Genomic DNA, 141,720 nt, shown 5'->3' on the forward strand with positions numbered 1-141,720 from the left:
GTGTGCTATTGCGACAACATGCTGGCGTGGGCGTCCTGCCCCCAGGGGGACAGACCTCTCCTTCCAGGCTTAAGTGGCGTCTGCCACCAGTGAATTTCTACGTGGGAACCATTCCAACAACCCAGGGGGTCAGGTGGGCACCGGGGTTCCTACTTCTCCCTTTCTAACAGGGCTTCCATGAGAAAGCAAGAATGTGGCAGAGATGACTCTTCGAATTGCTGGGGCCACCTCTGGCCACTTGCATGGACATGACATCCTCAGGAGAGGGTGTGGTTCGTAGTCCCTGCCAAGCCTGCCAAGCTTTGTTCCTCCTGGACCTGGCTGCCCCAAGATAACTAACCACGGGGGCCCATAGACTGCTACGTCCTTACACTGTGCATGTGTGATGTCTAATTATCTTGGGATATCTGATGTGGCAGGTTGGAGCTGGTGGCTGGGAAAGAAATTGTCTCATGAAGCTGGATGTTGGATCGGACGTGGCAACTCTATGAGGTAATTATACCGGCCTTTCAGGGTGGTGCGGTTGGTATGTAAGAGACTGGATCAGCTCTCCCTGGGAGCTTCGTGGGATGCCCTGGGCCTGGATAGTCTTGTTGCCCTTGGGGAAGTGAGGAAACCCTAGAAGCTGCAATCAGGAAACGTTTCCCTAGTTTCAGGCCTCCTGGGAAGCTCCACTGAGGATATATCCTTTGACCTTATTCTGTGAACTGTGACTTCTTAGGGGTAACTGGGTCAGAGGGCTCGTTTTTGCCAAGCTACAAGCCCAGTCCTTCGTGGGACCTCACGGATGCTTCAAATGCTGGGGCATGTCTGGGGGGTCAGGGATGGCAGACCAGGAGTGGGGAAAGGCAGCCTCCTGGGGAGGTGGAGACTGACCGAAGGAGGAAGAGTGCAGTGTCCCCCTAAGGACACTTCTAAGTCCCAAGGAGGTGCTGACTCCTCTCTGGAAGGCTGGAAGTAGCCGGAAGCATGGGAGACGGGCGGCCTCCTCTAGAGGCTTGTAGAGAGAAAGTGCTCTCTACCTATCCACAAGGGTTGTTTACTTACAATAGAGCAGAGTGAAAAGGGTTAACACCAGCTCTAACCTGGAGTGAGCAAGTGACCCCCTGGAACTAACCATTCGTCCACCCAAGTTTTCTTGAACATCTATCAGGGCAGGCCTGTGAGCACATTCGAGACTGGCGACTGGTGTGCTGACGTGTCTTCCTGCGCTCCTCAGCTTCTCAGAGGGGCTCGGCAGCTACCCCAAGGCGGAGGCCCGGCTGGAAGTCCTTTCTGCTGCAGGCAGGGCTGTGGGTGGGGACGGGGCGCCCCGGCTTTTGGCCTGTTCAGCATCCACTCCTGGTCTGGTAGCAGCGCCCTGAGCTTCCTTTGGGAAATGCAATCCCATTTTGAAAGGAAGGTGATTGCTATCTGTCACTCGGAATGATTGTGAGGACTCGAACACCTTGATTGTCAACGGTACTCCTAGGAGCAGAGGGATGTAGCTGGGATGTAACTAAAAAGGTGCTGGACATGGGGTCAGAAGCCTGGGTTGAATCCTAGCTCTGTCGCTCATTAACAGAGCTCTTAGGATGCCATCCTTGGCCCTCTGCTTCAGAAGGCTGAGTTCATCACACGCTTCAGATAAGAGAAAACCGCCTTTCGTCTGTAGCCCCGCCTCCGGGTAACCCCATGGTTCAAATGCTGGGACTTTATCGAGAACTGTGTCCCTCAGGGAACTTCCATTTCCATATGGCCACATCTGCCCAACACGTCCTGTTTTCTCCCTTCACCCTGTCTAGGCCACCAGCAGTCCATCCTGAAACCCACGGATCCTAGCACCTTTCGGGTTCCCCCTGCCCTCTGTGCCCTGGGGCGGGGTTCCACGGTTGCTCATGGCAACCACAACCCTTGCCCGCAGCTGGCCCCCTGGCCCCACTCTCGCTCTTGCTTGATCCTTGCTCCCTGGCAAATCCCCAGCCCGGCACTTGGAGTGAGTGGCTGGGAGAGGAAAAGACTCAGGCTCCCCCGCTGACCGTGCCCACCCCCTCAGGGGGGCCTGGTGCTGACTGGCAGACCCTCGCTCTCGCTGGGGCTCACACCTCCTCTCCTCTCCTCCGCTGGGCTGCCCCTTCCCACGCTTCATTCTTGGCGGAGGACAGACGCTGCTGCTTATTTCTTCGGAAAACAGAAGCCAGCGGGAGAACACACTTCCTCGGAAGGGCACCGAAGACCTAACGCATGAGCTGCGTGGGCCACCTGCCCCTGCGACTCAAGGGTCTCTCCTGCTCCTGCCCAGGCCAGGCCTCCCTGCGCACGTGACCCTCCCCGCCCCATTCCGCGAGGCCTTCACACTTGTGTGGTTCCTCCTCTCTTCAGGCCGCATCACCCTGTCTCTCCTGGCTTGTTCTGATCAGCACACGCATGGTCTCACAGCTCCTCGCCTGGGCCCACCCCCTCCCCAGTGTCTGCCCCATTTCTCTGCTCCTTTTGTAGCAAAACTCCTTGGAGCAGCGGCCTCTACTTCCTCTGCTCCCATACACCTGCGCCGCTCCAATTGGGTGTTTGTCCCCAACACGCTGTCTTGTCTCTCGAAGCTGCTCTTGTCCAGGTCACCAGTGACCTCCACTTGGCTAGTTTCCAAGGTAAATTCTAGTCCATATCTTCGTTGACTGCAGCATTTGGCCAACAGCAAACCAGGCGCTTGCACTTGGAAAGCCGTCCTCTCTGGCCAGGACAGTCTCAGTGTTTGCCTCCGGCCACCCTGCCCCTCCTCACTCTCCTTTCCCGCTTTTCCTCACCACCCGACCTCTACTTCTGCATATTCCAGGGCTCTGCTTCTCTCTCCACACTCCTCCCTGGGGATCCCCCCCAGATGCCTGGCTTTAAAGTCATCCACATTCTTTTGGTTCCCAAATGCACGTTCCCCATCTCCCACTGCATCCAGGCTGGCCTCCGCACTGCCTGCTCCACGTGACGCTTGGATGTCTCCCAGGTGTCTGACTCAGCTCCCGGGTCCCCTCCTAGACTCTTCCCACTTCACTAAATGACAGCTCTCATCTTCCAGTGGCTCAGGCCACCACTTGGAATTATTCCTGATTCCCTTCCTTATCGCAAATCCCACATCTAATCAGCAAATTGTGTCAGCCTCCCCTTCACAACTTATCCGGAATCTGCACACTCCTCCCGCCTCCTGACTTCTCTGATGCCCTGTGTCCTCTCCCCTGGATGGTTGGTGACACCTCCTAACCGGCCTCCCAGCTTCCACCCTGGCCTCTGCGAGTCCATGCTGCACACCGAAGACACAGCGATCCCTTTAAAATGTGAAGATCAGTCCTTTGCCCACACGACCCATGGCTTCCCTTCTCAGGCAAAGACTCTCCTCCCCAACCCTGAGGCCCCTGACTCACCTCCCCTTTCTGCACTCCATCCAGGTAGGTGTTTGTCCCGGCCGTTCCCTTCGCCTGGAACACTCTTCCCTGGATACTGGCACAATCGCTGTCTTACCCTTACCCAGATCTCAGCTCAAACGTGCCCTCTTCAGTGAGCTCCCTCTTTTTCTCTCTGCAGTAGCAGTCTCTTCTCATGCTCCCATGAAAGTCGTGAAGCTATTTTACTTTCTTCATAGCTCTCACCGTTATCCGAAATAATCGTATTTAGTTCTTTACTTGTGTATTATCCATCTTCTTCCCCACCAGAAGGAAAGCTTTATGGTGGTACAAAGTCTGTCCCCGGTAGTTAGCACAGAGCCTACCACATGGTTGCCTGGTTGCCACAGAAGGTTGTAAAGGTTGTTCACTGTACCAGACAGAGCTCCTGGCTGAGGAGCCGGTGGAGCTGATATAGCCGCCTGCTATTTTGCAATGTGTGCTCTGTGGGCTGGCTGTGGCTCTGTGGTGGGCATTCAAAAAATATTCATTGACTAAATGACTGAATGATGGATGTGCAGAGCCTTTGCCTATTGTCTTCTGGAGGGGGCAGAGCCTGCAAAGCCTGGGAGGCCAGGGGATAGAGGAGAAAACAGTTTGACGTGGCTGGAGCAGAGGGGGAAGGTGTTGCCCAGGCAAGGTGGGAGAGGTGGAAAGGGTCATGGGTGATGAGCATTCAGACTCTGTCCTAAGATATTCCAGGCCATGCACGAACCCACCTCCACCTTCTAGCTGGTTCTACCACGCCCCACCTGCAATCCCTCTGTGCAGCCCTGACTCCAGCCATGCCCTGCGGGGCCCTGTGAATTCCAGTACCTCTAGGACTCAGCAGGTGCCGTCCTTCCTTCCAGGTGTTTACTGAGAGCCTGCCCTGGGTCAGGCACTGTGCTGGGTGCTGGTAGCCCAGAGGCTATCAAAGCCTGGCCTCACCCTGAGAGAGCTCCCAGGCTAAGGAGGTGGGGGTGGTGGAGGCGGCGGGAGGCGGGGAGGCGGCGCATGTGGGAAGAAATGATCACAAGATCCCGAGAGAAGTGCTGTGGTAGAGGGTGCTCTGGGCTCAGAAGAGGTGGGGCTTGTAGGTAGAAGGCTGCAGGGAAGGTGACTCCCGAACTGGGTGTTGAAGGACAAGGAGGCACCAGGCCCAGGGACTGTTGAGCAAGCAACAGGGAGTCAGGGAGCACCGCGGGAGAGGTTCAGACTCTGGTTAGTGGGGTCGCAGGATCCTTGAGGTCCAGACGAACACACACACACACACACACGTTTGCAGGCAATTTTGGAGTGCCCTTAGTCCCTCTGGCTTTGCCTGGGAAGAATGCCCTTCCTTCCCTCTGGTTCCAGCCCACCGCCTTCACAGGCCTGCAAAGCTCCCTTCAACTCTGGACTTTGTACCTGTCACAGGAAATTCACTTGTTTATTGGGGCCACTAGCCTGAGCAGCTGTGTGCTGCGGGGTCTGCCCCTTCTAGGGCCCACTGAACCCCTCTCTGGATCCCAGCTGTGCCACCCCCAGCATGGGGGTGGGGGTGAGGACTGAACCCGTAAAGTTCTTGGCAAAAGCTTGGGAAGATGCAGAATGAGTCCTCCCGGTTGCAAGCGCTGCCTGCTGCCCCGCCTCCGCCCCACCTGCAGCTTGCCCCACCCGCTGCCTCCCCAGGTGAGTCAAGTGGCAGCTCTGGCCCGCCCACCAGTCCAGGTTCTGCCGGCCCCAGCCGGAAGCTTCCTCCACGGACTGGGTACAGTTCCTGAAGGTGGGAGCAGAGGGGGAAGACACTGGGGGGCTGCAAGGGGGTACCCAGGCTCTGCAAGACCCCCGGGGACTCCTGGCAGCAGGAAAGAGGTACACATCGGAACAGGGGTGTGTGTCTGTGCAGAGCAGGGCTGTGTGCTTGTTTGTGGAGGAAAGTGTGACCTGAGGGGGTGGGGTGACGTGTGTGTGCGTGTGTGTGTGTGTGTGTGTGTGTGTGTGTGTGTGTGTGTAGGGGGACGGGCAGCTCAGTGTGGGCTGTGAGTTCAGAGGCCTTTTGGGGAGTGTGTATGTGCCCTTGGAAGGTTACGGTATGTGTGTGTTTGTGTGTGTCTGTGTCTCCTTGGGAAGAATTCACAGGGATAGGGCGGCGAGGAAAGGAATAGGGGTAAAGTCTTAGAAACGTCATATTGAATTCAATTCATTCCAATTTAACAAATTGTCATTTTTGGAGGACCTAGTGCCTAGGGTGAGGCCCACAGTAGGCTAATGAATGAATGAGCAGTTTACTGCTCCTTCCTAGTGCACCCCCCACCCCCTTCATCTCACACGCATGGCTCTGAGTGCCCAGCTCTGTGTGGCACCAGGGCACAGATTCACCAGCCAGTCCTGGCCCTCAGGGAGCTGCCCGCCTGGCAATGGCCAGTTCTGACTGGTGGCTGACTGGGCAGGACAGTGTAGGGTCACCTGGGGGGGGGGCCCTGGGACAACCTCACGGGCAAGTATGGTCTGATTTGGCCATGATGGACAGGGGTCCAAAATGCTGAGGAGCGGAATGGCCGGGAAGCCAGAGGGTGGGTGAGTCTGGAGGGGTGTGCCAGTGCTGGGGTGTGGGGGAGGGAGCAGTGGAGAAGAGGGGGAGGGGTTTGGCTTGAGGGCCACGTGCTGGCTGGCAAGGCTTGAAGGACACACTGAGGAGTCTGCAGGCGGCACTGAGGGTATGGGGAGCTCTTGAAGGAGTTTTAAGCAGGCAAGTGATGGGGTCAGATTTGGGCTTTCGACCCATCACTCTGGGGAACAGAGTAGAGGTGGGGGAGACCGGTGGGAGATTCTGGCTAGAGTCGAGGTCCAAGGTAAAGGTGGCTTGGACTCAGCAGTGGCAGTAGGTGGGGAGGAAGGGGAGAGTTGTTCCAGTGATATTTAGAGGAAGAACCTACAAGGCTTGATGCCAGGTTGGATGTAAGGAGCGAGGGTGTCTTTAAGGTATCTGTGTCAACGAATATGACAGATACTCCCCTCAACTAGGTTCTTCTCTCCTAGGCACCTCTCTAGCCTGGCTACCCTGCCCCCAGCAACTCCCTGGAGTCAGGTGCTCCTGCAGATACTCTCCAGCCCTAGCTGCTCCTCCAGGTATGTCCCTAATGCTGCTGCTCTTCTAGAGACTCCCCAGATTCAGGTGTGCCTCCCCAGACACGCCTTGGATTCAGGTGCCCCTCCTCCAGCTGTTCCCAAGCCTGGATGATCTTCCTCTTGCTCCTCCCCTGCTCCAGGTGTTCTTCCTCTAGGTGTCCTGGCCCTGGGGATTCCCATCCAGGTACTTTCCTGGCTCAGGTGATGCTCGTTTGGATGCTCCCTGGGCTCGAGCCTCCCTCTGGGGGCAGAGCGTGGCATCCTGTGGGTAGAGGTGGATGGACAGGGGTTTGAGGTGCAGTGGCAGTGGCTCCCACTAGCAACAGAAGGGCCCCTGCCCTGGGTGGGACGTGCATCATCCTCCCCATATTGTGGTCTCCCTGTCCTCAGCTTGCCAAGCATTGCAGCAGACTGGACTCTGGTGCAGTCTGGGGGCTTTGGCTGAGTCAGCCCTCATCTGCAAAGTGGGGGTAATGCTTATACCCACACTACAGGGTTTTATGAACCTGGTGCCTGAATCATAAGGAGCGCTCAGTGAGTTCTAGAATTTATTCATTTTTCTAGTATCTTCTAGAGCTGGACTCTGCAACCGTCTCTTACAAATGGCCAGTTGCTGAGGGCTCAGCTTGTTTCTCTTCTGTGGACGCCTGGTGTGGCCAGCTGTTCCGTCCCCAGCATTTGTGCAGCACTAACATGGCTTTGAGTGTGACCTGGAGTGCACACCCTGTGGCCATCCCTGACACCTACACGTACGTGTATTTTCCAGGACTGGTGCCCCGGGGCCGCCTGGCATCTGGGGGGTCTCCTTGGAGCCCAGCTCTTTCTGGCGGAGGCTGAGGTTCACCAGCGTCGTCAGGCTCCTCCATGAATGAGACAAACCAAAGTGAGTGACTGCGGGGTGGTGACTAGGGGAGGGTCCCCTTAGATGCTGGGCTTGGTGGGAGGGACTCTGCCTGCACCCCTCTTGGTGGCCCCAGAGAGCCCCATCTGAGGCTCACACATAATGCTGTCCCTTTCTCTGCAGCCATTATGGGGCCCTCAGAGCTCCCCACGGCATCAGCCGTAGCCCCTGGACCAGGCACTGGGTCCCGGGCATGGCCGGTGCTGGTCGGGGTTGTGCTGGGGGCTGTGGTCCTTTCTCTCCTCATCGCACTTGCTGCCAAATTTCACGTCTGTCGCCGGTACTATGCCAGCTATCGGCACCGCCCACTGCCTGAGACAGGGAGGGGGAACCGCCCAGAGTTGGGTGAAGATGAGGATGATGATGGCTTCATTGAGGACAATTATATTCAGCCTGGAGCTGGCGAGCTGGGGACAGAGGGTAGCAGGGAACACTTCTCCCTCTGAGCCTCAATCTTTGGACACCGCCCCTTCCCTCCATGCCTGACAGCTTAAGGACAGTGGCTACTACGTGGGAGCCTGGAGCCTCAGAGCCAGAGGCAGAGAGCTGAAAGGTTGACCAGGGGTAGAGCAATCTTCCCTTCCCTGACACTAGCCACCAAAGTGACAATGACTTCTCCCTTGCTCAATAACCCTCAATGGCTCCCTGCTGTTCTCAGGGCAAAGCCTAACAAAGGCTTGAGTATGGAAAAAGTCCCTCTGCGATCCGCCCTCTTGATTTCCTTCCTTGCCTCTCCCTATGTGACTAAATGTTTGTCATTCCCCACCCGCCACCCCGTGCAGTTTCCCCATGCACCTCTGCTCACATTGTGGCCCTGCCTAAACCCTCTATGACGGTGATGAAAACCCCAGTCAGTGGGCCCCGCGTGGCCTGCCTACCTGCCAGCATTTCAAATGTGCCCAGATGATAACATTTGAGTAGGTGAAAACCAGTGCCAAGCTCCTTAATGAAATTTTTTCCTATCAATAAAGTGAGTATTCTGGTTATATTATGTTTTTCACAGGGATTAATAAACCTATTTTCATTTTGAATAAAAAGTCATAGCTCATTTTTATTTTTCCTGAACTGAAAATTATCACTCATAGCTGGAAGACACTGCTCAGACGTCCCCTCCTCCAGGGCACCTTCCATGAGCCCATTCCTCTAATAACACCCTATGAGTCCCGGCCACATTTTATTTTAATCTTTATTACAGTGTGCACTTACCCCTTGCTGCACCTGTCCCCACAGCCAGACTGAGCTCTCTGGGCTCCCCGGCTGAGTCTTGTTCTCTGTCCTCAGGTTCTTGCACAAGGCAGATGCCGAATAAATAGTATGAATCACTGTGGGCTGAGAGTGAATGATGAAAGGTGAGGAAGTGGAGTCCGCTGTGGAAGACTTTACAAGAGTCTTGATGAAGAGGGGGAGCACGGGGTCATAGCTGCTGGTGGGGAAACTGAGCAAGGGAGGTAGGGGTAAGGTGGGAGGCGCTTGAGTTAAGCTGCTTTCTATCTGTAAGCAACAGAAGGAGTTTGGGGGGAAATCCTGGCTGTTGCATAGAATCAAAGGGACAGATGACTTGGGAGGGCAGGAAGCCAGGTGGTCCCAGCAGCCAGAGGTCAGGCCTTGTCACTTAGGGGCATAGGACTCCCAAACTCTCAATTCCAAGTTTCCAGTTCTCAGGAAGAGAATCTCTTTGGCCCAGTATGGGCCAAGTATCCACCACTGGTCCAATCAGCCAAGGGGGGTTAGGGGCGCAGCACATCCGTGGCTTGGGGAGCCCACTCATTTGTTGCAGATCATTCCCAGACAAGGGACAGTCTTCATGAGCCAGGTGGCCACCCCTGCGTGTGTTCTCCCGCATGTGGTATCAACCTTTGAGGAAGGAGCCAGCAGAGAAGGCGAGTGTGCGATGGTTAACGGGGCGAGGTGCTTGAGGAAGAGGCAGGGGGTTAAGGGGTGCCCACGGAGTGAGGAAGCCCAGGGGTGGACCAGATTGGTGAGGGCCTTGGATGCCAGGACGCAGAGCTCACACTTCAACCTGAGTTGAGGCTCGTCTGTGGCAAGGGAGTATCGTAATCATAATAGGGAAGTCCTGGCTGCTGTGCAGAGAGGATTGGAGGGGAGAGACAGGAGGGAGGTGATAAGACCTGATTAAGGTGTGGCATGAGAGCGGAGACTCCAGGGACGGGAGGGAGGCAGAGTTGACTTTGGATATGGGGAGTAGTAAGGCATCAACAAAGCCACCCCGGCTTCTGATGGGGTGGCTGGGTGCACTGAGGAAGAGCGGGCTGGGGGAATGGGGCTTCAGTGTTGGATGCAGGATTTCCATGGGGACAGCTGGGTTCCCAGGGGAGAAGTCCAGCCTGGTGACATGGGTTTGGGAATACTCAGCATTCGGGTCACTGGGGGCAGGAGTGGATGAAATCTCTAGGGCTGGGCAGAGCAGGAGGAGGTGTTGGGGACCTAGTAGGGGACACCCAGGGAGTATCAGCAGAGGAGACTGGGAGGAAGCAGCCAGAGAGGAGGGGAGCCCAGCTCACGTAGCCCCAGGAGGGCAATCGTTCCTGAGTCCAGAGATGGGAGGAGCAGAGGCTGCCCCGGCAGCAGAGCTAAGGGGCTGAGGGCATGTACGGCCTCCAAGGGAAGAGCTGCTGCCCCCACCCACAGGTCCCTCAATGCCCCTGCACAGAGAGGCTGCCCCGCATGCAGTTCTGTGCCGAGAGCAGCTCGGCTGTCCCTGCTTTCACGTACTCTTTGGGACCTGACTCAAGGCCTCTGAGGGATACAGGAGACAGTAAGGACTGGATCCCAGACCAGCAATTGCTCCTCCCAAGCCCATACCCCACCAGGGTCTGCAAGTTGGGGCTTCATCTCAGAACCTACAGTGAGTGACCAGCCTGGCTGAGCGGGGCCCTGGAGTCACAAGAACCCTGGACCCTGTCTTTCAAGACCACCTGTGACTGGAGGATTCTTTCCCACTGTGTTCTGTATGCCTGGCCCCAGATGCACAGACAGCGTGGCCTGGGTCCACAGGCTCAAAGGGCTGGGGGTGCTGGAGCTGCTTGGGGGCCTGGGACTCGGCCAGGCCCTCTCTGGTCTGGCCTCCCCAGCGTCAGGCCCAGCCTGGCCCTATGCCTTGTCCCCTACTCCCCAGCAGCTGCTATTGCCTACTCTGCCCTGGGAACCCCAACCCAGACCTGACCATGGGGGTCAATCCAGATACCTGCTGCCGTGGCCTGCTGCCTCCAAGGACAAGGCTGTGTCCCTTATCCTGGGTGAAGGGTACAGACAGGAAGTTTAAGAAATTCCAGCAGCATCCTGGTGGAGTGGGGAAGTGAGTTGAGAGCACAGGTTACTTGGATTCAAATCCCAGCTCTGCCATGTACATGCTGTGTGGCCTTGGGCAAGTTACTTAGCCCCTCAGTGCTCTAACCTCTCAGTAAAATGGGGATCCTAACATCCCTTACCTCCTATGGGTGTTAGCAGGAGTAAATGAGTTTCTCTGCAAAATGGAATAGAGCAAGTGCTCTGCAAGTGTTATGTCCCTACAGGCACCCCCAGGGCATTGGCTCCCCACGAGGGGTAACCAGTGTTAATCCTGAGGGAGGACTTGCCAAGCCTCCTCCTTCCTCATTCACTTCCTGGCTGGGGATTTGAACATCTCTGTTTCTCAGGACTCAGGTGGTAAGAGCTGGTCAGGAGAGCAAAGGATTTGAATTAGAATCTCTGATGCTGTAGAATATAATAGCAACACAAAAGACAACACTATTATTAGTGTTCTAAGGCACTGATGTTGTTCTAGCACTTTCTTCTAACAGTCCTGCTGGGCAGGCAACCCCATTTTATAGGTCGAGATGCGGCTCAAGCAAGTTAACTGCACCCAGCAATAATGCCATGATCTCACCGCGAAGAAATGATCAGACAGACCCAGAGAGGAAGCTCTTGCTTGTTGGACTGGCTCCCATCTTGCTTGGGCTGACTCCTCCCTCCTCCAGCCTCCTCACCCCCCAGCAAATGGGGCTGAGAAGTTTCGGGGTACAAGCTCCAGTCTGGGGGAGCAGGCCATGAGGGCAGAGCCTGCAGGACTCATCGGCGTCTGGGCCTGGCTCTCAGCATCTGTGGCCCCTCCCTGGGGCGACTGGCAAGGCTGTGCCCAGGGAAGTCTCACAGGTCCCCTGGAGAAGAATCAAGAAGGCAGCCCCTGTCCTTGTGCAGGAGTCGGGGCATGAGGGGACATGTGTAGGTCCCCCGGGGCCTGGAGGAAGCTCCTCAAGGGAGACTTGAGTGTCCCAGAAAACCCAGGTCTCCTGTGGGATGTGACTGGATGTGATGTGAGGACCACCTGGACTGGCCCAGATTTGGCAGTTTCTAGAATGTATTCTTCCAGTATCAGACATGCAGGTGACGTGGCTGAGAACCTGGAGTTTGACTGTTAAGCCCAGGAGGGACATGTGCCAACTTTCTCTACACCTCACCTGCCACCTCATGGGAGCCTCCAGGTCCAGCCCACTCTCCCCTGTCTCCCATCAGCTCCCTCTCTCGCCTTTTCTCTTCGTTCAATACCAGTTTAGATTTCAGGGTCTGGCCCCTTCTTCGTGCTATTCCTTCTTTCTGGGATACGCTTCCCACCCTCACTAGCTTGGCAGCTTCCCATGCCCTGGTGGCCAGCCAAGATGGGCTGTTTGGCTATTTCTGGGGTTGTTTGGCCATTTCTTCTTATTTTTCTAGGGCCAGTCCCGAGCTCCACACAGCAGCCACCAAGTCCCAAATCCTATTTGGCCACGGGACTCTACTTCCCTGGTTAAAATCTTTCCATGTTTTTCAGTTCCTGAGGACAAAGTCCAAATTCCTCTGCTGGGTGAGTGATGAGTTGAAGTTTAGCCGGATAGTAAGGAGGGTGAAGACAGCAGGGGCAGCTTTAGAGAGAGCGAGCAGAGAGGCTCATGGGCCGCTGGTTGCCACGTAGACCGAGGAGGGCTTTAGAGACATGGTTTGAGCTAGTGGAAGGCAGAGGTTGGGGAAGTCTGCTTTCGAAACTGAGGCGGTGGAAGCGTTTCTGCCTGGCCTATGCCTCCACCCAGCTCATACTGTCACCTGTCTCCTGTTAGAGTTGGTGTACAGCTGCTGACTTTGCTACCCTGCGGGCTAGGCCCTCTCGGGGCACAAGCCCTCATCTCAAGCTCATCCCGGGAGAGGCTGGCGCCGGCCTTGCCCACGGCGGCTGCTCCATCAGGGGTTTATGCTAACGCTCCCCCTCCCCACTTTCTAGAGCTCTGTGCCTCTGTTTTCCTTTAGTTTCTTAAAAGAAATATTGTGGGAACTGTGAAACAGTCTGACCTTGTCTCGGGTGAAAGGAAAAGGAATTTCTCCCTATACTATAGAAGGGCGTTGGTCATAGTGAGAGATCCCTTTGGGAACCTAGGAAGGAGGAGAACTTCTGGGGTAGAGAGCACAGGGCCTGGGGGGCCAAAAGATTCTGGGACAACAGGGGTAGTGGCCTAACCCCTCCACCCCAAGTTATAGGGGGTCTCTCCCTGCCCCTCGCACACACTTGCCTGCTGGCCAAGCCGGAGTTCTTCCCCCACCCAACAAGGCACCGGCTGTGTGTCGGGCTCGTGCCAGGAACTAGGGGTGCACAGACAAGTGGGCGCAGACTCCGTGGGAGGAGCTCACCGCCTGCTCGGGGAGACGGGAACGCAGAGAAAGAGGAGAAGAACAAGAAGGCAACAGGAACAGAACTTCCAAGGAAGTGAGAGAACGTGGCAAGTTCGTGGCTCGTGGAGTGCTTTGCAGGGAGAGTGAGACCAAACTGTGTCAGGGAGCCCGTGAGAGGTGGGGAGCCACTGGGAGGTTTTAACGTAGATTTTCATTTTAGTTTTTAGTATGATCACTCTGGCTCAGGTGTGTGTGCGTGCGGGGCTGGGAGAAGGGGCTTTGAGAGAAGAGAGCAAACATAGGGAGAATAGTAAGGAGGATGGTGTGCGATTCAAGCAAAGGCAGAGGGTCCCTTCAAGGTAGTGGGTATGAAAACATGGATTCAATGTCTGCGAGGGGAGCCAGAGGAGTTGGTGATTTGCTATTGGACTTGGGTGTAGAGAAGGTGAAGCTGCTGTGGCTGTCTTGGGCCGTCTTGGGCCGCCAGAGCTTTCTCACCTGGATGGCTGCTGAGTGCTAGCACCTCCAGACGGGACAGAGGAGCTAGGTAGCTCCAGATGAGGGAAGCAGGATTTTGCATACGCTGAGCAGAGTCACCCATGGAACACCCAGGGAGAGGCGTGTCCTTGGCGTTCTGTCCTTCTCTCCTGGTCTCCTCCCACTGCTCCCTCCCTCAGTTTTCGACACCTTTGCCCTCACCGTCAGCCCAGCATTTTCTCCAGGAGACATCCCTGACCTTGCCTGCTGAAAGCAATTTTTTCTCGTCAAAGTCTCTGTAGCTCTAGTGTAACGTCTCTTTGGAGACAGGTCTCCTTTCCCTGCCTCTCTGGGTATCTTCCACGGGGCTCCATGCAACCTGCACCTCGCAAAGCAGGAAGTGAAGACAAAGTAACCTTGAGCACCGCGTCCAGTGGAGCTTTATTGTTGCACCCAGGAAATGTAACTGCACACCACAGAAGGGAGCTCCCTTCCATGGCTGACTCCAAGCAGGATGTGACTCTCACTGGCCCAGGAGCCCAGAAGTGGGCCAGCAGGTGTGGCGACTGCACAGACACAGGACGCTCTGGTTCCAGGGGTGGGGTGGGAGCTGCAGGAATCAGCTGAAGGGACGCAGTGTGAGGGAGGAGCAGTCTTCAGAGAGACCAGCTCCGGACTGCCCCGTACCAAAGACCTCGTCCTGAACCCTCGAGGGAGCAGACACGAGGGACTCAGGTCCCCGCACCCTCTCCCTGGGACAGCAAACCCACCACCTTCCCAAAGCTCAGCATCCACTCAACCCCCTCCCCTCCTGGCCTGGCCTGGCTGAGGGGACGTTTGTGGCACTGTTGATAAGGCTGAGACAGGAGCGGAGAGCTCATTTTGGACAGGGGGGACGTGGGGGAGGGAGAGGGGGTCCCTGGGGTGAGATGGTGAGGTGACTACAAGACAGCAGCAGCCACCATTTTATTGCACATCTGCCATGAGCCCAGTCCTTTCATACACATGACGTTTCATCCCCATGACCACGACCGCAAGCAACTGCGGCTAGAGAGGCTAAGTCACCTGCCCCAGTCCCCTAGCTGCTGAGTGCTCCGGGGGGAGGCCACGCTAGGTCTGTCCTGTTCCAGAGCCCTGTTCCTCCCACTCTGCCACCAGTTACTCTCGGTCCCTAGTGCCGTCTCTGGGGTGGGTGATAGTCACCCCTGTGGAAATCCCTGGTGGGTGCTGCAGGACGGGGTTTGAGGGGTGCTGGAAATGGGGGTCAAGAATGGTCAGCGACCCCAGACACAGGCCGTTCCATGGACACAAATACTCCACTCCAAGGAGGCACACACTAACCTTCCTGGGGTGTGGGTGTGTGGGAGCACACGGGCTCTTGGTCACACATCACACAATCCCTCTGAGGGCTGCCACAGCCCTGGGCACACGCTAGCCACACGCGTATGCACCTATGCACCACACACGCACACACCCCGGCACGATTCTGGGGTCACTGAGGCAGGTGGGGGGAAGGGCTCTGGCTCTGTCAGATGAGGTTGGCGATGCTGGATGTGGTCTCATGACGCTGGCCAGCCGACAACTGTCCTGAGATGCTGAAGATGCTGCCACTGCCCCCGTGGCCCCCGTGGGTGGAGGGGGCGGCTGTGCAGAGGGAGGCGCAGTGTCCACTCACGCCCACCTGATACAGCAGCAAGCCCAGCAGCAAGAAGGAGCCCAGGGCAGCCAGAGCGATGCCCACCGACAGCATGGCGGCCAGGGGCCGAGCAGGGGCAGGGGCGGCGGCCAGCCCCGCCAGGGTCAGGCCGGTGACCAGCAGCACGAGGCCGCTGAGCAGCACCACGAGGGCATCAGCCCCTCCGCCACTGCGCAGCAGGGCCACATGGTGGGCCTGGCGTATGCAGTTCATGTCCTGCACGGCCGAGCTCATCAGCTGCTTGACCAGAACCAGCAGGGCCAGCAGGCAGAGCACGGTGCCAGTCGCCAGGCGCCACTCGCCTGAGCGGCTGCTAGTGGACGACAGCAGGACCACGCCACCTGCCCCACAGCCCGCCACAAGGCACACGGCCACGGCAAAGCAGAGCGCCGAGCGTCGCGGCTGCTGGGACCACCACAGCTCCACCTGCTCCGCCAGCACATCCGGGGGCAGCCCCTGGGCCCCCCGGGTTTGGGTCCCCTGTTCAGACATGGCGTGCTCAGGCAGCGGTCAGGGCAGAGGGCAGAGTCAGGGGTCAGAGGGTGCAGTTCATGGCCTGGTGCCCCCACGACCTGCTTGGCAGCTACAGGCCCAGAGTCCTGTTCCTCTTGCAGTGCAGGCTGTGGTCCCCATGGCCTGCAGGGGAAGGATCACAGTCTTACCTCCCCAGCACACCTGAGCTTCATGGTTGCACCTGGGAGCCTTGGGGATGACCCCTGAGAATCCTCCCCATGTCCCCTGGAATCCCCCCAGGAAAGCCCCTTCCCCAGCTCTGTCCCTTGGGAAAGCCTCTCCTGTGACCCCAGGAGAGTTCCCACCCCCCTACAATCCCCCCACACCCTTTGGGGAATCCCCTTGCCCGGCCTCTGACCTCTCTGGCTCTGGCTCTCCCGGTCGCCTGGCCCATCCCGGCTGGCCGAGGGAGCTGGTGCCACGGTGGACGATGGGACGAACAGCCAGAGATAAAGCCTCATTCAGGATCCTACTCACATGGCCTCAGCTGTCACTGCTGGTTCCTGGGGGGAGCCGTGGGGAGGGACGGGGGCTTATGACTTAACCCTTCTGGAACCAGAAGCCTGGCCCTGCGTCTGCTCTCTTGGGCCGTGTCCTCCTTCTCTGTGGTTTAGGATCGGATTCTGGCACCCCCTCCCCTGACCTCCCGACCAGTCTTACAGCCTGACTTGGGCACTATAAACTGCTGGTGCCCAAATCCCTCTCCCTCCAACCCGATCTCCCTCCCAGGTCAATTGCTACCCTGATGTCCCACAGTCACCCCTGATGCAACAGGTCCCAACCCAAGCTCATCATCATACCCCAAACCTGCTCTGCCTCCTGCGTTCCTCACTTCAGGCACACAAGTCACCACCACCCTCTCAGCCACCACCAGACTCCTCCTCCCTCCCGACAGCTAATCCACCTCGGCCAGGCCCTTCCCATCCCGGAAGTCCACCTCCGGCGTTTCTCCGTCCAGTTCCCAACTCTCCCCCCACCGCTCCTGCCTCCTCACCCCCTGCACCCCTGCTCGCCCCTCTCTTCTCCACCCCTACACCCCCATACCACCCTCCTCCATGCCTTCCCTACAGTGGGGAAGGAGAAAGGAGGGCTCTGGACTTGAACCCCACCCCCATCCTTTCCACAGGTGGGAACCTGGTGAGGGATGTGACAGCAGCTGCTCATTTAACCTGTCCCAGAGGACAGCAGGGTGAGAGTGAAGCAGCCGTGGTCCCCGTGCTCCAGGAGCCCCAGGCTGTGGCAGGAGACTGAAGCAAGCAGGCCTGGTTCCTGCCATCAGTGCTGGGCGTGGGGCCCGCAAGAGGGGCTTGCGGGAGGGTCTGGGAAGCCCAGTGAGCTCATCTCTGAGGGCTTCAGTCTCCCTATCTCAAAAGTGAGGACAAGAACATTTATCTTGGGGGGGGGTTTGAGTCGTTTGACATCTTCATTTCAGAATTCCAATGCGGCCTAGAGCCTGCATAGACCCTCAAAGCATGCTTTCTGAATAAACGAACACGATGTCACCCCTCCGATTCCAGTAGGACATAGGTCTTAGGTCCTGGATCATTTCAGGAATATGACTACGTGGCCATGCACAGGTTACACCCTGGCGAGGTATTTGTCCTCCAGGGGACCCTCTGCAGGGGGGCTGCCCTCCCCCACAGGGTGGGCGGAGCTGGTGCTGACACCCCGCCCCTGGGAAGTGGGGGAGGGGCTGTGGGCGGGGCTGTGGAGTCAGGCCCAGCATTCCCGTGGGCTGTGGTCTGAAAGTGCTTGCACAGGTGTGCTGAGACCCAGGGCTAGGCTAGGGCTGGGTTGGGGGTTCTCAGGGGAAGAGCCAGTGGAAGGTGGGGGAGAGGGAGATGGGGGCTGTGGGGAACTCACGAGAGGCCTGGGTGGGCTGGATCTGATCCGAGCAGGCAGGACAGGGCAGGTGGGGCGCTCCAGCTCCGTTTCCGGGGAGACGCTTCACCTGCCTAAGCTGCGCTCAGGTGAGCCTGCGGGGAGAGGGATTAACAGGTGTTGTTTCCAGGCTGGGCCTGAGCCGATTGGCTGACGTGGCACTGCTCCTTCTACTGGGCAGAGGCATTCTTGGGAAGGGAGGGGCCTCTGCCTGCTGCTGTTAGGGCTCGGAACACAATTCACAGACCTGGGCAGCAGGAGGAATGCTGTGCACCTGTCCCAGAGCCTGGGCCCCACCCACCCCCAGCTCCAACCCCAGTTTAGCTTTAGCCCCAGGCTCAGAACCTAACCTCAACTCCAGCTGCAGTTACCAACCCTAACTAGCACCCCCAGCTCCTGTCCCTGCCCCAGCTCCTGCTGCCCGTCTGAGCCCCATGCCCCAGCCCCATTTCCAAATCCAGTTCTAGTTCCAGCTCCAAATACAACCCCAAATCTGGCTTGAAATCTTAGCTCCAACTTCTAAGTCTAACCCAAACTCTGGACTTAGGTTCTAGACCCCAACCCCACCCTCAGCCCCAAACTTGACTCCTGTTCCTGAATCCAGCCCCCCAAACCCAATGCCAACACCAGTTGACCCCCAAACTCAGCCCCAGTACCTCCATCCCTTGGCCCCAGGTTGGAGCCCCCCAAAGCCCCTTGTTCATCCTCCTTCAAAGCCTCAAATGCTTGGCCCAGGCAGGCCTCCCCACATGGCCAGACCCTGCTAGGGGAGGCAGGATTTGAGTGAACAGGGAGGAGGGGTAAAGGCCTTTCAGTTGGGAAGCAAGAGCTCCCAGAAGGCACTTCAGAATAAATGCCACCCTCCTTCACAAGGCACACAAAGCCCCTGCCATCCACCCCAGGCCAGGCATTTGCCACTGGCCCCCTGCCCTCCAATCAGTGGGTGGCGTTCAATTCTGCAGGCTTTGCACGCCACTCTGCCCTTCCAGTTTTTTAACCCAGAGTTCCCCTGCCTGGGGTATTTACCACTCCCCAGCCACACATTCTTCAACTGGGTCGACACCTCCTCCAGGAAGTCCCCCATGACCAGCAGGCTGGTTTAGGAGCCTCTTTGGTATACCCACGGCAGCTGTGCTTCCCCCACAACTGCTCATACTGCAGTGCACTTAATTGCCCTTTATTTACTTACCTGTCATCCGCTACTAGACATGTGGTCCCCAGTGAGTGCAGGAATAGGGCCTGTTTTGCTAACCATTGTGACCTCAGGTGCCAGCACGTGGGGAGTAACCAATGAATCTGTTGAATGACTGAAGAATGAAAGTGGGAAGCGACAGGTGTGGGGTTTTGAGCAGGGAGCATGTGAGATGAAGCTGGAAGACAAGTTTGGCTCAGGCTGCACAGGACCCGGAAGGCCAGGGTGAGGCATTTGGACTGTGTAAGGTGCCCATGAGGGTTCTGAAGTGTAACAGGGACGTGGCCGGGGCTCTGCTCCTAAAAGGCAAATCTGGCCTTGCACACCCCGTACTCCAGACTGGTGAAGGGGTGGCTAGTTGGAGGAGGGGCAGGCTGTCCCTTGTCTCCTGCATCCTTACGATGCCTCTTGCTCTCTCCTTGTGATGGGGATGAAACAGAAAAGAAAACCAAAGTCAAAGTTATCTTTCCATTATCAGTTCACAAAATAACTGTGCTTCTCTTTGCCCTGTCCTGTGGAGTTGGTCAGGGGCCAATGGTAATTCTAGAACAGCCCTGTCCAATGGAGATACAGGGTGAGCTGCATTGCAATTTAAACTTTTCTAACAGCCACATTAAAAAATTAAAAAGAAACAGGTGAAAATAATACACTGAAATTAAGATATTTTATTTGATTCCAAAATACATTTGAATATACAAGTTATTAATGAGCTATTTTATAGTCTTATTTTGTACAAAATCTTGACAGTTCAGTGTGTATTTTACACTTACACCTCTCAGTTCAGACCGGCTGCATTTCAAATGCTCAGTCGCTACCTTTGGCTTGCAGCCGTGTCCTTCCAGGGCGGCACAGCCCTAGATGTCCTTCCCCTCAAGAAAGGGTTAGGGAAGGCGGGACTAGGGGGACAAGGGTGTGGTGTTGCGGGCTTTCACCCTGCCCTTTGCAAAGCATTACTAGGGATCCCCTTCATAATAAAGGGGCTTGGCCCAGAGGAGCCACAGAGCAGGGCGCCGACAGGGCTCGCTGGCTGTAGACTCCTCTTGCACACATTTGGCATTTGCTTGCCCTCTGGTCCCAAGGAGGGTCCAGCCCCAGCCAGCCCCACAGTCCAGCTATCCTGGGCAGAGCTGGGGCAGGGGACCCATGAGATTTTCTTTCCTTTCCCGTTCCCTTAGGCGTTTGACGGGAGAAACAAAGCCTAAAAGCTTCCTCAGTTTAAACATTGACTGCTCAAGTCTTCATTCTACTTCTGGGTCTTACCAGTTAGCTTGGAGTGAAAGTGGAAAGGCAGGCTCCTCTCAGGGCTGTTGAACTCTGTCCCCAAAGCAGAAATTGCTGGGTAGCTGAGATGGGCGGTGATGAAGGTCAGGAGCAGGTAGCGGCCCTGGGCACAGAGTGGAAGGTGCTGACGAATCGCCCCCAGATGCATCAGCAGGTGGGGGGCCGGAGTACGGAGGGGAGAACTGAGAGGAGGGGCTGCGGCTGCCTCCCTGCTTCTCACGTCCCACCTCAGGCTAGTCTCAACCCGGTGGCCACAGCGAGTCCACGGAAAGGTAGAGCAGGTCGTGCCGCTGCCCACCTCCCTCAGAAACAGCGTCCTCCCACCACCTCTAAGGCCCTCGCCGTCTTCATTCCTGCCGCCTCAGAGCCCCTGTGCTGGCTGTTCCCGCTGCTGGAGGGCGTCTCTCCACGCGGCTCCCTCCCTCCCTCCCTTTAGGAATGTTCTCAGGGAGACCTCCTGGCCACCCCGTCTAAAATCACAACCTCCCCTAGTACTTTCTACCCCTGACCTTATTTCTTTTACTGCCTTTATTCCGTATGTTTCTCCTTAGCGCTCATCACTCTCTAATACGCCGTATATTTTTCTTAGCAATCCGGAATCCTGTCTGTCCTCAGCCCTAGAATGTAAGCTTCATGAACGACAGGACTTGGGTCTGTTTGTTCGTTGTCATATCCCCAGCTCCTGGGATACGCCTGGCATATGCTCAGTGCGTGTTTGTTGGATGAATGAATGAATGGTGGAAAGAACACTGGTTTTGGTCTAAACTGGTCTTGAAGGTTCAAGTCTCCGCTCCGGCCGTGTAGCCTTAGAGAAACTGCTTAGTCTCTATGCGGCTCAGTCTCTTCATTTGTAAAATGGGGACACCAGTACTTAGTCTACACAGTTGGGGGGATTAAAAACAATAGAGTTAATTAATTCAGCAAACATTTACTGCATCCCTTCTCCGGAGCAGGTGTTGTGCACGTGCTGGACAGAGTGGTAAGTAGCGAGGTGCCTCCCTGCTGTCCTGAAGGGCAGGCTTGGGGACGCCTGGGCGCAAAGTGCAGCACAACCGCAGGTCCTCAGGGGCCCAGGCACCTCCACCCCATGGTCAGTAAGTGACAGTTCCCCGAGATAGACGTCTTCTGGAGTATGAGTCCCCCTCACAGTGACCATCCTCACTGCAGGAGAGAACCCCAGCACCAGGATTATATTTTGTGGCCACCACTAAGGCTGTAGTTGATTAGATAGAGTGAGCCCCAAGCTAGGCTGAAAAGATTCTCCTTTCGCAACTGAAAATTGGACTAGAGGTTTTGTTTCAGCTTGAGGGCTTCCGCTAGCGAGAGGCACTACGGCAGCCTTCTGCCAGCTGAACTGGCCGTGGGAAGCCGGTCTGCAGAGAGGGACAAGGACAGGAGAGGGAGAGGGGTTCCAGCAGGGTCCCAGGCCCTGGTTCAAGTTCTTGAGGCCTGGTTGCATCTCTGCCATGAGATTCCATGAGCCAGATAATAAATTCTCCTTTTTCGCTTAAACTGGCTGGAGCTGGTTTCTGTTACTTGTAGCTGAAGAAGGGCGCCCCGAGCTCCCACGTACAGAACAAGAATCTCATAGTCCCACTTACAATACATTTAATGTATAAATATATGCAGTAGGTACTTAGTAAGTACTAGCTCACATCCACTGCCCCTGCCAAATCCCACCGTATGACACATACTAGATGAGCAATAAACACAAATCCTCGTATGCTGTCGGTCATAGTGCGTAATAAATAACGCTAGTCCCTCCTGCTGCCGGGTGCACGCAGCAGGGTGACGTCCTTGTAAATCTGCTCCCCAGCCCAGCCCAGCTCAGGGGAGTCTGACTGCATCTTAAACACGTACAAGCAGGACCTGAACCTCCAGTGGACTAGGAGAGCTCACCCCAACGGAGTTCAGGAAGAGTGAACCCCACTCCTGGTCCTGAGACAGCTTCCTTTTCACTTCTCACTCCAAATCCAGAGCAATGATTTTAAGGGGGTCCTACCTAGGCACCCAGGCCCACCAGGGGCACTCAGGTACCTCCTGGGACCAGCTGGTTGGCCATGGCTGACCATGTTTTGTGTAAGAAGAAGGATGGTGATGCCAGAACATCTTGCAGGGCAGGGTCTTTGGTGCTGAGAGAACAGGATGGCAGAGGAGGCTCAGCTGGGCAGCTCACACTGTCTGGCCACAGCTGATGCCAAGATTCTAGAAGAAGAAGAGGGGGTCCAATGGATGACTGGGCCTTCCAGAGAGAGGAATTTTGGAGGCTCTTACACCAGGGTGGCACAGCAGCCACCAATGGCACCGGCTGTCACACCAGAATTAAATGAGTCCTCAGAGCCCAACAGTGGATTGCGACAAGCAGAGCAAAAGCGCAGTGCATGCCTGGTGGCTTGGGGGACCAGCAGGGCCTCTGTGGCTGCTGCAGGAGGAGGTGACTGCCAGGCCTGCTCCATCCATGAGGGGTCAACTGTCTGAAGAGACCTTGTGAGGGAGGAGACCAGGGGAGAGAGTGCCTCTGGCCTCCCACGGAGTCAGGATAGACAAAGGAGAGGGAGGTCTTGGATGCCGCAGCCAGAGAACCAACGCCTCCCAACAGGTTGCTGTAGCAGCCCTGAAGACAGGACATGAAGGGGTGAACAAGGCTGTGCCTCTGGCCCTGGACTTACTAGCAAGAAGCTGTGTTCACCCTGTGTAGCCAAGAAAACACCCTGCCAACCCACTGGCCAAGGTGCCAGGTTCCACAGGGTGGGGCTCTCCCTGGCCTGGACTTCCTCCTCCTCCTCCTCCTCCTCACCAGCTGGACAGCGGCCAGGTTCAGGCTCAGGTTAGCTTGGCCTGGGAGTTTCAGCTCCTTTAACCTCTGGTTTAGACTCTCTGGGTGTCACATTCCTGCCCCCTCCACCACTTGGCCTGTCCTGTTCGGGCGTCTCCAGTGCAGGGCACGGGAGCGTGGGCTCGGGGTCACCAGGCAGCCTGGCCTGGACCCCGGCCAGTCACTTTACTCCTCTTGGTTTTGATTCCTTGTCTGTAAACCAAGGTCCATCTTTACATTAAATGTGATGTCTTGACTGTAAGATATTTTTCAGTTGAAAAATCTATCACTTGAGTGTCGATACGTCCTGGCCACAGAGAATTTCCTTCTGGGCCTCAGAAAAGCTCCAGCTTCCTCTTCATCGTTGTGCTTCCCCGTCTGGTCCGTGCTCACTCCCGCTTGGCTCGGCCGACTCCCGCCATCCTTGTCGGAAGCGTTTGCGCCTCTCCCTTCCTCTCCCCTCATCTTGGTCCAAGCCACTGTCCTCTCCCACCTGGACATCCACAGCTTCCCCTACCTGGGCCTCCACTTTCGGGTCCCCTCAATCGGTTCCCCACACAGACACCTGAGTAGCTTTCAAAGCAGGTGCAGCTCTTGCCCTCACGGATCTGTCCCCGCAGGAGAGGCAGACATGAAGGTGAGGAAGGAGACAGCACGGCCGTGTCAGACGGATGGGGGGAGAGTCGGGACTGCCTTTCTGAGGTGACATTGAAGCTAAGGTATGAAGGAGAAGGAGAAGTTCACAAGCGAGGTGTGGGGCAAGAGCACTTCAGGCAGAGGAAACCACATGTGGAACGACCCCGAGGCGGGAAAGACCTCGGCCTCTCATAGGAACTGGCGGGCCAGTGCCACGAGAGCTTGGAGCGTGGTGGGCAGTGACCCCCATGGGCCTTCTGCCCTGCACGGTCTGGCCCTGCCCCCCAACCTCATTTCAAGTCAGTTTCGTCTGCACAGATAAAGCCAAGATGGAGTGGAGTTAAGTCCAGGGCAGCCTGCATACCTAGTCTGTAGTGTGATGGGCTGTCATCTTTGTGGCTGAGGCTCTCTGGGGTGTCTGGGCTTTTCCCTGATCTCTGGACCTGGTCTCCCAGTGGGGGAAGACACGTGGAGAGCACACAGGTATGGAGGGGACAAGCTGGCTGCTGTGACCCGTGCAGGCTGGGGTGGCGGACATAATTGTGCAGGAGACAGTCCCCTATAGACCCTGTGGAACACTTGGCTCCGTGGCCTCTGGGTGTACCTTCCTTCTGCTAGCCACAGCCTTCGGGAGAGCCTTGCCAAACACGACAGCCAAGTCCCAGCGATCACTTGAAACTTAGCCCAAGAGCAGCGCCCTAGAGTTTCAGGAAAGCAGATTAGGGGAAGACAGGAAGATGCCAGGTTTAAGACAGCCAGCCAAAGGTGACCAATGGGGACCAGCAGGGACTGTGGGCTTAAACATTTGTTATTTGGGTATTAGAGGAGTGCCTGGCCTCTGCAGGCAGGAGAAGACGGGGACGCTGGGTTATGTTCTTTTGTTCCAGTGCATAAAGAACTATCTTTCCCGGCGCCTCTGTGTGTCTCAGGATGCACCTGAGAGGAACGGCTAGGAGAAGTGCCCAGAAACGGAGGAGTGGGGCAGGGCCCCGCGGAGCAAAGACAGCAAGTGTGGAGTGGTGGAGGTGAGAGGAAAGAGGGCAGAGCTCTGCTTATCAGCCCAAGAACAGGGCCAGCAGATACCATAAGACTTTGGGGGAATTCTTGTAACATTTCCATGTCCACTACTTTACTGCCATCTTTTCCTCCTCTTTACACAGATATCAAAACCCCCAGAAAGCCTCCCTGCATTTCACAAAGGAGGACACATGGCAGGCTTCATCCGGTCCTGATGGAGCTGGCAGAGGAGAAAGCCCGGGGAGAAGCAGCAGCAGCCCCATCCTTGAGGCCCAGGGAGGAGAGGGGGTGGCAGGAGGCCAGCCCCAAGTCCAGTGTGATCTCAGTGCCAGGCTTCCCTGTGCCCACACAGGGACAAGCAGCAGTGGCTTTGGACGAGCTGGGGCCCCCAGTTCTTAGGCTCCCCATGTCCCCTCCCCGCCCCGGCCCCCAGAGAAGCAGAAGCTGGACAAGGTGTGGGAAAACACCTTTATTCCGACTGTGTCCCAGACTCCCCAGGGCGAGAGGTGGGTGTGGTCACTGCTGCAGGGACTCCAGGGACTCCAGCTGCAGGCACGCGGTGCTGCTTCTGGCTGTGGCAGCACATGGCTCAGCAGAGGGGTCACTTGCTCTGCACCTCGAAGTCCACCTCTGAGCTGAGGGAGGGAAGCCGGGTTCCAGCAAGGGTGTGGAAGCCGGGGACCTGCTCCTGCTCCTGAATCTGGTCTCTCAGGCGCTGGATTTCCAGGCGTTGCATTTCGATGATTCTCCCCGTTTCTTCCTGCTCGTTCAGTCTCATGGTGGGGGTGATGCTGAGCTTGTCCCTGCTGGGCGCTGTAAGGGACAGAGCAGGACCAATGAGGGCCTGTTCACTGGACCGCCGCCTGTTTCCCCCCCTCCCTCCCTGCCTCCTCAAACATTTATTGGGCACCTACCGTGGGGCAGACAATCCCAGATGCTAAACACAGAGATAAACCACTTCATTGTCTAGCAGAGACAGACAAATGAAGAGACATGCTTCCGAGTGGTGAGGTGAACGGTGAACACGACCTAGCCCGCCCCCTGAGCCCGAGAATCCACCTGCCCTGAGGCCCTCCCTGCCCATGGCCCTTTCTCTCGCTCCACACGCCTCGGGAGGGTGGCACTCTCCTGTTGACCTGTGTTGGCTTCCAAACCACTAGTCCTCCTCTTGTAAAACCCCTGCTCCTGCAGATGGACACCCCTGCTGGTGTGAACTCACTAATGATGTTCCTTGGCTGAATCATCCTCCCTGTCTCAGGTGCTGCTGTCATCCTGGGCAACATCAGTGTCCACCAGCGTCCAGGGGTCACCGTGTCCCCTGGCCTTGCACGCTGAGCTCCCAGCAGTAACGGTCTTGGCCTCCACGCCCGGTCAGCATCCGCTCCTGTGGCTTCCCTCCCTCATCACCACCCAGATCCCCATCTTCTAGATCTTTCACTCTAGCACTGTACTCCATTCTCTGGCCACAACCTCTAACTGCCTTGTGCTCAACACACAAGAGCTTTCACTGAATTGACACCTCTTCTTCCTGGACAGCTCCATTTCTTACCTACCAGATGGGTTCCTCTTAGGGTCACTCCCTTTTCTGGCCAGTGGGATTCACAGTGAGCTTCTTTCTCTATCTTACTTTTTTTTTTTTTGAGACAGAATCTCGCTTTGTTGCCTGGGCTAGAGTGAGTGCCGTGGCATCAGCCTAGCTCACAGCAACCTCAAACTCCTGGGCTCAAGCGATCCTCCTGCCTCAGCCTCCCGAGTAGCTGGGACTACAGGCATGTGTCACCATGCCCGGCTAATATTTTCTATATAGTTTGGTTGTTGTGGCTAATTTCTTTCTATTTTTAGTAGAGACGGGATCTCATTCTTGCTCAGGCTGGTCTCGAACTCCTGAGTTCAAACAATCCGCCTGCCTCGGCCTCCCAGAGTGCTAGGATTACAGGTGTGAGCCACTGCGCCCGGCCCCTCTATCTTCCTGATGGCCCCCAGTGTTCCGGCTGCCTGGTCCTCCTGTCCCGTGTGCCCTGCGCAGCCCAGACCTGAGATGCCCACACCACCCCTTCAGTGTCTCCACTGCCACCTCAGGCCGCCGTGCGCTGCTGCAAAAACTGAGATTCCTGGGCTCCAACCCCAATGGGCTTTATATCCACAGTTGGCAAACCTTCCCGTTCGCCACAACAGCATTTCCAAACTTGGGCCTCCGCTCCACCTCCTCGCCCTGACCCTTCACAGATGGCACTGCCACCTCCTTCACCAAGAAGCCATCTGCAGCTTTCTGACACTGTCCAATGTCTCTCAGTGCAAGGGGAGACTTTCTCCTGCCCACTGCCACCCTTATATGTCTGGAGGAAAAACTGGAAAAGAGCAGGCGGTGGAGGCCAAGGAAGAGAGTTTCAAAGAGCAAGTGATCAGTCCTGCCTTGGGCCTCTAACTGGTCTAACGGCTCAGCATTCAAAGAGCACTCAGTCCGTCCTGTCCACCTTCCCAGGAGAAGCCTGGACCCTTCTCTTTCTGCTTTTTGCTCCTTGACTCTTGACTCTTCTTTTCTCCTTTTCTGCAGTTTCTAGGCTCTTGATCTTTTTTTTTTTTTTTTTGAGACAGGGCTTTGCTCTGTTGCTCAGGATAGAGTACAGTGGTGTCATCACAGCTCACAGCAACCTCAAACTCTTGGGCTCAAAGGATCCTCCTCCCTCAGCCTCCCGAGTAGCTGGGACTATAGGTGTGTACCAAAACACCTGGCTAATTTTTTATATTTTTGGTAGAGATGGGGTCTCAGTCTTGCTCAGGCTGGTCTCAAACTCCTGACCTCAAGTGATCCTCCTGCCTTGGCCTCCCAAAGTGCTTAGGATTAAAGGCATGAGCTACCGCACCCAGCCCTAGGCTCTTAATCATTATTAGTACTTCTCTTCCTGGTCTTGACCCTCCATCCTTTCTCTGCTGCTGGTAGCCCTAGTAACCATCCCCTCAGTCAAGTTGGCCCTGGCCCTGGGCCCCTTGGGGAGCAGCTGCCCTGGGGAGGCACAGCACAGACAGGCCTGCAAACCCACTCACCTGCTCTCTGAGCTACCTCCTCTCTTTCCTGGTTACTAGCATAGTCTCTGAACTTATCCCTGTGTTCTCTCCCATCTGCCTTTACACACAGCTACTTACCCAGTTCACCATCTGGCTGCCCGGGGGACCCACCCTGTGTCTGCATGAAGCCACAGTCCTAGAGGTACCCAGTGGAGTGAGCCCAACAGTGTTTCAGCACTTGGAATTCTTCCTCTCTCTCTGCCCTGCCACCATCATCTCTTTGCCCCAGTGCTTTTTCAGATATTATAAGGATCTGGATGCAGAGGCAGCTGTAAGGCCCTCCAGGCTGCCCAGTCACTGGCTGAAGTCCATTGTCCTCAGAGGCTGGGCGGTGGGAGGCACTGCACCGGCACGCTCTTCGGCTCACCCGAGGGAGGGAGATCAGCCACCACAGGGCTGCAGGGCAGGTTTTCCCCTCTACTTAACTTTTAGTTTCCTAATTCATTCTCTATTGCTTTAACTCTTTTTTTAAAGATATGCCTGCAATATAAAACTGGAAGGAAAGCATGCTTTCCCTAATATTCGCTTAATTTAATAATTATTAGTTATCAAAGTTATATATGACTATAGTTTGGAGCCAAATAACTCTATAAGCCTTATTACAAATAACAGTAATCTCTTGTTCCACATTCCACTTCATTTCTCAATCCTCAGAGGCAACAATTTCAGTTACTTTAGCTAATTTTTTTGGAATTTACTTCCACACTCTGCTTTGATTGATGTGCTTATATAGCTTCTTTGATTTATCATTTTTAGGCATTAGCCACTGACTTCCCACTATGAACGATGAGGATGTAGCTTTTCTTCAGCACCCTCCCCTGCCCCATGCATGCTTCTCGTCCTTCCATCCTCCCAATTTTGAGTGGATGAATAGTCAGAACTTACAGTGTTATCATTTATGTAACTGCTGGTCACAGCTGAGCCATGTAGTATACAATGATTCATTTTCCTTTTCTGCAAAATAGCTTGCTTTCCCTGGAGTTAATCATTTTTTTTTATTTGCCTAATTTATATGTACATTTTGCTAATTCCATCTCAACTCTTTGGTAGTTATGTAAATGTCCTCTCATTAGATATTTAGCTATTCTATCAATTTCATCTTCTCCAAGTGCCTTCTGACCTGCTCAGTCTGGCTGACTGGTCTCCAGTCCTGCGGCACAGCTATAGCTGGCAATCTGCCTTCGTCATCATTTTAGGTTTTTTTTTTTCCTCTCTCTTATTTAAGTGTCCTGTTTTTTGAATTCTATGCCTTTCTTGCTTTACTGCCTTTATTTGGTGAACATCATCCTTTAGTAGCTTCCTGAGAAGTGTGCATGGGAGGGAAATCCACCAAGACACTTGTGTATCTGAAAATGTCTTAATTCTAACCTCTCCCTGATTGCTTGTTTGGCTGGGTTTACAATTTCATTTTCCTTTGGAAGATTAAAGACATCGGTCCATTGTCTTCTAGCTTCCCACTATTACTGAGAAGTCCAGTGCAATGGAGATTTGTTGTTGTTGTTTGAGAGTTTTAGATCCTTTAATGCCAAAAGGCTAAATGAAGAAACCATTTTTTCCCATGGTTATGCATAGATGATGTCATAATTTTTTAAATTTAAAATTTAAAAAAATTGTGGTAAAATCCATATAACATAAAATTTACCTTTTTAAGTGTATAGTTCTGTGGTCTTAAGTACATTCACATGTTGTACAACCATTACCACCATCCGTTTCCAGAGCCTTTTGTCGTACCCAACTAAAACTCTGTGCCCATTACACACTAATCCCCATTCCTCACTCCCCAGCCCCTGGCAACCACCACTCTACTTTCTGCCTCTATGAATTTATTCCGGGAACCTCATTTTAGCAGAATCATATAATATTTGACCTTTTGTGACTGGCTTATTTCACTTAGCATAAAGTATTCAAAGTTCATCCACGTTGTACTGTGTCAGAATTTCCTTCCTTTTTAAGGCTAAACACTATTCCATCACATATATATATATATATACCACATTTTGTTTATCCCTTCATCCATCAAAGGACATTTGGGCTTCTTTGACTTTTGGCAATTATGAACAGTGCTGCTATGAGTCTGGGGGTACACAACTATTTTTGAGTCCCTGCTTTCAATTCTTTTGTGAATATACCCAAAAGCGAAACTGCTGGATCATATAGTGATTCTATTTTTAATTTTATGAGGAAGTGCTGCTGTACTGTTTTCTACAGTGGCTGTACCATTTTACATCCCCACCAGCAGTGCACAAGAGTTCTAATTTCTCTACATCCTGGTCTACACTTGCTATTTTCTGTTTTTTGTTTTTGTTTTTTATAATGGCCATCCAAATAGGTGAGAAGTAGTACCTCATTATGGTTTTGATTTACATTTTCCCACTGCTTAGTGATATCGAACATCTTTTTATGTGCTTATTGGCCATCTGGATATTTTCTTTGGAGAAATGTCTATTCAAGTCCTTTGCCCATTTTAATTTTTTTGTTGTTGGTGTTGAGTTGTAGGAGTCCTTTTATATTCTGGATATCAATCCTTTATCATGTATATGATTTGCAAATATTTCTCTCCCATTCTGTGGGCTGCCTTTTCACTCTGTTGATAGTGTTCTTTGATGCATGAAAGTTTTGAATTTTGATGTAGTCCAATTTATTTTTTTTTGTTGCCTGTGCTTTTGGTGTCATCCACCAAAGAAATAATTGCAAAATCCAATGTTAGAAAGCTTTTCCTCTATGCTTTCTTCCAAGAGTTTTATAGTTTTAGCTCTTATATTTAGACCTTTAGTCCATTTTGAGTTAATTTTTCTATATAGCATAAGGTAAGGGTCCACCTCAATTCTTTTGGATGCAGATATCCAGTTTTCCCAACATGACTTGTTGAAAAAACTTTCCTTTCCCCATTAAATGGTTTTGGCACCCTTGCTGACAATCATTTGACTGCACATGCAAGGTTTATTTCTGGGCTCTCTATTCTATCCCATTGGTTTGTATGTCGGTCTTTACACTATAATAGTCTGTATCACACTATTTTGATTACTGTAGCTTTGTAGTAAGCTTTGAAATTGGAAAGTGTGAGATCTCCAACTTTCTTCTTCTTCTTCTTTTTTTGAGACAGAGTCTCACTCTGTTGCCCGGGCTAGAGTGAGTGCCATGGCGTCAGCCTAGCTCACAGCAACCTCAAACACCTGGGCTCAAGCAATCCTCCTGCCTCAGCCTCCCAACTAGCTGGGACTACAGGTGCGCACCACCACGTCCAGCTAATTTTTTCTATTTTTAGTAGAGACCAGGTCTCGCCCTTGCTCAGGCTGGTCTCGAACTCCTGACCTCAAATGATCCTCCTGCCTCAGCCTCACAGAATGCTAGGATTACAGGCGTGAGCCACCATGCGCGGCCTCCAACTTTGTTCTTCTTTATCAAGATTATTATGGCTATTCAGACTACCTTAAGATTCCATATGAATTTTACGATGGATTTTTCTGTTTCTGCAAAAATGTCATTGAGATTTTGATAGGGATTGCACTGAATCTGTAGATTGCTTTGGGTAGTACTGACATCTTACCAATACTAAGTCTTCCAATCCATGAACACAGAATGTCTTTCCATTTATCAGCGTTTAATTTCTTTCAGGAATGTTTTGTAGTTTTCAGTGTTTTGCCTCCTTGGTTAAGTTTATTCCTAAGTATTTTATTTTTATTTTTGATGCAATTGTAAATTCAATTGCTTTCTTAATTTCCTTTTTGGATTGTACATTGTTAGTGTACAAAAAAGGCAACTGTTTTTTATGTGTTGATTTTGTATCTTATAATTGGGATTATTGATCCTCTGTATGAAAACTTCCCCTATCCCCTTTGGAAGTTCGGAGGATTTTTATCTTTGTACTCTGGTATTCTGAAATTTCATTATGTGGGTCTATTTTTAGCCATTATTGGCTCTAACAGCAGCTTCTGCTTCTTCTTCTTTTTTGAGACAGTCTCTCTCTGTTGCTTGGGCTAGAGTGTAGAGTGCAGTGGCGTCATCACAGCTCACAGCAACCTCACACTCCAGGCTCACGTGATCCCCCTGCCTAAGCCTCCCGAGTAGCTGGGACTATAGGTGTGCATCACCACACCCATGAATTTTTTTATTTTTTTGTAGAGAGAAAGAAGGTCTCCCTATTTTGCCCAGGCTGGTCTTGAATTCCTGGGCTCAAGCAATCCTCCTGCCTCAGCCTCCCAAAGTGCTAGGATTACAGGTATGAGCCACTGTGCCCAGTTTAACAGCTTCTTAAATAGATTTTCTCTCCTGATTTCAGCCCCACCTTTATCTCTGCTTCCAGAGATATCTGCTCCTCATAATTCCCAAGCCTTTTGAGGGTTTTGTGGAGTATGTTAGGTTTCTTCTAGGTTCCCCACTCTGCCTTCTGACTTAGGATTCCGGTTTCTCTGATCTATGAAGTCAGTTATTAATCCATCCATTTTTCCAGCTTTCAAAATTTTGTGTCTCATTTTCTTTCTTGTTATCTTTGTTTTTATGGTTTATTTATGCCATTTTAGTGGGTTTTCAGCTATCCATATTCAATCAGAAGTTCTAATGATATAGTTTTAATAACTGAAAAACAAGCAAGTGTATCCTATTAGATCTGTTAATTGTCATGTATATGGAGACTTAATATAAATGGTGCTAAAACTAAAATAGTGGTTTGAGGATGACAACTTCTCTTGTTCAGACAAAGAATTCTTAAGAATCAACAGAACTGGTCAATTCCTTAAACAACCTGTGTATTTTGAGCTTACTTGTCTTGGTTGACTCGTGCAAAATCAGAGATCAGATTTTGGTTTTTTAAGATCAAGGCAAACAGTTGGTTATACCTGTCTTCAATTGTTTCAAATGAAATCTTTCTTGAGTAAAATGAAATTTTCCTTGAGTAAAATAATGATATGATGGTTTGCTTCAAAATAATCCATGGTGGGTGTGGGAGGAAATAAGTGGGTGGGGGGTGGTTACTGATGAAACAAGAGTGACTGACAGGAGCTGATACCTGTTGAAGTTGGGGAATGGTTTCATGGGAATTCACTAGACTTTTCCCTCAATTTTTGCATATCTGGAAATTTCCATAATGTAATATGAAGAACCTGGCTGTATCATATAGCATCCCAAGGAGGTCCCAACTGAGTATTTGTTAGGACGGTTGGGCATATTTGAAACATTTTAAAAAAGAAGTCCTGCAATTGTTCACAAGCACATTTGCACTTTATTTCCAATAGAAGTTGGTTTCAACCTCTAAGAAGTCAAGTCTCTCAGTCTTTTTTTTTTTTTTTTTTTTTTGAGACAGAGTCTCACTTTGTTGCCCGGGCTAGAGTGAGTGCCATGGTGTCAGCCTAGCTCACAGCAACCTCAAACTCCTGGGCTCAAGCGATCCTACTGCCTCAGCCTCCCGAGTAGCTGGGACTACAGGCATGCGCCACCATGCCCGGCTAATTTTTTCTGTATATATATTTTTAGCTGTCCATATAATTTCTTTCTATTTTTAGTAGAGACGGGGTCTCGCTCTTGCTCAGGCTGGTCTCGAACTCCTGAGCTCAAACGATCCACCCACCTCGGCTTCCCAAAGTGCTAGGATTACAGGCGTGAGCCAAAGTCTCTCAGTCTTTATAACACATGCTGTGCTCTCATGGCAGTTCTGTAGACCTAAATATTGCCACTCAGGTACTACTCTTGTCTCAACTTCAACTCTAACCAAAGGGCACGTGAGACAACAAAATTATAAACATATACATATATAATTATATATGTTTAATTTTGTGATTAAATATACATAGTTATGGAGTGTAAGACTAATAAGAAGTTGCAAAAATAGTACAGAGTTCCTGTGTACCCCCAGCCACCTCCCCCAGTGCTAATATCTTACATAACCATAGTATACGAGACAACTGACATTTGAAAGACCCAATCCATAGCTGTGGGATGTTTCCATTTATCAAGGTCTCTAATCTCTAATCCTGAATGTAAACCACCAGAAAACAAAATACTGGAACTATGTTGGCTTAATTTTCCACAGAAGTGCCTTATACTCTCGGTTTTTATTGACTCTTCAGATGAGAAGTAGATACTCGAAAAATGTTTATTGCCTCAAAACCTATAGTTACATGAGTGTCCATTGTTATTCAACATTCCATTCCTAAGGATCCAAGTGATAAGTTTCTCAGAGAATTTAGTGCCAGGAAAAGGTTTGTTTCTCCAGAAAAAAAAAAAAAAGCTTCCTTTGCCATACAATGAAAACTATATAAACTATCATATTTCTTTGTTTCCTTTTTCGCCTTGGCTGTCAGAAATTCAGAAAAACTTTAGGATAGTTAATTGCAGTAACTACCTCATTTAATATTTATGTAATTCTTTCCCCTCTCCCTTTAAATAGTTTCTCATCTTTCTTTTTGTCTTCATTTAAATTGTACAGGTTCACAATCCCTTATCCACAATTCTAAAATTCAAAAAGATCTAAAAATGGAACGCTTTTTGAAATTCAGGAAGCTTAGTGTGAATATTCATATGTCACTACAGAAATACTAAAGTGTTTGATTTCAGAGCACTGCCCCAGACCCCTCTGGGGAAGTTATGTTATATATAGTATGCTCTTTCTAAAATCTGAAAGATTCTCAATTTCGAACCATAGCTAACCCCAAGGATTTCAGACAGGGGACCCGTGTGTGTTTGAATGTAGGAGGGTCCTCACCGATCCTTTAGAGAGCAGGTGTGTGGCAGGGAAAGGCTCCTAGAAGGCCATGGGTGCATGTGACCTGATACAGGAGGAAGCCAAACGGAGACCTGCTCATGGCTGCCATTGGTCCCTCGATCCCAATTCCTATCTCCTCTGGCCACTGGTGACATTACCTGAGTCTGTAACTTCTTGTGGTCGGATTTTCTTGGACAGTTTCAGAGCTGCTTCAAGGTCATAGACTTGGGAGCGAGTGAACTTCAGCTCCCTGCGGAGCTCATTAATTTCCTTGATCAGAGAGACATTTTCCTGCAGAAAAGAAGGAAGAGAGAGGAAGTATGTATGGATGAATGATCAGTGGGCACAGGGCATGACCTCCTGGGGCTGAGGGTATGGGGAATGGGCAGGGTTGGGTCTGGTCCCAGGTTAACTCTACGGATTCTGTGTTGGGGCCTGAGCCTTTATCCTAGCTCATTGCTTAGCCTCTCGCGGTACCAGCTAACTTACCTTCAGGTAGATTCAGCACCATTCCCATCTATCCATGCTGTTTCCAGCATCAACAGCAACAACAATGCTCTTCTGAGCACCTTTTATATTAAGTGTCAAAATAACCCTATGGCTAGATTCTATTACAATCAATTTTACAGAGGAGGAAACTGAGGCACAAAGAACTTATGTAACTTGCCCAGATTACATAGCTAGTAAGTGGCAGAGTCAGGATTCCAACCCCAACAGTCTGGTTCCAGAGCTCTTAAATACTGTGCCATATGTTATTCATTCATTGAACCCACATTATAGGTATCTGATAAGTTCTTGGAATGCAGACATGGTCTGCCCTCAGCAGCATGCTGTTTAGTGAGTAACACAGAAAAGTAAACAGAGAATTAAGATTTGCTACATCCACTGGAATTTCACTTCTCTTATTATTTGTATTGGACAAATATTTACCCATCCATCCACCCATCCATCCAATAAATATCTACTATGTAGGCACCTGATATCATGCATGCTCTGTGCTGATCCTGGGGTATGCACGGAGTAAGTTCTAGCCCCTGCTCCTAAGGAGTTCACAGTTTAGTGGGGGATATGGACACAGCTTAGCTCGGTGGTCCTTGCTGTGACGAAGGAGTAGGGCACAGAGGGCAGGCACTTAGCCCTGCCTGAATGACTGGAGTGCATTCCTAGGAACCAATTCCTGGGCTGAGGCTTGAAGGAGTTACCAAGGAGAAAGCAAAGGACGTCCCAGACAACAGGAGAGCAGGAGCACAGGCACAGAAGCGTGCCACAGCTGGGGGCCCTGCAGCAGTTCTATGAAGGGAGAAGAGGGGAGGAGAGAGGAGTGAAGGTGAAGTTTGCTGGAGGCCAGGTGGGGTGGGTTCTGCACTCTGGGACCAAGCAGTATCTTCTCTTCTTTTCCCCAACCTCAAATCTCTGCCTTCCATTTCACACTCAGCACAAGTGCCCTAAAGTGGCACCATGGAAGAGTCCCTGTCACCATGGATGGGCCCAGAAAGACTGGCCACTTTGCTTTTAAAGCCCACCTCAGTAATCAGCTTGTCTACAGCAGAGCCTTGTATATGGCCGAGCATCTTGTTAGACTGAGCTCTGACTCAGTAGGTCTGGAATGGGTCCTGGGAGTCTGTAAATCTAACCAGCTCCTGAGAGATGCTGCTGCTGGTCCACTGGCCAGACCACACTTTGAGTAGCTAAGCCCTGGAGGGTCTGAGTACCAGAAAAGCAAATGCAGGCCAAATCTATACAAAACGGACTTGTGCCAGGAACAAACTGTGCTTCTACTTGGGATGTTATCTCAGGAGTGGTGAATATGGAGTCGGATCCCAGAGAACAGGATGGCCTTAAGCCCTGTCCTCACTGAGCGAGCAGTTTTCTGCTTTGGGGACGTGCCTGCAGAGCCCAGGAGGGAGCAGGGGCTGAGCTGGAAACACCCCAGCAGATCCCTTCCCTGCAGAGACTCTTCATCTAAGCATAGGTCTATACCTTCAGATTTTTAGTGAGCCCTAACCCTAACCCTAACCCTAGCACCATATGCAAATCCTCTTAGTTCACATCTTAAGTTACTTCCTCTGCTTGGTCATCTCCAACCATTTTGCTGCTAAGTCCTATGGATTTTGTGTCTGTGCTGCATCTGCAATGGCCCCAGATGGAGCCCTGCCCCAGCGTCTTCCCATTCCTCTAGCCTCCCTGCCACTGTCCCTGGGATTGGGATTCCTGGTTCCTGGCACCTCGTGGAGTGAATGCCCGTTCCAACCCCACTGCCAGCCTTTGACACCTTCACAATGGGACTAAACCTCCAGGGCACGACTCAATCCTTATTAGAGTGTGATGGCGGCCCATGGCTCAAGGCAGCCTGATTCCCTTGTTCTGTTCATTCATTAAAAAAAAAAAATCACCTGAGAACCAGGTCCCGAAAGCTTACTATACACTGGTCATTGTGCCAGACATGGGAGGTCCTGCTTGGCTCCAATGTGGAGAGATGCCGAGACAGTCTGAAGCAGGGGCCCGAGCCAGTGTGAAGAAGGCTCCCAGGGGATAGAGAAGAGTGTTCTAGGCCTGGAGCCAAGAGGGAGCAGCAGAACTTAAGACCCTAAAAGCTTAATGATGATAATAACAAGAGTAATCATAACTGCAGGGCTGACCGGATCCCCGCAACGTATTAAGCAGTTTGCACACATAACTCCTTCATCCCTCCAATGGCCTTACGAGGAAAGCCAGGCAGTGCACACATGGCGGAGCTGGTGTTGGGATCGGGTTGTGTCTGCCTGCAGAGCGCCCCGTTCCTCTCTGTCCACTGCTGCCCAGACTCTATTTTCTCACCTCCCATTTATGTCCCCTCCATTCTAATATCTCACAGCCCCACATGTGCTATGATGTGATGGCCAAGGACACTCCCAGTAAGTTCAAGTCCGGCCTCCCCAAAAATGTTTTCCGAGTGGCTGTGTTCCGAGGGGCCCAGAGGTCACACTGAGATCAACTGTATGTGCTTTATAAATTAAAAATGTGAATCCAATGCAAACCCAATGGCCTTGTGAAGCCTCCTGTCCCTGACCCCGCCCTGGTCAGGATGGCCTCCAAAAGCCCCTTCAATCCTCCAGACCCCAACCCAGCTACTCCGCTACAGGGAAACTCTGACCTGGGGTCTATCAAGTGCCACGTCTTGGAGAATGTGAGACTGGCGGTGGATACTGAGGTCTGTTTACATAAAAAGCTTTCTACACAAAGCGCCTATGGTGAGCTGTCCAGAACTGCCTGTGGCCTTTGGAGCTGACCGATGTCCCCAGCAGATCTTTCACAGCTACAGCAGGCAGAGAGGGAAGGGAATGCCCACAGCACCCCCTACTGGCACGGCCTGAGTTGATGCCTTTAAAAATACGGCGGTGTCTCAGTGTGGAAAAAGCAGGCAACACATTTAGTCCGTAAACTTGGAATCCTTGCATCAGTGGCGTCTTTCTGGAACCCACAGTTAGTGGGCTCGCCATCTGCCTAACTGCACAAATAAGCCATCCTGGAATCCTTCTCCGCTCTTCTTTCAACCTTCTGCCCATGTCTAACCTGACATTTCTGTGCACCGTTTCTACTCTGAAATGCCTTTGTACGTCACCTCTGTCCCCTTCCAAGCCCTTCTCATCCACCCTTAACCCGACAGTCAACAGTCATCTCCTAACGGTTTGCCCGCCACCTGCCTCCTTCCCCACCAGTCCTGCGCCTTGCCAACTGAGTTAATCTTTTTGAAACAAAGAAATACCCCTATCTACTAAGAAACCTACGGGGGCACCTGTGTACAGGATAAACTCTGTGCTTCTTGGCAGGGCACGGAAGGCGCTTTTCAACCTGACCCTCAGCTCCCTCCCACCCCAGTGGGCTCTGCTCCCCGCCCCGTGCCCTGCAATCAGCTCAGGTCTGTGGACCCCACAGGACTCCAGATACCAGACAGGCCTCGCTCTTGTCTGCTTTCTCTCTGCCTGGAAGGTTGTTCCATGATCACCTTCTGCTCACCCTTCAAGGCCCAGCTCAAATGCCTTTCCCCTCAGGAACCTTCTGGGTCTCCAAGGCATAACTGAACCCCACTTCTGTGATGAGCCCACAGCACTGCACACACTGAATTGAGCAGTAAGTACTTGTATTTGGTCCAAGTTTCCTGTGATGAACTCCTTGAGGGCAGGAACACTATCCTATTTATCCTGGAATCCTCCGTGGCTGACACAGAGCTTGCTGTGTCAAAAAATGTGTGCTGAATGAATAAAATGTGTGTCCTAGATGTTTGTATTTCATAGCAACTGTTATTTTCATATCTGCAAGTGTGCTGAGGAATGGGCGGGGAGGCCCTGAGCTCCTATCTGAATATACAGATGAGACGGTGACCTTATTTTCTGACGCCATGTCTGCCCTGGCCTTCCTCAGCCCTTCTGGATTGAAGTACCAGGGACCTGGTGCCTGCAGATTGTGGCTCCAGCCAGCTCCTGACCAACCACGGCATTAGGAGCCCTGGCCACCAGCTGGGCTCTGGGATCAGCTGTGCTGTCCCCTTCCCTCCCCCAGGCCACAGGCACCCCAGCCATTCTGTGACTCTGGCTCTGAGCCCTCCCAATGGATTCCCATATCAGATGTTTCTTTTCCCCCACAGACAGGGCCTCACTCTGTCACCCAGGCTGGAGTGCAGTGGCTGATCACAGCTCACTGCAGGTTTGAATTCCTGGGCTCAAGCGATCCTCCTGCCTCAGCCTCCTGAGTAGCTGGGACTACAGGCATGTGCCACCATGCCTGGCTTCCTCTACCTTGGATCTTGAATAGGTCCTTTGCTTGGAAGAAGGGGAGAGACACCGAATTTTTCTGAGCACCTGTACTGTACCAGGCCAGTGCCTTGTGCTTTGCATTGGTCATCTCATGCGATCTCACAGTAACCCCCCCCCGCTCCAGGTTGGTGTTTTCTTCCCATTCTACAGATAAGGAGGGCGACGCCTACAGGAGTTCAGGAGTCTACCCATGGTCTCCTGGCAGAAGAGTGGCTGAAGCAGGAAACCGGGGTCTCTACCATGACAGGCCCACTCTCTTCCCATCACGCTGGCTGGGAAGCACCCAGAACAGTGGTGTTGAGAGTTTTTCCTTTTTAAAAACCTTCCAAACTTTTTGCAAACAAAATCTTACACAGAGCCCAGTGTAATCAGCAAGGAGTCTCTCTCTGGTTGAGGGGTGGGGACCCAGACACTTGCCCTGCTGGGCCCCCTTCCTGCTCCCTGCAGTTGCCAGTCACTTCTTTGGAGCCATGGGACTTCACAGCACACGGGCTTACAACGCTCCTGGAGAAAACACTCTTCCAGGGATTTGCTTTGTTGATGGCCCCTGTCTAGGTCTCCTCTGCTCCCCAGCCCCACCCTGGCCCAGCACCCTCTAGCATATGGGGGAGCAAAAGAGGACAAGATACCCACCCCCAGGAGTCTCATGCTGATGCTTGCACCCTCTGGCTAGCTGTGGTCATCACTTCTTTTCTTCTCTTCCTTCTCCTAGGACGGACATTTGCTTTGGGCATCCACTTGGCATGGAGAGAGGGACCCAGTCCCTGGAGGACCCCTCAGGCCTGTGTTCTGGTGCCAGGGCACAGAGAGGCGCTCAGTGTTGTCACCACTGACAACTGCTTCTGTTGTCACCCTGCTCCTACTGCCCCATTCGCTGTCCTCCAGAGCCTGGGGCTCTCCAAGCTCTGGGCACTCGAGGCCCTTAGCAAAGGCTCTGTGTGTGGCCGCTGGTGCCTAAGGGCTCCACCAGTTGATCCACTCCTGTCTCTGGGCCTCCAACTGCTTTCGTGGCCCGGAGTAGGGCAATGCTTAGATGAACTGGGCTGCTTTTCAGTGGGGGCTGGTGGTAAGATGGCATGAGACCAGCTGTGCCTGGCTCTGGCCTGAATCACAGTGTGCTCTTCCCAGCTGCGTGCAAACTGGCCAAGCTGGGACCTGGTTTGTTTCAATCCGACTGCAACCTGTCTCCATTCCAGTATTTTAATTATGGCATTATAGAAATGTGAACATAAAAAGGTATGTGCTTTATAAATGTGATTCTGATGTTCTCTTTTGATATTAATTCACATTAATTGCCTCAGACGATACTGACACCCAAATAGAAATCTGGCAGAAGAATCCCGCCTGGCAGTCCTGCTAATGTGTGTGAGTGGAGGCGGCAGGAATGGGGTCAGGCTCTTGCCAGTGACAGCCAAGGAAGGATCCTGGGAGGTGGGTGTGAGGAGCTCATTAAATCAGTCAGGCCAACTCCAGGTGGCGTGGCTGGGACCCAAGAGATAAGGGTAGGGACCCGAGGCACCAGAAAAGTCAGATGGGGCAGGCGGGGAATGGTATGTTCCAGCAGGGCTGCATGCCATGAATAGCAGGATAAAAGGGGCAAACAAAGTAAGGTGAAATGAGAGTTGGAAACAGAGAGAGGAAGGGGGAGAATGACTCAGAGAGCTACAGTGACGTGGATATAAGTATGGAGGGACCAGAGGCCATGAGTGGAGTGAGGCAGGACGCAGGCATGCTTTGGATAAAGACGGGGTGGACAAAAGGAACAGGGTGCCCGGTGAAGTGAGGGGGGCATTAGGGGGGGCATGGAGGTGCCTAGAAGCCTCATTGGTGGGCTCTAGGCCACGGTCACAGCCAGCACGAGTTGTGGGGGGCCAGAGGAGAGGAACCAAAAGCTAAAAGAAAGTCCTAGGGCAAGCTCCTGGGTCCCAGATGTCTCAGAGGGACCCTCAACAAGCCCTCTCCTCTCCGATGGCTCGGCCGCCAAGGGAGCGGAGGGCCGTGCGCAGGTACCTGCATGATGCGGACGTAGTCGGTGCGGTGCAGCTCGCCCTCCTTGACCACCTTCTTCTTGAGCGTGGCCAGGTTCCTCTCCAGGTGCTCCCGCTGCCGGGCATACTCCTGCTGCAGGTCTGTGTTCAGCCCTGTGATCTCCACCTGATGGGCCGAGGGGATGCTCAGCCAGGGCGGGGGGCCCGGGAGGGCAGGGCAGGGCAGGAGGGGAGGCTGAGCTCACCATGTCTGCCCGCTGCACGTACTTCACAAAGAGACCGCGGACCTTCTCCTTCAGCAGCCGCGGTTCCTGGATGTAGGCCACGCAGTTGTGAAGGTCTGTCTTAAACCGTCTGACCAGCGCTTCCAAGTCCCGCTCCTGCAATCAGAGACATTTCCTTCTGGCACTGTAGGGTGCTCCCAGGTGGAGGGGCAGGGGCCGCAGGCAGAGGCTAACAGCACAGGAAGGGACAAGAGACACATCATGTGGGACTTACAGCTGACTGCCAGGGGCCACACAGGGCATAGGGACCTAGTTGGGCACATAGCTGAGAGGTGGAGACACCAAAACTCTCACGCACCTGCCCTGGGCTGGGCACCCGGCCTGAGCAGCCTACAGTGCTCTTCATCCTTAAGACACACAGACGGGCTCCTTTACTGGCTCTGGATTCCTTTCAGGACCACAGGCCTTAAAGGACGAAAGGGAGCTCATGTGGCCACCCATATTCCTTTAGAGCCAAGACAGATGGCACCATTTCTCTCGCAGATCCCTGGCCAGGGCTTCCACGTCCCCCTTATTAGCTCACCCAGTGCTTATTCTTCCCGACACCCAGGAGCAGGGCAGTGAGCGGGCAGGGAACAAAACACACAGCCTGCGGATTGGTTCCTCTGCACACTCAGGCTGGCTCCGCCTCTACACACAGCTCTTACCCGCCTCCCCGACGCCCTGGCCTGGAGAGAGTCTCTTTCCTTTGCTCCCGTAGCCCTTTCTACATATTGTGTCATTTTCCACCTTGCACTACCATTATTGTGCATGATTGGGCGCCATTACCAGCCTCTTCAGAGGGAGAAGGTCAGGATCTCCATCCACTCATGTTTGCAGCTCTGCAGCTTCCAGTGTTACCTAGGACAGAGCCGATGCCTAACGCAGGGGGATGGAAAAACCCAACCTACTCCAACACATTATGGAGTGGGCTGTGCTAGGGGTCAAGGGTGCGGACGAGGGCGCTGCCGAGTGAGGGCCTAGGCTGAGAAGACTGCGTTTCCAGTGCTGGCTCTGTGTGTACAGCTAGCCATGGGTGCTTGGTGAAGTTTCCTAACCTCCATATTTCTCTGACCTTACTTTCCTTATTTGAAACATAAAGAGACTGGAAGAGATTATCTTTCAGGCTCTCCTAGCCTCAGCAATTTTATGGTAATTAAAGCCTTAAACCAGTGACTACAAACACGCTCTCTGAGCATGTCTTTTCCTAGGCCAACAAGCCAAATGCCCCTGGGAAACTGGCTTCCCACACCATGATTGCCTTACCCAAAGCCAGGTATTATCATAGTCCCAAATGGCTTCAGTCACGTACATGTACGTGGGCCCGAAATCAGGGAGGGCTGTGAGCAAGTGAGGAATGTAGTTAAAATTGTATCTTTGCAATGGCTGGCTCTGTCTCTTAGAAGCCAGCTGCCCGCTGCAGACAGGCGCCAGATCCCGAATCCAAGAAAACCCTCACACCTTCTGTCGCTCTCTGCGCATCTCCTGATCAGTGGCTCTTAATTTCTGCCACAATTCCGTGATGTTCAGCTCCAGTTGCGTGTTCTGCTTATGGAAACGCTCCAGTTCAGTTTCCATCTGTAGAGGACAAGGGAAAAAGAGTCAAGAACAAGAAAGTTAAGAGAATGAAAATTATATTTGAGAGCTGAGGTCTTTTGGTGGGAATGTTTCCCCTGATACCAGGGCATTTATTTTTTCTATTAATAGTTTCAACATACGTTCTCTGGATCAAAACCTTTCTTCTTACTCCTTGTAATCCTAAATTCTCCCCACTCCTGGGAATGATACGTTAAAATTGGACCATGTGGTTCTACAGCCAGGCTGGGAAGCCTTCCCTCCTAGCACTTACCCTTTCCTTCCACCCTGCTGATTATTTTCTCTTCCTGAATTCCTTATAAATGCCTGACGCTCAAGCACTGGAACCTCAACTCCAATGTGAGGCAGGGTTCTCCAGAGAAGCACCTTCCTCACCTGCTTTGTGAGGTTGTAAAAGGTGAACCTTGACCCCCTGGGGCCACAAGTCATTGTAGAGCAGAAAGTCTAGAGTTGACTCTAAAGCAGAAAGTTTTGAGGGATGGGCAGGCGCATAGGCATCCCTGCTTTAAGGCATAAAACAGGAAAGGGGAGGCTGAGAAGGAATCCCAGCCTCATCATTCTGTTGAAAAAGTCTTAAAAAGTACAACAGAGGAGTGTCCCATCTTCAAAAGAAAAATAAGAAACCACCAGTGACCTTCTGAAAGATTTTAAAATTTATTGTGGCATTTGTATTAACCAAAGACATAGGAATGACAACTGGAGCATCTGATTTAAGATGAGACTAGCCATGTGTGAACTTTCAGTTGACCTAATTCCTGTGCAAAGCAGAGAAGTGATGTTTGATTTACACGTGAAATCTGGTGCACATAGTATTCCTGCTAACAGGGAGGTTCACTGACTGTTCTGGGGGGATGGGAGAGTTCACTGTTTTTTTTCATGGCTGGATAGAGTTTTCCCCTTAATCTAGCCCAGGTCCTTTGGTTAAATTTTGAGGGTCTTGGCAACCTTCTAGGGTATGTCCTAATGAGCCACATCCACGTTCTGGACATGAAGGAGTAGCTTTAAGAAGAATGTTTTCCTCATTATTGGAAGCATTTTGTATAGATAGAATAGCCCTTTGACCCAGTGCCTTGCAAAAGGGTGTACTCAATATATATCTGATGAATGAATGACAAGTGTGGTGGGCAAAGGGGAACAATAGTGAAGGTCATGAGAAGGCCTGAAACGACCTGCTGAGATAAATAGGTAGCGTTGGCGGAGCTATGTAGAGCCACCTTGGCTTGGGCACTTGGATACACATCAAGTGTGGGTATTTGCACAGCTAAAGAAAGAATGTGCCCATTAGAAAGGGCTGCCAAGCTGTCGTAGGCTTAGGGATATAAAATGGAATAAGAGGTAATTTCTGTCTTCCAGAGGCCTCAGGTCTGGGACAAGAAAGAAACCAGAAGTTTCTGGTGGAACAGGACACACATTGTCTGTGGTCAGGGTAGACAGCACCCCGTGTGTACACAGAGGAGGTGAGCAGGCAGCACCCAAAGAAGGGACACTTTAGCTATTTTTTGTAGGGAGAATAAGTGTTGGAGGACAAATGGGGAAAGAGAATTCCAGGCACAGAGAACAGGCTGCACAGAGGACTAGAGGTGCGGGCAGCCTGGTGTATCTCTAGCTGCAGTGGTTCAGGGTGGCTATGGGGGGGCATGTGAGAAAGCGGGGAGAGGAGAAGAGCTGGGGAGATTGCTGAGCTAGGTCACGCGGGACCCAAGGGCAGAGGCTTGAATGGTGAGAGGTTTGGTCTTTGTCCTGAAAGCTCAGGGAGTCACTGAAGGATGGTACCAGGCGTGGCCTGATCTAATTTGCATGTTGGAGGGCCCGATGCAGAGGTTCTACTGGAAAGAGCAAGGCTGGAGCCAGGCAGACCAGTCAAGAGGCTGGCACTGTGGCCTGAGAGAGGAGATAGTGTCCCAGACTGAGGAACTGGCAGCTGGAAGAGAGAAAAAGGGCTTCTCCAGTTTGCAGGGCTCCCGAAGGTCATGACTGAGTACCTACAGCTAACTGTGCTTCTTTCTGTACAATCTTGAATCGGCAGTGACAGATTAGGTTAGAACGGAAGAGACACAGAGTATATTATTTACTGCTGCTCTTTTTTCCCCCCAGGCAAAGCCTCAAACTACTCTAAGAATAAAAGTAAGCCATTTTACTGAAAATTGTGAAACACGTCAAATTTGAGGAGCTGGCTGCACAGCCAAAAGACTAGCGTAGTGTGTGGGAGTGAGTACCCCTCTCCCGGTGTGGAAATACATCTACTTTTCCATGTGCTTGTCATCACACTCAGGGATTCTCAGTGGGGCAGGGGGAGTATTTTGCCCCCCCAGGGGACATTTGGCGATGCCTGGAGACATTTTTTTTTTCATTTTACTTAGTATTTTTATTTCTATTATTAAATATTTAATACATAAAATGATATAAATGCATAGGTAAGACACAAAGGGTGAACATTAAATGAGCATCCATGTATTTACAACCTAGTTTAAGAAATATATTATTGCAAATAATTTTGGTTGTAACACCTTAGGCAGGGGTGCTACTGGCATCTAGTGGCTGGCGACCAGGGATGCTGCTGACTATCCCACAATGCACGGGACAGACCCTCCACGATACAGAATTATCCATCCCCAAATATTAGTGGTGCCAAGGTTGAGAAAACCCTGCCCTAGACATATAAATACATGTGTATAAACTAAAAGGACAAGGTTCTGGAAACCTCTCCACTAGGCAAGACAGACGGACCCTTGAGTCACCAGAGAGAAGGTGGCAAAGGTTTGTGAGGGGAGGTATTAATACCTGGATCAGGGAGTGTTATTAGAGGTCACAGCTCTACTTGAGGCTTCCTTCCTACAGGAAAAGGAACTTCATAGGAGACAGACAGCGGATGGGCCAAAGGTGTCTATGACCCCAGAGGGAAGCCCCAAGGTCAGAGGCCTCTGGAAGGATCCAGGCCCGGATATCAGGCCTGACAGCAACTGGCACCATGGGTGGGGGTAGGAGGGGCCCAAGGTGTGAATATATTCCCTGCTAAGAATCGAGGCTGTGGTTGGCATGTTACTTCCTGAGAAGGTGAATAATGCCCCAGGTGTGTTGGGGTGGAAAGTTAAGCTGAGTTTTAGCAAATGACTGACCCAACCTTAAATCCAGCTGACAGATATGTCTAATGAGGGCGGAGAAATGGGGCAGTGATTTCCAGGGGCCTGCGGCACGCTGACCTTCCAGGTAGGTGGGGCCTCTACTCTTTTTCTCATCTTCTTGGGCTGCTGCTATGGTCTGAATGTATGTGTCCCCCCAGAATTCACATGTTGAAACCTAACCCCTAAGGCAATGGTATCAGGAGGTGGGGCCTCAGGGAGGTGATTAGGTCACAGGGGTAGAGCCCTCTTGAATGGGATTAGTGCCCTTACAAGAGGGACCAGAGGGACCTTGTCAGGCCCTCTTGCTCTCTGCCATGTGAGGACACGTAGCAGGTGCCATCTATGAGGAACAGGCCCTCAACAAACACCAGATCTGCTGGAGCCTTGATCTTGGCCTTCTCAGCCTCCAGAACTTTGAGCAATAAACTTCTGTTGTTTATAAAGCACCCATTCTACGGTATTTTGTTACAGTAGCCCAAATGGACTAAGACAGCTGTCATCTTTGGGCCCTGAAGTCACTCGAGAATGGCAGGAAGCCCAGAGGAGGCTGCTCTGTGGTCAGCTGGGGGCATCCTTCCTCATCCCTGAAGCCTGGGAGAAAGTCATTGCCACAGGGACCCTCTCTGGACAGCCCCCCCACCAACCCCCCGCCCTGGCTTGATCCCCACCTGGCCTTTTTACTGGGCCTCCCAGAGCAAAGGCTTCACTGGGCAGACTGGCACCACCACAGCTCTTGGATGTCCGATTCTAGTTGGGTCATCAGTGCTCTCTGACACCCTCGTTCCTGTCATCCTTGCTCAGCACAGTCAGAGGAAATGGAGGGGGAGCAGAACCTATTTTGTCTAGGTGATCAGGGAAGGCTTCCTTAAAGAGGTGACATATAAGCTGAGACCTGAAAGGTGCGGAGAAACCAGTCATGTGAGGACCTGGGGGAAGGGCCTTCCAGGTGGAGGAGCAGCCTCGCAAAGGCCCTGAGATGGAAAAGCTGGGCTGTTGTAGGAACTGCCAGAAAGCCCGTGCCTGGAGAGGAGGCAGGAGGGGCGGGAGGCCGGATCATGCAGGGCCTGTGGGTCTGGGCTGACACCTTGGGTTTTATTCTAGGTGGGACAGGACCCTAATGGAGATTCACTCTGGCTGTGACTAGAGGCTGGAGTCAAGTCCAGAGGAGAGATGGTGGAGGGATGGACTGGGGTGATAGCAGCTGGGGGAAAGAGGGTTGGATCTGAGATATCTTTTGGAAATTGATCAGATAGGCATTGGTGATGGTTTGGATATAGGAGTTAAGGGAAGGCAGAATCAAGAAAGACTACATTTCTACCTTAAGTAGATGACGGAACTGTTTACTGAGATGACGGAAATGTCATCCGAATGACGGAACTGTTTACTGAGAAACAGGGAAACTGGAGGAAAGGGGAGGGAAAAATCAAGAATTCAGTGTTAGATTAACCAGGGACCTCACCATCAGCTGCTCTCTGCCCCGTGAGGGGAGGCTGACACATGACAGGTCAGCACACGTGGTAAGGAAATGCGATGTGTGCGGGGCACGGGGACTAAGAGGAACACTTGTACCTCACTGGGCTCTCAGAAACCCTTGTCCAGTTGATCTTGCTTCTAATCTCTTTCCTCTCTACCTTCGTCCTGTTTGCTTCTCAGAGCATATTCTTAATTATGCCACTCTCCTGCTCAAGAGTCTTATGACCTCTCCTTGTTTATCAGATGAAGTACAAACACCAGGGCCCGCCTAGAGCCCCAACCAACATTTCCAGTTTGAGAAAAAACGCTGAACCAGAGGGGCGTGCTGTCGGGTGCTAGCTGTTGGCTGAGTACACACTGCCCTCTCGTGGCCAAAGGCCCAACAGCTGCGTCTCCCTTTTGAGGGCAAAGTTCATCCCAGGGTCCCGGGGCACACTAAAGCTAAAAGCATTTTGCTTTTGGACAACTGAGTCCCCAGTTGGGCCACGGCCTTCCCTGCGGAACCCCGGTGGAGTAGAGGCTGCAGACACCTTGGGAGCAGAGGGGGCTGGGAGGAAAGCTTCCTTTCGTTTCCCCCAGGCCAGCTAGCAACAGTGGAAGAGGAGACAAAGGGTCTGAGAGGCCAGGGTGTTGCAGATGGCTTCTTACCTCCTGAATCTGTTCCTTCATCACCTTGATCTCATTCTCTCGAGGTTCTATTTGCTTTTTCAGCTCCTTTATTTTGTAGTCAAGCACAAACTTGAATTTCTCTAGTTCTTGGTTTTTCTTTTTCAGATCATAAATTCGTTTCTCCTGAGGCATGAGATGAAAGAGTGAGAGATATCACAGGGTGTGTGAAACCCCTTTAGGGCAAGGGACATAAATCACGTGACTCTCCTGACTGAGGAGATATGAAGGCTGACTCTCCCCACCAGGCGGCAGTCCTTAGTGTCTGTCCCAGGACTTTCATCTACTCATACACAGCTTGTGGACAACCATATTTTCCACAGATGGCCTTGACAGCATCTCCCATCCCACACTGTAGCTCTTCTACAATGTGACCTTGCTGGGTCTCCACTGGGAGGCGGAAGCTAATTCCCTCCCCTTGCATCTGGCTGGCCTCACGACTTGCTTGTAACCCAAAGAATGCAGCAGAAGGGAGGCTGTGTGGCTTCCAAGGCTGGGTCAGAAAAGGCCAGGCAGCTTCCACTTGGCTGTGTTGGGACACTTGCTCTGGGGACGCCATCTGCTATGCAAGAAGTCTGACTACACTGAGACCTCCAGGCTCGAGGGCACCTTAGGGACTCTGGTCAAAAGACCCAGCTGAGCCCAGCCTCCGGGCCATCCTTGCCAAGGGGTCAGACATGTGACAGAAGAAGCCACCCTGGAAGGTGACCAGCGTCCAGCTGTTTGAGTCACCCTTAGCCTTCCCAGCTGAGGCCCTAGATGTCAGGGGCAGAGACAAGTCAACCTGTCATACCTTGTCCAAATTCCAGACCCACAGAATCTGTGAGCAAAATAAAACAGTTGTTTTCAATCACTAAGTTTTAAGGTAATTTGTTGCATGAAAATAGTAATTGGAACATAGGTCTATCCATCCATCAAACATTTACTGAACAAAGATCTTTTGCCAAGTATTGGGATTCCAAATATAAACACAATATACCCCTCCCCTTAAGAGAAGACAGTAGCCAGGCAAGCAGATGTATAAACAAATATAACCCTAAAATGTGATAAGTGTTGCAAAAGAGGAAGGCACAGAGGCACAGTACGTATGGAGGGTGCTGAGAAGAACTGGCTTGAGCCTCAAGTGGTTCCCGGGAGGAGGGTGGAGTGAGGCTGGGGGAAGCAGGGCAGGAAGGCAGGCTCTGCAAGTTGGGTTAAAGAGTTCAGAATCTATCTCCTAGGCCGGGGGTTGGCCACCTACAGCCTGTGGGGCAAATCTGGCCTGCCATCTATTTTTGTAAATTTCTACCGGAACATAGCCAAGTTCATCCATTAATGTTTTGTCTGTGGGTGGTTTCACACTACAGCAACAGAGCTGATTAGCTGAGACAGAGACCGTATGGCTGGCGGAGCCTAAAATACTTACTACCTGACCCTTTACAGAAAAAGTGTGCTCACCCCTGCGGGAGCAAGGGGAGCTACGAAGGGATTTGAGTTGGCGAGTGGCATCGCTACACCTGCACTCTGGCTGTGCATGGTGGTGGGAACCAGGGTGGGAGGTGGGAAGCGAGGCCATTAGGCCAGTTAGGAGACTGTTGTGATTTTCCAGGTCTAGAGGCCTTAGTATCTTTCTTGTCAAAACATCCTTTGAGAATCTGAAGAGAGCTTTGCATCCTCCTTAAAAAAAAAAAAAAGGCCCAGATACATACACAAACACTCATGTGCAGACGTGATATCCAGGCACAATCCCATTTAATCTTTCTAAGACCCCTTGAAGTGGTTACCACCCCTATTCATCCCTACTTTATAGGTGAGAACATGACGGCTTAGGGAAGTTGGCTAAGGAGCTGTGGCCAGGGAACAGAAGTGCCTGTGCTAAAAACTCGTTGCCTAATGCTGAGGCCTGAGTCCCCCACCTCTAAGGCAGCAGTGACACATGGGATGGAGAGGAGGGCATGGAGTCTGGACGTGCTCAGAAGGATGACACTGAAGTCTGGATGTAAAGCTGTGTGCCCCACAGAATGCGATGTGTCTGTCTTCTGAGCGTTTTATGAGAAAGGCATCCCAAAACGTGGAACCAGCCTGCTGGGGCAGCAGTTACAGGGCCACCCCCAGGACAGGCCCTCTGTGACCAGTAGGACCATGTGGGCAATGCAGCAAGTGAGCTGCCCCCAGTCTATGGGGACGTGTCACCAAGGATGCCTGGAGCAGTGGACTCAGCAGACTGAGGTTCTTTAACCTAAGACTGTCACCTGTAAAGCTGTAAAGCGTGTGACCTTGAGCAGGATGCTCAGCCTTTTGGAACTCAGCTTCCTAAGCCATAATCTGGGTTGTTCATGCCCCTGGGTTGCTGGCAGAATTGAATATGTTGTGTTGACAACAACTAGCCCACTGCCAAGCACACAGTAGGCACTTTACTGACTGTTCAGCCCCCTTCAATGTAAATGAATGCATTCTGGGAAGCTGGGGACCCTCTCTCCCCTGAGCTCCATCCTTGTCGCCTGAGCCCAGCTAGGCTGTGGCTGAGGAGGAACTTCACCTTGTCTTGAATAGTCTCATCTCTTTCTTGGATCTCTCGCTTGAGGCCTTGGATGTCCTTCTCCAGGGACTTAATGATTCCTTGCAGCTTCACCTGCTCTCCCTTCAGGGTGTCAATGTCATTGGTCCGCTCCTCAATCTCCTTCTGCAGGCTGCTGAACTAAAGAAACAGATGGCAACAGCACAGACCACCACAGTCTTTGAACTCATGTCCATTCCTCCCAACTGTCCGAATGTGAAGCCCCCCAACATGGGCCAGCTGTGATCTCAACTGCTACCTTCTATGAACTGAAAACACCTAGCACTCAACATTTCTGGGCTTTCAGGAGTGAATATTTGGAGAATTTGGGACAGTTCAGGAATTTTTCAGGCTAAATGGGTGTAGCATTCCATCCCATAACACCCAGGCCCACTCCCTGCATGTGAGGACTGGCTGTCTCTGCACAGAGCCTCTGGAACCCAGTACCCCGAGTGGACCAGAGACTTCCACAACCACACTGACCTTGAAAGGTTGGGATGCATGCCCCATCAAGGTCACAGAGATTGGGCCCTAACTGATGAGCCATCTTAGCCATGTCCAAGAAGGGAAGACATGATTGTCCCCTGGATTTACTAGTACTGTGATTTCTTTTCTTTTCTTTTCTTTTTTTTTGAGACAGAGTCTCACTCTGTTGCCCCGGCTAGAGTGCCATGGTGTCAGCCTAGCTCACAGCAACCTCAAACTCCTGGGCTCAAGCAATTCTCCTGCCTCAGCCTCCCAAGTAGCTGGGACTACAGGCACATGCCACCATGCCCAGCTAATTTTTTCTATATATATTTTTAGCTGTCCATATAATTTCTTTCTAGTTTTAGTAGAGACGGGGTCTCGTTCTTGCTCAGGCTGGTCTCAAACTCCTGAGCTCAAACAATCCACCCGCCTTGGCCTCCCAGAGTGCTAGGATTACAGGCGTGAGCCACTGCACCCGGCCATGATTTCTAATAGGAAGAAACTTGAGCTTGCTTTGAAATTGGCTTCTTTAAGGCTAGATATTTTGGGGAAACTGTGGCAATTCTATAATGATCAATGAGTTGAATCCTTCCTTACCCCAAGCATCACTGAACTAAAAACATCTTCCCCACCTTGTAAACCAGGCATCCTATACCCCCACTCCCTCTCCCACCCATGGAGTCTGCACAGGAGCTGCCTATGACTCTGCACCAAGAGCCCAAGGACACCTGCAGCCTAAGACTTCATCTACCTCACCCCAGGAGATCTTATTTTCATTCCTATTGGGGGTTTAGCTCTGAGAACGACTAAATCCTACTTGCCAATCAGGGAAAGCCTAGAGAGCGTCTATCAGTGCACAGGGAACCTCCTAGCCCTGTGAAAAGGGAAGAGAAGGGAGGTCCAGATGGTTGCCCTCTCAGAGGATGTGGCGAGGGTCTTCCTGCCTAAAGGTGCGCCGGCCACTGCCCCTCCCTAACCTGCTCGCTGGAGAAGAGGACTTCAGGCAGGACCTCTGCCAGGCCAGCCAGGGTGGTCTGGCCGCCTGCCCCCCAGCTTTTTCTGTAATACTGCCCTGGCCCACACCCTGGCCCCTCAGAGAACAGCCTGGTAACCTTCTTCCTCATGATGCCGGTTTCTCCTTTGAGCCGCAGGTTTGACTCCTTTTCTTCACGAAGCTTTTTCTCATACTTGGTTTTGATATCTTGGATTTCTCGGTCTTCGTCTTCTTCAATCTGCTTCTTGGTCTCTTCAAACTCCCGCAGCTGCTGCCTGACATCTTCCTGGGCCTGGCTCAGGGACACGGAGAGTGTGTGGTCAGGGGAGAAGGGACTCGTGCCACCTTTGTGCCAAGAGGGCTTGGGGAAAACGAGCACTGAGTCCTATCACAGGCAATGGGAGACACTGCCATTCCAGAAATGGACACCACGGCCACAGGTCCCTTGACCTGTCTACCTTCTTCCTGTCTGCCCCTCTGTCTTCCTGTCGCCCCCTTTTCCCTACCAGACGAGGCCTCATGCCCCACACTTACCAACTCCCCGCCCCCCACCCTGTTCTCCCCTGGTCTTCCTCACACAGATACCCAGGCTTCCTATATTTTTCCTTCACAGAACTTGTGACAGTTGTAATTTTATATTTATCTGTGAAATTACTTGGCTGTCTCTCCCATTAGGCATAAGTTCTTCTAGGGCAGAAATCCCGCATGTCACAGCCACCACTGCCCTCCCAGCGTGCACCGCGGCCGGCACACAGTGGCTCCGCAAGGAAGATCTGAATGAACGAGCAAGTCTCTGGTTCCGCCCTCCCTCTCCTTAACCCCATCAACCCTGCCCTTTCTCTGAAAGGAGGCACAGGTGACTTCCTGTGAGTAGCACCTCTTCCAGAAGGGTGGTTTTCTCCTGCAGTTTCGCTTCATAAAACTCAGTCAGCTCCTCCAGGGCCTGGCTCTTGGTCTCATCGTTATCCCGAAGCTGTTTTTCATACTCTTCCTGCATCCTCTGGGACTTGAGCTGCAACTCCTGGTACTTCTCATATTCTAGAAGCAACTTCTGGTTGTTGCAGCTTTCTGGAGAGAGGCAAGGAAGATACTTAAGGTATAAGCAGCACCATCCCCGGGGGCCACCCAAGAACCTGGGGTGCTTCCCCATTCCTTCCAGCTCCAGCTGGAGCAGCTGCCTCCGGAGCCGAGATTCAAAAGCTCGCCGGGCTTCCTCCCCTCCCCGCACCCCATCACCGCTTCAGGGAGCCAAACTCCCTCCCTTCCCCCTCCAAGCAGAAGGTTTCCAGAAAAGCACAAAGTGGTGTTTGGGGGCTCAGGGCCAAGAAGAATGTCCTGAGGGTAAAAACAAGTATCAGTATCCCCACTTTACAGAAGAGCAAACTGAATTTCGGTAAAGTTAGGTGATGCCCTAGAGCACGGAGCAAGTAGCGGTGAGCCTGGGACATCAGGTAGTCAGTCTATCAGGCTCCAAACTTTTCTGTATCTCCTGCTCTCATGCAGTAGGTGTTTAGTATGTGTTAATGAATGAGCAAATACACAGCAGGGAAAACCAAGGTGAATTCCAGGGGATAAATGTAGCCTGTTTTTAGACAAAGCCCTATTCCCTGGGACTTCCACCATGTCTGGGGGACTCCCAAATGTTTTCCCAAGACCTACCTCCTCTTCCAACCCTAGCCCACCACCCTCTCCCCCGAGGCCTCTACTTATGGGCTCACCCAGGTCTTGCAGTTCCCGGTTCTGTTTTTCTAGGAGGTCTTCCATGTGCTCACGGTGGGAAATATCCTGCTTCTCTTTTTCTGTTCTTAGGACCTGAAACAGTCACACTTTCTCATTTCTACACATCTGCTGAAAGCACTACTAGGGCAAGAATTAATTTTACAAGTAACATCCTCTTTCATTCACAAACATTTCTCAAGCCCTTATTTTGTACCATGTACATTCCACGAAACAACAACCACACTATCACTTTCTATTTACATTACATTCTGCTCTAAAATTTCTGTACCTTCCCTAGCCCTTCCCTCTTTATATCCTTGCTACTAAATGGGGTTGTCAGTGGTGAGTTCAGTTTTGGACATGCATCAGATGGATTTCTGGGTGAAAAAGTAGGGATTCATTCAAATCCTCTGTTGCCGGCACATTGTTGGCACCTCAATCCTCGAGTATGTTAACGTGTAAGTGTCTAAGGAAGTGTTTTCTTTTTTTCTTTTTATTTCTTTAACTGGGGAGGAAGCTCTGCCAGGCTGGGGAGATGCCATCCCCAGGACCTAACTTTGTGCTTGGTTTATATAGGACACCAAATAAATGCTTACTGACTAAAAGAATGAAATTATAAATGAATGAATTAATAAAATTAATAGCCAAGGGTTTTTTCAGCCAAACTTTCTGACCCATGGAGATAACATAAACAAAACAAATATCCTGTGAGCAAAAAATTGGGAGTTTTAAATAAGGGGCCAGATTTGTATAGAACATAGAAAAGATTCTGGGAGAGTCTTAGACCAAATCTAACTACATAGAGATCATTTAGACTAATTTTATTTAACTTTCTGAAAATCCAGGAATCAATATTCTGCTAGCTCTTCCCCTTCTATACTTTATTATTTTTATGTTTTCATTTTTTTTAAATAAGTTTCTCCTGATAATACATTCTGATTGTAGAGAATTTAGAAATTACAAAAAAGTATAAAGAACAAAATGTAAATTATCCAAAGATAATTATACTGTTATCTATTTTCTATGTGTCTTTAGTTTACCAATTAATACCATTCACCGTAGAGAGGTTTATACTGTTTATTTTTCGCTTAGCATTTTGTTTTAGGCTTTTCTGATGTCATCAACTGTATTTTAAAATTGAACATTGTTGAATATTTTATTGTTCAAGTGTAGCCTGAGCAACATATGCCAGTGCCATCTAGAACAAAGTAGAAATTTCTCGTTATTTGTGGTTGTTGGTCAGTCTCTCGAACACACCTGGTTTTTTGTTTTCAGGGACTCCATTTCCTGGATGAACTTGTCTGTTAGTTCCTTAATCTTCTCAGAGTAGTTCAGGTCCTTCAGTCGAAGTTGATACTCATTCTCCATTTTTAATTCTTCTACCCGTGTCTTCAGCTCCAGCATAATCTGAGCCTTTGGGAGAAGGACACAGAATCAAGAACATTGACAGTGGGTCAGTTGGAATATTTAAACCTGTGGCCTTGATCTGAGACCTGCAGCTCTGCCTAGCTTCAAAATCAACACGTCTCAGCTAGAACTTATCTTTCCCCCCCAAGACCCACAGGCTAAAAACTAGGAGACACACAAGCTTCTCCCTCTTCACAAAATGTGTTTGGGGAGCCCCACTGCATGCCAGGCATTGTGCTAGTAACGCTCTCATCTCCTTCAAACCAGCTTCGATGCCTCGTGCCCAGCGAGGCCCACTTGGACCACACAATTTAACCCTGCTATGCCACTTCCCACTCCCAGCACTCGTGGCCTCCCTGTTCTTTATTAATGATAAATGTTTCGTTATTAGATCTTGGCACTAACATGTAATTTACTTATTATTTTGTTTGTTGTCTTTTTTCTTCTTCCCCCATTAGAACCTGAGCTCCAAGTAGGCTGGGATCTTTGTTGGGTTTGTTTGCTGGTATAGCCCAAGTACCCGGAACTTTGCCTAATATGTAGTAGTCCCTAAAAGATAATTGTTACGTCATGATTCCTGCCCCCATGGCAGCCAAATAAACATACAATTACAAATCGTGATGAATGCCCAAAGCTGGGCATTCTCAGTACTGCCAGTTTGTCCCTTTTAATGTCTTTTGCGCCTGTGCCTCACTGTTATTCCTTTAATTTATGTCCTCACTCTTCCATCTCGCTGGTTCCTATGTCCAGTGTCTTCTTCCTCCATTGTACTCACTGATGCTAAAAATACTATAATATCCACACGTCTTATTTCCTAAAACACTTAATGTTGATGAGAGAGTGGGTAAGAACACAGGTGTTTTCTTCTTGCTCAGCTATGAGGATACCCCCTGCATCCCTATCTCATCTTCTCAGCTCTGTCTCCCCTACCGCCCATAAATGACTTGACACAAGGAACACGTTCCACTCATTTCTGCATCCCTGGTGGGCGGACTAGTGTGGATCTGGTGTCCAGGAAGTACTGAGATGCGAGATGAACACAAACTGCATGTGCAAAGTCAGGGAGGTAAGAGCGAGGATGCCGGGTCAGGGCACTGTATGTGATTGGGTGCGGGGGTGCATAGGAAGAGGAGGCTGAGACTGGGTCAGACCATCCAGTACCCTGCAGGGTAGGAAGTTTGGATTTTATCCTAGAGGGCTTCCCAAGGTCCTCATTTAATCTGATCAATCTGACTTTGATGTTACAAGGACCTCCCAGATGGCAGTGTGCAACACAAACTAGATTAGGGAAGGACCGAAGGCAGGATGATTATTTGGTGGGGTTGGTGACAGCACAGTTCAGGTGAGAGATGGCAAGCGTTTGGATTGAGGTGGGGGAGGGGAACAGAGAGGAACGAAAAGGTTGGAGAGAAACAGTTCAGAGAAAGTGGCACCTAACTGGGTGTGGGGTGGAGATGAGTGGATGGAGACTTTGTCCCAGGTAGAATGGCCTGGAGGTGGGGCTTGGCCTGTCTTGTTTCCCTGCTGTCTCCCCAGAGCCTAGCACAGGACCAGCAACAACGTCAGCACCAAGTGAATATTCACCAGTGACCCTGGGGGGCCGCCTTGGGCTGGTGGACTACATTCATTGGTGGGAACAACCCAGCTTCTGACACGCTATGTTTGAGGTCCCTGCTCACTGTCCTTCCTCAATCCATTCTCCGTGTTGCTGCAGAGTAATCTCTCCAGGGTGTGAATCTTGTCAAGTCAGCCCCTAACTTACGTCTGTCAGTGGATCCTTATGAACAATTTCCAAAGTCTAAAACATGGTATAAACGGCTCCTGGTGATCTGCTTCTCTCTCCAGCTTCGTCTCCGGCCCTTCTCTCTGGCACAGCCTCTGTTCTCCAGCCACAGCCAACTGGGAGCATCTCCCCCCGAGAGCACCACTGTCATCCCTCTGCACACGCTCATTCCGCAGTGTGGAAGGCCCTTTCCCATTTGTTCTGGAAGGCTCTGTGCAAGGCTTATGTCCTCTGGCACCAGCTGGCCTGGGTCAGGGTCCTTCCTCTGTGCTCCCATAGCCTCGTTCTTTCCTAGCATCCACTGCACACCTAATTCCCTTTTGTATTTTGCCCAGCCCTCCTCAGGTTGTAAGCTAAAGGACACTCTATGTCTTTTATCTCTGTAATCCCAGACCTTAGGAGAGTGTCAGGTACTTAGCAGAACCCTCTGTAAATACTAGCTGGAGAATGAATAAATGAATGACTGAGTCAGTGGGTAATTCATAGGCTGAGGGGTAGTTACACAGAACACCATTTTATGTAAAGAGACCTGGGAATTCTGGGGAACATGACTTTTGAGGGACAGTAGAGGGAAAACCAGGGAGGGAGCTGGGAAGGAAGGGTCAGAGAGGTTTACAGGGAATAATTAGAGTGTGGTCACAGGGACGGTGAGAGAGATGGGACTGTGTGGCAGTGAGCGATGCATACACTGGTCATTTCCGGCTGGGCAGCACGCTGTCGGGCCCATCTAGGCTGGGGTCAGAAGTCAGCTCAGACATCTCCAGGCCTTTGGTTCAGCCTGGTGTCTCCTATTTGGCCTCTTCCCCTACCCTCCGGGAAGAACAGAGGACAACACAGAGAGAAGGAAGAGGAGGAGACGTATTTGCCTGCCTGAAGCAAGTCAGACCCCCATTCTCACGGGGTCTCCCTTATCTTCTCCTCCTCCTTTGCCTTTCCTGCAGAAAGTTCTAGGGAGCTCTAGAAAAGATCTCCAGCAAATGCTGGGGGATTATCATCCTGCTTTGTGGTAGCTTTGCATTGCTGCTCTGATGGTTTTACTTGTCTCTGTCCTGCACTTGACTTTGAGCTTCCTGATCACAGGGCTCAGGCCTGTCTTGCCACACGTGCATCCTCAGTGCCTAGCAGATGGTAGATATTCAGTACACGCATTCAGATTCTGGATGGACCCAAGGAGTGCACAGCTTTGCCATCCTCTGTGAGCCTCATGTGCTTACCAGCCATTCAGCTTCTCCCTTAGGAAGCACAGCACAGAGCTATGCACTCATCTCTGTAAAATGCATCTCATTAACAGGAGGGAAGTCCCTTTGGCATAGTGGTGAAGAGAGAGGGCTCTAGATTAAATATGGATTAGAGCTCTGGTCCTACTACTTATTAGCTCAGTGACTTTGGACATGTCACTCAACCTCTCTGAACCTCTGTTTCTTGAAACATGGGAGGAATAATAGTATCTTCTTCATAGAGATATTGTGAGATTTAAATGAGAAAATACTGTACTTATAATTATTAATAGCACAGTGCCTGGTTCATGGCAAATGTTGGTTATGATTATTCTTATTTTATTTTTCAGAGGTATGGGTAAGGGCTTTCAGGAATGTTTCCTTTTTTTTTCTTTTTTTTGAGACAGAGTCTCACTGTGTTACCCAGGCTAGAGTGCCATGGCATCAACCTAGCTCACAGCAACCTCAAACTCCTGTACTCAAGAAATCCTCCTGTCTCAGCCTCCTGAGTAGCTGGGGCTACAGGCACATGCCACCATGCCCGGCTAATATTTTTATTTCTATTTTTAGTTGCCCAGCTAATTTTTTTTCTATTTTTAGTAGAGATGGGGGTCTCACTCTTGCTCAGGCTGGTCTTGAACTCCTGAGCTGAAGCAATCCTCCAGCCTCGGCCTCCCAGAGTGGCAGGCATGAGCCACTGTGCCTGCCCCCACACCCCAGAATGTTTTCTAAATAACTTTTTTTTTTTTAAAGAAGGTACCATATACTAGCAATTACTGAGTTTCACAGATACAACTGGGGTATTTAGTTGGTCAGTTTGAGATTGTAAAAATATATCGATTGTCTTTCATGTGACTAGTATGTGCTACAAACTGGTGGACGTACAAGAGAATTGTGTGTTTTGGTTCCTGCACTCAAAGAGCAGGAAGACGAAAGCCAGAAGACAGGATGAAAGCAGAGCACAGCATAAGTCGATGGTCACGTGGTGGAAGACAGGCAGGGTGCAGGTGGAAACAGGATCAGTGGCAGAGGGGAGGATGGCTGGGTCATGTGGACAAGGACATGCAGGGCACCGGAGAGTCTGCACTGGGCCCAGGGTGCAGCCAGGCTGTGGAGGGCGCGGGGCTGGACCAAGGAGTCTGGACGCAGTCTGGTGAGGAACTTGCCAGGCCCTCTTCATTAGACCCAATTCTTACCTTCTCTTCCATGTCTGTTTTAGTCACAAGCACCTCTTCGGCAAAGCCCACCTCCCTCTCTCGCTTGATTCCCCGCCCGTCCTTGTCAAACACCCTCCAGGTAAAGAGGCAGCCATCCTCGGCAGCCGTCATCAGGAACTGGTCATCAAAGGTGAGCAACATCTGAGAGAAAAAGTCATGGGCAGGAAGTTTCTGAGGCCACGAATGATGGGGCTGAGTGGCTGCTGTGCAATCCCTCCCTCCCTGCAGTCCCTGCGGGTGAGAGTGAGATGGGAGCCCTCACGGCTTCTGTTCATGGATAAAAGAAGCAAGGCTCTGTCTACATTCCCTGTGGGTTTGGAATCTGAAGAGTCAGCTATTATCTAGAATGTCTAACAAACTCTCAAATGCAACAGTAAAATCCCCAAACAATCCAATTAGAAAGTGGGCAAAAGATATGGAGACATTTCATCGAAGAGGATATATGGATAGCAAGTAAGCACATGAAAAAATGTTCAACAATATTAGCCATTAGAGGAATGCAAATTAGGGCCAAGATGAGATATCAGTATATACCTATTAAAACAGCTAAAATGAAAAATAGTGACAATATCAAGTGCTGGTAATGATGCTCAGAAACTGGGTCCTCATACTTTCCTTATTGAACATAGACACTACAATATTGGAAGGGGCAATGAAAGGATAATTTACAAATGTGTGCTAGTGTTATTGCCCCCAGGGCCTTTTGTACCCTCAGAGAGCAGTAGGGGCTAATCTCCCAGGCTATGACTTCTTTTAGTCCAAGAAACTCTCTGGAGAAGGGAGCAGTAGTGGGTCATCTGCAGCAACACCTACAGCAGCTGGGATGTAACGGTGGTGCGGGTGGGACACCTACAGCATCCATCAAACAGCCCATTGTTATGCATAATATTATGGTGAACAACCTCACACATAAATCTTTAGGTGTGTCTCTAATTATTTCCTAGGCTAAATTCCTAAAAGCAGTTTAAACAAAGAGTACCAATAGTCAATAGAGGTTTACTGAATGAACTGGTGAATGAATAAATAAGGAGAGAGAAAAGATGCTGGGAGGTTGAAGGGATGAAGCTAGGCATGTGGCAGGCAGCTCTGGGACGGGCTCCTGAGGGGTGGGTCCCTCTCACCTTGGTGACAGGACCCGCATGGGCCTGGTACTCGTTGAATTCTTTCTGCAGAGGTAGAGGGTACTTCATTGCACGAATGGTTCCCATCGAGGTGCCCACAAACATCATACGCCCGGAGTGCGAGATGGCAATGGTTGTGTAGGTGATGTCGAATGCCGACATCTCTCGAAGGATCTGGAATGCAGTCAGCTCTATTCAGCGGGAGGGGCTAAGCAGTATCTCCAGTGTCCCAAAGCCACTCTTTCCCTCTCCTCCAATAGTACCCTTAGGGGTCTGTATTTTAAAAAATGTTTTTCTCTATTCCTTATAGCACCTGGAATAGTGCCTAGCACATAAAAGGCACAAACTAAATATTTTTTGGTTGCTTAACTGATGAATAACCAGTTCTACGAGTCAGGAATAATACTAGTGAAAGGAAATATTTATGTAGCACTTATGATGTGCCAAGCACTGTTCTATGCCCTTTACATGTTGTTACTTATTCAGTTCTTACAAAAGTCCTCTGAGGTAGCCACTGTTAACTTTATCCTAAAGATGGCAAAACAGAGTCACAGAGGTGGTAAGTAACTTGCCTCGACTCCTATACCTTGTAAGTGGCAGTCTGACTCCAGTCTCTGCACCTGACTGCTATGCTGTCGTGCATCTCAAAATGAGAATGGGATGCTGATCATAAATTTATTCAGCAAATATTTATTAATGCCCATTATATAAACAAAACTATATAGTAGTCCCCCCTCATCTGTGGGGGAGACCTCCCGTGGATGCCTGAAACCACAGATACTTATATACTGAACCTTATATATGAAGGCTGTCTGGAAAGTATCCAGCCATAAATGTCTCTGTTTTTCATATTACTTGGCTGGATACTTTCCAGACAGCCCTTGTATACTATATTTTTTCCTACTCATACATAACTATGATAAAGTTCAATTTATAAATTAGGGATAGTAAGAGATTAACAGTAACTAAAAATAGAACAATTGTAACAATATACTGTAATACAAGTTAACTGAATGTAGTCTTCCTCTCTCCGTCTCTCAAAATAACTAATTGTACTGTACTCACCTATTTTCAGACCATAGTTGACCTTAGGTGACTGAAACTGCAGCTAAGGAGAGACTACTGTACCACCAGGGAACCCATTTATTCCTCCGCTCATGAATGCATTCACCTACCCACCCACCCACCCAGACATTTACTGAATGATGTTGTGGGCCAAGCCGTGGGCCAGCCAGCAGGGCTATCACGACGAGTGGAACATGGCCCTGCCCTAAAGGAGCTTCATTCTGCTGCAGCATTGGAAAAGCTGCCGTGGAATCAGGACCAGGCTACGTGGAGGCACGTAAGAGAGGCACCACACTCTGGGCTGCGTTCCAGCCATGGGAGCTTGCTGCTGTGCTACCTGTGCACTCTCTCAGGCACCAGCCCCCTGACAGTGATGAGTCCTGAGGAAAATCCAAAGAAGCTAGTGAAGATCAGCTGTTGCTGGGCTCCTGGAGAGGGACACAAGCCACACTGGTGTGAAGTGTCCTTGCTGAGCTCTCCTCTCTTCCCTTAACTATTTGGAGCCAAACATGGTAATTCTAAAATTTCAGAGTTTGGGGATTTCAAAAGAATACAGTGGCCAGCCTAGGTGATAACCACTAACTATACAGTCATGCATTGCTTGATATGGAGATATGTTCTGAAAAACTCGTAGTTAGGCAATTTTGTCATTGGGTGAACATCACAGAGTGTATTTCCACAAGCCTGGATGGTCTAGCCTACTACAAACCTAGGCCATATGGTACAGCCTATTGCTCCTAGGCTACAAACGTGGATAGCATGTTACGGTACTGAATACTGTAGGCAAACGTAAAACAATGGTAAGTATGTGTGCATTTAAACATAGCAAAAGTACAGTAAATCCGTGGTACTCTAATCTTAAGGGCCCACCATTGTATACGCAGTCCATTACTGACATTATGTGATGCGTGACCATAGTTGTATTTTTACCCCAGGGAGGTAAGTGCAGACAAAGGTAAGAGTGCAGTTTAGAGATGATGTTGACCTCTATGCCTGGAAGGTGGAATAGAGTTACAGACAGCAAGCAAAACACAAATGGAGAGGCTCCCCACAATTTAACCCAATCAGGAAGGGCACAGGAAATTCAGGAAGTGACACTAACTGAGCAGCCTGCCCAAAAGGAATAAGGAGCCAGGTGTTATTCCATGAAGAGGAGGCACTGTACTTTCTGCTGTAAGCACATGGGCCAATACAGTAGCCCAGAGACAGGGAGAGGCGGACTTACGGAAGAATCTGCAATCTCCTTGATGGTTTGGTCTGATCCAACAGCAAATATAATTTTGGCATCAGGGGAAATAGTAACACAGTTGTAGCTGCAGGACTTGAGCACACATTCTGTCTCTCTCTTTCCTGTGGACAGATTCCATTCATACACGGCACCATCTGTGCCACAAGAAATCAGTTTGCTGTCATCTGCATTCCACACAATGGAACGGATCTGCAGGAGATGAAGACATATCCAGTTAACGGTGCGCACGTGCACACACACACACACACACACACACACACACACACACACACACATTGATGTGGAAAAGGCATGAACTCCTCATGTGCTCCACTAGACTGAGGCAAAATGTTCTTTCCTGGTATAGGCCCTTCTGTCAGCACAAAACACAGCTTCTTGGAAATGTTAACATTCTCTTTTCTAAGATGCTTGCAAGCTACTGAAGATGAAACATTCTCATCTCTTTTTCACTTTATGAATATAAAGACTGAATCATAATGGTTTATTAATGCTACAAACAACGAATTTTTGCTGTTTTTTGAAAATTTCTTATTTTGACATAATTATATATTCACAGGAAGTTGCAAAAATAACACAGAGAGAGTGGACTTCTGGTATGGCAAGGTACGGACCTCAGCTGACTTTCTCCCTAATGAAATAAGTTAACTGGCAAATATGATCAAAACAATCATTTAAAGTCTCTAAAAATTGTCCTAAGGGCATAGAGCAAATAGAAAAACATTTGTTCAAGAAAATCTATTCAATCTTGGTAAGAACAGAGTCTGCGGCACTTGCTCCGTTACTGGCCCAGCTCCAGAAACTTCACTGCTGTGCACTCTGGGCAGGTGTGGCCAAGACAAAGGGACTCCCTCTCCCCACAGCTCCCGGTCTTGGGCCATGGTTTCACTCTGGAAGGGCAGACTGCTGGCATTTCTTATCCTTGCCCTCGCCCCATGTTGCTGAACCTATATTCCATGCAGGCATTGCCAAGGGGACCTGGACTCCTTTCCCCTGGCCAGTCCCCACTCATTGGTGGAAGCTTCACTTCAAGTGCAGCAGGCTGAGAATAATGGCACCCCAATCGCTCCTGCCCCCGTTTGCTCAGGGGTGGAGGTTCCAAATCATGAAGGAGACGCTGAAAAGAACAGGGGCTTACATATACACACACATATACACATACAAGTGCCAGTTGCAGAGTGAGGATGTTACTCCTGGAAAAGCAGGAAAATAGAAGAGGAAACACATCCCAACTCATTTTAGGAGGCCAGTACTACTCTGATAACAAAACCATAAAAAAAAGTATAAAAAACACAACACTACAGATTGATAACCCTCATTAACAGGCTCAAAAATCCTCAACAAAATACTAGCATATTGAATACAGCAATATACAAAAAGAATTATTCAACACAACTAAATAGGGTTTATTTTAGGAATAAGGCTGGTTGAACATTTGCAAATCAGTCAATGTAATCCACCACACTGACAGGCTAATGAAGAAAAACCAGCTTCAAAAAAATCAACTTAAAATATTAACTGATTAAAGTGAAATATAGAAACTTTACTCTGATATAGCTCCATTCATTCCTACCCTCTGTTGTACTATTATTTCCAGCAATATTCTTAGATTCACTTAATTTTAATAGTTTATATGAACATTCTTTGAATTTTCTACATACCCAATTATGTTATCTGTAATAACTTTATTTTTTCCTTTCCAATCTTTATGCCTTTTATTTCCTTTTCTTGCCTTATTGCACTGGTTAGGACTCAGTCATAGGCTCACAGAAGGCATCATGTTTGTTCCCTATCTCAGAGGGAATGCTTTCATAATTTCATGATCAAGTACACTGTTTGTTGTAGGTTTTTTGTAAATATCTCATGTAAGATTTAGGTAGTTCCTTATTATTTCTAGTTTGTTAAGTGCTTTTTAAAAATATCATGGGGAGCCCAAATCCTTCTGCTCAAGGCCTCCCACAAAAATAAAAATATCATGATTAGATGTTAAATTTTATCAATTTTTATTGTATCTGCATTTATAGAGGTGAGCATATAATTTTTCCTCATTATTATATTAATTGCATTCCTGGAATAAACCCAACTTGGTCATGTTGTGGTATCTTTTTATATATTGCTGGATTGGTCTGACAATATTTTGTTTGGGACTTTTCTATCTATATTCATGACAAATATTGGCTTATTTTTCTTTCTTGTGGTATCTTTGACAGGTTTTGGTAGCATGATTATGCTGGTGTCATAGAACAAAATTGGAAAGTATTCCCTCTTTTAAAAATTTTCTAAAAGGTTTTTTTTCAAGATTAGTGTTATTTATTCTTTAAGTGCTGATATAATTCTCCAGTGACATGATCTGGGCCTACAGTTTTCTTTGTAGGAAGGTTTTAAATTATAGATTCAATTTTTATAGGAATTTGTCAGTTTCATTTATGTGTTTAAAATTATTTGCATAAAGTTGTTCATAATATCCTCTGTGACCTATTTAATGTCTATAGGACCTTTAGTGACAACCTTTTTTTATTCCTTGGTTATTTGTATCTTCTCTCTCTGTTTTGTTCTTGATCAGTCACGCCAAAGGTGTGTCTGTTCTGTGTTTTCCAAGAATCAAGTTTTGGCTTTGATGATCTTCTTTTGCATGCTTGTTTTTTATTTCATCAACTTCTGCTCTTATCTTTGTTACTTCCTGCCTTTTATTTTCTTTGAATTTAATTTGCTGTTCTTTTTTAACTTCTTGAGATGGATTCTTACATCATTGATTTTCATTCTTTTTTCATTTCTAATACAGTATATGTATTTAAGGTTATAAATTTTCCTGTATTCATGGCTTTAGCTGCATCCTCTATCTGTACTTTTAAAAAAAAATTACACGTGTATTTCTAACATATTCCCCTGATTAGAGAGCAGTGTTACAAGTACTTGCACAGTGATAAAACAAATGGTTGCTTTCCTAGGTGGGCGAGGTAGAGGCATCAGAATCACATTCCGAGCTTGCATCTGCAACCCTATAGTCACTTGAGGACTAATTACATTGCTGAAGCTGAGGAAGCTCAGCAGCTCTCAAAAAGAGTGCTTGTGTTTACACAGCACTTTCACTTCCCAAGGTTTTTGGTTTTGTTTTTCACTTTTCCTTCTGATGACCTTGTTATTTGCTAAAGGTAATGGCCAGTTTTTAGTCTTTATGAGACCTCTCTCTGATATCTAGCACCACTGACCACTTCATCCTTCTGGAAATTGTTTAGTTCTTCTTTGACATGATTCTCTGATTCCAAGTTCTCCTTGTATCTTCATTTTCAGTCTCTCATTAGCTCCTCCTCTTTCAGCAAGTTCTTAAATGTTGGCCTAAATTCTTCTCAGATTCCACAAAGGCCCTCTAACTGACACCTGTCACTTCCCTGACTACATAATCCCCTGAATCTGCATTTTCAGCCTTGACTTCTTTCCTGACCTCCATGCATGCACATCATATGTCCTGGGCACACCAAACATATTATGTCCAAAATGGAGCTAATCTCTTTCTTCTCTCTGTTACTACTACGAAAGCCATGGCTAGTTCCTGACCCATCCTTCACCTTCATATCCTAATTGGTCTCCATCACTCCAACTTTCCTCCCCTCTAATCCATCCTTAATACTGTTTAGAGAATTACCTTTCTGATCCCATTTACTCCTTTCTGAAATCTTTTCAATTGTTTCTCATCACCTACAGACTACAGTCCAGTTCCTTGGCATGGCACACCTGCCTTCCATGATGCAGCCAACCTCTCCAGCTCCCACTTTTATCATCCCTCCAATGTGCCCAGTATCCAGCCACATGAAGCACAATGCACCATCCTATTCCATACTCCATTCCATCATCCCCAACATGTCCTTCTGCCTAGAATGCCTTTCTTTTTCCATTGCCTCTTCTCTCCAAATTCATCTGCTGACTTCTTCCTACCCTTTCAATCTTTGGCTTCTCCCTCTTATTCATGTCTCACATCCAGTCTTACTCCAGGAACTATTGGTTTTACTTCCTAAAATCTTTCAAATACATCCACTCTCCCTAACTTTACCAACCACCATCATGGTCCAAAATACTATCATCTATTGAGTAGACATCCTCAACAGCTTCCTTACCATTTCTACCTTTGTCCCCTCCAATAGATTCTTCACTCTGCAGTTGAACTAACTTTTTAAAATGCAAATCTGGTCATATCATTCCTTGCTCTGAAAGTCTTCAATGATTTCAAGGAAAAAGGGGATAAAGTATAAAATCCTTACCAGGCCAACACGGTTCCATGTTTGTGGGCCCCTGTGAACTCCCCAGTTTCAGCCCCTGCTTCACTCCATGGTTCACCCTGGTACCTATGTTCTAGCCCCACAGACTTCAGTTCCTCTGACACCCCATGCAATCTCTTATCTCTGGTCTTTGGATCCCTATCTATTAATACAATGATTATCCCCCCACCCCCTCCACCCCCCAACAGTCTGGTTTATTGTCTGGTTTATTCCTAGTCACTGCTCCAGGACCAAACCTTTACAAACAACCAACCTAAATTATGCCAACCCCTTCATTATTTCCTTTCATAACAACCACATGTTTTTCTTTCATCGAATTAATTGCAATTAGTAATTAAATCTGTCTGAGCACTTGTTTATTGTCTCCTTTGCCACTGTGCCTCTTGTTTCCCTGGATACTCTTCAGCCACTTACCTTCCCTGTGTGTCCTTTCAGGTTTGAGATGTTCTCTAGGCTTGTGGTGGTAAAAATGTGAATCACATTTCCACTGACTGCAGCAAACAGGTGACCTCCATTGCTAAAGGAACACTATGGGGAAAGACAGCAAGAGAACATGCAAGCAAGAAAGAAGTGAACAGTCCAATTGGAGGTTATAGACAAGAGTTGCTTCTCCCAAAGAGTTGAGGCTGAAACTATGTGTGCAGGTGGGAGTGGGAGGAAGGTGCAAAGAGGACTGAGAGGTGGCTGACATTTTCAGACACTTCCACTATTCCTGTAGCCCATAGTGGCCAAGGAGCTGCCACTGCCATGCCCACTAGTAACTAAGCTGTTTGGATCACAGAGCACTCATTTTGTCTGTAGAAGCACCATTTCAGAGTGGGGAAGTGAGTCCTGAAATCACTGTCTTGTCTCTGCAAGTCCTCTCAGGGGGAAACCTGATGGGCTGCTTATTGCCTGTCACTGTTGATGCTTACTTTTCCTGGTCCCTCCCAATCTCCAACCTTGCCTTCCCAGCTGTGACTCTGATGCTCAGATTACTCATCATTTTCAATATTTGCTAATATTCCACCATTACAGAGGGGACTTATCACAGGTTGGATCTCACAAGGTTTTGGGTACAATGAAATATTTTGGTGGGTATAAGAAAATTGGGACAGAACCATATACTCCATAAGTTTGTTGAGTGAACAATTGGGTTTTTACCTTTTTTTTTTTTTTTTTAAAGCTACTAAAGTTCTCTAAGACAGACTTTGGTCCCACCTCCCCAGAGCATGTCAGTTCATGATATTTCCACCTTGGCTTTATCTCCAGCAGCTTTTACCTCTCTGCATCCTCTGACAGAGTATTCTTTGAAAGAACGTATATCATCAACGAGTAGATTCATAAGGCGTAGTTTGTCAGCAAACCCTACTACAATGAAGTGTCCAGATGGATGCAGGCTGATTGTATATGCCTCTTCTGGGTATTCCTTAAACAGGTCCAGAGTGCTGTGAAAAAGATTAATCACTGAATTACAAGCCCAGCCCACTAAATCCCTCAAGTCCTCTTTCGTATTTGGTATATGTTGCTATCACAGCATCTGAGATACTTTATTGCTTGCAATCATTGGCTCCTCTCTTTTCTAGGTTTTGGTTCCTTGAGCATAATGTCCAGCACTGAGTATGGCAAATACGTGGGCTGGTCAAAGTGCTGTCCATGATGCAGAAGACAAAGCTCTGTTTAGATTCTTCAAATCACAAGGATTATACAAATATTTTTCCCCCAACGGTCCCAGAAGGTGTACGCAAGAGCAGAGAAACAGTGTGGGGCCGACGTAGGGTTGGTGATTCTCAGGGAAGCTGTGCCAGAAAGTAAAATCAGTAGGGGGAGTGAGGTGGGGGAGTGAGGAGGATAAAGAGGAGGGATGAAGGGTCTGGAGAGCTCCATGAAGCAGAAAGCAGACCTGGGGGGGAGTAAGGGGATAGCAGAGCTGGAAAGACATAGGAGTTTGTGTAACAAGGTGAGATATTGGGGTTTTATCTTTATGTCCCTAGTGTCTAGCATAGTGTCTGGCATGGAGTAAGCATTTAATAAACCACGAAGTTTTCTAGCCTATGCAAGAGTGAGAAACAAGTAGGTTGACTGACTTGATTTAAAAAACATCTTTTCAAACTGAAAGTTTCTATTTAAATTTTAAAACTCTCCAATTAAAATAATTCACACAAACAAAATTAACAGCTGAAATCTTGCACAGTACAGCAGCAAAGCCTTTCATTCCTTACTTTGATTCATAATTCCAGAGGCGAACGGATCGATCCAGAGAACAGGTGGCAATGAGGGGTTTGCGGATGCAGGTAGCTAGCCCGGTGATGGGTGCTGAGTGTAACGGGTACATCAGATACTCAAAGTGAGCAGGCTCCCCCTGGAGAGACCAGACAGAATGAATCCAGCAGGGTAAGCAAAAAGCTAGCTGTGCATCTTAGCTCTAATTAGTTCCCATGAACATTAATCAGCCTGGTTGTACAGAAATCAGGCTGTGGGCAAACTGTTTTAATATTGTGTGTATTTTCCTGTGCCAATATTATTTAAAAACATTATTTTAATAGCAATAAAATATAGGAACATTTAGGTGGTTTCCAATTTTTGTTATTTAGGAATAACACAACACTAAATACCTTTGCATAATATATCCTTGTATTTGTGTACCTCTCTGATTACTTCCTTAGGATAGATACATTTCTAGAAGTGGGATACTGGGTAAAATGGTATGAATGATTTTAAGGATCTGAATAAGTAATACCAAGTTTCTCTCCAGAGAGACTACACTAATTGCTCTACCACCAGCAGCAAATTAGAGTTAGGTGAATGACTTTAAATTGAACTGCATCCTATTACACTGGTTATGTAGGTTCCAGATGTCTGTCATCAGAGGAATTATCCCTAGGACACCAGAATGAGGAGTGACAGTTGGGAAATTTAATGAGAAGTACATATGTAGGTCTGTTCACAAGCCAAGACAAAGGCTGAGATGGAAATCCCCTCAAATTCTGGCCCTCCACCACTTACACATTTATCTGCATCCACTCCATCCTACTCTACTATCTCAGAGAAAGAGCTGGTGTGCTGGGGTGGGAGGAAGGCACAGATTAGTCCCATTCTTCTTCCTTCTCCAATATCTTCAAGCTGTCTGTCTCTACTAGCACATTCCTATTAGTTTTGAAATACACTCAAATCTCTCTTGACTTAAAAACAAAAGCAATTCTCTCTCATCCTCCTCTTTTCTGTACCTCTGCCTGAGTAGTCATGTATTTTAATAATAATGGAGAATCAGACAAGCAGGCTTACTGGTTTCACTTAGAATTCATGACCACAAACCTCCAATGAGCATTTAACCCTGCCTAGTAACTCTACCATGTTTTTAAGTAAGTTCACCTTCTGAATATCCAGGATAACTATTTCATACTACTTATTCTCTCTTTTCAAACCTTCCAAACTCTTTTTCTCATTCCCAAATCTTATCAGATGCCATTATGTAATATTTCTTTGACTTTTTTTTTTATCTTTGTTTACTTTATTTTGTATCTCAGGAGTAGAGTTTCAGACTATAATAATGAATTCACGTAAGGCCAATTTTATTTTATATTTCATTCCCTTCTCCTTCTACTCCTCTCCCTCCTCCTTCTTCTTCTTCCTCCTTTTTGTTCCTTGTAATAGGTACCAACTAGTGGATTTCATTCATGTCCTTGAATATATACATATATATATTTTATATTTCTATAAATGACATTGTGCTTCAGATCTAATTCTGTATTTTTACTTTTTCCTCTTAACACTATTTTTAAGGAATCATCTTTGTTGCAGTATGTATAATTTATTGCTTCTAACTGATGTTTGGTATTCTATAATATGCATCCAGCTACTTTACTTCTCTATTACCACTAGGGATGCACATGTAGATTGTCTTCAACTCTTCATTGCTGCAAACACTATGGTGAGCATCTTTGTACATGTTCTTTAATGGCCCTGCAGGATGAAATTCCAGCTATGTATCCAGTGGCAGATTACTGGATAACAAGGTATGCACGTTCTCTATTTGACCAAGAACTATCAGACTGTTCAGTAGAATGGCTATACCAGTTTACACTCCCATCATCACCACATTAGGATTCCCATTCTCCCCTGTCCTCAGATATCTGGCTTCCTGATTCTTGATAATGCAATAAAGAAACTTCTTATAAAGAAGCATCTCAGAGTTGTTTTAATTTGCATTTTTCTGTTCACAGGCAATAGAAACTCCTTGGCAGAGTACCCAGATGTTGGATTTAATAGACTAAAGCTTCAAAGTAGCATTTATAAATATGTTCAAAGAACTAAAGAAAACCATAACTATAGAAGTCAAGAAAGGAATGATGGCAATGTCTATCAAATAGAGAATAATAAAAGGATCCCACCAATAAAGGGATGGACAGTATATAAAAAAATAGAAGTTCTAGAGTTAAAAAGTACAATAACTGAAATGAAAAATCCACTGGGGGGGCAGCTCAAGAGTAGATCTGAACTGGCAGAAGAATTAGTGAACTTGATAGATCAATAAAGATTACGCAATTTGAAAAACAGAGGAATAAAGAATAAAGAAAAATTAACAGAGCCTCAGATAAATGTGGGACACCATTAAACACACTAACTAATGCATAATATGAGTATCAGAAGGAAAGGAGAAAGAGAAAGAAACAGAAAAAATGTTTCAATAAATAATAGCTAAAAACATTCACAGTTTATTGAAAAACATTAGAGTATACACACAGGAAGCCCAATGAACTCCAAGTAGGAAAAACAAAAAAGATCCATAAAAATACATGTCATGGTAAAAATACTGAGAGCCAAAGACAAGAAGAAAATTTTGAAAGCATCAAGAGAAAAATGACTGATCACTTACAAGGGAATCTCAATAAGATTGACAGCATACTTTTCAGCAAAAAACCATGGAAGCCAGAAGATCATGGAATAACATGTTCAAAGTGCTTAAAGAAAAAAAAAAACCTGTCAACCAAGAATCCTATTTCCAGAAAAGCTATCTTTCAAAAACTGAAGGCGAAATAAAAACTTTCCCAACAAAAACTGAAAGAATTTGTTGCTAACATACCTGCCTTATGGGAAATCCTTCAGGTTGAAAGTAAATGCCCCCAGATAGTAATTTGAATCCACACAAAACAGAGAGCACTGGTAAAGGTAACTAGGTAATTATAAAAGACAATATAAATATATATTTAATCTTCCTTCTTGTTTTAACTGATTTAAAAAGCAATTGTATAAAACCAAATGTATATAGTATACTGTTTGGGCCTATAACATAATAGAAATGTAATCTATTTGCTAATAATAGGATACAGATGGTGGGTGGGACAAAAATGTGTATTGGATTAAAGAAATGACTCCAATCATAACTCAAACCCACAGGAACAAATGAAGACAACCAGAAATGATAAATAAGAAGGTTAACATAAAAAAGCAATAAATATATAATTGCTCCTCATTATTCCCTTAGCATCTTTAAAAGGCACAAAATGATATAATTATGACAAGATATTATTGGGTTTATAACATTTATAAATGTACTATATAGACCAATACTACCACAAAAAGGGTAAAAGGGAATGTAGCTATATGAGAATAATATTTCTATATCATAACTGGCTTTAAATTAGTATTACATAAATCTGAATCTAATTATGACACATTAAAATGTACATGGTAAGCCCTCGGAAATAACTAAAAATATATAGTGAAAAAATAAAGAAATTAAAAACTACATAAAAATTCATTTAATGTGAAAGAAGGCAGTTAAGGGGGAAAAGAGGAGCAAAAAACCCATGGCACAAATACAAAACAAAAGGTAACACAGCAGACATAAATGCAACCATACCAATAAAAACATTACATATAAATGGATTAAATGATCCAATCAAAAGTCAGAGACTGTCAGACTGGTTAAAAAATCAAGATCCAATTATATGCTATGTACGAGAGACACACTTTTGAATCAAAGAAACAAATGTATTAAAAGTAAAAAGACAGAAAAAGATCTATCATGCAAACAGCAACCACAAGAAATCTGAAGTGGCTAAAGTAATAGCAGACAAAATAGGCCTCAAAATAAAAAATGTTACTAGAAATAGAGAGTTATTTTATAATCATAAAAGGGTCAATACATCAGGAAGATATAATAATCGTAAACGTGCACGAATACAGCACTGAAATACATAAGGTAAAAACTATAAGGAATGAAGGGGAATATAGACAATTCACCAGTAAGAGCTGAAGATTGCAATATCCCACTTTCAATGACAGATAACTAGGCAGACAATAACAAGAAACAGAAGACTTGAACAACACCAGAAACCAACTAGACCTAACAGACATCTATATAACTCCCAACCCAGTAATAATAGAATATACATTTTTCTCAAATGCACATAGAACATTCTCTAAGACAAACTATATGCTAGGCCATAAAATAAACCTTAATAAATTTGAAAGAATATAAATAATACAGAATATGTTCTCCAAGCACAATGGAATGAAATTAGAAATCAATAACAGAAAAAAATTGGGAAACTCACAAATACATGGAAATTAAATACACTCCTAAAGCAAATGGGTCAAAAAGAAATCAAAAGGGAAATTAGAAAATATTTGAGATGACTTACAGGAAGCAGTAATTAGAGGGAAATTTTATAGCTGCAAATACCTATGTTAAAAAAGAGGAAAGATCTTAAGTAACCTAATCTTCTACCTTAAGACATTGGAAAAAAAGAGCAAACTAAACCTAAAGCAAGCCAAAGAAAGGAAAACAGTAAAGATTAGAGTGGATATTAATGAAGTAGAGAATAAGAAAACAACAGAGAAAAATCACTGAAACCAAAAGCTGATTCTTTGAAGACACCAACAAAATGGGAGAATATCAAATTAATAGAATCAGAAATGAAAGAAGGAACGTTACTATCAAGCTTACGCAAATAGAAAGGATCATAAAGAAATGCTATGGACAATTGTATGTTATTAAATTAGACAACTTAGATGAAAAGGACAAATTCCTAGAAAAGACACTGCTATGAAACTGACTCAGGAAGAAATAGATCATCTAAATAGATATATAACAGGTAAAGAGATTGAATTAATCAAAACAACTTCCCACAAAGAAAAAGCCAGGCCCAGATGGCTCCAGTGGTAAATTTTACCAAACATTTAAAGAAGAATTAATGCCAATTCTTCACAAACTCTTCAAAAAATAGAAGAAGAGGCTGGAATACTTCCCAATTCATTCGATGAGGCCCTGATACCAAAAGCAGATAAAGACATCACAAGAAAACTACAGATCAACATCTCTTATAAACAGGGATACAAAAATCCTCAACAAAATATTAGCCATCTGAATCTAATAACATATAAAAAGGATTATATGCCATGACCAAGTGGACTTTATCCCAGAATGCAAGGGTGGTTTAACATCTGAAAATCAATTAATATAATATACTATATTAATAGAATAAAAAACAACACCCACATGATCATCTCAATAGACACAGAGAAAGCACTAGACAAAATCTAATACTCTTTCATGACAAAAATACTCAATCAACTAGGAACAGAAGGTAACTTAATAAAGGGTATCTTCAAAAAACTTACAGATAGCATTATACTTAATGGTGAAAGACTAGATGCTTTCTTCCTAAGATTAGGAATAAAATAAGGATGTCTGCTCTCATCACTTCTATTTAACAAAGTACTAGAGGTTCTAGCCATGACAATTAGCCAAGAAAGATAAATAAAAAGGCATTCAGATTGGAAAGGAAGAGTAAAACCACCTCTATAGAAGATGACATGATCTTATATATTGAAAATCCTAAGGAATTCACCAAAAAACTATTGGAATTCATAAGTGAGTTTGGCAAGGTTGCAGGATACAAGATCAGTATGCAAAAATTAATTTCATTTCTATACACTTGGAATGAACAACTCAAAAATGAAATGAAGAAAACAATTACGTTTATAATAGCATCAAAAAGAATAAAATATTTAGGATAAATTTAATAAAAGAGGTATAAAAGTTATACTCTGAAAACTATAAAACACTGTTGAAACAAATTTTAAAAAGACACAAATAAATGGAAAATATCCCATGTTTTTGGATTCAAAGTCTTAGTATTATTAAGGTGGCAGCCCTTCCCAAATTGATCTACAAATTCAGTGCAATCCCTATCAGGATCCCAGATGGCTTCTTTGTAGAAACTTCTAAGCTGATTGTAAAATCATATGGAATTGTAAGGGACCCAGAACAGCCAAATCATCTTGAAAAAAAAGAACAAAGTTGGAGTACTCACAAGTCCCAATTTTAAAACTTACAACAAAACTACTGTAATCAAGACATTGTAGTCCTGGCATAAAGATAGGAAAATAAATCAATGGAACAGAATTGAGAGTCCAGAAATAAACCCATGTGTCAACTGATTTTCAACAAAGGGGCCAAGATGATTCAATGGAGAAAGAATGGTCTTTTCAACAAATGATGCTGGGATAACTGGATATCTACATGCAAAAGAAGGAAGGTGAATCCCTATCCCATGCCATATACATACATTAACTCAAAATGGATCAAAGACCTAAATGTAAGAGCTAATACTATAAAACTCTTAGAAGAAATACAGGGGTAAATCTTCATGGCCTCAGCATGGCACAGGATTCTTAAATGCAACACCAAAGCACAACCAACAAAAGAAAAATAGATAAATTTGATTTATCAAAAATTGAAAACTTTTGCTCATCAAAGGACACCATCAAGAAAGTGAAAAGACATGTAATCCTAGCACTCTGGGAGGCCGAGGCAGGAGGATTGCTTGAGCTCAGAAGTTTGAGACTAGTCATCTCTATCCAAAATAGAAAAAATTAGCTAGGTGTTGTTGTGCACACCTGTAGTCCCAGCTACTTGGGAGGCTGAGCCAGGAGGATCATTTGAACCCAGGAATTTGAGGTTGCAGTGAGCTATTATGATGCCACTGCACTCTACCCAAGGTGACACAGTGAGACACTCTGTCTCAAAAAAAAAAAAAAAGAAAGAAAGAAAAGAAAGAAAGAAAGAGAAAAGACAATCCATAGAATGGGAGAAAATATTTGCAAATTACATATCTGATAAAGGATTTATATCTAGAATACATAAAGAACTCTTACAACTCAGTAACAAAACATATAACCCAATTTTTTAAATGGGCAAAAGATCCTATAGACATTTCTCTAAAGAAAAAGTACAAATTACCAAATGCACATGAAAAGATATTCAACATCATTAATCATCAGGGACAAGCAATCAAAATCACAATGAACTATCACTTCACACCCATTAGAATGGTTATAACAAAAAAGTCAGATAATAACAAGTCTTAGCAGGGATATAGAGAAATCAGAACCTTCATACACTGCTTATGGGAATAAAAAATAGTGCAGCCACTTTGGAAAACAGTCTGGCAATTCCTCAAATAGTTAAGCACGGAGTTACTATATGACCCAGCAATTCCATTTCTAGCAAGAGAAATTAAAATGTATGTCCACACAAAAACTAGCACAGGAGTGTTCATAGCAGCATTATTCATAAAAGCAGAAAGACAGAAACAATCCAAATGTCCAAGTCTGATGAACAGATAAACAAAATTGTTATATCGATACGATAGAATATTATTTGGCCAAAAAAGAAATAAAGTACTGATACATGCTACAACACGGATGAACACTGAAAACATTATGCTAAGTCAAAGAAACCGGTTATAAAAGTCCATACATTGTATGATTCCATTTAAATGAAATGTCTAGAATAGGCAAATCTATAGAAGCATAAAGCATCTAAGTGGTTACCTAGGACAGGGGAGGGGAGGGCCAGTGGATGGGAGGATGGAATAGCTAAGGTGTATGGGCTCTTTCTGTTTTGAGGTGATGACAATGTTCTATGATTGACTATGGTAATGGTTATACAAACCTTTGAATATACTAAAAACCATTGAATTATGTACCTTGAATAGGTTATTTGCATGTGAATTATAACTCAGTAAAGCTATTATTCAAACCACACTGAGAAAGATATTAAAATCTGCTACTATGGCTATAGATGGTCTATTTTCCTTGTTCTGTCCTTTTGCTTTACACATTTGAATCCATGTTATTAGGTGCATACAGACAAAATTATAATATCTTATTTTGATAAAGTGGACCTTTTAGAAGTACAATGTGATCTTTATCTTTAAGAATGCTTTTTTGTTATGTCTGCAATGTATTTATGCTATTTTTTGTTATTCCAAAACAATAAAGCCAAAAATAAACCTTTTTATATATACATATTTGTGCACTTGAACAAATATAGTAGCACATTAACTTCTTTGAAGTGCAATTGCTGGGTAAAAGGATATGTAGGATTTAAATTTGACAATGCTAACGTGTCCTCCAAAGATGTCACAGTAATCACACAATCCCACTGAGTGTATCAGAGTGCTTCTACATGGACATCTTAAAACTAGAATTCCTTTTGCTCTATTACGAAGGGGTGAATGAGCCCATGCTCAGCTTATTTGGATTAAAATTTGCCCACATGATGACCAGTCCCCCAGGCCCTGGTCTGGAAGGAAGCGTTGCTGGAAGACTCGCCTTGCTGATCTCTGTCAGGGACATGGTGATGCTGTACAGTTGGTTCTTACTGGTGCTGGCAATCAGGGTTTCCTCCGAGGGGCTGAAGCACATGCAGAGAACGTCCTGTTTGTCAGACTGACTTGGGTCATTGCTCTGTGGGTCCATAGGAATCTGCCCAAGATGCAAAACAGTTATCAGTAATTTCCTCACATTGTCAGAATGTCCTTATGCTTTCAGAATTTTCTTAGATAATTTTAGCTTATAGATTCCCAGACCAGGATGCTTCCTGGGATCGCTCTCAGGTGTAAAGAAGGCAGGCCTTGAGATACCTCTGTTTCTGTGGGTTTTAAATGCCACCATGTGTTCATCTTTAAGTGATTAGTGGCTGGATAATAAGACAGCAGCGTTATGTGGAAATTATTAATCTGAGACCCCCCCTTAAAACAAGTGTCAGTCTAAATTTTACTCTCACCCACCTGTTGGAAGCCCAGTGCATGCACTCAGCTGGCACTAAGTACACCAGCATGCACTTCAGGGCAGCAGAGGGGCATGTGACAGCTCTTCTACCACGTCGGGTAGGTGACAGGGCAGTGAAAAGGGTCACACAGCTCTTGCCAATAGTCTTTGAGAGGGTCTGTAGTTCCCAAGTAGACATTATCAAATTAGATTTCCTTTTCCCTGTCATTTATCTTTTTCCATGAAAAACCAAACTTACTGAAGGGCTGGCCTGCACACACCATTTCTGCTTCCTTACCACACACTCAGTTCTTAATTCCTTAGAATTTGGCTCCCACTGCATCTCTACTGCAACTACTCCTCACGAAAATCAGAAATTTCCTTATCACCAAAGCCAGAGGCCCCTGCTCAGTCCTCACCTTCCTGACTTATCTAGAGCCAGTGGTGGTAAGGACAGCACCAGCCTCCCTGGGGTCCAGACACTGTGCTCTCATGCTTTGCTCCCCCTGCTTGGAGTGCTATCTTCTATTCTACATACGCCCACTCTGCTTCACACAGCCAGCGCCCCCTGATCTGCCTGGACAGCACAGGCTCTAGAAAGCCTTTCCTGACCCGCCCTGGACTAGGTGGGTGCTGGTATTCCCTGAATGTGCCATAGCACCTGGGAGTCCCTGCTGTTGTCATATTTAACATGCTGTGTAAAGTGGAATGGGAGCCCTCCAACCGAGGACCTTGTCCATTTTGTCCCACTGCTATATCCCAGTGCTTAGAACAGTGTGTGGCACACGTGCTCAACAAACAGGTGGATGTTGCCTTGCTCTCCTCTGAGATGGCGAGTTCCTGGAGGGAAGGGGCCACGTCTGACTCATCTGTCTCAGGCACCAAGCATGGAGTCTGTCCCGTGGTGGGTGCACAACAGACACTTGGAGAGTGAGTGAGTGATTGCTCCTTCTCGGTGTCCTCTGCTGGGCTCCCGTCCTATCTCAGTCTCTTTTTCTATGTATTTTATCCCTCAGTGATTTTACCTAGTATGAGGGCTTCAATGAAAATAATAGTAGTAAAAATAATTACAATGATCAATACTTAAAATAGAAGAAATAACACATCAACCATATGCCAGGCACGTGCTAAGCACTATCTGTGCGCATGTACGTGTATACATTGATCTCGCACCCACAGTCCAAACCCACATCTCCAATGGCTGCACTTGATTCTGGTCTCTGCTCAAATGCCAATTTCTCAGTGACACCCCCACCCCAACTACTGTCTAGAATGGAACCCCCTCTCGCTCCCTCCCCCCTTCCTGGCTTATTTTCTTGCTCACTTGTTGATTGAGCTTGAAGGGCAGGATGTTCTTGTGTTAGCTTCCCCACTGTACCCCCTGTACCTGGCACGGAGCCTGGCACAGAGCAAGTACTCAATAAATATTTGTTAAATGAATAAACAAATAAACAACAGAATGAATTGCTTTCTGGGCAACAGAAACTCATAGTGCTCCTGCCTTCTTTCCCTCAGTCCCCTTCCACCTTGCTCTTACCTCCAATCTTCCTATCTCTGGCACCTTTTCCTAGGCGGTCAGTCTCACAGCCTGGCTGCCACCTCTGAGAGCTCCCTGCCTCTGGCCTTCCACATCTACTCAGGGGAGTCCTGTAGACCTAAGCTTCCCAAAGGCATGTTCCCTTCCCACTTCCTCTGTACTCACTGCCCTGATCTTAGACCTCACTACCTCTCGGCTTCAATAACGAAAAAGCCTCTTAACTGATTCCCAACCACGGAGTAATAACTACTATCATTCACTGAGCACCAAGCACCAAGCACCAAGCACCAAGCACCAAGCACTGCACACAGTGACCTACATTGGCTGTTGTTTCATCCTTTGATACCAATGAGGGATGGATCATTTTCTCAATGAAGAAACATGGGTTTTGCTAGATCCAGCAATTCACGTTGAGTCACTCAGCCAATAAGTGGCAGGCCCAGGTCTGACTCTTTCTGCATGTTTTTAGCCACCTCAAGTCCAATGCCTCTAAAACCACCCCTGCTGTGTACATGGGCAAATTACTTTTTTTAAGCAAAATGCTTTTCCTCTCAAAACCCTTACAGGGTGCCTGCAGAATTATGTCCACACCCCTCAGGATGCCGTTTGAGATCTTTTACCAGATTTAGTCCCCTCTTCCCCTCAGGCAACTTCAATCCCTCTCCACTGCTCCCCCTCCACGGTTCCTTTGTTTAATTTTCCCCTCCATCTGGAGTTCCTAATTTGTTTCCTCCTGTCATATGTTATCCATCTCCTAAGACCCTTCCTCAAAGATGACCATCAAACACCACGAAGCTTTCCTGATTCTCCCCCCAGATATGATGTGTCTCTACAACACTCTGTATCACATTCCACAGACATTTGCTTACTGAATGCTTACCATGTGCCAGGTGGTATGCTGGGCATTAGATATCATCTATCATAATATCATAATAATGTAATTATTATGAGGACATGAAAGTTTTAAGAGAAAATATAATTGGCCAAAGTTCTCTCCCAGGATTTGAATCAAGATCTTCCTATTTTGAAACCCCAACTCTTTCGACCCCGTCCTAAAACCTCCCTCAGGACAGATATGTCGAGTCACCATCTCTGCTCAGCACTCCAGACCCTTCCCTCCCTATCAGACACCTCGTTGGAGCACTGCTGCCAGGGGAATAAATGTCAACAGGACCCTGATGACAGAAGAAGTTTTGCTTCTTCCTTCCTTCCCTCCTTACCCGGATTTCCCTGCTCTCACGGTAAAAATCCTTGTCTTCCAACTTCTCAAAGAGCAGAACCCTCCCTGGCCCGGCAGAACAGACAAAGCCCTTTGAGTAGGCTGCGATGGCAAACACCTGCGGCATCCCCAGAGAGCTGTGGCTACTGGTCCTCACGGCCTGTTCAAAGGAGGGGACTGGAGAACTGACTGGTGGAAATTCGATCAGGCTGGAAAAGGAAAACAGCATTAAAAGTTTACAGAGACAACTCCAAGGAGATGAATTCTGCTGGGCAGTTCTTGGCTGTGGAAGAAACCACCCAGTGATCCTCTTTCCCACAGCCAAATGCCACCACCCTTTGGCCTGGGAATGCTACGCAGACTCCAAAGAGAGAAGACTGGAAGACTTCACGATTACCTGGAAGTGTCACAACACTGTGTGGTCACTGTAACAGTGATGATGATGATCATGATTGCCCCTATTTTGTTTCGAAAAAAGTGGCAAGATTAGACAACTTGGAAGTGGCAGAGCTAAGATGTGATTCCAGGTTTCCATTTTTTTCATTTATTCATTCGTATAATATTTATATTTGTTTAGAAATGTTTAATTGGCATTCTACTATGTTAGCAGCTCTGTGAAACAGTGGTAAGTAAGGCTGACACAGTTCTCACCCTCAGAAGCTTACGGTCTGGGAGGACATGTGCTAAGGACTGTTGGGGGTGGCTGAGCATGACAGGAGCAGCCAGTCAGCAGGTCATAAGGGTTTTCTGAGGATAGTTGCAGAAGAGGGGCACCTATCTGAGATGAGCAGAGGCTGAAAGTTGAAGGACAAACAGGAGTGAGGTATGTGCATGTACCTAGGGGAGTGGGGTGGGGGTGGGAGGACAGAGAGGACTGCACATGGCCAAGCCCAGAAACAAGAGTGTTGGGTAGACAGAGGCAAGAGCTGCAGAGGGAGAGAACAGTGGGGACACATGGGCCAAGCCAAGGAGTCTGGGCGTTGTTCTGGGAGTCCTGCACCACAGGACTGAAGGACTGTGAACACAGCAAATGGAGAAGGGCATGGAGACTTCTTTGGAAGTTCCTACATAATCACAACAAAAAAGATGTCATTGGCATGGGGGAGGTGACAAAAAATGTGTAGATTGGAAGTTATTGACGAAGAAGAATCTACAGGATGCCTTTGTGGTTGAGGGCTTGGGCTCTAGAGTTAGACAGATCTGGGTTCAAATCATAATTCTGTCACTTGACAGCGTTGTGACCTTGGGTGGATCACTTAACCTTTTTGAGCCTCAGTTTCCTTATCTACGAAATGGGCATGGTCATAGTACATGTTACATAGGGTAAGAATCAAATGGGAATACATAGAAAGTGCTTAAAGCAGTGCCTGGTGCATTCAGTGGTGCACGCCAACACGTGTAAGATAAGATTTGTACTGGCAGTCCTAGAGGTAAAGTGGTCCCTCTCTCACAGTGGTCAATAACACCACTCCTTCCTGAGCCTGCGCTTCACCCCATAGCCTCCTATCAGATTTACCTAGTAACATTTCTTTGCACTTCTTTGTTGGTCTGTTGCCTCCTAGTAATTGTAAGTTCCTTGAGGACCTATGTACCCGGCACCCAGCAAGATGCCTTTTGCATACTTGCAAGGGCTTGGTGGACATTTATTTAATCAATTCAGTGAATTACGCAGCCACTAGAACATATATTTTTGAAAAACTATAATTTTAAAGACTAGTATTAAATAATACTAAAACATATAAAATGAAGTTAGGTATAAAAACAAAAAGAATTGTATCTCGGCTATGGTTATAACTATCAAATTTATGCTTGAATACAGATTAATGCTAGAAATGAAGAGGGAAAATGAACAAAGTCTACTTTTAAGGTAGAGGGGTTATGAGTGGTTTTTAAAGAGTGCTGTTTTCTGTACATTGCTGTTCGTACAATGAGTGTATGAGCACTGCCCAGAGGCACCATTACCTCTCTGATTCCTGGATGACCTCCAGGCTCTTTGAGCCATTGGTGGGCTCCTTGACCATTATACTTGTCTCCCAGCGCTGATCTCCAGATTCAAAGAGGAGGAGCCTGCCTGTATCAGTGCCAACGACAATCTTGTCATCAGCCACCCAGGTATGGGCTAAATAGTTCTGGGGTTCTCCCCTCTGGAAATTGGTCTGCTTCAAGGTTCCCTCAGCAAAGCGGAGAAGCTTAAACATCCCATGTCCAGTGACACAAACCTGAGTGTTATCCTGGGGATTAAAGCTCACCTGTAAAATTAAAGAAAAAGATTTATAAAACCAATCTTGATGGAATTATTTCTGATTTTATTAATTAATATTTATTTCAGGTAGGCTCAGAATATTCTTTAAATATCACTAAATCGTGTAATTTTATATCACATTTGATAAGGGCACCATCTATAGCCATTATATTTGTAGGGCCCATGAGTCTTAAACTAGGCAATCTACAAAAGCCAAAAAGCACAATGAGCAGGTTTTCACAATAGCCAAATTCTGTGCCAATGAACAGAATAAAGCTCAGCTAGAAACACAGACAAATGAGAGTCTGACAGGTTCATGCAGCCCTGTCCAGGAGGAAAGGAACCACATGTCAGGGGATGCTATGTGGTCTCCTGCCAGCTGAGCACCCTTCATCCATAGCCCCTACTGCAATATACAGATGTTCCTCAACTTACAATGTGGTTACGTCCTGATGAATCCATTGTAAGTTGAAAATATCATAAGTCGAAATGCATTTACTACAACTAACCTATCCAACATCATAGCTTAGTCTTAAATGTGCCCACAACACTTACATTAGCCTACAATTGGGCAAAGTCATCTGGCAACACAGTACTACACTGCAGAGTATCTCAGTGGTCGGTGGTCTACCTTAGTGATTGCACGGCTGATTGGGAGCTGTGGCTCACTGCTGCTACCCAGTGTTGTGAGAGAGTACCAGATGGCTGCTTTCTACTAATTGTGTATCACTTTTGCACCATCATAAAGTTGAAAATTTTAAGTTGAGCCATTGTAAGTCGCGGACTGGCTCTATGGTAATGGGCAGTCAACCCAGTAGATAGTGAGCAACTTGAGGGGCTGTGGCTTTTTCATCACTGTATTCCCAGTTCATTATGGGCAGCCCATAAATGTTTATTGAATCTGCTTGACAGGAGGTGGTCTCTGCTCTGAATAGGGATGCATCACCAGGCCTCACTATGGCATGGTTGAAACCTTGATAACCTTCTGGTTCTATCTGCCTTTGGTCTCACTCTGTGATCACCAAGCAACCTTCTGATTACTAATTTCACCTCTCGACTTCTCTATTACCAGGAAGGGAATATACTGGATAAATGATGTCAGTGTTCTGGTTGTGATATGCTAGTTTATACATCCACCTCTTGTGAGTTGAATAATTCAATCTATGCCTGAGACACGGATTAGCTAGTATTTCTGAACACGAACAGAACTGAGTTCTTGAACTTGTAAAACGGTCCTCGATCCCAGGTTAGGGTGATTGTACCAAAATAAACCTCCTTGGGACTCCCTACCTACACAGTCAGCCAGGCTCCTGATGGGTTGTCTTTATTTTGCTCTCAAACCACAATAGCAAATTCTGCAACTTCATCAACAGTTTCCTAGAGATCTGCCACTTTACATTCCTAAAATCTTCCTACTGCTCAGCAATACTGCTGGAAAGAGGCCAGGGCCAGGGCCTGTTTTATTAATCCACCTCTGGGCCCAACCTATGACCAGAAAGCTGTTCTGGGCCACAGTAAAGAAGACTAGAGCTGGAGTCTGGCTCTACTACTCCCCACCTCTGTGATCTTGGGTGAGTTATTTAACCTCTTGGAGCCTCAGTTCCCTTCTCTTTAAAATGGGGATAATAATCACGTATACCTTATATGGTTGTTGTTAGCCTAAATTTTAAAATGCACGCAAGAAATTAGAACTGTGGTACATAGAAAGCATTCAATATGAGACAACTCTATTTTTTTTTTTAATAATTTGCACCATGCTTGTTAATGCTACAAGGTACCTGGTAGACAGGGTTGTTTTGAGCGTCGGTTCTAACCATGGCCATTATTCTCTGTTTTTCCCACAGCCAATAGACAAGGTTTGACTCTGGAGGTGATGTCTGAGTCAATAGGTATTTGGAGTCTGGAGAAAAAGCCATGCTAATAAATTTATGAACTGGGAATTCAAAATTACTAAGGACTTTGCGCTTCCGGGAAGGGATGGATGACAATTCATAAATGGTGATGACAGGTTTTTCTTGCACGGTCTCAGAGATAGCGAGGTATCGCCGATTGGGACTGATGGACAAGGCCAACATGCCCTGACTCTTGTCTGAGCCTGCAAACAGAGGTAAAAGGGATGATAAGGGTAAGTCACACTTTCACCATGATTCAACATGAACCAGGCACAGCAGTGGGCACTGCTGACACAAAGGAGGTCATTATCAATCCCTGGCAGTCCCTTGGTACAACTTGGGCTGGGTATTATGAAAATGACTAGGACAGGCACCTCTGAGGATGAGGTGGGAGGAGAAGTCAGGGATCCCTTCCTGAAGGAGGACAAAGTGGGATGGGGGATGGGAGCAGGTGGCAGGAAGAACTTGAGCAAAGGGGTGGATGGGATGGAGAGTATAGCAGTGGGGGAGCCGTAAACAGTGGGGCACTGCTGCAACATTGCATTTGAGTTGGGCGGCCAAATTAGGGTCTAAAGGGGTGAGGTAGGGTCAGATCCTAGAGGTCTTTACCCCCTGGGTGGCCAGCACTCAACACTCTTCTCTAGTCCAGAGCCTGGGATGCTAACTACTGGATTCCTCGGCCTCCCTCACAGTTATGTGATCTATGTGACATTCTGGCCACAAGATGGCCAGAAGTCTTCTAGAGCAGCTTTATGATAAAGCTTGTGCTTTCTTGAGAACCAGGGACAGATGCATTCTATCCTTTTTTTCCTAGACTATAGAGGTGATGTCTGGACACACAGCAGTCATCTTGCAACCATGAAGTAATAAACATGAAATGAAAGCTGTGGGACCTTTAGAAAGTAGAGACTGAAGCAAAGATTAAAGTGCAAATACTTTATTTGGAAAATGCAATCAGGGTCATATTATGATTTTTGTGGGCTCTAGGCACTTACTTTTGATTTCATGAGCCCCTTCCCTCATTAAAAAATGTTAAAAACATATATAGTCATATACTTTATGACTGTATTGATACAAAGAGGAATATAAGCCGGGCTGGATTCACTATTACATATTCATTTCTTTCTGATTTTAAGATAAATTGAAATTAAAGCATTTTCTTGGGTCCTAAAAAGTATCATGGGCTCTGGGCCCTGTAGCTACCGTACCTAGTGGAGAAGTGGTCCGTGGATGCAGGCCCGGGGCAAGAGGGTGTGGGAGGCCAGGGGAGATGTGCTGGAAAGTGATGTGATGTGATGTGCCCCCACGTGATATGCCTCCATGTGGTGCTTCACGACAAGCTAAGGAGCGAGGCAGCAAGTTGCTCAGCAGGCAGAGAAGCCCAGCACACAGGAATTCTCTGGAAGGGCTGCAGGGAGTACTTGCCGCTCAGAGATGAACCCAGGTTCTGGGTCACTAAGAGCCTTGCACAGAGTCTGGACTTTACCTGGGAGGCATTCTGGGAAGGAAACTGGTCGGCAGGTTATTTCGAAAAGTGAGAGGTGATGGTAGCAAGAAGCAGCGAGAAGCAATAAGAAGGCAGTAGGGGCAGCAGGAATAGAGAGGAGGGGAGACTAGAGAAACGCCAAGAGGTGGAACCAGTAGGACTCTGTGATCACCTGGGTGAGGGGGCGAGTGAGAGAAACGAGTAGTGAATGACATTTAGGATTCTGGTTTAGGCGATGGGGAGCCGTGGGTCACCTATGATGGACAGGCTGAGGAAGCTAGGTGTGACAGTGAAGAGTATGTCCACTGTCTTTTGCTTAAAATAGCTCACCGAAATGGTATTTATTCATGCTTATTTGCTTCTAGTTTTTTATGGTTTGAAATTTTTATACTCAAGTTTTTAATCTGTCTTGGATTCATGATGGCAAAGAGGTATGAGGCGAGGATCTAAATTACCATTTCCCAAATAACTAACTAGTTGTCCCACAACTAATCACTAATGCCATCTTTATGATATATTAAAGTTATATATTTACATAAACATAATTGGGTTTCTGGGATACATCTATAGGGCTACATTGTTTTAATAAACATATCCTTATCACGTTTGAATATCTGGCAAGGTAGAGTCTTAAGGAAAGAGAGGGAGGAAAAAGGAAATGATAAATTCAATGTTAGATATACTGTGTGTGAGGTACATATCGTGGAACCTTCGGGTAAGGAGGCCTAGCAGTGGGATGTGATTCTAAAGCTCAGTGGAGGGGCTGGCACTGAAAACAAAGATTTGAGGTAAAAGGCACAGTGGGAAGTTAAAACCCTGAGCATGAGATTGCCCAGAGGGGCAAAGGAACACTGCTTACTCCCTCTTGTGCTTTTGTGCCAGGCTCACACCTGACATAGCATTTGTCCTGCTCACTTACAGAGTCCTGCTGCTTTGAACACACACCTGTCTCCACTACAGTACTGAGAGTTCCTGGAGGGCAGAGGCCATGGCTTTCTTGCTCACTCATTCATTCATTCAATCACCAGTGCCTGGTACCTAGTATGTGCTCAATATTAATATATGTTGACTGATTTTTGAGTTTGTAAAATGCTTTTGCATTGTTTTGACTCCTCTCCTCCCTGAAATATTTTCACCTCTCGTGCAGATTTCTTCTGATCTTTTTAGCCCCTCCTTCAAAGCCTCTTTTGTTGGTTCTTCCTCGTTTCCCCAGCACTAAATGCAGGAGTGCCCTGGAGCTCGCTCTTTAGGCTTCTTCCCTTTTATACATACATCATTCCGTGGGGGACTTTCACCCATTCTAAGGGCTTTAAATTTCACCTCTATGTTGATGACCCTCAAATTCCTAGAACTCTCTCCCTTGAATCAGGTCTGAAATTAAACTGCTTACTTCATATCTCCATTTGGATATCTAGCAGGTACCTCAACCTTAACATATTCAAAACTAATCTGCTCCATTTTTAGCCTTTTCTGTCTCTATTAACAGCAACTCCATCTTTCCCATTGCTCAGGCCAAAAGCCTTGCTGCTTCCTTTTTCTCTTCCACCCACATCAGGCCTGTGAGGAAATGTCACTTCTACCTTCAAAATATATCCAGGATTTGGTCTCTTCTCACCATTCCTGTTGCTGCCTCCACCCTGCTCTAAGCACCATTTTCTCTCATCTGGATTATGGCACTCATCCCTCAACTGGTCTCCCTGCTTCCTGCTTCCTCCCTTGTCCCTCCCTGTTTTTTTTTTTTTTGTTTGTTTTGTTTTTAAGAGACAGGGTCTCACTCTGTCGCCCAGGCTGAAGTGCAGTGGTGTCATCAGAGCTCACTGCATCCTTGAATCCTGGGCTCAAGCGATCCTCCCACCTCAGCTTCCTGGGTAACTGGGACTATAGGTATGCACCACCTTGCCTGGCTAATTTTTCTATCTTTTGTAGAGATGGGGTCTTGCTATGTTGTCCAGGCTGGTCTTGAACTCCTGGCCTCAAAAGATCCTCCTGCCTCAGTTTCCCAAAGTGCTGGGATTACAGGCATGAGCCACCATGCCTGGCCCCTTGCCCCTCTTCTTAGATCTATTCTCTGCACAGTAGCCAGAAAGAACCTGTGGAAATGTAAGTCTGATCATGTTACCACTCAGAACCCGCCTGCCATGGCTTCTCATCTTGCTCAGAGTAAGATCCTGTGACCTATGTGTTGTTCCCCATCATTTCTTTGCCTCTCCTCTTGCTCCCCACTCCTCTTCTCTCTCCCCTCCAGCCACACTGGCCTACTTGCTATTCCTGAACACACTAAGCACCCTCCTAACTCAGAGCCTTGGCTACTCTCTCTGCTATGCCCCTGCCCCTCCCACATCAGCAAGGCCAGCTCCTTCACTTCCTTCAGTCTACACTCAAAGATCAGCCCTCAGTGAGCCCTCCCCAGCCGCCCCATCTACAACTCCACACTCCCCCAACAGCTTCACCTTCCGTGCTTCATTTTTTCCTCATTAGCATCTATCACTAAGGTATATATTGTACTTCTTTTTGTTTACTGCCACTCTCACTTACTGGAATGGAAACACCATGAGGACAAGGTCTTGTGTGTGTGTGTGTATCTATCTTGTGCCTGGAACATAGGAAGTACCTAATAACTTTTTGTTAAATGAACAAATGAATACATCTGAGCCTCATCCTGACTCTGAGCCAAGCAAGCTGACCGAGCACTATCTCCATTTTACAGATGAGGGGACTGAGGTTCTGTGAGCTTATAAAATGAGGAGCTAGATCAAATCCAGATCTCCCAATTTCAAGATCTTTGTATTTTTCACTTCACCAGTAATACCCTGAGACTTGGCCAGCATGGATCCTTCCCTGGGCCCTATGTTTTAGAGTGCCCTGCTGCGGTTCTCCTCTGGCTATGTGCCTTTCCATTAAGTGGAATCTAGGGGCCACCTGGAGTTTGCACAGCCTCCTCTAGATCACGTTCTACATATCCAGAACTCTGGCACTTCCTGTCCAAATGGTAAATGGCCCTGAGTCTGAAGGATGGTAAAAGGGTGGTTGTTTACAGGATATATGGGTAGAACTTGAACATATGGGCTGGGAGGATCTGCACACACACATACACACCTATAAAGTCCCCTGATATAAGACAGAACTGGGAGAAAAGAAGTGGTGTAGATAGGAAGTGTGAGAATATGAGCACAATAACTGAAATTAAAATCTCAGTGGATACATTAAACAGTAGGGTTGAGGCAGATGAAAAGAAAATCAATAAACTAAGAGATAAATCTAAAGCAATTATTTAGAATCCAACACAGAGACTAAGAAACTAAAAATCCAAATGAGAGTTAAGAAACTACGGTGGATGGAGTTGAGATGATCTGGAGTTCCAAGGGAGATAATAGAACAGAAAAGATACCATAGTCAAAGTCAAAATTGTTAAAAATTTTCTAGAATCATTGAAAGATACCCTTCCTTAGATCCAGAATCTCAAAGGATCCCTAAGAGGATAAAAAATGAAAACAAAACCTATACTGTATATATATAATAAAAAGAGAGAGAAGATCTTAAAGGCATCCAGAAAAAAAAGATAGATCAGCTACAGAAAGAAGACATGATGACTAATTTCTCATCCACAGCAACAGCCAAAAAACAATGGAATAAGACCTATTAACATAATGTGATGACAAAAATTCTATACCTCATGAAATTATCTTTCAAGAATGAGGATGAAATAAAGGCATTTTCAGACAAACAAAAACTGGGAGAGTTTATCACTAACACACTATCACTAAATGCAGAAGGAAAATGATCCTAGCTGGAATATTTGATTTGTAAAGAGCATTGATGGGCAACAAGTTTGGTAAATATGAGAGCAAATATAAATTAATGTTGTCTGCATAAAACAATGATTGATTAGAAAATCAAATGATCTTATATAAAATACAGAAAATACATGCAATAAAATTTAGTATCTGTTCATGGGAGTGGGAAGCATAGCAAATTAGCAAAAGAAAAGAATTTCTTTACTCTCATAAAGGACATTGAAAAATGCCCACAGCAAACATCCTTCTTTCTAAGAAAATGTTAAAAGAATTCTCTTTACCATCAGAACATGACAAGGATGTTCATTTTCATTACCCCTATTGAACACTTTCTGGAGGTGCTTACCAGCACAGTAACACAAGAAAAAGGAATAAAACCATCATTATTTTTAGATAATATGATAGTCTATGTAGAAAACTCTGAAGAATCTGTAGATAAATCATTAGACTTAATAACAGTTTAGCAAATATACTGGATATAAAATCAATAATAAAAGTCAACTCTATTTAATACAGTTTATTCCAACAGAATATTATATGGGGTTTAATAAATGTAACTTCATTAAAACTAAGAATTTCTATCCATCAAAAGATAGTGTAGGCGGGGCGCGGTGGCTCACGCCTGTAATCCTAGCACTCTGGGAGGCCGAGGCGGGCGGATCGTTTGAGCTCAGGAGTTCGAGACCAGCCTGAGCAAGAGTGAGACCCCGTCTCTACTAAAAAAATAGAAAGAAATTATCTGGCCAACTAAAATATATATAGAAAAAATTAGCCGGGCATGGTGGCACATGCCTGTAGTCCCAACTACTCGGGAGGCTGAGGCAGTAGGATCGCTTAAGCCCAGGAGTTTGAGGTTGCTGTGAGCTAGGCTGACGCCACGGCACTCACTCTAGCCTGGGCAACAAAGCGAGACTCGGCCTCAAAAAAAAAAAAAAAAAAAAAAAGATAGTGTAAGGAGGGAGAAAATAACAAGCCCCAAACTGGGAGAAATTATTTATAACACATATCTGACAAATGATTAGTATACAGAATATGTAAAGTGTGCCCATAAATCAGTAAGAAAATTACCCAAAAAAATCCCACAAAAAACTATAGAAAAATGATTTTTTTTCTATACCATTTAAACAAGGCATTTAACATAAAACTAAATAGAAATACCCGGCCAGGCGTGGTTGGTCACCCCTGTGATTCTAGCACTCTGGGAGGCTGATGTGGGAGGATCGCTTGAGGCCAGGAGTTCGAGACCAGCCTGAGCAAGAGCAAAACCCTGTCTCTACAAAAAATTAAACAATTAGCTGAGTGTGGTGGTATGTGCCTGTACTCCCAGGTACTTGGGAGGTGAGGCAAGAGGACTGTTCCAGCCCAGGAGTTTGAGGTTGCTATGATGACACCACTGCACTCTAGTTTGGGTGATAGAGGAAGACCCTGTCTCAAAAAAAAAAAAAAAAAAAAAAAGGAAACAAAGAAAGAAATAGAAATATCCTATAAACATGTGAAAAGATACTCATACTCATTAGTACTAGAGAAATGCAAATGTAAACCCCAATAAGATACCTTTTCTCAACCACTAGATGAGCAAAAAATTAGGAGGTTGGACAATACCAAGAGTTGACAAGGTTGTGGAGGAATGAGGACTCTTATGCACTCCTGATGGGAGTGTAGATTGCTACTATCATATTACTAAGTAATTTTAGTACTGGCTGTGTACCCTGGGGAATTTTTACACAAGTAGATGAGCGTGTATGCACACAAGAATGTTCATAGTGGTATGGCTTGTACTAGCAAATAACTGTTATTTCCCAAATTCCCTCAATGTTAGGATGGATAAATATATTTGCGACATTATATGCATATGATGGAACACTATATGGCAATAAAATGAATTCAGTCATATGTATCAAGATGCATGAGTCTCAAAAGCATGATGCTGAACAAAAGAAGTCATAGGAAACATATGCTATGATTCTGTTTATATAAAACTGCAAAATAGCAAAACCAAAACTGTACCTTGCATAAGGCTAAACACATATTTGGTAAAACTATATGGAAAAATGAGGAAATAATTACAAAATCCAAGATGGAGTATGTGAGAAGGGGGGAGGAATGCAGTAAGGGAGAAGCACTGGAACTGGCAATGTTCTATTTCCTATGCTGGGTGGTTGGGTTCACAGATCTCCACTTTATTGTAATTTTTAAAATATTATGAATATGTAGTATATATTCTTTTGTATGTGTATATCACAAAAGAAAGTGTTCAATGCAACAAAGGGTGGGAAAAATGAATTAGGTTGTTGAAATCATGAATATCATAGACAGGATCAATGAGAACAAAAACAAATGCTGTAACGTTACACAAATGGCTATTTGTGACTCGGGATAAAATTTCTAGTGTCTTCATCACACATGGATTCCAAAGGGGATGTAATGGAGGTGGTGTACTCTGGAAAACTGTTAGACAACTCAAAAAGTGGCTCTGGTGATGGCAAAGACAATGATATTGGAGATGCATAAAAAGAGATTCTTTAAAATAATTTTTTTCATGAAATTACAGTGAAAAAAGTACTTTTAAATTAACATTTACATGCAATTTTAACTATGTATGTGTGATTGATTAATCTATAGTTAAATAACGCAAGTCGGCATTTATTTCCCCTACATTTGTAAAACTACGTGTACATTCAAGTTGGTCCAAAAACCTTTCTTTCCAATCGTCATGTTGGGATCACGGTGTTATTATGTGGCACACACCATTAATATATGCGTCAGGATGGAACTGGTTTTACCTGGAATGAATTTTTGCCATTTCTGATCCACATTGTACTTCACACAGTGATTTCCTGAAGGAAATATGATGATTTGCTCATCGAAGAAGAATACATTGTTGGCTACGTGGGATCGAAGACCAAAAACATGCAGCGACTGAGCTACCACGGTAGACATGGTCTCCTGTCAGAGTTCTGCTGAAGACCGAGCGCGGCCCGTGAGAGTGGAGAAGCGCATCGCCCCGCCCCGCCCCGCCCCGCCGGACACGCCCCCGACCCCCGCCCCGCCCCATCAGGGCACGCCCCTGCCCTCCCGTCCCGCCCCCAGGACACGCCCCTGACCCCGCCCCGGAGTCCTCCTCCGCACCGCCCCCCCCGAACTCTCCCCCCCCCCCCGCGACGGCGCTGCCTTCTCCCCCGTCCTTTGCTTCCTCGCGGCTTCTGTTTCTTCCAGGAGACCCCCCGGGTGCCCCCTCCTACCTGTCGCTTCTTCTCTGGGTCACCAGAGCACGCACGTATCGAGAAGTACTACCCCTGCGGATGCCGAGCAACCCGGCACTTTCAAACGCTGGGTGGTTCCTATAGCAACGACGAACCGGAAGTGTGGGTCTAAGGCCGGAAGCGGAAGTTCCGATCAAAAAGTTGAGCTGTAGCTCCGGGTTGTTGGGGCTGGTGCGGCTGGAGTCCACGTGGAGCCGCGGCGTGAGAGTTGGGGGCCGAAGGCAGGCAGCAGCGGCGAGGGCCGCTCTCTGTCAGCCGCGGGGGCCTCGGGCTACTCTGCTGTTTAACGGAGCTGTTGGACGTACGTGCTGCTTGCTGCTAGATGGACACTCCACCGCTCTCAGGTTCGGACTCGGATTCCGATGATTCTCTCGTCACAGACAGAGAGGTAGGTGTCAGCCGAGCTCGTGGGCTGGGCGCGGGAGAGGGGGCCTTTCTCCTCTGGCACTGACTGCCGTTGTGTCCTGCAGTTGCAGGATGCGTTTTCCCGAGGGCTTCTGAAGCCAGGCCTCAATGTCGTGCTAGAGGGGCCGAAGAAGGCGGTGAACGACGTGGTGAGCTCGGGCGCTGGGCCAAGGGGAACGCGGAAGGGGATGCTCGCAAGGCACTGTTGTGCTCGAGAGACCGATTCTTGTCCCAGGAAAGACGCAACTCGCGCATTGTTAAGAGGGTCAATCACCTGTCTTGGTATTGGGGGTTAGCGTTTTATCCGTTGGCCTAGCACCCTGGGCTTGGAAAAGACAAATTCAGGGCTCCCTTATGAGTTTACTGTCTGAATTTTCTAGAATGGTCTGAAGCAGTGTTTGGCTGAGTTCAAGCGAGATCTGGAATGGGTTGAAAGGCTTGATGTCACCCTTGGTCCGGTACCGGAGGTCAGTGGATTTGAGGTGCCAACACCGCAGAACAAGGACCAGAGAGCTGTTAATCCAGAAGACGACTTCCAGCGGGAGATGAGTTTGTACGTTCATTTTCAAATGCTGGAGAATATGAGAGTCCTTGTGCTAGAGCCCAGGGTAGAGAGGAAAGTAGTGAGCCTGCACTCCTCAGAAGGAGCAGGGAGCTAGCATAGCCCATGAGTGGGGAGGACTGTTTCTTTTGACTAAGAAGAGCTAAGAGATTCTATTCTCCCTGGTTGAAAGAAGAGTTCCTTGGTCCACCAGTCACGATTCAGTCTGTGGGCTATTTTGAAATATTCCGTGTTAAAGTTTTTTTGAGTGTGTGCATTCAGTTATTAGAACAACATTTTGCTTATGGTAATTTCTTGTGTGGACTTTTATTGAGATTACATAAGAATCTATAATTGACATTAGTTTGTGTGTTAATGGGTACGTTTAGGGGGGTCATTCTCTTAAAATACTAATTTATTTTTAGCAAAATCCAACCCCCCCTTTCAAAAATGGTGTGCAGCTAAATTTGTCGTAGACAAAATTAAGACAAAATTAGTGAGGTTTAATCCAGTTTTTGTTTGTTCATTCTTGCCAGTGGAGGTCAGATATTGAGAGTCCTTCTGAGCTTGGATAACTCATGAGAGACAGTGAGAAGGAACCTAAGACTTCTTTCCCTTACTTCATTTCACATTTTGTCCTACAATCTCAGCTACCGTCAAGCCCAGGCCGCAGTGCTTGCAGTATTACCCCGCCTCCACCAGCTCAAAGTCCCTACCAAGCGGCCCACTGATTATTTTGCAGAAATGGCCAAGTCTGATCAGCAGATGCAGAAGGTAAGATACAGGGAAGTTTTTATCTGGAAAGCCAAGGCTCTGTACTCAAGTGTATTCAGCTGGCTCGTCTCCGGGATTACTTATAGTACCTAATACATTATTGGGTACAAGCCCAAAAATGGGGAACGTGTTGTCAGAGGACAGTTATCTCTTCCAGAGATTGTCTACTTCAGAGTCATGTCAGTCACCACCAGTTAAATAAATATAAGGATGACGTTTTCAGTATTAACAATCAAGAGGAAAAGTACTGTGAGAAATTTGGTTCCCAAGGTAAAGATGACCCTTTGCATTTCTAGCTGGCATGGTCATGCTGTGGTTGGTAGAGAAGGCAACAGTTCTTGTCTGGCCATTGCCAGTGAACAGAGCTATGAATTGTAGACAATAACTTTTCTCTGCGCCTCAGTTTTCTCTTCTATAAAATGAAGGATTAATGTGTGACTCAGAGGTAGTATAATTTAGAGTTAGGTAGAACTTAGTCCTCATTTAACTTTGAGAGGAAGAGAATTGCCAACATCCAATCCAAGATACAGCTGGCCCTCTGAATCCATGGGTTCTGAATCCATGGTTTCCACATCTGTGGATTCAATCAACCACGAATCAATTAACTGGTAAAAAAAAAAATTCCACAAAGTTCCAAAAACAAAACATGAATTTGCCATGTGCTGAGTACTGTGTTGAATTCATGAGAATGAAGTGATGTTTAGGCATTGCATTAGGTGTTGCAAGTAATCCCAGAGATGATTTAAAGTATACCGGAGACTGTGCATAGGTTACATGCAAATATTGTGGCATTGGTGGATTTTAGTGTCTGTGGGGAGTCCTGGAACCAATCCCCCATGGATACCAAGAGACAACTGTATAATTTAATAGTACTCTTGCATCTCAAGGTGGATTTTAGGGAGCTCTTGTCTTGGTGGTACCCAGGGAAGCTAATCTAGAGGTGAGCCCAGACATGTCTCTATACAAATTCTCACTGTGAATTCTGTACAAGTTCACACTGACAGCTTCTCATCCTTTCACTGAAATGTGTATGTGTGATGGAAGAGGCCAGGTATCTGCTTGAGTTTGTTGTGTGTGTGGTACATTGGAGAAGGGCACTGAGTCTGCACGCTGGTTTAACCTCAGTGTGCGGACAGTAGGAATGGGGAGAAGTCAGTCTTCCCTCCCAGACAGCACAGTGGAAGTGGGAAGTTCACTTTGAACCTCTGGCTCCACCACTGACACTTTTGGTCCCTTGGGCATAATGTGTATAAAACAGAGGGGTTGGAATAGATGGTTTACAAGTTCCACAGTTTCCAGAACTTGGAGTATCTGTTCCCTGTTCCAGTGCACCCTAAGTAGTGGGGTGCAGATTAAAATAACAAATAACAAAAACCGACAACTTTTTTTGTTTCAGATTCGACAGAAGCTGCAGACTAAACAGGCTGCCATGGAGAGGTCTGAAAAGGCTAAGCAACTGCGAGCACTTAGGAAATATGGAAAGAAGGTGAGCAGGAAAATGTGCAGGGAACAGGATGAGGCCAGGTGTCTTTGTCAGATCAGATGGCCATGGTCTTCTTAGCCCCATGCCCTGTGTGCTAGATCTTGCATTTATTGTCTCACAGTGGAGCGTGTGCTAGTGGTCATGAGCTGGATCTTGCTTTGACAGCAGCTCGCCATCAGGAGTAGCGTGGGGACTCAGGAGAGCCATTCACCTCTCTGGACTCTAGTTTCACACCCATGCAGTGAAGAGTTGGGTCCAGATCAGAGATTTCCAACCCTGACTTCACCAAGAAAATCAGCAGGGGAAATTTTTCAAGACAGATGTCTAGCCTTCAGCATCTCTGGGAATCTGTGTGTGTTTTCTGCCCTTCTCCAGGAAGCTTCCCAGGGTATGCTGATATGCATCCTGGTTTGGGTCTCACGGGCCTATGTGATTGTTAAGTCCCTGAAGAAATTGTACTAATGATTGTCATCCAGCCTGAAAGAAAACAAATGGGGCCTGTGTGTTCAAACCATGAATGTCTGAGTTCTAATGTGAAACCAGATTAGGCATACCATAAAACTTTTCTTGGTTTTCCTTTTATGTTTCATGGTCACCCAAGTAAGAAGATCATGGGAATTAAAGTTAAGATTGTGTGAAGAGATGAATGTGAGGAGGATTGGCTTGGGTGTTAAGACTTTGTCAGCGTTTTGTACATGAACGCTTGTGATACAAACTGCAGAACCTTTGTTCACATTTGGAGACATTTCACTGATATATCCTCAGCAAAGCGAGAATAGACTAGCGTCCTGTCCTCTATAAGAGGTCTTCTGTGGATTTATCTCTGATCTGGAGGTGGATGGTTGAGATTATCTCAAAGAGATCAGCAATTAGTTTAACCTAACCTAATTCGTAAAAAACAAAATCTCAGGCCTATTAGCTTACTATTTCTAATTTTAAGAAACCTTACAACAGTGGTTCTCAACTGGGGGTGAATTTGCCCCCCAGGTGACTTTTGTCACTGTCCGGAGCCATTTTTGGTTCTCTCTTCTTGTGGGGAGGGATCTACTTAGATCTGGTAGGTGGAGGGCAGGGATGCTGCTAAACATCCTGCAGTGCAGGTCAGGCCCCCACCACCAACAAAGACTTATCTTGTCCACAGCGTCGGTGGTGTCCAGATTGAGAAAGCCTGCATTAGAGTATTAGATGTCTCCTTTTGTCCTTGAAGCTTTCTCCTTATCTGTTTCATGGAAGTATTTTTTCCTCTTCTCTTTTGGTGCTTTCTTGGCTAGTAACAGTGGGTTAGATATTTGATCTGCCCAGATATAATTAATGGGAAAAATTGCGTGTAGACTAAACATGATTTCCTACAGTTTTGTCGGCAGGATTGAATAATAGGGTAACAGTGCAGGCTTTGGAGTCAGACTGCCTGGATGGGAATCTCGGCTTAGCATTTTCTCACCTTGTGACTTGGGCAAGTTAGATTGCCTCTCAGTGCTTCAGTTTTGGGGATAAGAATTTCACTTCACTGAATTGTTACAAAGATAAATTGAACATATGCTTAGACCCCATAATTTAGTTTTTGGCACATAGTAAATGTTAAATGGCAGTGGTATTAATCACAGAGTTGTTATTAAGAGAATATAGACACTTTGAGTAATGGCTTAAAATGGAATTAACTGTCCTTGTGTCCACATCACAGGTGCAAACAGAGGTTCTTCAGAAGAGGCAGCAGGAGAAAGCACACATGATGAATGCCATTAAGAAATATCAGAAAGGTCAGTATGTCTCTCTGCTAAGGATATGGGGAAGAAATGTACCAGGTACCTTAGAGTTAATTTTAACATACAGTGCTTTGGAGCCTTCTTGATTGATCTGAAACTATTGAAGCTAAGTTTTGGGACTGAGTGGGGAGCAAGATGTGCCTTTTAAGATCAATTTAGTAAATAACAGACTAATTTTGAGGTTTACGCTTTCTTAAAATATAATGGTGCTGATCATAATACTTCTTCATTCACAGGCTTCTCTGATAAACTGGATTTCCTTGAGGGAGATCAGAAACCCATTTCACAGGACAAGAAGGCAGGAGCTAAGGGCAAGCAGATGAAGAAGGGGTAAGACTGTTCTGCTTGGTTGGTTTGGTTTTGTGGTGTGTAAAAGGCCAATAGCTCTTGAGTGTGGCAGGCAGCCCCGCACAGAGCATCCTCAGCATCAGGAGATGCAACTGCTGCCTGTGGCCACAACTTATAATGACGTGGGATGGGTCTTTTAGCCATGCCAGCCTTTGAAGGTTGAAATAAGGTCCTTTTAAGTATTTGGCACACTGTAAGTGACTGCTGAGTAAGTGCTGATTCCCCATCACACAGTGTGATGGTTAAGAGTACACACCTAGGTCTAGGTCCTGACTCTGCTACTCGGAAGAACGGTAGCTATGAGCAAGTCACTGTGCCTGTCTAAATGTTAATTGCTTCAACTCCTAAAATGAGCAAATAGTATGTACCTCATAGTACTATGAAGATTAAAAGAGAAAATGTTGGCTGTTAGCGTCTTTCTAGTCACCTTTCTGCATTCTTAGACACCAGGCCTAGGGGACATGATAATTTCTATGTAATACAGTAACTGCAGTGATGGACACACATAGGGAGTAGTATGGAGACACATTTTAGAAACAGCTGATGCAGTCTGGGGATGGCTTCCTGGAGGAGGGTCTCACCTAAGCTCAGTCTGAAGGATGAGTAAGAATTGACCAGGAAAGTAGGAGAGAAGCCAGTTTTGGCAAGAAGGAAGCACTTGAATGAGCAGAAGTGTAGAGATGTGAAGAGAGGTTTGTGTGTGAGAAGCAGCAGGCATTGGTGTCACTGAGAGCTCAGTGCGAGGCCAGGAGTGCAGCGATGGGGCTGGGGGACCTGGGCTGTTGGTCTGCCTTGTTGAGGTGCTTAGGCTTTGTAGGCAGTGGGGAGACATTCGTGGGTTGCACACACAACAGTGAGCAGATCATGTTCATGTCTTTAAAAGATTACAGGGGTACTTGTGTAAATGATGGATTAGAAGAAAGCAGGGAACTTGAGGAGGGGACTTTTGCAAAAGTCCAGATGAGCAATGATCATGACCTGAAAGTGGTAATGGAGGGAGAAGAGAAAAAGCATTGAGGAAAGGTTTAGGAGGTTAAGTTAGTGGGACTCAGTAATTGAACTGGGCATAGAGAATGAAAGAAGGAAGAATCAAGGTGACTCCCAGGTGTTTGGCCTGGGGGGTAGGTAGATGGTGGCAGCACCAAACTCAAGGTAGGGCATATGTCCAGGAGGGAAAGCCAGTCCAGGAAGGGAGATGACATGTGATTTTGGAGATGCTGCATTTGAGATTCCTGTGGGATGACCAGTTTTACAATATATTACATTTGAATGCTAACTGCATTTATATACCCTTACATATATAGAAACAACTAGAAACAACTGATGGTGATTTAGCCATATTTAGTTAAAATAGAAAGCTTTCCAAAGATAGCAGGAGGCCACATAATATAATGTAGAGCCTTTCCTGCTTCTTGCTTTGCTTTCCTGCCTTGGTGGTTAGAAGGGCAAATAGATGAGCAAGATGAGCTTGCATGGAGAGTTTATAGAATAAGATTGTAGGGCCAAGTTTGAAATTCTGGGTTACCAAAGTGCCTAAGGGGCTTTGCTTACAGAAAGGAAATGGAGGGTATTGCTGGGCCATAAGATTCATCAGGGTTTCCAGTGCTGCAGTAACCCAGAGGACCACTTTTGTTCAGGCCCAGTGCTAAACGACGATATAAAAACCAGAAATTTGGTTTTGGTGGAAAGAAGAAAGGTTCAAAGTGGAACACTCGTGAGAGCTACGATGATGTGTCTAGCTTCCGGGCCAAGACAGCTCATGGCAGGGGCCTCAAGAGGCCTGGGAAGAAAGGATCAAATGTAAGTGAACTGGGGCCCCAGGCGAGGGGCAGCCCAGCCTCCTGTCCCACCCAACAGCTGCTCTCCCCTTTCTTCTGCTGTGTGTTCTCAAGCTGCTGTGTGACCAGATGTGGTTTTTCTCTTTCTGTAGAAGAGACCTGGAAAACGAACGAGAGAGAAAATGAAGAACAGAACCCGCTAAACAGCATCTTTGAATACAAAGAACCAGGGAAAAGGGATGAAGGCCTGGACTTTCAAAATACAATTATATCCCTTCTGTTGGTTTCTTTTTGTTAAAAAAATGCTTTCAATCAATAAACTAAAGAAAAATTATCAAAGGAACATATGTCCTTGGTTAAAAACTTATGATTAAGAGATTTAGAAGTTAATTTGCATATTGAGTAATAATCGATGTTTATCAATAATTAAACCTTGAGTCAAAATTGCCTTCCTTCATGATAAATGAAGATATGAGCTATACCTCCTTCCCTTCCTCTTACCGATTCCTTCCAAATGGTTATATCGCCATCTGAACCCGTAAAGCTAGATGTATTGTGATAAGATTTCCTTGTGATACAGCTTTTGGTTCCACCTTGAGTTAATCATTACCTTATATTTTTCTCTTGCCTAATTTTCCTTCTGTATCCATAGTTTTTCCAGGTTCTTGCTCATTTTATCCACCTTATAATTTTTCTGCTATAACCTAGGTTTGTCACACACTCATCTTGTCTCTTTTCTAGACTTATGTTATTTCCATTATTTCCTGGATCCCATACTTTGCTATTTTAGCTTATGCTTCTTTCATTGTGTTCCATTTTCTAGTATCCTCCTAAGAATGGGAACATGAGAGGTCAACTTTTTACCTCCCTGCATTTCTGAAATTGCCTTTAATGGGGCCGGTGTGAATTTCCCCTTAGGATGTTGCAGGCACTGCTGTTTTGTCTTGGAGCCTCCTGTGTTCCATTGAGAAATCTAGTGCCATTACGTTCTTCTCTCTGGAAGCTCTTCTTCTTCCTGCCAGTCTTATATTCCATGGTGACATGCCTTGGTGTGGGCCTGTTTTCATTCTTTGATTAGGGTATTGGGAAGTTCTCCATTCTGGAAAATTTTATTTGATACGTTCCTTACTCCCCCCATTTTCTTTGTTCTGATTCTGCAATTTCTGTTAGTCCATTGTTGAACCTCTTCTACTGGTAACTTCTAAGTTTGTATTTTAGTTCTACTTTGAAGAAAAGATTTCTTTGATTGTTTTTTCTAATCATTTTATTCACTGTTTATTCTAGTTTTTATTGGATTTTATTCTCCAAGACTTCTTGATTCTCTAATGGGTCTTTTTCCACATCATTTTACTCTTATTCTATAGAGGCAGTATCTTATCACATCTCTCAGGATATGAATTATAGTTTTAATTTTTTTTCCAAGTTTTTTTCTGTTCCCTTCATTTTGTTTCCTCAGCCCATGCATTTTGATCTCCCTTTTTCATGATGAGCTGTAGTGTATGGTACGAGTGAAAAACATAGACTCTTGAGCCTGGCTCCATTGCTTACTGCTGTTTGAGTCTAGGCAAGTTAATTTTTCTGTGCTTTGTCATCTTTATGGCAAAATATAGACATAGTATCTACCTCATTGGATTCCTGTCAGCATTGAGTTAATATATGGAAAATGTTTAGAGCATTGCCTGCCACATAGATAATATCTTAATACAATTCAGTAATCCTATATTCAATAATCCTCTCATTTTCCCTTGATTAGTATTAGTTTGCTGGGGTAGCTTTCCTTAATGTCTGATGAGCCTTGGCTGTCCCAGTTGAGAGGTACTAATATGCTGGCTGGATGCTATGTGTAGGTGGTGTGTGGGTGGGCAGGCCATGTTATGTGGTGGGCTTTACTCTATGTTGATAGGTGGTAAGTCAGTTTACCTGCCCTCTCTCCATTTCAGGTTAGAAACCATACTTAACTTTTAGGGAAGCTAGAAATACCTGAGAACTATATAGTATTCTTAAGCAGAAAAAATACTTTCACACTTTCTTCTTTTTAGTAGCATCATTGGTACATAAAAAGACATACCTGGTTTCATACAATTACTGAGTTTCTGGAATTAAAAGAATGAATTTAGTTTTTGTAAGCTAACTGTAATTATACTGTCTTCTGCACAGGTCATGTTTTTAGAAGACAAAAATATTTTTCTCTGACCTATTGTTGACAATCTGTACAATATTAGTGAATGGGGAGAATGTATATTAACTTAAATAAGGAGCCTCAGAAGTAGTTAGAGACTTTGAATTATGCATGGAACATAATGAGAGTTTTAAGAATGGAGAACACAAGTTAACCACATTTCACAATGGTAAGGCCAAAAGCAAGTTATTTATTTATTTTTTTATTTTATTTATTTATTTATTGAGACAGAGTCTCGCTCTGTTGCCCGGGCTAGAGTGAGTGCCGTGGCGTCAGCCTAGCTCACAGCAACCTCAGACTCCTGGGCCAAAGCGATCCTTCTGCCTCAGCCTCCCCAGTAGCTGGGACTACAGGCATGTGCCACCATGCCCGGCTAATTTTTTCTATATATATATTTTTAGTTGTCCAGATAATTTATTTCTATTTTTTTTTAGTAGAGACGGGGTCTTGCTCAGGCTGGTCTTGAACTCCTGACCTCGAGCGATCCACCCGCCTCAGCCTCCCAGAGGACTAGGATTACAGGCGTGAGCCACCGCCCCCGGCCATATTTTTATTTTATTTTATTTTTTTGAGACAGAGTCTCACTCTATTGCCCAGGCTAGAGTGCTGTGGCATCAACCTAGCTCACAGCAACCTCAAACTCCTGGGCTCAAGCAATCCTACTGTTTCAGCCTCTCGAGTAGCTGGGACTACAGGCATGCGCCACCATGCCTGGCTAATTTTTTCTATATATTTTTAGTTGGCCAGCTAATTGTTTCTATTTTTTTTAGTAGAGACGGGGTCTCGCTCTTGCTCAGGCTGGTCTTGAACTCCTGACTTGAGCGAACCTCCCACCAGGCCAGCCATCTGAGGGCGTGAGAAAGGAAGGCACCTGTCCGCCAGCACAGGACACAGGAGGGGCCGCCACCAGGCCAGCCGACAGAGGGCGTCAGAAATGACACACCCATCTGCCAGCACAGTACACAGGAGAGGCCGCGACCAGGCCAGCCGGCAGAGGGCGTCAGAAATGACACACCCATCTGCCAGCACAGTACACAGGAGAGGCCGCGACCAGGCCAGCCGGCAGAGGGCGTGAGAAGGGACGGCACCAGTCCCCCACCACAGAACACAGGAGAGTCCCTCACCAGGCCAGCCATTAGAGGGTGTGAGAAAGGACAGCACCAGTCCACCAGCACAGGACACAGTAGAAACCGCCACCAGGCCAGCCGGCAGACGGTGTGGGGGACACTAATGCTGCACCAGGTGAGCCAGGAGAAGATGTGGGAGAAAAGTTATATTTTTCAGGGTTTTTATGTGTTTTTATTTTTGTTGGTATTTTTGTTGCCTTTTAATGAGGTGAAGGTTTTTTCCACTGCAGCCGTGTTCCTTTAATAAGCATGTTGGTGCGGAGTCTGCACAGCCACTGCTAAGGATCGCACACACGCTCCTTCCTCCACTGCCATTTCTAAATAAATGGATTTTCTAAATACATCATGCTGTTTCCGCAGCTTTACCTAAGGAAACATTGTTCCTTCTTCCTGAATTTAGTCCCCAAGTCATGTGCCTAATTAACTGTACACCACAGTTCACTGGAGTCCGGCTATCTAGAGAATTTATACTGTCTTTAATTATAACTAACGGGGTTTAATCTGGAACTCGTAACCACTGATTTCAGGAAAACAAGTTAATGTCCAATTCGCCTCAAACCTGTTCCATGGCAACAACATAAATAATCCCTTCAGGCAACATTGAGGCTTTCTAGGAAAAGTGCTGCCTCTCAGCTCCAGTCCTTTGGGCACATGACCCATTGGAGTAAAGTGAGAAAATGTTAGAACCTGTATTGATGGTGACTTATGTATACAGATAGAAATTATGCTTTGTTAATATGCTGATAATAGTACATGGAGACTGTCTAAACATACATCTGCTAGGGGTGCATGCTCCAAAGCTACTTTACTGCTAGGAGTTTGAGATGATCAGTTTGGAGTCCACTGGTTTCTACTCACCCCTGCTCATTTCCTACCACTCTCCACCTAGCTCACTCCACTTGACCACTCAGGCCTTCCTGAGGTTTCCCAAACCCTCCAAGCTCACGCTCATGTTCTCCCCACATATACTCACACCACCCACTCTCCCATGGCAGTCAGGGCTCTGCTCAAATGTGTCTCCCTGGACATGTATCACCCCCACCCCCACCGTCAACGCTCCATCCTCTCATCCTGCTCTACTGTCTCCTTCACACTTAAGTCACCTGATGCCATGTTTCTTTATCATCTGTCACCACAAATAGAATGAAAACTCAGGGAATGTGGGAAGCTTCTGTGTCGTGTTTACAGCCGCATCTACGGTACAACAGTAATTTTGAGCTGACTGTGGAATGTGGATTCTGCTCCTCTCTTATCACAGGCCCTCCTGGGTAGAGATCGGTACCTGGCTCCCCTCCCTCGGCTGCCTGGCACGTTTGCCTTCCCTGTAGACCAGCACTGTCCGAGAGAGCCTTTGTCGATGATGCAAATGTTCTGTCTGTGCTGGACTCAAAACCGTAGCCATTAGCCACATGTGGCTGTTGCACACTTTAAATGTGCTGACTGGTGTGTCTGAGGAACTGAATCCTTCATTGCATTTAATTTTAGTGAATCAAACTCAAGTAGCCACATGTGATCGGTGCCCACCATACTGGATGGTGCCACTGTGGATTGTGAGGTTCTTGAGGCCTTTATTCAACTTTGTCCCCTGGCCCCAGCACAATACCTGGCATGTACCAGATACTTGATAGGTGCCAAACGGGTGTCCCGCCTAAGGTGGGTTTCGGAGAGGGCAGGGAATTTGTGTCTTAGTGTGCGCCTGCAATGCTGTTTTTCTCTAGTTCACTCTGCTCCTCACAGAGCTAATAAGGGAATGCCAAGCGGAAAAGGCCATACATAGAGGAATCCTTATGCCAGAAGATTTGGCAGATAAGGAAAGTAAGTGAGGAACTGATGATGAAGATGTCATTGAGGCAGACACCGAGGCTTAGAACAGAAGAAATGAAACCACACAGGTGTCTAAGAGACAGTGGAACAGGAAAATGAAAAGAAGTTTGCTGTCACTGAAACCCCAAATGATGAGTTCCACAAAGTTAATGATTTATTCCCAGTTCCCATCAAGCTAGATCCTTAGTTGGGCCCTCTATGTGCCAAGAGAGCTGCTGTGTTTGTAAAACGGCCAACCTAGAAGGTATAGAAAAGAGACTAGTGACAGCGTGTGACAGAACTAGGTTGTAGCAGAAAAATTATAAGATGGATAAAATGATGCAGCGTCTGAAATCAACTAAAGATTCAGAAGGACACCAGCTGCCCAAATGTCTCAGTAAGAAAGAACAGTTTTAGATGAAAGAGAAGAAAGCAAAAGACAGACAAACAGATCAGATGTGGGTCTGAAGGAAGGGGTCCAGAGCCTTCGGGAGACTCCATGGGAAGAAGTCTTAGTGCAGAATAAGAAGGAGCGAGGTATTGGCAAAGATCCACCCCTGAGAGGCTTGGAGCCCAGCAAAAAGGGAGATTTCAGTGCCTCAGGGTTTGTCCTCCTTGTTCCCACACAGACATTTCCCAACTCTGGCCCAGACTGCAGGAGCCAGAGGGGTCCAGTGGGTCCCAGGTGATCTGCGTGACTCCATAGCCTGGACATACTTGGCCGACTGCCACCCAGAGAGAGGGTTGGAGACAGAGTGCTAGCATTCCTCCGGACAGACTCATTTCCTCCCCTTCTCCCCACCCCCTACAGCTGCTGAGAGAGACAGTTGAGTACCACAAGAGGCTTTCACAGAGAGTTGGGTTCAGGCCTTTCCTTTTGGGGTCTTGCAATGGACTGAGGGGTGCTCAGACTGTGAGCTCCCTGCTAACCAGCCCTCCCTGGTGCTGCTTCCCTAGTGGCTCCATCAGAGCAGCACACACCCTGAGGCAGAAGGACATTGATCCTGCTCAGGCACCCCGATGGTGACTCAGGACCAGTGCACATCTCCCTGGCATGGTCAGGGATTGATTCTCTTGGTCTCAGGAGGTGAGGGAGCCCATGTGGACAGATCTGCGGGGAGAGCACAGTGTGGGTCCTAGCTGTGGCATGTTCATGGGGCACCCCTTCTCCCATGGGAGGCCCACACTCTCAGGTCAGGATGGGATCCTGGATGGGGAAACCTCCCAGCCCACAGCACAGTCATGGGGGAGCTCGGCTGGCTTGGGCTCCTGTTTGCTGGCAGATGCCAGAGTAAGATTGGGGAGCAGAGACGAGGAGAGAGGAGCGAGGCCCACTGCAGACTGCCACATTGTGACTCTCAGATGGACCTGCCTCCAGAAGCAGACTTTCTGATTGGGTGGGGTCACTTCAGCCCCTCCCTGGTGGCTCTGCTCAGAAGCTGGGAGCAGACCTTTGACCCTTGGCAAAATAGCTACCTTGCCAGCTCTTGTGGAGGCTAAGGGCAAGCTCATACACCCCAGCCCCACCCAGCCACACTCCCCTACCTGCCTTTGCTGTGGCAGAGAACAAGGACTCATCTGGAAGTTCCAGGGCCCCACCCACCACCTGGGGCATTTGAGTGCTTCTCCTGAGGGACTAGAGCTGGTCACAGGACCCAAAAACAACATGCTTATTCCTTCTGACAAGTGCCACCTACAGACAGGGAGGTCACTTTGCACAGCCTTTACAGCATTTATTGATTCAATTTTACAGGGTGTGTGGGAGTCCAAGGAGTAGCCATTTGGGGGAGTGCCTAACCCTCCCCACAGAAAAACCGTGCTACTGGATAAGAGTGGAAAGATCCCAGCCCGGGGCCTTAGCATACAAGTGTTATCCCCCTCGCCCACATACAGCTCGCCCAGCTGGGACAGCTTGTCCTGACTCTCCTACCAGAAGCTCCCCCTAGTGGCCAGAAAAGCAATGTGTGAGCCCCACTGAGGCATTGAAAAGCCTTTCAAGCTCCCACAACCTAACCATGTTGCTCGCCCCACCTCCATGGTGGTGGAGATCAAGAAACCTCCTGGGAGCTACAGGGTCCCTTCTGAAGCTTTGGTCACTCAAGTACTCCACCTAGGGGACCAGAGTCTACCACAGACACAAAAGGACATCTTGGCAGCTGTCTCTATCATACAAACATCAAATAATGACAAGGAGAACAAAGATATAGTTCATCATAGCATCTTCCAATTCAAGCAAACAGAGTGTGGCTGATTCACACTCACAAGTACTACCCACCATCACTGAGATTAAGCTGGGGGACCTAAGTCACTACACACTATTGGGAAGAAGTGAAGACAGCAGGTCAGAGGTAACCCAAGAGGTAACCAAACCTGCTAGAACACCCCACAGGCAACTCAGGATCAGCACTCCTCTCCCTGGCTCACTCAAGGATCAATCTTTGGGGACACAGAGACAGGCCATAAGCCAGGCCCAGCACCCCCAGGTCTCAACCGAGAAGCCAGATGAGAAGGAATCAGAGAAAGAACTCTGGAAACATAAAAAATCAGCTCAACATGAAAGGAAACTCACAAAAGAAAACAGTAACTCCTTAACAATGGATACCAACCAAAACGAAAAGTTTGAAATGACAGATGAAGAATTCCAAATATGGATTGTAAGGAAGCTCAATGAAATACAAGAGAAAATGAAACCGAACACAAAATAACCACAAAAACAATGCAGGAAATGAATGAAAAATTTACTAAAGGAATTGAATTATTAAAAAAAAATTAAACAGAACTTCTGGAAATGAAAAATTCATTCAAGGAAATACAAAACACAGTAGAAAGCCTTAAGAGTAGGCTAGATCAGGCAGAAGAAAGAATCTCAGAGCTAGAAGACAACACCTTTGAGATAAACAAGTCAGTCAAAGAGAAAGAACAGAGAAGTAAGAGAAATAAACAAAGCCTACAAGAAATATGGGATTATGTGAAGAGGCCTAACATAAGAATGATAGGCATCCCTGAGGGCAAAGAAGAAAATATGTAAGGGTTGGAAAACCTATCTGAGGGAATAATTGAAGATAAATTTCCCTGGCCTTGCTAGAAATCTAGATATCCAGGTACCAGAAGCTAAAAGGACCCCTGGGAGATTCATCATAAAGAGGCAAACACCACAACACATAGTCATCAGACTGGCCAAAGTAAACATGAAGGAGGCACCCCTACATGCCGTAAGGTGAAAGCAGCAGGTAACTTACAAAGGAATACCATCAGACTAACTGAAGGCTTCTCAACTGAGACCTTACAGGCCAGAAAGGATTGGGGCCCCATTCTCAGTGTTCTCAAACAGAATAAAGGCCAGCCTAGAATTTTGTATCCTATAAAACTAAGTCTCTTATATGAGAAAGAAATAAAGACTTTCTTAGACATGCAAACACTGAGGGAATTTTTCAAGACCAGATCTGCCCTGCACAAAGTATTTAGAACTGCATTATACACAGATTAGCACATGACACCCACCAGTGTAAAATCACCCAAAAGCTAAAGGTCAGAGCCTGGTTACTGTAACCGGTTCTATAAGCAAGAAAATGTTTTCTCAATAATGTTGTTGGTTCCCTCATATTTCAAATGAATCTTCAGCTAGGGCTCGCAACTCTGAGTGACTTTGAGCCCAGCTACACTCTCAATCAAGGAGAAAATAGAGAACTCTTTAGCAAAATTTTCTGACCAGAACTTCATAACTTTCTGTAGTATCGATGCATTCTGTTCTGAATTTTGTTCCCAAGAATGGCAGAACCTCCTACAAAGTCTCACACCACCTGTGTGCCCAGAAAAGACAAGATAAATGATTCTTCACCACAGACTGTGTCCAAAGACCCACTGAGCCTGTGAGCAAAGCTGAAAAAATGACCAATATTAATCCCTAGTTCATTATAATACTAAAATCATTGCCCTGGGAGGACTTACCTGCCATATTTTGATCATGGGATGTATGTACTAGCATGATTTCTCACTGCACTTGTGTACGTTCCACTCCACCCCAAACACACAATAATGCTCACACCCCTCATGCACTATTCATTTTGCCTGCAGAAAAATCTCCTGACCCTGTTGGTCAGGGAGGCGGATTTGAGGCAGTTCATAACATAGACTTCAAATCAACAAAAGTAAAGAACGACAAAGATGGTCATTATATAATGGTGAAGGGAAAAATTCAACAAAAAGATATAACAATTGTATTTATGCACCTAACACAGGCGTGCCCAGATTTATAAAGCAAACCCTACTTGATCTAAACAAAATGATAAACAGAAGCATTGTAATAGCCGGGGACTTCAACACTGCACTGACAGAATGGGACAGATCCCCCAAGCAGAAAATAAGCAAGGAAATCATGGACAGAAACAGAACTCTAGGTCAAATAGAGGATATATAAGGCATCATGGAAATGGTTAAGACAGAGCAGCTCACCTTGTTGAGGGGAAAAAAGAAGAGAATTCAGAAAGTCTTCAGTGATCTCTTAGCTGAGAATTGAAGTTGCACTTAAAAGGCCAGGAGGGGAAATCATGGGGACAGGTGCAAAGAAAGATTCCAAGACACAGAAATGTGAAAGAAAAAAAATGTATCTGTACGTGGTCGTGTTGTCCAAAGTAGCTGAAGCCAAAGTGCATGGGTTGAAGTATCAGAAGAAAAAATCAGGATAGATAAATTATAATATCATCAGATAACAAAAAGCTGTAATATCAGGCTGTGGAGTTTGGACTTTATCCTGCAAGTTACAGAAACCCAGTATTGGAACCAAGACTTTACTCAGGTTTCCTAAATCTAATCACAGGTCTCTTTACTCTCTACCGCATGATCTGTCTCCGTGGTTAGCAAAGCCCTGAATGTAACTAGAAGCCTTCCACAGACATGTCCCTAACCTCCCCTGCATACCACTTGTCTAATATACCAGGGTAATAATTCTCCCCTGAACATTCTGTTTTCTTCCATGCCTTAGTATGATCAGGGCCAGCTTGGTTGGGTGATTGCTAAAGCATTTAGGGTGGAGCTTCTTACCTTCAGCAACACAGACGCCAGGGACCTGAGAGGCAAACCAACTTTTACATCATAGGGAAAGGTCACAATTCCAGCACCAGAAAGGCTAAGCAGAAACATGAAGTCCAGAGGAGTAAACACAGATAGAAACCATACAGGCAAGTCCTGGAAGCTGGATGAAGATGGGATCTGAGCAATAGCAGGAGCGGAACAGGTTGGGAGGTGACTGGACACTATACGGGGCTGGTGGGCAAGTGGTGTGTGATGAGGCTAGCAGGGCATACACCTCAGTTCTGCAGATGCTGCTTCTGCTAAATGAAATATGGTCTCTTCCTTTCTTCATGTAGGCAACTCTTACTCTCCTTCAAGACCCAACTTAATACTTATTCTTCCTGAAAGCCCTTCCTGACCTTTCTCAGATGCAATTCCTCCTTCTGGCTTCCTACACTACCCTGTGCCAGCCTCCATTAATGAATTATTATAATTATTTGCTTATGTGGCCACTTCCCCCGGTGAGCTCTCCGGGGCAGAAACTATGTCATTTATTTCTCTATCCCTAGTACCTAGAGAAAGCGTGTACGTGGTACGCAAGCAGGATTCCTGGGAGACTGCAGAGTGCCAAAGTTTGCTTTTTTTTTTTAAGTGCTTTCTTTCTTACTCTCAGGCTTTATTTATTTATTTATGAGACAGAGTCTTGGTCTGTCTCCCAGGCTAGAGTGCCATGGCGTCAGTTTGCTCACAGCAACCTGAAACTCCTGAGTTCAAGCAATACTCCTGCCTTAGCCTCCCGAGTAGCTGGCTCACGCTGATCTCCAACTCCTGAGCTCAAGCCATCCTCCCTCCTCAGCCTCCCACAATGCTAGGATTACAGGCATCAGCCACCACACCTAGCTCCGAAGTTGATTTTCATCATGGGGTATCCACCAAATCTAGGAGACCTTGAAATGCTGTTTTTATAACTGCATGGAGTGCAGAGGACCGCACATAACATCAGAGCCTGGTAAAGATGGGGAATCCAATGGAAGATCCTGATGCAATGCTCCGGTCCCAAATGACTACACTTAGAATTTAACAGTGAACAAGAAACAAACTCTACTATACAGAAGGAGACAGCAAAAAACTTTCCCATTTGAAACATGGCACTAGGAAGACAAAAAGTATCTCCTGTAAGATTTTTTTACCACAAGCTTAACCTTAAGAGGGTTGCAGCCCAAATTTTTACTACCTGCATAATTCAAAATAACTTCAATAAAATAATTTAATTTATAGTAGTAACACATTGGTAGAACCTACCTCCCTTCTGTTCAAATAATTGGCCTATTTTAAAAATTGGGTTGTCTTGTTCTTGTTTCCCCCTCGGGCGGGGGCCAGGCAAGGGCACTATACATAACCTAAACCTTTGTACCCCCATAATATGCTGAAATAAATTTAAAGTTATAAAAAAAATCCCAGCAGATATTTTTAGGGAATTTGACAAGCTGGTTACACTTTGTATGGAAATGCAAAGGGACAAGAATAGCCAAGGCTCTTCTAAGAGGAAATTCTCTCCTACCAGATATCAAATCTGCATACAAGAAATAGAGTAATTCACATAGTGCAGTACTCCTGCAAGCATAGAGAGAGAGACAAATGACACGGCATAGAGTCCAGAAACAGTGTCACACGTGTGTGGACACTTTCTTCAAGACAAAAGTAGCAGAGCCGAACAGTGGGCACAGGACTGTCTTTTCAATAAATTGTGGTGGATCAATTGGATACCCATTTGGAAAATAAATTAGGCTGCATTCCTACTTCCCACTACACCCAAAGACCAATTTCAGGTGAAACGCAGATGTAAATCTGAAAGGGTACAAAACAAGAAATCTAGAACTGTACTGCCCATGTATGGCTAATGAGCACTTGAGATGTGCCATGAAGTGTCATGTGGGCCCAAGATTAGAAATACTATGAAAAATCAATGTCTCAGTACTTCTTGTACTGAAACTTTGAAATGATAATACCTGGGATATATTGAGTTGCATAAAACATGCTTAAAATTAGTTTTCCCTGATTCATTGTTCCCTGTTAATGTGCGTCTGCTTTAAATTGGGAGGGGTTTCTGAGTCCTTCCAAAATCCTTTTTAGGAAATGATTGACCAAGGTGAGGTCCATCATATGTCCACGAGCTCCTGGATCTGCCACTTGCTGGCCAGCCCTTTTCTGGGGGTCTCCAGGGCCGGTTCTAGTAACCAGGCTGGGTGTGAGAAGGCAGGCAGGTGAGTCGAGCACCGGAAGGAGGCGGGGAAGGAAATAAAGCGCCCAGAGGTGGGAGCAGGGCGGGATCAATCCAGGCCGAGGACTGAGGACACCGGGTGATCTAACTCATAGGGTCCCACCACTGGAGCCGTTGCCTGGAGACCACGTGGGACACGGTTGCCTGGAGACCGCGAGGCCGGCACCAGGCCAACCATTAGAGGGCGCGGAGAGGCCGGCAGGACCTGCGCGCCAAGGCCATGGCCGCACGCCAGAGGGAGAAGTGGGTCACGGATGAGGTCCATCAGAACCAGATTTTGCGGGAACTGTATCTCAAAGAGCTGCGCACTCAGAAACTCTACACGCAGTATCACGTGAATCCCCTGCGCAAGGGTGAGGGGTGGCGGGTTGGGGGAAGGGCGAGGTGGGGTGGTGCGGGGTGGGGAGTCTCAGGAGGAGCCTTGGGGGGTGCGAGATGGCGGTGCGGGTCCCAGGGAGGGAGAAGAGCTTCTCTCACTCCACCCCTCCTAGACCTCAGACCCAGGACTTGGGAGGGCCTCGCACCGCTTCACATCAGATATATTAGATATATTACAATGCAGCCACATGGCGATTATGTATTTTCATTGCAGGACAAAACCAGCTTTTTATAATTTTGCTTTTGAAATAATTATATTTTTCAAGGTTTTTATGTTTTACTTTTGTTTTTGTGTTGGTTACTTTTTAATGAGGTGAAGGTTTTTTTCATTCTTCCCTCCACTCCAGTCGTGTTCCTTTAATAAGCAGGTTGGTGCGGAGTCTGCACAGCCACTGCTAAGGATCGCACACACGCTACTTCCTCCACTGCCATTTCTAAATAAATGGATTTTCTAAATACATCATGCCATTTCTGCAGCATTACCTAAGGAAACATTATTCTTTCTTCCTGAATTTAGTCCCCAACTCATGTGCCTAATTAACTGTACACCACAGTTCACTGCAGTCTGGCTATCTAGAGAACTTATACTGTCTTTAATTATAACTAACGTGGTTTCATCTGGAAATCTCAACCACTAATTTCAGGAAAACAAATTTAAAATGTCCAATCTTCTTGAAATGTGTTCAATGGCAATGACATAAATAATCCCTTCAGGCAACAGTGAGGCTTTCTAGGAAAAGTGCCGCCTCTCAGCTCCAGTCCCTTGGGCACATGACCCATTGGAGTAAAGTGAGAAAATTTTAGAACTTGTATTGATGGTGACTTATGTATACAGATAGAAATTATGCTTTGCTAATATGCTGATAATAGTACATGGAGACTGTCTAAACATCCATCTGCCAGGGGTGTATGCTCCAAAGCTACTTTACTGCTAGGAGTTTGAGATGATCAGTTTGGAGTCCACTGGTTTCTACTCACCCCTGTTCATTTCCTACCACTCTCCACCTAGCTCACTCCACTTGACCACTCAGGCCTTCCTGAGGTTTCCCAAACCCTCCAAGCTCACGCTCATGTTCTCCCCACATATACTCACACCACCCACTCTCCCATGGCCGTCAGGGCTCTGCTCAAATGTGTCTCCCTGGACATGTATCACCCCCACCCCCACCGTCAACGCTCCATCCTCTCATCCTGCTCTACTGTCTCCTTCACACTTAAGTCACCTGATGCCATGTTTGTTTATCATCTGTCACCACAAATAGAATGAAAACTCAGGGAATGTGGGAAGCTTCTGTGTCGTGTTTACAGCCGCGTCTACGGTACAACAGTAATTTTGAGCTGACTGTGGAATGTGGATTCTGCTCCTCTCTTATCACAGGCCCTCCTGGGTAGAGATCGGTACCTGGCTCCCCTCCCTTGGCTGCCTGGCACGTTTGCCTTCCCTGTAGACCAGCACTGTCTGAGAGAGCCTTTGTCGAGGATGCAAATGTTCTGTGTCTGTGCTGGACTCAAAACCGTAGCCATTAGCCACATGTGGCTGTTGCGCACTTGAAATGTGCTGACTGGTGTGTCTGAGGAACTGAATCCTTCATTGCATTTAATTTTAGTGAATCAAACTCAAGTAGCCACATGTGACCGGTGCCCACCATACTGGATGGTGCCACTGTGGATTGTGAGGTTCTTGAGGCCTTTATTCAACTTTGTCCCCTGGCCCCAGCACAATACCTGGCATGTACCAGATACTTGATGGGTGCCAAATGGATGTCCCGCCTAAGGTGGGTCTTGGAGAGGGCAGGGAATTTGTGTTTTAACGTGAACCTGTGATGCTGTTTTTCTCTAGTTCACACGATAACCAGAAAGCCCATGTCTTGGCATGATAACCTGGAGGAACCTGCAGATGGTAAGTCTCGGGGTTTGAGATGACATCGAGTTAGAGCACAGAGAGGCTGACTGGCGAGAGAGAACTCAGTTTACTGTTACCTTGGGTCAAGCTTCAGAGTCCTCTGCTTTGATCCTGAAAATTTGATTCATAATATTCAAACTCTCAAGTGACTGACATATTCAATTACAATTGTCAAACCAACAAAAATGTTCCTAGTGGCCTTAACATTGCACTCGTTCATTCATCACACAAGCATAGGTCCTGGAGTCACACTAACTGACGTAACATCCTGGGACTGCCACTTACTCACTGCTTTACTTCTGGCATGTTGTTAACATTTCTGAGCATATTTCCTCGGGTCGTTGTAAGGATGAAACAGAATAATGCGAGTGCTTAGAACAGTATGTGGTACTTGGTGCTTAGTAAACGTTAGTTATTATTATTGTTCTTTTCATTGTTGAGTAGTCACTCTGCTGTGGCTGGGCCGGGGATCTCATAGCGTCATGACAGAGAAGACAAGTAAGGAGACGTGGAAATAAATAGACAAGTGCAGAGGAGCCATGATTGGTGTGGCAACAGCATGGGACACAGGAGCCTCAGTGAGGCCATGGACTTCTCAAAGTCCTCTTAGGGGAGCGACCACAGGGTGAAGCAGAGAAGAATGAGGAAGGACATTCTGAGCTGTATGCAAAGGCACAGAAATGAGAAACACTCCTGTAGATGGCTTGGCGTGGCCACAAAATACAGGTGGAGAGGGGGCCACGTTTGGGAAGGAGGAAAGAGGCATTTGTGGAAAATTGATCCCTCCGGTGAGCCCTGCTTCTTCCCCTTTGCTTTTGGTGCGGAATGTGCTGGAGGAAGGGTGTCTGAGGACAACCTGGGAAGGGGGCAGTAGAGGATCTCAGGGCACTGTGACAGAGACTGACTAGTAGATAGGCTGGTGGGGAGGGCAGGATCAGAGAGAGCAGGGCGCCATCTGTAGTCACTCCCCAACCAGAATAAAGGATGCCAGTTGGGGACTTGGAGCAGTAAGGAACATAACAGGTGATGAGTGTCTGGAAAGCCAGGCAGCAGGACTTGCTGTCTGCCTTATGTTAGGGATATGCCCAGCCTGGTTCCCGACCCCTGGGTCATCTTTCTTCTTTTCATTCTCAGTCATCCTGCTGAGGTAGAGATTTTCCTCCCATTTTGCAGATGAGAACAGTGAGGCCCAGAGAAGTGAGGCCACTAGACAGGCTAGTAGTGGCACCGACTCCAAAGCCCAGGTTTGTTCCATGGTGCACCTGCCTGTCTTGGGCAGAAGAGCTGTGCAGCTGCAGATACATCTGCTGTCGGCAGCCTCGCTCATTTCAGTCCAGGAGGATGGGACCTCCTTCCTTACCACCTTCCTCCTCACTCTCTCTGTTGGGCTCCGGTAGCCAAACTCTCACATGCCCCAGGGCCTTTGCTCTCACTGCATGTGGTGTGCTTGTCCTCTGCCTCTACCCAGGGCTGGCCCTGCAGTAGCTGCCCTTCCTTCTCAGGCCCTTGCCCACTCCTTCCTTCATGGCATTTGTTCCTGCTTGCTACCATCGGGTCTATTTGTAACCCTGTATGTTGTGTCCTCTGCCCCCATCCAGACTGTGAGTTCTAGGAGAGAAGGGACCATGTCTGCCTCACTCAGTGCTCTCCCCAACCCCAGGGCCCAGAACAGTGCCTGGCACAGCGTCAGTGCCCACCCCATAGTTGTTGAAAACAGAGCAGAGGGACCAGATGTCCCTGTCTCAAGGCCTTGGCAAGGCTCCGAGGCCAGATGCTCTGCTCTGAGGAATGATGTGGCCAGAGTAAAGAGCACTGGTCCCAGATCCTGACTCCTTCATAACTCTGACCTTGTCTCCCAGCCAGGTTTCTGAATCTTATTCACCATGCTGCCCAGGAACCAAGGATGAAGTACCCAGAGACACAGACTGAAAGCCAGGAGATTGGATGGGACTCTGAGCCCTTGGTAAGCATGGCTGCTGTCCTTAGTAACAGCAGAAGCACAGGGGCAGCATAGGTGGGGGCCAAGAGAACAGAGGAGAGCTGCAGGTGGCTCGGTATGAATTCTGCCTGCCACTTCCTAGCTGTGGGCCCTGGAATTACTAAGTTCTTTAGCGCCTCAGCTTCCTGGTTGCCAATGGAGACCTTACCATACCTGTCTCATAAGGTTGTGATGAGGATTAACGGAGGGTGTATTTGTGTGGTTCTTAGAACAGTGCCTGGCACAGAGGAACACTATACGTGTTGATTAAAGACTGCTGATTGTGGATGCCTGAGTCTGCTCTACCAGTGACCCGCCCCCCAGGGTGGGCTTGACATGTCATCTAACATCTGCGAGTTTTGGTCCCTTGTCTGTACAATGGGAATGTTAGAAATAGCGCTCTCCTCATTCGATTGAAGGACACAACTAGCTTCTAGGTAACCTGGGAAACAGTTTTCTGTATATTATCACTCTAAGTAATACAGGGCTTCTCTTATAAGGAAAAAGAAGGATTTGGAGAAGTCTGTAACCTAGCTAAGCCTCCATTCATCTGTCTTAAGATGAAGATACTCGTATTATCTAAACACAAAGGTTTGTTGTGAGGATTAAATGAGACAATGTAGAGAAACTACCCCCAAAATGTGGACTACTGTGATGCTGATGTTAAGAATAGGAAGGAGGACATCGAGCCCCACCCAGAACCAACCAGGGGCCTCTCATGGCTCCTTCTCCGGGCTCCGTTGCCTACATCCACTGAGGAACTTTCCAGGGTGCTCCCTTCCCAAGGACGCTCCACTCTGTGTTGCTCTCTGATTCCTACTGCAGGAACCAGGCCCTGTCATCGGTTTATGCAACTCCAGTGTAGGGCACGTGGTTCTCCTGCAGGGATGCTTCACACAGACGTGGACAAATGCCTCAGTACGTCCAGGTTTTACCAGCAAGGAGGAGAGTAAATCAGCTGTTCATTTGCAACAGCTCCTCTTCAGACACGGGGCATGGCGTGGAGAGAGGAGACTGGGGGAGACAGAAGATGCCGGCTGGAGCCCCTACTACTTACACCAGGAAGGACAGAGTCCAGAGGGCAGGGGTGTGGTTAGAGAGCTGGAGAAGAGGTCACCACTCAGAGGAATGGGGGAGGCCTAACTAATCATGAATGAGGTGAGAGTAGTACAGAAAAAAATGAAGGATGGTTATTAAATATGAAAACGAGTAATGAAAGGATTATTCAGTGATTGGTCAAAAGGAGAAGGAAGACTCTCTCACATGGAGAAGCTATGGTTTCAGTGGGGTTCATGGTGAGGGATTGTGCTCAACTCTGAACACAGCTGGGCAAGAGGGAATGTCCAGCCAGGAGCAAGTGGGGTCAGTGATGGAAAATGACCACGAGGAAACATCGAGGTGGAAGGAGGTGGCTTCTGTGTAAACCCCACCTGACAGGATTCTTGCTGAAGGGGGGCCAGGGTGATCAGACATCACCTGGGGGATGTTGGCGGATGAGGGGCCTGACTAGGGTGGTCAGATATTGGGGGTGGAGGGTTCTGATGAAACTGACTTAGCAGGATTTCTGCTAAAATTGTACAATGCAGAGGTGAACGTAGACATCCAAATGTCAGGCCTAGTTGAAAAAGACTTCAGGGAGCCTGAGTAGAATTTGCTCAAGGAGAGAACCTTCGTCAGGGGAGGAGGGTTGTGAGGGAAGGGAGGTTGGGGTGAACACAGAAATCATCCAAGCTAGATAATTAAGCAACTTAGTAAAATACCATAAAGTACAACTAAACGAAGTCACCATTTTTCACTTTCTTAACCAGCGTGGGTGTGGAAATGCTGCATCTTTGACCCTGAAGGACATCTCATAGCACGCTCACCATGACAGGAGGGGCAACTGTGGCTGGCCCAGCCAGACGTGCCCTGCTCGGACCCTCCTAGGCTTTGCAGATAAGAGACTGCATGTGCCCACAGCTCAGTTACCACCCTACAGTTGCAAAGGGTCTGCAAATACTCCATGCTTGTTTGTCACTATAAACCTGGGGCCAGTGCCACCAGATGGCGCTGCTGGCACAGTAAGAAAGTATACTGCCCCCCCCCACCCCCCAACGCCGCAGATCCAGGTGTTGTGCAGCCTTAAGTGGTAATGAAGCTGGAGTTTTAGGGTGATGTGGTCGGGGGCAGAAGAGGCTTGATCAGTCCCACTTGAGGCTCGCAGCCACCTGGCAGGACCTCACCCTGGACAGGCAAAGTACCTGCAACCTCAACACTGGGATGGGGAAGCCACAGTTAGTGAGTACCTCTCAGCCTCATGTCTCGTGGTAACATTTGCACTTAATTGCACAACATAGCTTCTATAAGATTTATGTGTCAGTGCTCACTTTTACTCAGTTCTCTGTGTGACTCTTTCAACACATTCATTCATTCCTTTAACAAGTGTGTGTTGAATGCCTAGTGTGCACAGGCCACTGTTCTAGGTGCTGGGGATTTACTAAGACAGATACAGCCCCTCCCCTCACAGAGCTGACATTCCAGTTAGCAGAAGAGTCCACAGTGAGGCCTCCAGTGGAGGCAGTGGGATAGGCAGTGCAGCAAAGTGGCACAGGCTATTCTCCTTCAAACTCACAACCCTTTTCATGTGAACGTTGTCAGCTCCATTTCCCAATGCAGCCATACGTCAGCAGAGTGGGGACCTATTTATTTAAGCCCAGGTCCATTTACTACAAATCCAGGCCTGCCTACTTCCCTACAGGGTTTTTTCTGATCCTGCATCCTCCTCTCTAGGTCAACCCAGAACGCCATGACCATAGGCTGAACCACTTCAGGGTCTACAAGGACATCACTCTGTATAAGGCTAAAATGTGGAGCTTGGGAGAAGATGATCGCCACAAGTAGCATCCCAGCAGTGCTGTCAGTCCCTGTATTTGATGCCCTAAGTGTGCACTGCACAGAGAAATAAACATTACTTTCTAACTTTTCCTATCTGAAGTCTCACTGTTCTCATTTCTGCCCAAGTCTGCTGGTTGAAATCCTTATCTCATAAGCCAGTGTGAGGATTCCAGGGAATGGTGGCAGGCTGTGTACATGTAATTGCCTCCTTGGTCTTCCCAGACACTAATAAAGGATGATAAATTGATTAAAAATGGTGTGAACCCACAATAGAGAGAATGGGAGAGAAACATTTGTAATCAAGAAAACTGAGGAGGCCTGGCGTGGTGGCTCACGCCTGTAGTCCTAGCACTCTGGAAGGCCGAGGCGGGTGGATTGTTTGAGCTCAGGAGTTCGAGACCAGCCTGAGCAAGAGCGAGACCCCGTCTCTGCTAAAAATAGAAACAAATTATCTGGCCAACTAAAATATATATAGAAAAAATTAGCCGGGCATGGTGGTGCATGCCTGTAGTCCCAGCTACTCAGGGGCTGAGGCAGGAGGATTGCTCGAGCCCAGGAGTTTGAGGTTGCTGTGAGCTAGGCTGACGCCATGGCACTCTAGCCCGGGCAACAGAGTGAGACTCTGTCTCAAAAAAAAAAAAAAAAAAAAAAGAAAAAGAAAAAAGAAAACTGAGGACATATTTAGAAGATAGAGAAATGCAAATCAAAACCACAATGAGATACCACTTAACTCCGGTGAGAATGGCCTTTATCAAAAAATCCCCAAACAACACATGTTGGCGTGGATGCGGAGAGACAGGAACACTCATACACTGCTGGTGGGAATGCAAACTAGTACAACCCCTATGGAAAGCAATATGGAGATACCTTCAACAGATTCAAGTAGACCTACCATTTGATCCAGCAATCCCATTATTGGGCATATACCCAGAAGAACAAAAGTCATTCTTTAACAAAGACACCTGTACCCGAATGTTTATAGCAGCACAATTTACAATCGCAAAGATGTGGAAACAACCTAAGTGCCCATCGATCCACGAATGGATTAGTAAACTGTGGTATATGTATACCATGGAGTACTACTCAGCTATAAGAAATAACGATGATACGACATCTCTTTGGTTCTCCTGGAGAGAGCTGGAACCCATTATACTAAGTGAAGTATCCAAAGAATGGAAAAACAAGCATCACATGTACTCACCAGAAAACTGGTTTCCCTGATCATCACCTAAATGTACATCAGGGAAGGATACCAATTGGATATCAGACTGGGATGGGGGGTGGGGGGAGGGGGTGAGTGTATGCCTACATGATGAGTGCGTTGCACACCCTCTGGGGAATGGTCATGCTTGAAGGTGCAGACCCAGGGAGGTGGGGGGGGGGGAGGGGATGGAGGTATGACTACATGATGAGTGCCAGGCGCACTGTCTGGAGAATGAGAACGGACGTGCTTGGGACTCTGACTCGGGGGGATGGGTGGGACATGGAAAATGTATATAACCTAAACTTATGTACCCCCATGATGAGCTGAAATAAAAAAAAAATGTTAAAAAAAAAGATAGAAAACTAATATAGGAGGGCAGTGGAAACCATAAAATGCAAGCTTATGAGATAGGTGGGAAGGAAAGGAAAAACAGCACATAGAGAGTTTAAAACAGGCTCTCACCCAGGTGCCTGCTTTAGGCCATCCCAACTACAGCCTTCCCTTTTGCCTTTTTATACACAAAATAATTGAAAATGCTCTAGGAATACTAACTCAAAAACACAGTGACAATCACAGGCCAATTTGTTATTTGAGCCTGTAGTTAGACCCAGTAACAAGGGGACACCCCTGTTGTATGAGGGCCATATCAGCTGCAGCCATTTTATATTAGAAATGTCAAAGAATTTGTCCTGGGGTCCCGGCTGACCATTTGTGCCCCCCATTCTGTGGAATCTCTTGTAAACTCTCATCACACTCAACACTCTAATGTCAACTGCCTCACCTCTTGTGAGGTGCTCTTGCTTTCTGTCCTGGACATCACTTTGAAGTGCTGTAATACCCTGCCACTCTCCTCCCTCTCCCAGGCGAACAAACTAGAGGAAGACTACGACTGCAGTCTACTAACTAATATCTTACTCTCCCCTAGGGAAGATTTACAGGAAATTCCTATCAGGAATGCTGAATTAATTTGGTTCCCAGATGGTTCTTATTTAAGGGATGATCAGAGGCATTACTGGGCAGGATACACCATCATTTCTGTAGTGGATATAGTAGTAAGTGCCCAGCTCCAAGGAGTAAAATCAGACCAGGTGGCTGAATTAACAGCATTAACTAGAGCTTGCCAGTTGGCTGAAGGAAAGATAGGAAATATATACACCGATAGCTGATGTACTTTTGGAGTGGCCCATGATTTCCGCATGCTATGGAAACACAGAATGGGCAACCTATATGACATGGCCACACTCACCTGGGCAACCTATACTACATGGGCACCAAGTCTCAGAGCTAGTAGAAGCAATCCACATGCCAGGGCAGGTCACAATCATAAAAGTTCCTGGGCATTCAAGGGATAACTGAGAAGCAAAAGGAAATAATCTAGCTGGTGCTGCAGCAAAGAATGCTGCCCTAAGGAGGGTGGCCTGTCCTATGTAAGAATGTGCGCTCCATCCTGCCAATATCCTCCCTGACATTCTTTTACAATATCAACAGACATCAACCCCTGGAGAGAAACAAATCTGGCAGCAAGAAGGAGCTGTAGAGAATTGTGACTAGGCCCTGACAGAAAACCCGTAGTTCCTGTAGGGGCACCATAACCTTTCTTCAGTTTATTCATGAAATGACTCATTGGGCCCCCTAAAAAATGATGTCATGGGGAAAACAATATTTCTGGAAACCACCCCTCACAATAACCTAAAAGGTCTTTCTGGGTCTTTCCACGCTTTGGTCCTACTCCTGCCGTGCTGAGCCTGAGGGGGTGCCGGCAAGGACCCCCTCTCTGCAAGGAAGGCCCGTGCACGCAGGGGTGCCGTTGGCGTCGTCCGAGGGCTGCTGTCCCCGGTACAGAACTGGGGGGACCGGGCGTTGGCGGGTAAGGCGGGAAAGGGGAGGGAGGAGCGAGCGCGCTGGGGGCCGGGCAGGCGTTTCGGGCGTGCTGGGTCTGTGGGGTCGGCTTAAACTTACACTCGGGGAGGGTCCCCCGAGACCTGTCGCTGCGCAGGGTCTGACTGGAAAGAGCGAATAAGTCCTGAGGTTGAAGGCCCCACCCATCCCCGGCAGGGGCCGGCCCGCGGCCCTCGCGGCGTTCCCGCAGGTCGCGGTTGGCCGTTTCAGGCAGGTGGCCACGACAGCTAAGGGGTCTCGAGCGCGTAGAAAGTGCTGGGCGCTGTGGGGACTGCTTTCCGGCACGGTGTCTTTGCCCGGCGCGGAAAGGGACGCAGCTGGGGCGGGACTCGCCCGAGGCAACGCGCGGACCCGTGAGTGGCGGGCGGCTCGGACCGGCCTTCTCCGGGCGCTCGCCTCAGGGACTTCGGCAAGTGACCTCGGTGCACCACCACACACCCCTCCCCTGCGTGGTCGCCAGGTACTGTCTTGCGAATCGAACTGGGCGGCAGCGAGGGAAGAAAACGGATGGGACGGCTTTCCGGAGGAAATAAAAACCCCAAAGCCCCAAACTCTCATTTTAAGTAACGGGCAAATGTACTCGAGGTGGCGTCCTGTGGGTGACCAGCCCCGGGTCCGACTCAAGGAGGTGCGATCCCTGTTCCACGCTGTGTTTGTCTGGGTATGGTACTCAGCCGGTTAAGCCTCAGTTTCCTCATTTGTAAAATAGAGTTTAAAACACCAATTCAGGGTGGGTGTTAATACAAAGCCCGCCCTTAGTACAAAGCCTGCCGCCTGAAGTATTTCTTACGTGAGTGTTAACAGGAAACTTTATTTCTTCTTTGCACTAAGCAGATAGTCCTGACCGAACCGTCTGCATTTTTCGGCTTCCCTCCAGCACTCGTCCCTGTGTCCGCTTTTGGGGGCAGTTTTGCAAGCCCGTGCCATCAGCATTCCTCCCATTGCAATCCAGTGGTCGCCAGGATCTTACTAGATTCTCCTGTTGTTGGCTATTTAGGCTGTTTCTCACTTTAAATATGGTGGTATACTGTAGTAAACAGATCTTTCTTGGTTTTGAGATATAATCAACATACTATAAAAGTCAACCTTTAAAAAGTTAAAAAACAAAAACCCCCAAAAGGTATACTTTTGATGTACTGTGTGTCTAAAACATAACCCTGGCTAGCCCTTACGTGGCACCCAAGGTCATTTTCCTTTGCCTACAGGACCATTTGAAGTATGGCAATTGGATTTCATCCAGATGCTGCCATCTCAAAATTATAAATGTGTGTTGATTTGGGTTTGTATGTTTTCTCATTGGGTAGAAGCATATCCTTGTCAGAAGGCTACTGCCTTAACAGTAGGCAAATTATTGTTAGAAAGAATCATTCCAACTTGGGGAATCCCTTCTGAGCTACACAGGCTTCATGGGAGTCATTTTAGTGGACAAGTGATTCAATCCATTTGTGAAATGTGGCCCATAATACAATATTTCCATTGTGCTTATTATCCCCAATCCTCTGGGTTGGTAGAATGGACAAATGGCACAACAAATACTCAATTAGCTAAGTTAACGGAGGCTTTTAACCTCCCTTGACTAAAACCCCTCCCACTGGTCTTGCTTAACCTTAGACCCACTCCTTTTGGAAAACACTTTATCACATTATGAAATAGTAACAGGAAGATCTATGAGGGCTGGACAAAGCCTTATAGGAGCCCGCCTTAGTCAAGGGGGAAATACTGCATTAATGTCAAGGACTGCTTAGCACTTTAACACATAACACAAAGCTGGTAACAGAATCTTTCCACAGTGAGCTCCTGGGGACTAAAAACTCCAGGGATCATGGATTACAGCCAGGTGACTATTTATTGGAAAAGACACCAACTAAAAGACCCTCTACAATCCCATTGGAAAGGACCTTACCAGGTACTTTTAATCAACTTTTGACCTGCAAAATTAAAGGGGAGTCACTTCTTGGATTCACATCTCACATGTAAAATGAGCTCCTGGCTGTGTTCATGACCACACCTGGGCCTCTGAATCAGTATCTGACACTTGCCTGTGATTTCAGAAACATCCTAGGCTCAGCCAGTCTCTAGAGCAACAACCAAAGTAGATATTCTTTCAGAGACATCGGATCAGGCCAGTCCTCATGAACCCTGAAATAACTCTCATTCTTACTTTCTTGCTATAGAGCATATTGCTGAAAACCCTGAATACTTTAACCAAGCCCTCTAAGAGGTTGTTTGGGATCTGTGGGATCTCTCTTGGTATAATTTTCTAAATGGGTAGGGTTATGAATTTCCTTGTTAAAATCAGAAAAATCTTTTACCTGCTCACCCTCCTTTCCACAATCTCCTCTATTTGTCTACCCCAAACTCCTTCTCGCTTCAAACCTGAAAACCTTTTCTGGTTCCCTGCAAACCTCACCAATTTCCCTGCTGACAGAGCCCACATCATTTGTTATGACATAGATCAGAATGAAATGCAGGTCACTGAATGAAACTGATGGATACGCTTATAACTTTGACTCAAACTGTACAAAAGTAATTCATGTAACCAAAATGTTTGTACCCCCATAATATTCTGAAAGAAAAAAATATATATAAAAGGAAAATTTGGCAAGCAGAAAAATATGAGATAATGATTAACTCAAGGAAAAACCAGAAGCTCTATCAGAAAGGAACTGATTAAAGTTATTCCTAAATGTGCTCTTAGGTGATGATCAGTGAAACCAATTTGATGGTGAGTACATGTTGTACATATTTTTCCATTCTTGGGATGCTTCACTTAATAGAATGGGTTCCAGCTCTATCTGGGAAAATACAAGAGGTGTTATATCACCATTGTTTCTTATAGCTGAGTAGTACTCCATGGTATACATATACCACATTTTATTAATCCACTCATGTATTGATGGGCACTTGGGTTGTTTCCACATCTTTGCAATTGTGAATTGTGCTGCTATAAACATTCGAGTGCAGATGTCTTCTTATAGAATGTCTTTTGTTCTTTTGGGTAGAAGCCCAATAATGGGATTGCTGGATCAAATGGTAGGTCTACTTGTATATGTTTAAGGTATCTCCATATTGCTTTCCACAGAGGTTGCACTAGTTTGCAGTCCCACCAGCAGTGTATGAGTATTCCTATCTCTCCGCATCCACACCAACATTTATTGTTTTGGGACATTTTGATAAATGCCATTCTCACTGGAGATAAGTGATATCTCATTGTGGTTTTGATTTACATTTCCCCGATGATTAGAGATATTGAGCATTTTTTCATGTTTGTTGGCCATTCTGTCTTCTTTTGAAAAGTTTCTATTCATGTCCTTTGCCCACTTTTTGACAGCGTTGTTTGATTTTTTCTTGCTGATTTTCCTGAGTTCTAAATAGATTCTAGTTATCAGCCCTTTATCAGATGTGTAGCATGTGAAAATTTTTTCCCATTCTATAGGTTGTCTGTTTGCTCTTGTGACAGTTTCTTTGGCTGTGCAGAAGCTTTTTAATTTGATCAGGTCCCATTTATTTATTTTTGTTGTTACTGTGATTGCCTTAGGGGTCTTGTTCATAAATTCTTTGCCTAGGCCAATGTCTATAAGAGTCCTTTCCACATAAGTCTATTATCCACCGTGATTTGATTTTTGTGAGAGGTGAAAGGTGTGGGTCCTATTTCAGTCTTCTACATGTGGCTATCCAGTTTTCCCAGCACCATTTATTGAATAAGGATTCTTTTCCCCAGAGTATGTTTTTGTCTGCTTTGTCAAAGATTAGATGGACATGTAACGATGGTTTTATGTCTGGATTCTCAGTTCTGTTCCACTGGTCTGTGTCCCTGTTCTTTTGCCAATACCAAGCTATTTTAATAACCACAGCCTTGTAGTATAGTTTGAAGTCTGGTAAATTAATACCTCCCATTTTGTTCTTATTGCTTAAAATTACTTTTGCTAAACAGGGTCTTCTCTGGTTCCATATAAAGCATAAAATTATTTTTTCTATATCTGTGAAAAATGATGTTGGTAATTTAATAGGGATTGCATTGAATCTGTAGATCACTTTGGGTAGTACAGACATTTTAACAATGTTGATTCTTCTGATCCACGAGCATGGTATGGTTTTCCACCTGTTTACATGGTCTGCGTTTTCTTCCTCAGTGTTTCATAGTTCTCCCTGTAGAGGTCTTTTGCCTCCTTAGTTAAAGGTATTCCTAGGCACTTTATTTTCTTTGTTGCTATTGTGAAGGGTATTGAGTCTTTGATTTGGTTCTCAGTTTGACTGTTATTGGCATATATGAATGCCTCTGATTTGTGTGTATTGATTTTGTATCCTGAGACTCTACTGAATTCATTTATCAGTTCCAGGAGTCTCTTGGTTGAATCCTTGGGGCTTTCTAGATATAATATCATATTATCAGCAAAGAGTGAGAGTTGGATCTCTTCTGTCCCCATTTGGACACTCTTGATTCTGCTCTCTTGCCTGATTGCTCTCACAAGGACTTCCAGCACTATGTTGAATAGCAGTGGGGAAAGTGGGAAACTTTGTCTGGTTCCAGTTCTAAGTAGGAATGCTTTCAATTTTTCCCCATTCAGTATGATGTTGGCTGTGGTTTTGTCACATATTGGTTGTATGATTTTTAGGTAGGCCCTATCTATGCCTATTTTGTTAAACATTCTTATCATAAAAGAGTGTTGAATTTTGTCAAATGCTTTTTTCTGCATCTATTGAGAGAATCATATGGTCTTTGTTTTTGCTTCTATTTATGTGGTGAATTACATTTATAGATTTGCATATATTGAACCATCCCTGCATCTCTGGGATGAAGCCCACTTGGTCATGATGGATTATTTTCTTGATAAGCACCTGGATTCGGTTTGCTAGGATTTTGTGGAGAATTTTTGCATCTGTATTCATAAGGGATATTGGTCTGTAGTTTTCTTTTTTTTGTTGTATCCTTTCCTGGTTTTGGTATCAGGGTTATGTTGGCTTCATAAAATGTGTTGGGGAGAATTACATACTTCTCAATGTTGTAGAATAATTTTTGTAGTATGGGCACCAGTTCCTCTTTGCAGGTGTGGTAAAATTCGGGTGTGAAACCATCTGGTACACAGCTTTTCTTTTTGGGAAGGTTTTTTATTGCTGTTTCGATTTCTGTTCTTGATTTTGGTCTGTTCAGGAGTTCTATTTCTTCCTGGTTGAGCCTAGGGAGGCTGTGTGTTTCTAAAAATTTGTCCATTTCCTCCACATTTTCCAGTTTGTGTGCATAAAGGTTTTTGTAGAATTCATAGATGATATCTTGTATCTCCGTGGCATCAATTGTAATTTCTCCTTTCATGTTCTTGATGGAGCTTATTAGAGATTTTTCTTTTCTGCTCTTAGTTTAGACAAAGGCATGTAAATTTTGTTTACCTGTTCAAAGAACCAACTTTTTGCTTTATTAATCTTCCATATAGTTTTCCTGTTGTCAATTTCATTTAGTTCTGATTTGATCTTATTAATTTCACTCCCTCTGCTGGGCTTGGGGTTGGTCTCTTCTTCTTTCTCCAGCTCTTTGAGTCTATTCGTTAGGTTGTCTATTTGTGAATTTTCTGTCTTTTGGACATAGACATTTATGGAAATAAACTTTCCTCTCAGGACTGCTTTAGCTGTGTCCCACAGATTTTGATAACTTGTGTCTCCTTTGTCATTTAGCTCAAAAAATATTTTGATTTCCACCTTGATTTCCTCATTTATAAAATAATCATTCCGGAGAAGATTGTTTAGCTTCCATGATTTTGAATAGAAATGAGAATTTCCATTAGGGTTGATTTCTACTTTTATTCCACTGTGATCTGAGAAGATGCATGGTATAATTTCTATTTTTTTAAATTTTTTAAGACATGCTTTGTGTCCTAGGATACGGTCAATCTTAGAGAATGTCCCATGAGCTGATGAGAAGAATGTACATTCAGTAGATTTTAGATAGAATGTCCTGTAAATGTCAGGCAGGCCCGTTTGTTCTAGCGTTCTGTTTAAGTCCATTATTTCTTTGTTTATTTTCTGTTTGGAGGATCTGTCCTGTGCTGTCAGTGGGGTGTTGAAGTCTCTGGCTATTGTGGTGTTGCTGTTTATCATTTGGTTTAGATCAAGTAGGGTTTGCTTTATGAATCTGGGTATGCCTAAGTTGGGTGCATACATATTTAGTATAGTTATGTCTTCTTGTTGAACTGTACCCTTCACCATTATATAGTGACCATCTTTGTCTTTCATTACTTTGTTGATTTAAAAACTAAGTTATCTGAAATCAAAACTGCCATGCCAGCCTTCTTTTGGCTTCTGTTTGCTTGAAATATCTGTTTCCACCCCTTTATTTTCAGTCTAAATGTATCCTTGCAGGTTAAATGAGTTTCCTGGAGACAGCAGATACTTGGCTTGTATTTTTTTATCCATTGGGCCAGCCTATGTCTCTTTCAGCCTTTTTTTCTTTTTTTTTTTTTTTTTTTTGAGACAGAGTCTCGCTCTGTTGCCCGGCTAGAGTGAGTGCTGTGGCGTCAGCATAGTTCACAGCAACCTCAAACTCCTGGGCTTAAGCGATCCTACTGCCTCTGCCTCCTGAGTAGCTGGGACTACAGGCATGTGCCACCATGCCCAGCTAATTTTTTCTATATATATTTTTAGTTGTCGAGATAATTTCTTTCTATTTTTAGTAGAGATGGGGTCTCACTCTTGCTCAGGCTGGTCTCGAACTCCTGACCTCGAGCGATCGACCTGCCTCAGCCTCCCAGAGTGCTAGGATTACAGACGTGAGCCACCGTGCCCGGCCCAGCCTATATCTCTTGAGTGGGGAGTTCAAGCCATTCACATTTATTGAGAGAACTGATAGGTGGGGCAGGTTTCTGTTCATCCTGTTGGGTAGAACTTCATTGCTATGTTTTCTCTCTTAAGCCATTGTGGTATCTGGCCCTTGATCTTTAGCTTTTGAGTGGTTTTACATTCGTGAGTGTTTATTGTGCTGGTCCATGTGCAACTCTGTTTTTAGTACATCTTGGAGGGCTTGTCTTGTCTTGGTGAATTCCATCAGTCTTTGTTTATCTGAGAATGTCTTAATTTCTCCTTAATATACAAAACTTAGCTTTTCTGGGTACAAGATTCTAGGCCGGGCATTATTCTGTTTCAGAAGAGTGAGAAATCTGGCATTATTGTGATGGGCTTTCCTTTGTATGTTACTTGTTTCTTTTGCCTTACAGCTTGAAGAAAGGCCTCTTTAGTGGATATTTTGATGTCAATATGATGACTGCATGATATGTTGTCTGCCTATTTGCAATGAATCTGCCAGGGTTCTTTGGGTTTCTTGTACCTGTGTATCTAGATTTTTAGCAAGGCCTGGGAAATTTTCCTCAATTATATCTTTAAATAGCTTATCCAACCCTTGCATATTATCTTCTTCACCCTCAGGAATGCCCATAACTCTCATGTTAGGCTTCTTCACGTGATTCAACATTTCTTGCAGGCTTTGCTCTTTTCTCTTATTTCTTTGCTCTATCTCTGTGACTGACTTATTTAATTGGAAGATGTTATCTTCAATCTCTGAGATTCTTCTGTTTGATCTACCCTGCTCTTGAGGCTTGCCACTGTGTTTTATAGTTTCCTGAATAAATTCTTCATTTCCAGGAGTTTGGTTTGATTTTTCTTTAATATTTTGATTTCTTTAGTGAATTTTTCTTCCAAGTCCTGGATTTTTTTTGTGGTTTCTTTGTGTTGGTTATCCATTTTTTCTTGCATATCATTGAGTTTTCTTACGATCCATGTTTGAAATTCTTCTTCTGTCATTTTAGTGTTCTGAATTTGGTTGATGTCCATTGCTAGAGAGCTGGTGTTCCTCTTTGGGGGTGTGTTTTCCGTTTGATTCTTCATACTTCCAGAGTTCTTTCACTGAGTCCTTCCCGTCTGGATCAGTTGTTGCTTCCCACCTTTCGGTTTTCATTTGGAAAGTAACATGCCATGTGCAGGCTCTGTTCCAGTGAATGCTGTAGGGGCAAGGCAGTTCGCAGCTGCTGCCTAAACAGCCTGGTTGTGTGCACCTCTATGCTTGCTTGCTCTGTCACTAGGGGGAGCCGCTTATGTGTTGTTCAGGGTTCTTCTACCACAGCTGGGAGGCTGCTCCTGGTGGGAGGGGTTACTTGGGGAGCCTGTTTTGGCCTCTTGCCAGGGTTTTTGTTTCCTCACCAGGGATCCCACTGTTGGCAGCCAACCGGAGGCAAGAGTCCAGCCCCAGGATTTTGATCGGACCGGATGACCAAATCCAGTCTGACGAGTAAAGTCACTGGGCTGTCAGATTTTAATCTGTGCCAGCATCCCGCAGATTCACGCTAGTTGCAGAGAGACAGTGGCTTTTCTTGTTTCTCCCTACCTCCAGAGGTAGCACCTACCACTTTCCCCATGAAAGATGCTGGCTAGGGGAAAGGGGTAGTGCCACAGTCCACCCAGCGCCCCAGCACCTGCAAAGTGCCACAGTCGATAGCTTCACCTGCCCCAGCTCCTGCAAGTCCCCGGGGGCACTATTCTCTCATGACTGGGGAAGCACTCAGAGTTCACACATCAAAATGGGTTAGGCTAGTTGACCTTAGGTTGTCTAAGGGCGGAGCTTGTCACGAGAGTCCCTGGGCTGGGGGAAGGGAGCCGCCCGACACTGTAGCACACCACAGCGGCTGGGTTGTGGACTCCGAAAATGGTGACTGCCTGCCTGCAGAGCGCTAGCGCTGGGGGCGACTGTTCAGGAGTTGGCAGGTGCCAGGTCGGGGGCTGAGTCATCAGGATGCCCCCTTGTATCATTTATGTCGCCCTCCCACAATCTCATGCCTGTCCAGCAGGAGCTCTCGCTCTTTCTGATCCACCCTGAGTGGGCCTATTAGCCCACAGTGGTTTCCAGATTAGAGTCCCCTATTCAGTGTTCACCTCCATCGATTGGACCTGCTGAGTGGTAGAGGCAATTTACCTGTCTCCTAACTGTCTCCAGCAGTAGCCCAGACCAGTCCCTCCCCTGCCCAGTGCAGTCCTGGTACAGAGCTTGGGGAGTTTAAGATGCTTCCCACTAATGTCTCCTCTCCACAGAACCCCACATCTCCAACGGTGATTTTGCACCAACTTTAGGCAGATCCCTGTCTGGTGGGTGTGGAAGTCAGTGGGGAAGCAAGATGTTCTCCTGTGGGACTGATCCCACCTCCCTCGCCGGCGAAGCAGGCACAGCCGTTCCAGGCTCTACTCTCTATTTGTCTCACACTCTCCAGATTTCACGATCTTATCTCCTGTTCACCTTTTCTTTTTCCTGCTTTTTGTATCCAACGCTGATTCTCCAATGATCCACAACGCTGTTCTTGCAGGGGACTGATCCACTCATGTGCAGCTGACCGAAATCTATGTCTCCATCTCTGTGAGCAGGAATCCAGCAGGTTACCTCCAGTCTGCCATTTTTTTCCCTCTAGTTCTGTCTTGTGTTATGGAAAGAAACTACTTCTCCTAGGATTTCCAGGACAGCACTGATTTGGGTAATTGTATTGTATTATAAGGAATAAGGTATTTCATTACATGCACACTAGAATGAATTTAATTTGTATACTTTTGTAAAGTATTTCATTTTTTTATTTCTTTTTTTTTTTCACACTCTGACTTCTTCCAGAAAGGAATCAAAGCAGATATTTTTCCATATAAATAAATTTGCTGATCAGAAACACAAATCCTTTGTCCAGCCATTTCTGGTCTATCTGGTCTTTAGCTAGAAAATTATGTTTGCCACCTTTCTGGGATGGGAAGGGTGCAGCCCTTGGGGAGCAAGTTGCAAGGCTGGGAACAGGCTGTGGACATGAGCCAGCCGCCAGTGCCCCCAGAGGCCACTGCACAGCTCCAGGGAGCTTTCAGGGACAGAGATCTAGCTGGGAGTCCCCGACCCAGCCAAACCGAAAATTCCGAACCTGTTTTCTTTGAATCCTGCCCTCCCAGGATACCACAAGCCCCACAGATAACTTTTCTCAAGCCCTGTTCACACTGAACTTTGTTCTGTCCTCCAAATGCACCATTCATTCATTTATTCCCTCCATACTTATTGATGCCTCCTCTTCCTCAAGCCCAGTGATAGAAACAAGAAACACCAATGTAAATAATGCCGTCGCTCCCCTCACATGGCCTGAAGGAGGAAATTAGTGGCCATCTTCTTTCCCTTCTCTGTTTCTTGGCACATTCTGTTGCCTGTACCTGGGTTGCTCCTCCCTGGCATCTCCATCTGTCAAACTCTTCTTCTTTCAAGCCCCGCCTCAAATACTGCCTCTTCTGTGAACTCTCTCATGTCTCTCAGAGAAGAAGAGTCAGTTACCATCCTCTGTGTCACTGAAGAATCTTGTGTGTGTCCTTCCCCAGGCCTGTGGGACACTTAGACCCATGTTAGTCCCCACAAGCAGTCCTCAGGCTCCTCACAGACAGAGCCAGGGACCCAGTCTTGTTCATCTTCTGTCTCCAGTGACTAGTCATGTCTGATACGCCATTAGCACCTACGAGTGTTTGTAGAATCATCAGTCAGAGAAACCACAGCACAGAGAGGAACGGGACGAGCGATCCTGGAGGGCTGTCACGGGGAAGAGCCGGCGCGTGGGTGCACAGTGTCAGGGAGGAACTGGGCAGGGCATGATGAGAGCAGGTGACTGCAGAGGGAGGCACGCCCAAGTTCTCCAGGGAGGGCTTCACAGAAGAGGGAGCACTGGAGCCGGGGATTGAGGACACATGGAGGTTCCCAGGCAGCACGCTGCACAGGGCATCCGAGGCTGAGGAGGCCGTGGGAGGGGGGGACACCTGCAGGCGGTTCTGGCCGCCTGGATGCAATGAGGCAACTGCAGGCGGGAGGCAGGACAGCTGGGCAGGAGTCAGCTCAGGAGGGGCTGGGCTGCCAGACAGAGCCTGAGATTGACATCTGCAGGTGGAAACCATGAAGGTTTTTGAGCAGGAGAGGAACAAAGTCAGAGCTGTGGTTCAGAAAGACGACTGTGGCAGCCGTGTGGGCACTTCTGGCCTGCAGAGCTTGGTTGTCGAATTCAGGCCCTGCCACCTGAGGAGGGAGAGGGGTCACCGACCGAGAGTCTCTGAGTGCCCCGGGCTGGGTCACCAGGGAGTCTTCCAGGCCATCCCAGGGGAATGCTGGAAAAGAAACAGGAGTGGGGGCTTCCCTGTGGGGCCTCCAGGCCTGAGGGCCTGAGAGAGCCTCAGCCAGACAGAACCGGACGTGGACACCACCGAATGGTGAGGTCCCCTCAGCTGGAGGAAGAGGCCTCCATGGCCAGTCAGTGCTGCAGTGGACCCTGCTGGGGTCAGGACCAGGCAAGCAGGGAACAAGGGAAGGCCCTGTCACCATGGAGGACGTGCCCAGCCCTCAGGGTGGCCCCAGGAATGGCCAAGGAAGCAGGAGGAGGAGGAGGGCACTTCATCCAGAGTGCAGGGAGCAGCAAGGCTCAGGGCTCCCAGCTCTGCCTTGCCGACACCCGACCCACCCAGGGGACAGGCAGCCCAGCCTGCGGCCCCTCCTGCCCCAGAGCCCAGGCTCGTGGGCTCAGCTTCCCTCAGCAGCTCCCCGTGCCTGTCCTTGGCTCCAGACTTCCTGCCAAGCCCAGCCTGGCTCCTGGGGTGACACATTGGGCCAAGCTCCAAATATACCTTCAGTCTCCCTGAATGGATGGAGCCCCAAAGATTCCTTTGCGACACTGGGCTCCTCCTTCCCCTTTGGTCTTCCCTGTGGCCTCACTCTGTGTCCTTCACACTGCAGCTCTGGCCCCGTCTCCCCTGCTCTGTTCTCCAGGTAAGGGGGGCCATCACCAGGTGATCTGAAATGCCAGAACACACCCTAAAAGGGCCGAGACCCAGGAGGCTGCTGGGAACTTTAAGACCTCCATGGACAGCAGACTTTATAAGATACATATTAAAATGTTCATATGTTCCACACTAAATATAATTAATATATCACTTACTGTATAACTCTGTAAGAGTTTAATGAGTTGTGGTTGACCAAGTGATAAAATAGTACAGTTAATAGTCATTTAAACATTAATTTTTATTTTGAGCATCCCTATTTTTTAATGATCTGTTTCTGGCAAGCAGAGGATCCCCATGTATGAGCCCATGATCTTTTCTCTCAGGTCTCCACACGTGTGTAGACTATGAAGCTCGAGGACCCCAGACACTCTGCCTGCAGTGCCTCACGGGTGAATCAGCCCTGGGGACGCCACCTGGCAGGGGGAAAGGACAATCTCATGGCCTTTCTCACCCTAGAACTCCCAGGGAGCCTCATTTTTTCCTTTCCTGGGGAAAGAGGAGCAGCTGAGGAAAGACCTGCCCTGGGGCCCGTCTAAGCCCAGCACAGATCCACACCCACCCCAGCTGAGCCTCAAGCTGCCAGCCCGGCCTGGTCCAGGAGAGGGCAGGGCCTGAGGCCCTGGGGGAGTGGGGCCCGCAGTGGGAGCCCAGGGCTTCCTCCCTGAGCTCATGTCTGCAGGAACTGTCCTGGGGAGGCCCTGGGGCCAAGTGCCCCTCGGGAGTGGTCGCCTGAGGCTGAGAGGGCTCTGCCCACACCCCCTGCCCTGCAGGTTATAAGTTCAGGACAGCAGTGTCCCCAGGCATCCTGGGGAGAAGTGAGGCTGCTGTGCCCCTGTCCCCAACCTTGCTGGCCCAGCTGTGGGAGGGAGCCCTGCCTGGTCTGTATTTCCCGCTGGCCATGCTGGTCTCTCTGCCTGTCGCTTCCCGTGTCTATGTGAGTGTGCACCAGGCTCCCTGTGTTGCTTGTCGTCCTTTCTCTCTGTCCACCTGTTCCTTCCTCTTTCTCTGGGCCTGGGAGACTCTCTCTGTCTTGCTTTCCAGCTCCGTCCACCTGTCCTCTCTGCCTCTGTCTCTGTTGCTGGCTCTGTCTCCAAAGTTTATGTTCCATCTCCCTCCTCTTTCTGTCCAGCTCTGATGTTCTCCGCCTGGGCCCTCAGCTCACTCTTTTTACCTTTCTTTCTCTTGCTCTCTGTCTCTCTGCCTCTGGATTTGCCCTCAGTGCAGCCCTCTCTAGCCGTCCTTGTCACCCCTCACCCTCTCTAACTCACGAGCCTTCCCCTTCTGGCACTGCCCCGGGCCTCTCACTGGAGCCTCCCCACTGCCTGGCCCAGTCTCCCATCGCCTGCTCCTGGGCTCTTCCAGCCGACTCTGGGGGACCGGACTGGCCTGCCCCTCCCACCTCCCCTGTCAGACCACTCGGCTCTCTCTGACCCCGGCTGGGCTGTGCCTGCTCCTTGCTGGTCACCAGCCCTTTGCACGACCCCACCCCGTGTCCCGCTTGTAGGCCTCGCACCTGCTTCTCAGCATCTGTTGTGGACACGCTGCCCTGGCCCCTCTCCCTGCCCCTCTCCCTCTTGTTTCCTCGCTCTGCTGGGTCCCTCTGGCAGTCGCCCATGTGGTCTCAGGGTCTCACGCCTCTTTCCTTTAGCCTTTCCTTCTGCTAACGTGAAGGGAAGAGTAAGTATTCCTCCACCTGCCTCCCCTCCTGAGCTGCCCCTTCTCTGCCTGTAGCTGTGGACTGTGTTCCCAGCACCTTCCCCTGCTCCCGTCTGCGCCCTCAGATTCTGCTTCTCTGCGCCTTTGTCTACCCCATTGCCTCCCTGTGTGTCTCTCCCTTCTGAGGCCTCGCCACCTCGTTTCCATCAGTGTCCACTTTCGTCGTTGCTTTCCAGTTGTACCTGTTCTCTGGGCCATTCTTGGTGCTGCAGGATGGTGCTGAAAGTGGGGAGGGTGTGTGCTCGTGCATGCGTGTGTGTGTGTGTGTGTGTGTGTCTGTGTGCACGTGTGCGGGAGAAAGGGGAAGGGAGAGAAAACGTATGTCTTCAGAACCTGACAGAACCAAGTGTTATTGCCGTCAGCCTCCCTTTTCTACAGATAAGGAACAATCACCTGCTCAGTGTCATGGCTGGTAAATGGCAAAAGTGAAAATTCAGCACTAGCTGTCTTGTGTCATTTATCTCCTGGTCTCTGCTGCAGGAGAGGAGATATGAGAGGAGGAGAGAAATACAAGGTCCAAAGTAAAAAAAGCAAACTCTTTTTCTCTGATTTTCATTACATCCCGACAAGGGACCAAGGCTGCCGACCCCAGCCCCAGTCAACGTGGAGGGCAGAGGCTCAGCCTCTACCAGGACCTTGTGATCACACGTCGATCTCTGTCTTCTCATTGGCAACAGGTCATCATCAAACCTGGGTATGACAGGGTCAGAACCTGAGGCTCAGAGAGGCCAAGCACCTGGCCCTGAGATACACAGCAAGCCCACCAAGGAAAGTGAAAGTAGAAACCAGTCCCCAGGCTCCGCTCTGGACAAAGACACAAACTCATCAAAGGGTAAGCGGTCCTGGTGGACAGGGACCTGTCCCCCACGTCTTCTCTGCTTCCTCTGCCCTCAGCCTGCAGGTATAAGGTGGAGGTAAGAAGTGGGCAGCCGCTCATCATCGCGGCCCTTGCTCAAGGCCCCCTATCTCAGGAGCCATTGTGGTCTGCAGCATCAGACTCCTCTGTCCCAGGTCCCATGCCCTGCCTCATGGCTCATCTGGCACTTGGCACTCCAAGAGCCAGGACTGGAGGTCAGCTCCCTTGGGTGCTCACCCTACTCGGACACTGTCAGGCTGTGTGACCTTAGGCCAACTGCTTCCCCTCTCCGGCCTTTGGTAAAATGAGAGGATTGTACTAATGGTTACCAAATTGAGTTTTTCTCTCATAAGAGGAGCTGCAGGGAACCACGTGTATCTGTGTGGAGGTGAGTGGGGTGGGTTCTGAGCTCCTGCCGAAGTGTGCCTTAGCAAAGGAAATTCAAGGGCTTTAAAAAGGTTGAAAATGTATAACTCTGAAATAGTAAGACTCCAGGCCCCACTCCGGTACCCACTGTCCCCCACGCCTTCCAGTTCTGTTGTCAGCGAGTAGCCAGTCTCCAGGACAGGGTCCCCTCTGCTGTGCACACCTCCCCGCCTGTTTCAGCCTCCTGTGGCTTCCCCAGAGGACGTGTCCCCACAGTGCAGCTGAAGCACCTGGGGAGGATGGGATTGTGGGGTTCCGGGCCCTCTGTTCTATCTCTACAGCCCCACATCTGGGCATTAATAGAAACACGTGGAATACCTGTCCTAGAGGAGCCGTTACTGATGATCCACCACCCTCGTTTACAGATGAGGTCATGAAAGCCAAGGATGTTAGGTGACTTGCCCAAAGTCAAGTGATCCAATGGGAGGGAGAGCCCAGCTCGCACGGGACATATTGGTTCCAATAGCCAGGAACGCTGGTTGGGCTCAAATGTAAAGACCTGACGTGCAGATGTAGAATGCTGGTCTCTTTGATTATCTAGAATGATCAAGGACCTTCCCGCCCTAGCTGGATAGCAGGCAGGGGCAGGGGAGAGGTCTGCTCTCAGACCTGCTACTGGGCCAGGGGCCTCTTATGAAGGAGCCTGCAGGAACCTTCCAGAGCAGGCCTGGGCCTTTCTCTGCCTTTCTCTCCACCCATCCCAGTGGCTTTCTGCTTCCTCCTCTCCTCAGCCAGAGCCCTGTGTGCTCTCACCACGGTTTAGGAGACAGAAGCTTTTGTGCGTGTTATGTTTCCACCTCCTGGGCTGGCTCAGCAGACACACCAACAGTCCCTCACGTGTCTCTGCCATTTCTTCACCAGCCACTTCATTCACGGGCATGAACCCAGGATTCTTTATCACCAACCCCAACCACACTGTAGAGTCCCACAATACAGATGAGGCTGCTAAGGCTCAGAGTGGGGAAGTAATGTGCTTGGGTTGTTACACAGCAAATATGGCAAAGGTGCTCCCAGAGCCCAAGCTGACTTGACACCAAGACCAGGCTCTCTTCTACCCCACCAGACTGCCTAGTGCCACACTGGCCTGAGCTTGGGCCCGGTGTGTCCTTAGTTTTCTAGCCCTAGAGCTCTACCAGCCTCAGGAAAGCAGAATCTAAGTTTATCTCTGTCTTTGCTTTACCATCACTGTCTTCCCCTCCATGAGCTGCTCTAGTTCCTCCTGGGTTGAGTCTCGCTAACTGGGGTTACCAGTCTGCCTCCCCACCTAACTTCTCTGCATACACGCAGTCAACATAGGCTTTCACCCTCGATCTGTTTCCTCCCAGATAATCTCCCGACCCAAACACTTTTACATGAATCAGTAAATGGAGGCACATTAAACTGCACAAGAAAAGCTGGGTGGGGGGAGACCAGGACAGCAGAGAAGCTCCCCATCCCAGGGGTCCACTGTGTGCTCCGTCTCTGAGCTTCCTCTCTCACACCCACCCTTTTACCTGATTACTGTGAATAAACAAACTAAGTTCCTATATAACTGGAACTGTATTCCTTATTATAAAAGTAGCTCATGTTTATTGTGACAAATTCAGAAAGTTCAGAGAAATTTAATGAACAAATATCACCTATAAACCAGAAATGAGTATTGTCAAAATTTGACATATTCCTCTCTAATTTTTTGTCAATGAATATAAATCTTTATTCTCTTAGGTTTGAGCCATATATAGTTTTTGCATTCTAATTTTTTTAACTTAACAATCTATTGAAGCACTTCCCCACAGCATGAGATAGTCTCCAAAATATGACTTTAAATGCTACAGGTATTCAATCCTGTCAATTGCCATAATTTATTTAGCCAATCCCCTTTTGTAGGAGGAGATGTAGGTTGTTTCCCATTTTCCCTCTTATAATAATTGTATAATGAATATCCTTGTTGAAATCTCTCCTCACATCTCAGAATGTGGTTTCCCCTATCCAAAGTTCTTAACAGTGCCAAATTTTCTGCAGAAAGATAATAGCAATTTTATTTCCCACAGCAATATATCAGAATTCCTGTTTTACTGTAAACCCCAGGCATTATTATTTCAAAAGAATTTTGCCAATTTTATCTGTTAACAGCTATTATTTCATTGATGTTTTTACTTAAAATTTTTAATTATCAGTAATGTGAAAGTTTTTTGTACATTCATTGGCCATTTGAATCTCTTTTCTGGTAAATCCAATTATTCATATATTATTCTCAGTTCCAAGTTTTTTTGTAACATTTTAGAGTCTTTATAATCTAATGACATTAATCATTTGTCTTCCCCATATGCCACAAACATTAATTTTAAGGGTTCTGCGCCAGTGAGTTAGATTAACCATTGTTCTATATGTGCATTTTAGTTAATATTGCTGTGTATTAAAGGATAAACAAAGCCTAATGCTCAAAGTATGTTAAAAATAGAGGTAGTTAAATAATCCCTTTATATATATCCTTTTGTTAGTTTTTAGGAAGGACTGTCTTCTGGTAGTGACCTGTGTTAATCCACCTCTTAGAGCTAGACTTTGTCCCGTACTTAGTCACTGGAGTGGGGGAACAGGAAGAAGAGGAAGGGTGAAGGGACGGGCTCTTTGCTAGTATCTCTGTATCTAGAAGATGGCTTTAGATTATAACCGTCGGTCTATATGTGCATTTTTAGTAAAGTATCTGTTTATTGTGGACAAACTTCATTATTTTGCAACATCTAAGCTTTGGATATGTCTTGAGATGACAATGTATGATAAAAAGTAGAACTAGTGAATAGCCATTTTGTGAGTATCTTTGTTATAATTGATAGAAAAGATGCATCTTGGACATGGAATTGTTAAACCGCCTCTGAGCAGTGTATATCAGGACTTGTTCATTAGGTTGGCAGCAGAGGGGCAGAAGGAAGTATGAAAGGAGAGAAGTATGCAGATGTGTTCATATTTACATTTTGATGATAGCCATTGAAAGTATGTGCATTGCTTTTGGCTATACTATAAGAATATATTAAGTAATTAAATAGAAACATATCTTCTTGCTAATACTTTAATGGTATAGATCTGATAATGAATTTGCTTAGAAACATTACACTTAGTGTGCTCTGTTGCTTTGTGTTTGACTTTAAATTGAGCATTAAGGGAATGCAGTATTTTAATCGGAACTCTGCCTATCTAGAGGCCTGTTGCCATTTTTGTCTTCTGTGAAATTTTCGTCCCAAGAAAGGCAGGATTACATTTTTTCCTAACAGATTGAGTTGGTGTAGTGTATTCTTGGTTATCAAAATACTCACATAACTTTGGGATTTTCGATTGGTAAATATTCATGATGTGTGAAAAAGCATGATGCATACTGTACTATCTCAATCCCATAAAATTGGATGTTGTGTATGTGTCGGGATCTAGAAGGACACGTCCAACTGTAAACTGCTTGTGATTGTGGATGACTTTGTTCTT

General features: G+C 47.1%; 5 protein-coding genes across 13 annotated transcripts; 3 read left to right on the forward strand and 2 right to left on the reverse strand.

Moving 5' to 3' along the window:
• The first annotated feature begins 369 nt into the window (after positions 1 to 369).
• Positions 370 to 8,390, forward strand: C3H1orf210 (chromosome 3 C1orf210 homolog). Of its 3 annotated transcripts, none has more exons than XM_045545667.1 (4): positions 370 to 492; positions 6,414 to 6,503; positions 7,270 to 7,386; positions 7,528 to 8,390. In XM_045545667.1, exons 3-4 carry the CDS (start codon positions 7,368 to 7,370, stop codon positions 7,848 to 7,850), a joined length of 342 nt encoding a protein of 113 aa, XP_045401623.1. In that variant the 5' UTR covers positions 370 to 492; positions 6,414 to 6,503; positions 7,270 to 7,367; the 3' UTR covers positions 7,851 to 8,390. The 3 variants fall into 3 exon arrangements, with proteins under 3 accessions (XP_045401623.1, XP_045401622.1, XP_045401621.1); XM_045545666.1 differs by lacking the exon at positions 370 to 492 and adding an exon at positions 4,846 to 5,063; XM_045545665.1 differs by lacking the exon at positions 370 to 492 and adding an exon at positions 5,086 to 5,246.
• Positions 8,391 to 13,942: 5,552 nt separating this feature from the next.
• TMEM125 (transmembrane protein 125) lies at positions 13,943 to 17,742 on the reverse strand. 2 transcript variants are annotated; one of them, XM_045545668.1, is made up of 3 exons: positions 17,591 to 17,742; positions 16,086 to 16,230; positions 13,943 to 15,850 (listed from the first exon to the last, which is right to left on the reverse strand). In XM_045545668.1, the coding sequence occupies exon 3, from the start codon at positions 15,704 to 15,706 to the stop codon at positions 15,047 to 15,049; it is 660 nt and encodes a 219-aa protein (XP_045401624.1). In that variant the 5' UTR covers positions 15,707 to 15,850; positions 16,086 to 16,230; positions 17,591 to 17,742; the 3' UTR covers positions 13,943 to 15,046. The 2 variants fall into 2 exon arrangements, with proteins under 2 accessions (XP_045401624.1, XP_045401625.1); XM_045545669.1 differs by lacking the exon at positions 17,591 to 17,742 and adding an exon at positions 16,528 to 16,687.
• A 7,261-nt stretch (positions 17,743 to 25,003) lies between these two features.
• On the reverse strand, positions 25,004 to 94,007 carry CFAP57 (cilia and flagella associated protein 57). Of its 6 annotated transcripts, none has more exons than XM_045545670.1 (23): positions 93,716 to 94,007; positions 93,257 to 93,430; positions 85,080 to 85,396; positions 83,022 to 83,308; positions 81,061 to 81,268; positions 77,866 to 78,018; positions 69,462 to 69,601; positions 68,522 to 68,687; positions 67,675 to 67,788; positions 62,966 to 63,178; positions 60,676 to 60,849; positions 59,534 to 59,695; positions 55,188 to 55,343; positions 53,930 to 54,023; positions 53,089 to 53,279; positions 52,330 to 52,503; positions 50,732 to 50,890; positions 48,196 to 48,339; positions 42,818 to 42,934; positions 41,339 to 41,473; positions 41,116 to 41,259; positions 34,471 to 34,603; positions 25,004 to 25,362 (listed from the first exon to the last, which is right to left on the reverse strand). In XM_045545670.1, exons 2-23 carry the CDS (start codon positions 93,411 to 93,413, stop codon positions 25,151 to 25,153), a joined length of 3,750 nt encoding a protein of 1,249 aa, XP_045401626.1. In that variant the 5' UTR covers positions 93,414 to 93,430; positions 93,716 to 94,007; the 3' UTR covers positions 25,004 to 25,150. The 6 variants fall into 6 exon arrangements, 5 of the variants coding, with proteins under 5 accessions (XP_045401626.1, XP_045401627.1, XP_045401629.1 ...); XM_045545671.1 differs by having other exon boundaries at positions 93,257 to 93,433; positions 93,716 to 93,838; XM_045545673.1 differs by lacking the exon at positions 85,080 to 85,396 and having other exon boundaries at positions 93,716 to 93,819.
• Positions 93,859 to 101,171, forward strand: EBNA1BP2 (EBNA1 binding protein 2). Its single transcript, XM_045545676.1, has 9 exons — positions 93,859 to 94,124; positions 94,207 to 94,290; positions 94,522 to 94,694; positions 95,333 to 95,456; positions 96,853 to 96,942; positions 98,621 to 98,696; positions 98,939 to 99,032; positions 100,688 to 100,850; positions 100,981 to 101,171. Exons 1-9 carry the CDS (start codon positions 94,059 to 94,061, stop codon positions 101,029 to 101,031), a joined length of 921 nt encoding a protein of 306 aa, XP_045401632.1. The 5' UTR covers positions 93,859 to 94,058; the 3' UTR covers positions 101,032 to 101,171.
• A 12,169-nt stretch (positions 101,172 to 113,340) lies between these two features.
• Positions 113,341 to 120,460, forward strand: FAM183A (family with sequence similarity 183 member A). Its single transcript, XM_045545677.1, has 4 exons — positions 113,341 to 113,581; positions 115,447 to 115,506; positions 117,369 to 117,472; positions 120,257 to 120,460. The coding sequence occupies exons 1-4, from the start codon at positions 113,449 to 113,451 to the stop codon at positions 120,365 to 120,367; spliced, it is 408 nt and encodes a 135-aa protein (XP_045401633.1). The 5' UTR covers positions 113,341 to 113,448; the 3' UTR covers positions 120,368 to 120,460.
• Positions 120,461 to 141,720: the final 21,260 nt, after the last annotated feature.

The sequence above is a fragment of the Lemur catta genome, chromosome 3 (genome assembly GCF_020740605.2).
Source record: "Lemur catta isolate mLemCat1 chromosome 3, mLemCat1.pri, whole genome shotgun sequence".
Classification (NCBI taxonomy): Eukaryota; Metazoa; Chordata; class Mammalia; order Primates; family Lemuridae; genus Lemur; species Lemur catta.

Bases quoted from the DNA above. Each gene is read 5' to 3' on its own strand.
- TMEM125 (XM_045545668.1), bottom strand. From the start codon at position 15,706: ATGTCTGAACAGGGGACCCAAACCCGGGGGGCCCAGGGGCTGCCCCCG.
- EBNA1BP2 (XM_045545676.1), top strand. From the start codon at position 94,059: ATGGACACTCCACCGCTCTCAGGTTCGGACTCGGATTCCGATGATTCT. The intron at 94,291-94,521 runs GTGAGCTCGGGC...TGAATTTTCTAG, and splicing joins AGAAGGCGGTGAACGACGTG to AATGGTCTGAAGCAGTGTTT. The intron at 98,697-98,938 runs GTCAGTATGTCT...CTTCATTCACAG, and splicing joins CATTAAGAAATATCAGAAAG to GCTTCTCTGATAAACTGGAT.
- FAM183A (XM_045545677.1), top strand. From the start codon at position 113,449: ATGGCCGCACGCCAGAGGGAGAAGTGGGTCACGGATGAGGTCCATCAG. The intron at 113,582-115,446 runs GTGAGGGGTGGC...GTTTTTCTCTAG, and splicing joins CGTGAATCCCCTGCGCAAGG to TTCACACGATAACCAGAAAG. The intron at 115,507-117,368 runs GTAAGTCTCGGG...CTTGTCTCCCAG, and splicing joins CCTGGAGGAACCTGCAGATG to CCAGGTTTCTGAATCTTATT.
- CFAP57 (XM_045545670.1), bottom strand. From the start codon at position 93,413: ATGTCTACCGTGGTAGCTCAGTCGCTGCATGTTTTTGGTCTTCGATCC. The intron at 53,280-53,929 runs GTGAGCCCATAA...GCCTCTCTCCAG, and splicing joins CCGGGAACTGCAAGACCTGG to AAAGCTGCAACAACCAGAAG. The intron at 48,340-50,731 runs GTGAAGTTCCTC...CTCATGCCTCAG, and splicing joins ATGAGACTATTCAAGACAAG to GAGAAACGAATTTATGATCT.